This window comes from Platichthys flesus, chromosome 8 (assembly GCF_949316205.1).
Source record: "Platichthys flesus chromosome 8, fPlaFle2.1, whole genome shotgun sequence".
Taxonomy (NCBI): Eukaryota; Metazoa; Chordata; class Actinopteri; order Pleuronectiformes; family Pleuronectidae; genus Platichthys; species Platichthys flesus.
The window spans coordinates 2,747,084-2,891,262 of NC_084952.1; the positions used below are offsets into that span (position 1 = coordinate 2,747,084).

The 144,179-nt window shown below is 46.1% G+C and overlaps 1 protein-coding gene and 1 long non-coding RNA gene across 2 annotated transcripts; one reads left to right on the forward strand and one right to left on the reverse strand.

Annotated features, from left to right (window-relative positions):
- Nucleotides 1-13,516: 13,516 nt before the first annotated feature.
- On the reverse strand, nucleotides 13,517-113,308 carry fat4 (FAT atypical cadherin 4). Its single transcript, XM_062394183.1, has 17 exons — nucleotides 108,049-113,308; nucleotides 59,736-59,867; nucleotides 53,867-54,128; nucleotides 52,991-53,341; nucleotides 49,930-50,852; nucleotides 47,978-48,152; nucleotides 37,089-37,269; nucleotides 33,872-34,122; nucleotides 28,986-33,335; nucleotides 27,202-27,306; nucleotides 26,538-26,845; nucleotides 23,253-23,338; nucleotides 21,850-22,029; nucleotides 21,294-21,418; nucleotides 20,286-20,503; nucleotides 18,186-18,447; nucleotides 13,517-16,046 (listed from the first exon to the last, which is right to left on the reverse strand). Exons 1-17 carry the CDS (start codon nucleotides 113,149-113,151, stop codon nucleotides 14,131-14,133), a joined length of 14,928 nt encoding a protein of 4,975 aa, XP_062250167.1. The 5' UTR covers nucleotides 113,152-113,308; the 3' UTR covers nucleotides 13,517-14,130.
- A 23,956-nt stretch (nucleotides 113,309-137,264) lies between these two features.
- Nucleotides 137,265-138,398, forward strand: LOC133959323 (uncharacterized). The gene is made up of 2 exons (XR_009921783.1): nucleotides 137,265-137,686; nucleotides 137,880-138,398. It is a non-coding gene; the product is annotated as an uncharacterized LOC133959323 (long non-coding RNA).
- Nucleotides 138,399-144,179: the final 5,781 nt, after the last annotated feature.

Here is a 144,179-nt window from a genome sequence, read left to right on the forward strand (position 1 = left end):
CTGGTTTTATGTGCTGGTCCAAAAGTCTGAGCCCGTTTAAGTGGTCTCAGACTTTGGACCCCACTGTACTTATTGTCATTGTGCCATTTAAAGTCAAACACCAGAGTTGAGCCGAAGAGGAAAGTTGTTTTATTTGGAGGCGTCAGATTTTTAAAGGTGTTGAATCACAGTAAAGTGATTTTCTCTATTGAATCAACAAAACATCTTTTACTCAGAAAATATCATAAAAGTTATTGAATTAAACCGAGAGTGCAGCATGAAATACGAGTAGCACATAAAACATCACCTATAAAAGCCTCCAATTACATATACTTCTACATTTAATACTTTTGACAGACTATAAACTAATAAATATACTGTCTACAGACTGTTTGAATATATAATGAAACAGATTTGATGTCATATGAATTGGGTTTGGGGAACAAAATCGGAAAAGTAAAAAAACTATAAATTCTGATACTTTACAAGTATTGATTTTTGCACCGGTATCGGAAGGAAAAACTTAAACGATACACAACCCTGCCGATGGAGAAAGATAATCAGTCAAACTGAAAGTCTGATTGTTCCTATTTTTATTCCCACAGCCCTTGTGCTATCAAATCCAGTTTATTTTATGGTGATGAGATAAGTTATAAGATCCAAACACGAGATGCTGGACACGGTGTTTTGAAGCAATCATCTCATCGGATACTTCACGTGTTAAACTCTGAGTCGCTCTCACTCGCTCCGCATCCCGTTTCCTGATTTAGTTTATTCTTCCTCTGGATCCCTGCGATGATCCTCAAACTCTGGACGTATTCCTCTGATTGCTCCGAAGCACAACTTTTGATTTACGGCTTGCTGCACTTCAGCGGATGAGAGGTATCAAGTTGCAGGATTTACAAGAGACTGATGCCTCCTTTCCAACTGTAAAACCCTGCATTATGGAGCGGGGGGGGGGGGGGGGGGGGGGGCTGCAGCGTCAACCTGGGGGGAGCTTTTTTATTCTGGATGCCATTTTATAGATCTTTCCAAAAGCTTCCCTCACTCCCGGAGTTTAGAGGAGTGAGCTTTCCCAGCTGGAGATATAAAGAGCTCAATCCAGCAGGGCCTGCGGTAATTGAGCTAAAGCTGTCGTGGCAAACTGTGTGGGCCGCGAGTCGACGCTCGGCAGAGGTGAGCGGTATCAGCGGAAAAACCCGGGTGGTAAACTAAGAGGGAAGAAGAGAGGAGTGCTTGTTTAGCATGAATTCCATTAGTTATTGACTCCTCTCTCTCTCTCTTGAAGTATCACATGCAGGATAGCATTATCAGCCCGTGCATAAATAAGAGAGTGAAAGCGAAGCCCGACGAGGCATCTGCTTACATTGGCAGCGGCTGAGAGACAGAGCGGGGGGGTTCAGTGGCGGGTCAGCCACGATGGGAGCTTTGGAGAAGCCGGGCTGAACTTCGGCATCTGCACGGAGTTGAAGAATCTCCTTCTTTCTCCTCTTTGCAGGCAGGATTTCATGGTGACTGGGGAGAGGGGGGGAGGGGGGAGGGGGGTGGGGGGGGGCGTGTTTGGTTTTCTCTGTCTGATCAACACGGAGAGGTGGTCTGGATCCAGTGTCCTCGACCGAGACACAATCCACCGCACACTTGCGCTGACTTCAGCCTCTCGGGGCGACAGAGACAACTCTCTGACTTTCTTTTTCACACTCTGAAGAAGACGGGTTCTATAAGGGTTTCTTAAGGGTTCCTTAATGGTTCTTTGAGGGTTCTTTAAAGGTTCTTTAAGGGTTCTTTGAGGGTTTTGCTTCTAATCGCTGCTCAAACACAAACATTTTTGTTTTTCATCTTATTCTTATTTATTTGATGTTTTTCTACAGTTACAGTTGTTATATTCTCATATATCCTAATCCACAAATAAGATAAGATAAGATAGAATATGATAATATGATAAGAGGAGATAACATAGGATATGATAAGTTAGAATATCATAGATAAGTTAAGATATGATAGAATATAAGATAAGAAGAGGTAACAGGATAAGATAGAGTAAGATAAGGTAGAATTAAAGATAATATAAGATAAGATAGAATATGATAAGATAAGACAGAATTTAAGATAAGACAAGATAACATAAGATAGAATATGATAAGGTAAGAAGAAATAACATATGATAAGATAAGTTAAGATAGGATAGAATAAGATAAGATAAGATAAGATAGAATATGATAAGGTAAGAAGAGATAACATATGATAAGATATGATAGAATAAGATAAGATTAGATAAGATTAGATAAGATAAGATAGAATATGATAAGGTAAGAAGAGATAACATATGATAAGACATGATAGAATAAGATAAGATTAGATAAGATAAGATAGATTATGATAAGGTAAGAAAAGATAACATATGATAAGATAAGTTAAGATATGATAGAATAAGATAAGATAAGATAAGATAAGATAGAATATGATAAGGTAAGAAGAGATAACATATGATAAGATAAGTTAAGATATGAAAGAATAAGATAAAATAAGATGAGAGAATATAGTAAGATAAATAGAAAAATAACTAGAACATATTCGTTGGGAGCAGAATAGATAATTCAGTGTAATCATATATCACTTTACAGTGCATCACACACTGCAGCAGATAGCAACGTGCTAATGCACGTAGCAGACGCTGGACACGCAGCCCGGACAGAAGAAGAAGAAGTCAGCGGAGTCTGTATCTGGAGAGTGATAGAATTTCTCTGTGGGGAGAACTGAGTCGTGACATTTCTGGAAAATGGAGCAACGAGGAAACAGTGTCGTCCAAGAAGTAGTCCCTGCACGTAACCCCCCCCCCCCCCCCCCCCCCCCCCCCCTGTAAAAAAGGGTTCAGGGTTTCAATTCAGTTTCTCTGAGCAGGAGCTCAACACGAGGCCCTTTACACAGGGAGGTCGAGACCCTGCGATGTTATAGAGAGAAACTCAACAGTTCATAGAGGGAGAGAAACTCACTTTAAATTTATCAGGAAGAAACTTCCGACAGAACCAGAGTCCTTGAATTTATAGTTCTACACAGATTGTCTCATATTTAATGGACAAACAATTTCTCTAACTCAGAAACAGCATTCATCTCTTTTTATAGCAACAAATACCAAACTTATCAGACACCTGAACATGTAAACTTATAAATGACAGAAATCATCTTTAGTTGTGTCTATGTCCTCTCTGCTAACATGGAGGAGGCGGGGTTTATCCACTCCAGAGGCGGACATGTCGTCCATTTTGGCTCCAACGCTCTTTAAAGCTGAATGAAGCTGCAGTTTGCTGTTGTTCCTTGTCTGTGCTTTTATCAATAAAGTTTCCCTTTCACAATATGTATAAGCATTTGAAATATTTATAATGAAAACATATAAAGTCTAAGAAACCATCTGATTTGTTGCATTTAAAATGAAAACTGCCATTTTCATTATTTTTATTGAAAATAAAACTCTCCATCCGAGAGTAAAACTGTCACAGCCGTCTTTGATTTTTCTTTTGTACCAACAGAAGCCTGAGACACAGATTCTCCAGTTCTAAAGTTTATTTAGTATCAGAACTCATTTTTTATTTTTCTTATTCCTCCTCACTCGTGCCAGAACAGATCCTCCAGACTGCAGCCACGCTAATCTATCAGGACACTCATTGGAAACCAGTGAGCTCTCCCTCCGCAACTGGGATGGAAATAACAATTAAGTCACTTTTGGCATTTTAACGAGCAAATGACATCAGCAGTGACCGAGGGGAAACATTAAAACTAAAGAGAAGTTATGGCTTATTATTGTAACCTTCAATAAGACTGAGCCTGGCAATTATAAACTGGAATCAGATGAACCGGATCGTGTAATAAAAGCCAAACTAAAAACCGCAGGAGAACAAAAGACGTCTCGAAGTCAAGCGGCAGCACCGACCTCCGGCCCGACGTGGTGAAAGTGCGTGGGGGGAAAAGACGGCGAGTATCGGTGTTGGGATTTTTAACCCTGAGGCGGCGGAGAAATAAAGGTCGTCTTCATGTTGCGTGGGAACTCCATCTTTAAACCTCATTATAATCATGGTTCACTGGTCGGGGGGGGAAACGACAGTGTAACCGATTGGTGCAGGTTTGATTGCAGGCGGACAATTCAACGGCTTCTCAGACCAAACAGATGCAGTCAGGAGGGGGGGGGGGGGGGGTAGTGTTTCCACTTCTGGAGGATCCTGGTTCCTCTGATCAAAAACAATGTTTTGAGGAGACGCTGGGAAAGAACCGTGATCCTCCTGATCCTCGCCTCCGTGTTCCTGCGCTCGGCAGTGACTTCACAACCCGAACCGGACCGGCTGTCCTCTGTGAGCTCCACCACGCAGGAAGACTGAAAGACAAAACCTTCAGGCAGACGTGTGAACCTGATTCTGGCCTCAGAGCTCGGCTCCTCCCCCCCCCACCCCCCGCCCCCCCCAGCCCTGTGTTCCTCACATCAGAAAGAGCAAATATCAATCCTGCTTTGATTTAATTGGCGACTATGAATCAAAAGAAACGCTTCACGGCTAAATGATCTCTGACCCTGACGGTCGTGACTTCAGAGGTAAACTTAGAATCATCAGTCAGAGACGATGCAGACGTGATATCTCGTGATATGGAATTAAACTCGGCCGTGGTGATATCGGTATCGGCTCATTTGTGAGGTTACACAAAAATGCTTCTTTTTCCGCTTCCAAATAAAAACACACACATGAAGAAAGCAAATATTTATGCACCACTTTTAATTAGCAAAGCAATTCCACTATGAAATGAAACACATCCATCATAAGTTATGCAGAAGAGCAGAGAAACATCCACGAGACGGGAAAACAGCAAACGGTGTAAAAATAGCAACAATGTGGAAGCAATTTATGCTAATTAGACCTTTATATGGTCTAATAATTGGGTGCATTTGAATTGTTGATGATTCTCTTTCTGCTTATCCCCCCCCCCCCCCCCCCCCCCCCCCACTCGTGATGATCAAAGCTCTGAATAGATGTTAATGGTGCATGCCGGTCGTCTCAGTCCTGAGTGGTGAGATCTCCCCAGTCAAAGAGAAGCTGCCAGTTCGGGGTCTACGTGGAGACAGTCAGCTCAAAGCACGTGAGTCTGTGCACGTTGACGACTCTGCAATCATCTCACGACGGTGATTTTCATAACCTTCACCTCCTTTTTGCCTTTTTCACTCTGAGGACTTTGGATCAAATCACTGGCAGATGTTGCAGAGCTCAGAGTGAAGTTTATATTTTTAAATAACGTGCAGGATTCGGTAGCGCTGCATCGTGACATAATGACGTGTGAGGGAGAAGCCGGTGCGTCGAGGGACCTGCAAGTGGACGGATGAAGTTTCGTCAAACAGGACGATAATCACATGCAACTCATCTTTCAGATTGTTCGATCGGTCTGCCCACCCGCAGAGAGTCCTCCTCCCAGGACGGGGAGAACAAATCCCTGTTTGGTTTTAAAGGTAGAGCTGCTTTGCCTCGCTTTCCCCCCGAGGCATCGCTCCGGCAGACCCTCTCCACCCCCCTGAATTTGAATGAGCCAACATGGTGAAGCCCAGACTGAGTGGAGGAAACAAGGTGCATTATGTAGGTGGGAGGTAACCGTGCCATTGAGAGACAATTAGCATGAAGCCCAGACCTTTGGAAATGGTGCGGAGGCTGCCGAGAGCCGCCCTGACAGAATGAAAAGATTAAGACTTGAGAAAAGATAGCGGGGCATGGGAAAATCCAAAGGGACCCGGGCGACTGAGGGAGCCAATGAGCAGAGGAGGGACCACGAGGCAATGAGCGTTTCTTCTTCTTCCTTCCCCGGGAAAATGAATGTGCCCCCACGAGCTGCCAAGTGTGTGTGTGCATTCCTGCAGCCCTTGAAAAGTGCCATTTGTTTGTACGTGACTTTTGTTTCCCAGCGCGCCGACATGCGAGGCTGTCAGCCGCGTGAAAGGCCATTTCCAAACTATTCAGCTACGAAATTCCACCAGGTGTTTTTTGCAAGAACTGGGAAATCTGTGACCGGGCGGCGGCTCAATGGCTGTCATGTGTGGTAATGCTTCTAATGAGCCGTCCTCTCGCGTGCTGCTGTTGCTCTCTCTCTCTCTTTTCCCAGATTTCCAGTTTGGTGAGGCAGATAAATTCAATCTGTGAAGTTCTGTAGCATCGAAACGGGATCGGCTCCATCGAGAGAAAAAGACTCGGCCAACTCCCAAGTCACCCAGAGCGGCCAACTTTAGAATTAGGAAAGCGATTATCCACGCCTGTGTTGTGGAGAGTGTCATTTAGCCTTTTGCCGTTTCCTACATGCATCACAACTAATAATCATCCGGAGTTACAGTTTGGAAACCGTCACATGAGGAGCAACAGGAAGGTCAAAAGGAGCAGTCACAGCTGTTTTTGTGTTTATCAGACGTACACTATGTGTGTGTGTGTGGATGTGTAAACACCTGCGAGTGTGAGAGTTTATGTTCGTGCTTCACACAGACACACACACACACACACAGGCAGCAACACTCGGGTTTCATAAACATCACAACAGCAGGGCTGCAAAGAAGTATGTGGTAATAACATGTGGTGCAGCTGTTTCTGTGCTTCAAAATAAGAGCGCAGAGCAGCGCCCCGTTCAGATAGGTGCTGATTGCTCGGCCTGCGTTAATCAGCTGGAGCTTTCTTTAGAGCATCACCCACACAAACTTCAACTCACACAAATGACCAAGTACAGAAATAGAGCACGTGCACGGAGGTAGAGTGGAACCCCGGGCCCGGCAGGAAGCTGGAAAGAGAAGATCCGTGTGTGGAGGTGTGGGCTCCGGGTTTAGACATCACACCGTTTACAAGCAGTTTGAGTTCCCATGTGTAAACTGTCTCAGATGTTAAACCTCCAAGGACTTGGCTTTTAAGTTTGCGAGCATGTGTGCGTTGTAAATCATCCGTTACGCTGCACATGTCCTCGTTGTTTAGTTCTGACTTCTCCTTCGTGTGAAGCAAAGAGATGTTTGACGAATCTCTCCTTGGGTCCTGTTCTGTAAACGTTAAAGGTTGTCGTCCCCCTGATGGTTGTATTGTTTGTGAATGACGTGTGAGAGCAGAGGAACTTTACTTAAAGTTTTGCAATACACATACAGTCTGTTGGATCCATATGTGTTTCTAAAGCCTGCTCAGGTCGAAGGTCATCAGAAAGCTGAAAAGGACGCTGGGAAACGTAAAGGACGCAGGTTAGAGAGCTGCTGAATCCCTGTTCTCTGCTGCTGCTCGTGTCTGATCCTCACAGCTTCCGCCCCGCGTGTTACACAAAGACACAAGTTTGTGTACCATCCATAGGAAGGATCACAATAAAGAGTATTTACACAATAACCACATCAGTAGATCTACATTTATGTTTGAATCTGCACCACGTTACACACACTGATGGATATTAGTGCCCTAAACATGTCTGACATTTTACTTCAATGATCAATGTTGTAAAAAGTAGTTTTTGCAATATATCCTGATAATGAAACAGATTGAGACGAAGTTTTCCCTGCACAACAAAACTGCACAATACCCCCCCCCACCCCTCCCCCCCACCCTACTCCTCTGCTGATGGCTTGTGATTGTGGTTTGGACGGAGCAGCTCTGGAACAACCCGCCGCCTCGTGCATCTTTGTTTTTGCCGAAGTCAGATCCCTGGCACCGGGACCAGCATTGTTTTCAGTTCCCAGTAATCGTCTCTCTAACTCAGCACAATAAAAAGAAACGCTACTGTTCTGACCACACTGATCCAGAGTCAGTCCCAACAGTCCCATCAGGACCTGGGGCCAAATGGAACCGAGGACGCACAACTCGACTTAAAGGTGAAGACGTGGAAGATACTACAACAACCTGAATCCTATATGTTGTTGATGAAAGTGAAGGAATTGGAAAAATGAAGCATTCAGTTTAATTTCCTCTAGAAAACAATCAAGATGATGCAGAAGAGAAAGTAAAGAATCAACTTCCTCAACCGAAGACTTAGATAATCCTAATCAAGATATTTTAGATAAAGATAATCAGTGTTTTCCTTTTGTTCTTCTTGATCTTACTTTTATTTCTTCAGAACTTCGTCTCACCTTCCTTATTGTTTGATCTTTTTGTACTTCTTCTTCTCTCTTGGTGATATATTATTTTATCTTTGTCATTTTATCCTTCTCTACTCACATTTCTCTGGTTTTTTCCTCATAGCAAACGTACAGATTTACAAAAGTGTTTCTTCAGTTCCTGTAAATGTTTTATTTTGGTGTAGTTTAAAAACAGACTTATATAAACGTGTGTGTTACTCCATAAAGCACTTTGTCTTTCTTGCTTGTATGAGAAGTGCTGTGCAAATAAAGCTGAGCTCTGAGGCCCAGACATGGATCTCCAAGCTTTAGACGATAATTGCTGTAACTTTTAAACACTGTTCAAAAATACAGTTTCTTATTTCTTTCCATTAAGCCGCAGCCGGAGCCTCTAAAGTGTTTGTGAGGACGAGGAACAGTAAACAAGTCGCCCACAGCCGCCATGTTCGGCCACATGGAGTCGTCTGTGTGTGTTGTGTTATTTTCTGCTCTTGAGGTTTGGACCCTGACTGTGCGATTTGCTTGTTGACCATCATTTATGCAGCATTTTTCTTTTTTTTATAAATCTGTAAGCCACAGATCCTGAGTGATTGTCAGCCGAGCCCCTCGCATCCACTGCTCCCTGGATCCTGGAGCTGTGGTCTGACAGAGAGCGGAGTTCAAGAGCAGAGTTCAAGAGCCGCACACGCTCGATTTGAAAACTTATAAACGAAGGAAATCAACGTGGACGCGACCAAAGAGCTCGTGATACGAGGCGGTGCAGCAGGAAACGCTGAGTCAGACCTCAGTCGTATCCTAGGATAAAATAATCATAACTAATCTTCAGTTTTCAAGACAAAATTACACAGAAGAAGAGACAAGGACCTGATGTTCGAGAGATTCCAGAGAAGAAACGACAGAGACAATCAATGTGAGATTCCCCAATTAAAAGTATTTATTTCTAATGTAGTTTCCATTTACACTTGAACTTTTGATAAACCTCGTGTGATATTGTCCAAATCTCCTGATCATGCGTGTAAATGGAGCCTGAGTCGAAACAGTTCCTAAGGTTGAGAATGAACTTTCGAGCTTGAGCTCCGATTCACATCGTCCCGATCTGATTTGTTTTTCCGATGTGATTCAATTAGATTTCATATCGATCGGGTTTTGAGATATTTCAGTTTCAGGACCAGTTTCTCCTGAACATGAAAGAGACTCTCAGGGAACTAATGCTGCAAATTGAAGAAGGAGCACGGCCTCGGCCTTCAGGCTTGGCTCTGCCTCCAGTGGAGCGGCTGCTGCCAGGTTACGTGTCTCCGGGTGGACGTCTTCTCACGCTAAGAGCCCTGGACACGGGACAGAGAGACGGACGTAGAGCTCCATGCGTCCAGGGGAAGAGGCCAGAGACCGAAGGCAGGAATAGATAATGGCTTGTTTAAATAAAGATGAATCAGAAAGTTGATACTACTTTGAAGATGAATCTTCTATTTCTTTACTTTACTGGAAAGTATTTCTTAAATCTCAAGCAAAATAAACCTTCTCAACTTTTATATGATTTCAGTTTTATACGCCCCAAAATATCAGGAGTGAACAACGGACAAGGAGGAGGTCTGGATCAAACTGAGACATGGTTCTGTTTCGTTGAGAATTGCAGATTGAAAACTTGAGGTTGGTGGCCCTCTATAAACTCGTCTATAAACCAATCGTAGGTGATGACGGCAGAAACCAAAACCAAAAGCTTGATTCAAACTCTCAGGTGTGAAAACTCTCTTCAAATTCAAAGAGTTTAAGCTTTTCCTGCAACGACGGAGGAAGATGAAACATGGTTTTAAACTCAGAGCTGAAGTTCGTCCTGGTGCAGTTTATCTTCTGGATCCACTTTAGCAAACAGAGTGTCAGTGTCACCAGAGTCATTAAAACCAGAGTCATTAAAACCAGTATCGACATCTGCTGCGTCAGAGTGAGAGACACTTCTGGGGACCAGCTGAGAGAATCCTCGGCCTCCCATAGGATCAGCAGTTCCCCCTGTTGCCAAACACTCGGTGACTCAACCGGCACTTAAGCCGTCGGCATCTCCTCGAATTAGAAAACAAAACAAAAAAGAGCCAGAAGTTGCTGAAGCGGCAGAATGTGACACCGGGGACCAGAAGCAGATGTTCTGCCTCCGTGGAGCCTGACAGCGCGGTGACACCAGAGCCAGCTCGCCCCCCCCCCCCCCCCCCCCCCCCTCGTGACCGTGTTGTCTGTTCACCATCGATCACACACTTCTGTGAATGTTCTCAAGCTGGTGAAGAGCAGAGCCATCGGCCGATCCAAGCCCCTCAGTGCTGGAGCGAAAACCACAGAGTTGAGGAAGAGAGGCGCCGGTTCCAAAGAGGAGACAAGTCATCGTCTTCTTCACACACACGCACAAAGACACACACACACGCACACACACACGCACAAAGACACACTCACACGCACCATTCCCTTCTATTTCTCAACAGCTCGGACTCCTTGTTGAGGCTTTCATGTGCGTTGAGAGGCCTCGGCTGGCTGCAGTACACACAGCATTAGAGAACACTTATCCTGCTTTGATGCACATGTGAAACGGGCAGTGCCCCTCGGAGCGGGGCGATGCTGTTAATGTTGTCTCCCATGTAAACCACACACACACACACACACACACACACACACACACACACACACACACACACACACACACACACACACACACACACACACACACACTCAAAGATCCAGCTCCTGTCAGAGAGGCAGGAGGCAGCGAGCAGCCAGGAGCCTCTGGAGGAGGAGGTGAGTGCTGCACCAGAACCTGAGTCTCCACAGGGGAGCTGCCACCGCACCAGGGAGCTGCCTGGAGCACCACAGAAGAAGAAGAAGAAGAAGAAGAAGAAGAAGAAGAAGAAGAAGAAGAAGAAGAAGAAGAAGAAGAAGAAGAAGTCCTGTTGGAGATTTGCTTTTGGCTGAAACACTGTGAATCAGTTGAGGAGTCAGATGCTAACCGGACGAGAGAAAAGTGAAGAAAATGTTTTTCAAAGTCACTAAAAAAATTCAAATGATTTATTGTCATCAGCGTATAAATAAGGTAAAAAGTAAAATTATCAGTGCAGTTTTAGAAAATTCCTTCTTAAGTATGTTCCTCTCCTCTGGTGATGTCCGTTATTCTCAATATAAAGTAGAAGCCAGCAGCAGAGAAAGGGCCCCTGCCCCCAAAACGTCTGCACACGGCCCTGCTGCACGATCACTCAGAATAATCATCAATCCATAAACGAGCCCTCGGTGAAGATTATTTTCTGTTTCAAGAAAGTCGATCACAGCATCGGTGCCGCATCCTTTTTCATAAACACAGAGGAAACTCTCGAGTCAACATGGAAATCATCTCAATGGGAATTATGGTTTTGATGAAACGTGTGGATTCTCAAATTCTCTTTGTGTTTTTCATGTCACGTCATTCGTAACTGAAACAACAACCATTTGCATCCACAGGAATAACACACACGTTGTGTATTTTACGAGGGGTTGATGTCAAACCCAATGTTGGCACTTGGGATATATACATTGCAATTAATCCGTAAACACATCATAAGCTCCTCGGCCGTTTCGATGAAGTCCAGCAGTCGTCTTGGAAAACTCCAAAAACAGCACTGATGGAAAAAAAGAGAGGGGGGGGGGCGATCTCGCCCCAGCACCACCACCCTGCCCCAGCCCCCCCCACAAGAAAATCAGGAAGACAGATTCATGTCAAGGCTCATGAGTGTTTTACATCTCAGCGCACTGTAGAACAATGTGGCCTCTGTGTATACAAGCTGATCCCAGTCACCTACAGGGAGGCTGGTGGTGGTGGTGGTGGTGTGTGGGGGGGGGGGGGGACTCACCAGAGGAGATAGATGCTGTGAGGTTTATTTGAATTCGTCTCCTATTCACTCTGCCCGGCCGCTCACCCACGCTCACTATCACAGTGTTGTTATTATCTCTGCATCAGCGTGGTGCGGCCGCCCCAACGAGACGTCAGTCAACAACAGCACCGCGGGTTCGAGCCCCTCCACCCGCTCGGGGTGACTGACCCAGATCTGGGCCTGTCAGTCTCCGCCGGGTTTTTACGGCTCCCTGCGTTTTCTCTCGTGGCCTCTCTCTCCTCCCGATGACGGAGCAGATAAGCATGTTGCATACCGGATCACTGAGCTATGACAAAAAAGGGTTCTGCTCAATAAGCCAGATGTAAATAATTGCTGAAAGCAATATCGGGTCGAGCGTCGCGGACGCCGCGTGATGTTTTGCTTGGCTGTGAGCGCGGTGGCTCGGTTACACTCGGGTCCTGAAATGCCTTTTTAAATGTTTTGTTCAGACTGAGCGTTATTTAAAGACGGCGCACGGAGAGAACACTGAATATGGAGTACCTTCAGATTTGGGAAAAGAGGAAATCTGAGCTGGAAGTCGGCTATTTTTAAAAATAACCAATGCTTTCATGCATTTGAAGCAGCTTTCAGATTTGCTCTCAACTCCTTCGAACATTATCTGGAGGGGCAGCATGTGAGAAATGTCCGAGTCAGTGGCTGCAGACATTTTCTGGGAAACATCACAGGAACCAAATGTAACATGCGACAGATGGCAACTGTGATATAAACAAAAATTCAAGAACAAAAAATATATAATAATGAGAAAGAGACGTCACATAAAAGACGAGACTGACCTGACGCGACCTTTGCAGGAAAACAACGCTTCTACAGCTGCATGTAAATAAATACTTTTTTTTATTCTGTTATTGGCTTTTTACAGGTACAAAGCATACAGCATGTTATAGTTTTATCAAAAGTGGAAAATACTGATGTTACATACGTAACCAATGTAAAAAATAAGTCTTCAATCTTACTTTCCCCGAAAGCAAGGACATACATTTCAGCATATGAAAATATCCATAAAAACACAGCTTAAGTAATTTAAGTTAATAAACAGTACAAAAATGTAGAAACCATACAAATGTCAAAATAATGGACGAAGACACCAACAAATGACTCCATGATTTCTCATGAATTAAAAAAATGTACACAAGTTCATAGTGTTTTTTAGTCGGGGTCATGTTTATACGATCATCATCATCATCATCATCATCATCATCATCATCATCATCAACAACATAATCATCATCTTCATCGTTACTTGGCTTTGTCAGAAAATCCTAATTCTCAGCTCTCTAACTGCCCCCCCCCCCACCAGAAACAAACCACCCCTCCTCCTAATCGACTCATGACGCAAACACAAAAGAGGAAGCGTTCCCCCCGCACCCCCCACCCCCCCCCCGTACTGAAATCCTCAAATGTCTGTAAGGCAGGAGACTTCATCAACCCTCCGTCTTGGAGTGTTTAGCCAGTCGTCTGAGGGGGAAACACACCAGGGCAGAGACCAGTCCGATCAGAACGTATGTGCAGATACACCAGTTGCTTTCAAAACGGGGGGGGGGGGGGGGGGGGGGGGGGGGGCATGTCCTGTCGGTAACAGGTGCAGTCAGATCAAATACACACATGCTTCGTATTTAATTGAAAATTGAACCTTTAAAAACACAGACACCGGGAGTTTGTCTTTTTTTTGGGGGGGGGGGGATTTTCTTCCTGTGAGTGTTAATGTTATTCCCCCCCCCTCCCCATCGCTCAGCTGTGGATGTTAGAGGAGGTTCTTGGAGAGAAGAGGCCGTATTGGTAACGCAGAACAGAAATGTTCGATCAAGATAACGCCTGCAGTCGCTAAATTGGATTCAGACGGAGGGATTTACTTTTTCTGAGCCGAGCGGCGTCAATGGATCCGTTGTAACGAGGCCTCGGAGAGATGAATGCACGATTGTACAGTCGAGGTTTGGACCGAGAAGAGACTGGCAAACTATTCCAAGGTGGACAACGACAAAATCTGTCGTGTAACAGGTGCTGTTTTTCTGCCTTACACATTGAAAGTCGTCTTATTATTTTTGAATAATGTAAAAAACAAAAAAAACATGGAGTCCAATGCTCTCTTGAAATGTACAGTCTTCCTTTCTTCTTGTTTTTTTTTTCAAACGGAGAACGTCACCATATTGTACATCATAATAAATAGTCTCATACATATTGCTCAGCTTCTCCTTCGTTTAAAATGGTCACTGAACCGTCACCGCTGTTCATTTCAATGTCTTTTGCCGCCGCGTTCTCGGGAAGCAAAGCTAAGTCCTTGAACACGTCAACATAATGTCCGAAGCCGGGGCCCCAGTTCAACAGATTGTCCCAGTTGAAGCCCCCGGCTGGCTGGCCCAGTTTGTGGGGCAGGGTGTAGTGCTGCTCGCCAGGGGGCATCTGGGAAACACCCGGCCCCCCCTCCGCCCTCCGACTCGAGTACCGCCGCTGCTTCAGCCTCCCGCCGTAGTCCTCGTCGTCGGCGTCCGACTCGTTGACCTGTGAGAGCTTGGGGACGCGGGAGCTGTAGGAAACCGGCTTGTCCCGGTCGTACTCCATCTCCGAGCAGGTGAAGGAGTCGTGAGAGTCACTTTCTGAAGAGGACTCCGGGGCCGGGATGCCGTCGGCGGGGTTGCGGACCCTCGACAGCGGCCTGCGGCAGTCTTCCTCCGAGCTGGAGCGCCCGTGGTCGGCGCTGCAGATGCTGGGGTTGCGAGGGCGAGGAGTATTCAGACGCTCCACCTCCTCGATGGACAGCCCCACGGGCGGTCCCGTCTCCAGAGGGATCTGCTCTATCGGCTGCTTCAGCCGGCTGCCCGGCCTGGACGCGTGGCCGTGGCTGGCCATGGTCTGCGGACTCTTGCTGCGCCTCCCCAGCCGGGTGGCGTAGTTGAACATGGGCGGTGGCTGGCACATGTCGTTGTGCAGGTCCAGCGGGCTGCCGTCACGGCGAGCCAGGTTGAGTTCTCTGGTTGGCGTGTTGCGGTAAAAGGACGAGGGCTTGTTGAACGGGGCGGGGGAGTGTCTGGACAGAGGGTTGGGGGTGGGGCATGCTGAGTGGGAGTGGCTGAGCGGCGTGGACCTCAGTGCTTGCGTGTACTGCGGCTGGTAGGTGTAGCTGGTTGCTCCGAGCGGTAAGGGGGACTGCCTGGCGAAGCCCAGTGGGCTGTGTCTCTGGATGGAGAACTTGGGGGTGTGGCTGCGGAACTGTTTGTAGTGCTGGATGATGTCGGCGTCCGACGGAGCGATGCTGCTGGCGTTGTCTATGTCGTAATGTTCGATATCCGCCTCGGGGCCGTTGCAGGGGGCGCAGGGGGCGCTCGGCACCGTCTCATTGTTGTGGGAAATGTCTGTTTCATCGTAGATCAGGTACGGGTTCTCCCTCTCTATGATGTCCGGTTTGGGGTTCCCTTCCGGCTGCTTCCGCACCGTCATGTCGTCTCCGTATGGCGGGATGTTATCTGGGTCGTCGAATGCTACGTTCTCACTCCCCTTCTTCTTCTTCTTCTTCTTCTTCTTCTTCTCCTCGGGCTTCTTCTCCTTGGGTTCCTTTGGCACTTTGGTCCTGTTGCGGCCCCGGCAGTGGTTGCACAGGATCAGGCTGAGGACCACCAAGGCGAGGACAGTGGCACAGCTGCCAACGATGGCGGGCACCGCCCAGATGGGGAGGACCATCGACTCCGCCGTGGGGCTGGGGCTGCACACAAAGCCGCCATTGTTGGCTGTTTTGCAGACGGTACCCTGAGGACACTGGACACCCAGACAGGCCACCAAGGTCTCACAAGTCCTTCCTGTGTAGAACTCGGAGCAGGCGCAGGTGTAACCCGAGTGGGGATCAGGCACACAGCTGCCGTGGTTCTGGCAGGGATTAGAGGTGCAGTCGCCGGGCGGGACACACTGGTACGTGTACCACTGGTTGACGCACATCAGGCCATCCCAGCACGGACTGCTCTCACAAAGGTTGGGACCCCTGCAGCCGATCTTGACCGATGAGCTGGTCTTGGTCAAGGTCACCAGGCTGTGTTCTCCGGTGAACGGCAGGTTCTCCCTGTTGTACTTCACGTAGGCCAAGCAGCCATCGAAACCTGCGGTTGAATGAGAGAGAGAACTGGGTCAAATAAACGAGAAACGAACAACAGCAGCTAACAAGCACACAACAGTGGCCGGGGGGGGGGGGGGGGAATCTTTCCCAATTGATGGCTTTTCAAAATTTCTGCCAAGGTTGGAACGCTTCCTTGAAAATAAGGAACTGGGAGTTATAATCAGGGCTAAAGGAATTTTGTTTAGACGGGTAATTGTTTCAAGCTTCGGACCAAAAAAATAACAAGAGAAATTTCCTTATAGAAACCTCTGCAAAAAAAAAATCATATTTAAAAAAAAATGGGTCGCATCTATCAGTGGCCAATTTGAGAGGAGAAATATGATTTTCTTTTCTCAAACAGAGAATCTATCGTCAGCGCCATTATAGCTCGGAGACACACATCTGGGTTGAGTGAGCGTCTCTGTGTCTAATTCGATCCCTCGCTCTGTGTGTTGCCTCACAGCGCTGCCTCCTCACCGATGTAAATAGATTTTATTGAATTTATCCCAGTGCAGATTAAATCCATTCGTGTCTTTTCATTAGCTCTCGAAAAGTGAGTACACAAGAGCACAGGCGGGTTGAGCCGCAGACGCAGGACCCGGTGGACGGGCAGCCGGCCACGGACCTGCGTGCTCAGGGTCTGTTTGTTTTGAAACACGCCCGGGTCCTCGTGTAAACCAGGTCGAGAAACCCTTCAAATTGCCCATTTTTACCTTATTAGTCCAGAGTATCGGGTTGGACTCCCCCCTCCCCCCTCCCTCCTGAATCTCTGAAGCTTACAGTGCTTTATGACCTCCCTGTGGAAACCGTCTCCTTCTGCAAACTGTTCTCAACTCACATTTCAGGACAACTCGTCTGTGATTTAGGTCTAAACTATGACGAGAGCCTGTGGAAAAGAGACGAGTGAAGAAAGTCCTCAAAGGCAGCGGCTCCGAGTCGAAGCCAAATCAAATGAACTCGCTGTTCGGTGGGCGTAGATGATTCGCTGATGAAGAAACATTTACTCAACCGCTGTAAATCCGAAGCAGGTAAATCTCCGCAGTGTCAAACAGACACGGAGTTCCAGCCGGTTTAATGGAGTCGTGTTGGACGGACACCAAACAGGGTCAGCGGTTTAAGCTGCAGACTATTAATTCGTTTTGGTGGAAGGAGTGAAAAAGAAAAGGGGGTTGTAGAGGATTTATAAGGGCTCACAGGATCCTGAGAGCTGTGTCTCACATGTGCACTGTATGTGAGCGTGCAGGGGAGGTTTCCATAACATGTGAAAACCGCTGCGTCGGTAATTTACAGCGGGTGAAGAGTGGGTGAGTTTCTTGGTCGGATGCCAGTTTTTGAGAGATTCAGCATGTGTGTTTGACACGGCACGTAAATACACATGTTCGTCCACACATACAAACACGTGTGTAAATAAAGTGCACGTTCAACAAGGTTATGTTTGGAGAGTGAGAGAGAAACATTTTTAACCCCTTGGACCTCGGGTGTTATTTTAATTAGCTTTACAGATTGTCTGCGTCACAACAAGGAAACTAATTGCGTGTTTATGTGGTTTTGGAATAATTGGAAAAGTTAGTTCCTGGCTGAGAAAGTTTTATACGTCCACACAGATGAACAGTTTATGAAATGTTACGTGGACAAGAGGCTCAAACCAACCAGGACAAAGTTTATTTTACAACATATCTGCATTAGAGTGGACAGGGTTTTAAATATGACAGATTTGTAGTTAGGGGTAAAAAACCTCTTTAGATCATCATTAGACTCTCGTCTGATGAAAGCTGTGATAATGAAGTTCTTTATGGTTGCCTCAGTCAGCAGCTCATTAAACCAAACACGACCCTCTCCCACCACATACGTTACATACTCCACATGACGCTAAGTGGATCGTTGGATCACAGTTTGTAATTTCTTTGGACGGAAAAAATCTCTGTTGTGAAATCTTCGTGTCTGGAGCAGACAGGGATTAAAGGGGGGGGGGGGGGGGGGTTGCTCATAGGCACCTCAGTTGTGGTAATGAGGGAGTGGAAAACTACTCTTTCAACCCCCCTGCCAAGACTCTTCCTCCCAGTCTGCGATCAAACTGGCGATCTTCCAGTACCCAGGCGTGAAACTAACTTGGGTAGGAGACAGAAACACCTTCCAGCCTCACCTGCTCCAGTTTTCTGCTGCGCTGGTCCGGGTGGGATCCCCCCCAGAGAGAAGGTCACGACCCCGAGACCTCCTAAGTCCTGCGTGGGATGCAGGATGACCCGGGGGTGGCCGTTGTCCACCTGCAGCACAGTGGTGGAGCCGTTCTTCACCAGCTGGAGCGTGTGCCACTGGCCGTCGGACAGCACCGCGTCGCCCACGGTCCGCTCCACCTTCCCACCGACACCGGCGTCTGAGATGTACTGGATGTTTCCGTTCCTCAGCTGCAGAAGAGAGAACAGAGGTGGAAGGTTTGAGCGCAGTGGTCACCAGTCAGATGAAAGACATTTTACAGGGTGAGAAACACAGGGAGAATGAGCAGGGTGTCAGTTCTTCTGTGATATAACATGTACCAGAAAGGGGAATTAGTTACAAACATTGAACATAAAACATAAAAACACAATAAGTACTTCACATAAGAAAGAAATAACTATATATAAAACAAAACAAAAAAATATACGAGATATACAAAGTTAAATAAAAAGTAAAATGCAAAACAGGAGAGAAATGTGGATGTGCAATATGCGATAAACTGTTATGTGTGTTAATGTAACACAGAATGGAGGCGTGGGGGCGGGATTATAGTTGAGATTGACAGCATCTATCGCTGCTAATGCACATATCAGTCAGCAGATCAATGATGACACAGACTGGGAAAATAAATAATAACTAATCTTCTCTGTGGAGCAAACTGCATTTGATCTGATCAGTGGATTATCTTGTCTGCGTCTGTGCCGAGTGACGAGAGGAAACCTTCACTCGCTTTCCACGGAACCAAACACTGATCCTGAATCTGCTGCTGAGGTCAGAGATAGAAAAGAAAAATGCAGCTCGACACTCGTGAATCTTTCCCCCAGCGGCACACACGGCACTTAATCATGTTCTCACAACTCATGTGTGTGTGTGTGTGTTTGTGCAGATCAGAAACCACCCACTGGAGGAGGAGCCTCTCCAGAAAAGGAAGCACGGATCTCCATCTTTAAAACAAATGAATCAGACTCACTTTGACATTGGGCAACAAATGTGCGGTTTACACGTGTATGATAATCTCCTGTGTGCACTCCCCACGCCGATGGAAAAGTAATCCCCATCCCCTCCCTTTTCAAAGACCCCAAAAATCAGCAATGATAAGTAGCTTCCGGAAGACATGATTTCAAATGGGAAAAGCAGAAAGTCCCCCAAGCCAAAGAATACCGAGAGCGCTAAACCTGGAAAACCAATCACGGAGGTTTATCTATTAAACATCTTTTTTTTTTTTTTTCATATCTCAGTATATATAGTTCTGTCCCTCAACATATGTACACATGCAGGGTTTTGAAAGCACTTGGAACAGTCCCTCGTCTGGAGGGTTCAGGAAGCTGTGATGGTGATCTGATGAGCACCAGAAGCTGCTCGGGGCTGGAAACCCCCGAAATATTACAAAATCTAAAAATCATCATAAGCGAGAATGTTTGATAATGAAATGAAAACAAAAGTGGGAAGGGGTTGAAGGTGGTGGGGGGGAGGGGAGAGTCTAAAAGGAAAATTAAAGAGGATGAATGAGACTGCAGGACTCTTTGGTGAGATGCCCAGGATCAGTCAGAGCGAGGGGGGAGGGGGGGGTGCAAGAGGAGAAGAAAGAGGAATGGCACAACTGGGAGGAGGATGAGACGCAGTTTGCTTATAGACAGGGTGGGGGGGGGGGGGTAATCTAAGTAGACAGCGTCCAGATATGCAGTCGTGTTTGTTCTCAATCCATTAATTACAACTTACAAACTGATTCACAACGTCATCGTTCTTAAGACGTCTGACGGACGAGTCGCTGAAATACACGTGAGAGTTCAGCGCAATGCATTATGGGAAATGTAGTTTGTTTTTCCTCATCATCCTCATTCTATTGAATCAGATTACAGCTTAATTTTTGTTTTACCGAGTTATATTAACGAGCTTGACGTGCATGATCAATGAAATGCATTCAGCTGCAGTACAGTCTGGACCCTGTTCCCCACAAACAGGAATATTAAATCAAGTCCTGGCCTTTTATTTTGAAATGTGCCACATGTTCCTCTGTGCGCTCTCTCACCTTCACGGTGGTGTAGTTGCTGCTCTCCTGCACGTGCAGCAGCGTGCCGCTCTTGCCGCGCGTCCTGAACTTCACCTCCAGGCTGCTGGGCCCGGTCGGGTCCGAGGACGAGCCCTGCAGCGCCTGCCGGAGCAGGACGTCCCGCTTGGGGCCCGGCTTCAGGGAGTAGTCCAGCCGGCCGGTGCCGTCCAGCGACAGGGCGGTGTCGGCCGTCATGTCTGCAGGAGAAAGAGAGAGAGTCTCCTCAATCCAGCTCTGACTCAAGTTTTCAGAAGGCAACTTTATGAAAATGTAAGAATATTAAATCTTTCCACAGACGGGTCCAAATGACTTCCCTCTAATCTGACTGCCATAACCTCAAATGGGTTTTAACATTCTCCCTAAAGATCTGTTTATAGCTGAGACATGCAGGTCAATCCCCGGAGCGGCCTGTGTGCCCTTGAGCAAGAACATGAATGTACACCTTTACTGCTGTACACACATGATTGGTGAGGAATTTTAATAACTGGACCTAAATACCATCAGCCTGATAGTAAACAGAGAAAAATCCACAGTGGGTTGTTACAGAAGTTCCCAGATCGCCTCAGTAATGATCTGGTTTCTAGAAGTAATGTCATGATATTGATTAATGGTAATAATTTGCACTTGAACCTTAGAAACAGTGAATCTCATCAATTATTTAAACTGAGGCAGCAAATGTTTCCTGCCTCAGTTCCATAACGAACCAAAACAATTGATTGTGTGTGTGCACGTGCCACAGATGGTGTCACTGCTGATTGAATTAATTTGGTGGGAAACGCTGCAGCATCTAAAAACTTGTAACTTCTCTCATGTGTGTATATATTTAAAAACACAAAAGCCTTAGGATAAAGCCCGGACTGCAGCAGTGTGGCCTGCATTAAGCTGCATGGTGCAGTTTGATGATTCACGGGGAAGCATCATAAATAATCATGAAGGACTATTCTTAAAGAAGTGCCACCTCAGCATCACCAAGGCGCTTGTTCTTACATTTCTCACAGAACTTGCCGGTGAATCCGTCCACACACTGGCACTGCTGCCAGGACCAGTGGTCCAAGCAGGTTCCCCCGTGTCGGCAGGGGCTGGCGGTGCAGGCTCCTTCCAGCCTCGGACACCTAACGACACACAAAGTGACAATCAGACGGTTTGACAAGTCAGCCGCACACAGTCGGCAGCCAGGGGGGGGCCGCCGAAAAAGAAGCGGGGGCAGATGAGCTGTGATTTCTCTCCCTATACAACAAATCCCCCCATAAAGAACCCCAGAGAATTAGCATATTAAAAGATCTGTCCGAGCCTCACTATTCACCAGTGAGACGGAGAAGTACAAAAAACTAAATCTCAGCATTTGTGCGATTGGTTTCCCTCGTCCAAAAATCTGCCATTTGTATTAAAAAAACATCTTTTTCAACTCTGGAGCGGGTTTGAGAGAGTGAACAGATGTCCCACAGCGAGAGGGGACGAGGCTAGAGAAGACGGACAGATGAGACCGGGGGGGTGAAAGGAGGGCAGAGGAGGGGCGAGCCCAGGGGGGGGGGGGGTTGCCGACCTGTCAAGGATGCCACGCGATGCCAGCGCCTGACTGGGCTCCAGCGGCCGGCCGTTGACGGCGAACTCCATGATGCAGCCGACAAAGTCGTGGGTGGCGATCTGACCGCGCCGATGAAGGACGGGTTCTATTGACCTGACGCCTCCCACCGAGAGCCTGTTGGGCTGCACGTCCAGGATCCTACACACAGACACACACAGACACACACAGAGGAACAGAAGCACACAAAGACTTGAACAGAGGGACTAAAGTACATGTACAGAAATCCACATGCTGCAAGTGCAGGTATTCAGAGACACACACACAGACACACACACACACACACACACACACACACACACACACACACACACACACGTTCCCAACAGAACGACACTGTGGGTCAGTGAGTTTCACAATAACATGGTCCCAGGACATTTACTGAATAAACCCTCTGCAGACCTTTCTGGCCCTTTCCCGTCTGCTGGATCGATCTGTCTCTCACACACACAGACACACACACACACACACACACACACAGGCTCAAACACACAAAAACACATGCTCAGTCTCAGGTTCTCGCCCCACAAGGCCTGGCTCAGAGCAGTCTGTGCAGTAAAGCTGGGACCGTCCGGTAACTTAACGACACTTCACATCACGTGTCATATGTTTGCAAACACGTAAATTCATTTTGACTCTTTTTGTCAAATAATCAAAGGATTATGTTCAAGAATTCAATTTTGTTAACAATTTGTTTTTCCTCCAGACACAATAAAGTCCACGAGCTCCTCCTCCATGAATCTGCGTCTGATTTTGTGGTGTTCTTTATTCTATATATAGTGTCATACTTTAAATAACACTGTATTGAATAGATTCATTCCACCCTGTTGAAAGTCAAAGGAACATTTAAACCTCGGGGGAATATTTCGTTTTTACAAGCTTTTCTGGGGTTTAGAGCAGATTTCCGTCTCATTGGATGAGTCAAACTCAGTTGGAGGAACTTTCAGAAACCGGTTCCCAACCCGGGATAGAAAAAACACACTGTTTGGTTTGAGCTGTCAAACGCAGTCGACATGCAACAGGTCAGACGCAGACGCTGCTTCTCTCTGGGGACAAGAGACAAGAAAACACTTCTGATGCTCTGGTGATTGTGTTGTTGATTCACTGCACAAAGAGGATTGTTGTCGGTTCATTGTGAAAAAGCAACAGCTGTGGGAAATTAGGGAAATATGTTCACAGCAGGTATAATAAAAAAACGATCAGCCCTGTATTATTTTCCATTATTTTGCAGGACATGGAAAATGTGATTTTTTTTTACTTTTCCAGACCTTGGAAAAGAAACTGTCAACAGTCTATTTGTATAGTGTGTGTGTCTGTGTGTGTGTGTGTGTGTGTGTGTGTGTGTGTGTAAGTGATGTTCTCACCAGTCAGTGTGCACTGCCACGTTGCTCACAGCACAGTAGCCTGGTTCCTGGTCTTCACCACACAGGTCCACAGTCAGAGACGCAGCCTGCACAATGAAACAAACACACAAAGATACAGTTTGTGTGATTTTAACAGAAGTAAAGTCCCTGTATCTCCATCTCGTGTTGTTTTGGGATAATTATTGATTATTGATTGATAGTAATCTCATTGGTTTGTGTCACTGTCAGTGAATGGAGTCAGATAGGATGTGTCCTTGTGGTGCTGCAGCAAAGAAACCACGTCCTCATTTCCAAACGTCTCAGTTTCTTCATGTCCACACGACAACCCAGCCCCAGACTCTGGAGCAGTGAAGATGCTGAAGGCGTAGACAAAGCACCACTGCTCCAAACTGCCCAGTGCTGCGTGTTACTGCCTAATACTGACGTCAGGAAACAGGACAGGACCTTAAAAACCATCAAAAGCCTATTGTTTGCAACATGATTGTCGTCTTAACAGAACTTCATTGTGTGCAGATCTGAACCCTCTTCTCACGGACTGTGGACATAACTTTCTCTCCAGGGTTCTGGTTCCACCCAGTCATTCCTCACGGAGCGTTTGTGGCACTAAGTCATGTTCAATGGTTGGTGTGAGTTTCGTCCGCCCACAAGGCACGGAGGCCAATTATTTTTCATCATTCCCTCCCAGTGGTTGATGGGCGAGTGGCATGAAAACGCCATAGATTACAGCAAACATTTCCTACTTCCCGTTAATGGCACTAAATCTTTTGCCCAGATGTGGGTTATTCTCATATTCCCTCCCTCCCTCCCTCTCTCCCTCCCTCCCTCCCTCCCTCCCTCCTCCCTCTCTCCCTTTGCCCTGAGAGCGAACGACCTTATGAGGAAGAAAAGAAATGAGCTGCGGAGGAAGCTGTCCGGAGAGAGAAGTGTGTGAAAGTGTTGAAAAACCGGGGCGATCACGCTCCACCTCTCTCGGATGTTAAGTAAACACGGACCACACCGGCTCGGAGCTCATACACAAACCATCCAGAGGAGCTTGACACACCCACACACACAGACACACACACACAAACACACACACACACACAGACTTTGTGTTAACGTCCATGCATGGTGTACAGCCTAAGTAAAATGATCCCTAACACTTTTTTTACCATGACCAATTGATGCCTCACCACCAGTCGGGCTGGATTGTGGTATCGTAGCCATCGCACACTCGAACCACGCAAGCAGACATTTGTTTTGCTTCATCGGGCAACACAGCAGCAGGAAGAGGCAACAACCACGAGTACACACCCTCCCTCTCCTTTGTCCGAGTCCGACACAGGGACACGCACTCAGACCCAAATCTGAATGACAACACAAACCACGCAATCACAACGGGACGAGCGAGAAACAACAGGACTGGTTCTCCTCCAACACATTCGTGACTCCCACTGAGGAACCGCAAAGAACCGCATGAACATTCCATTAGAGTTTTGAGCGGTGATCAAAGTCTGTGCCGTCATGCCCCTCGTACGCTGCCATTCACTGTCAGATATTTCTCTAGAGAAAATAAAAAACACTTAGGAAATTACTGTTTTGTGTGTTTTTTTTTGTATTTGGAGAATTCTGAAGGGGAAATGTGAGGGAAACGCCGGATCACAGTTTGCGTGGCCGTGGCCGATGTGACGTGGCGGCCGTGGCATCGCCCTCAGTTGTGGTGAAGCCGCTGAGTCGCTGCTGGTAGACCGTTTATTTTCTGCTTGTTTCTAGGACAAATAATTCAGATGATCAGAAGCCGGGTGATTAGTCGCCGGAGCTCGTGAGTTCCAGAGAAGCTGCATCTGCAAACCTCCTTCTCAGAATTAAATCTGTTATTTGTTCTCGCTGAGCTTTTTTTCTGGACGCTCCCAGCTGTGATCTCTTCATGTCTCTGGGTCTCGCTATTTCTCATTTATACGACCTCGGCCTCCACACACACTCACTGCAGATGAATGGAATTTTAAGTTGTCCCCTGACATGCTAAAACAGAGGGAAGAAGCAGCCAACACAATGTCTGAGGCTTTCCACCTTAACGCTGCAGTAAACAAATGGATTCTAACAGCCAAGTTTGTGATGTCACCAACCTAAGAAACCAGGTCTGTGAGAAAATGAGGCCATGAGGGGATAAAACAATGATGCAGAAAGACTCTGGCAGGACGGGAGGTTTGAACCCACAACCTTCTTGCTGTGAGACGACTGCACAACATGACGATATTTATTCCATTTCTACATTTTAACCTCAGACAGACTGAAATCTCTGCAGTGTGAATATCTCTTCTTCTTCTTCTTCTTCTTGACAATATCAACATTTTCCAATCTGTGGTAATAGATTACTTTACACTCAAATGCATTTGTGTGACTAAACCCTGAGATCCTGGTGCTGGCAATTTCCTTTCCATTTACTGTCACAGACCAAATGATGCAGAGGGTGAAGCTGATCACGCCGATCGGAGCAGGACCCGTGAACCCTCTGCTCCCTCTGATTACTTGGATCTCTCCCGATGAAACAGTGCATGACCGTGTCTTTCTGCTTTGGACGTTGACTCTGGACTCGTGCACGGGAACTGAGACTCTAACCCAAAGCACCTTCTACAAACACCGTGGATCAGGTCTCACGTACATGCAGACAGACTCAGGGGCTCTCCTCCTGATCTCTGCTCCTTTCCATCCCGTCACTCTGCGCCATCTCAAAACGGATCATTTTAACGATTTTACCAGTTTCCTCTGAAAGTTCCCAGCACACGGGGAGAAATGACAGATTTGAAGTCCAGCAGGAAAGTTATTTCATAGAAGGTCTGACAGGGCCTGGTTGTTTTTTTTCCATCTCTTTCCCTGCCACTGAGCTGCTGGCAGCGAGGAGCCTCTCATTCAGAGCGCAGGAGACAGAAACTCAACCTTCAGGGCCATTTGGGAATCCTCTTATTGTACTTCACAACGGGCAATGAAATATAATTACAAACCTTGAAAACCATGAACTGAGCTCCCCGTAGTTTGGGGGCAGTTTAATTATCATCTGATGGTGAAAGAAAAAAAAAAAGAGTATAACGCCAGATTTGGATCCAGCTCTCTGGGATAAAATGCAGCTTTTGAATGTGAACACCTTCTCAGTCCACACCCTGTGGTTTCCCTCAGATTGTCCTCAATGCTTATGCTCCTATAACCTTAAGCATTACTGAGCCACTCAGTGAAGACTTCTGCAACGATGCATGATGAAAAACACTTAACATATGAGCTAATTCCTGCAATAAAAACAGGCGTTCTTACCATCCCAGCCCTCCTGGCGATGACCGTGTGGAACTGCCCATCTGCGACTTTGATCATGGTCATGAGTTTATAGGTTCCGCTCCCGAGGTTGAAGGAGAAGCGCATCCGTCCCTCGAAGATCTCCAGCGCCAGGAACTCCGCCTTGTCTCCGGTCTGGTTATCGTGGTTGTACATGAGCAGCGCGTTGCTCTGCAGGGTTGCAAACTTAATGTATATGTAGTTATTGTTGGGATCCAGGGACGGAAACTCCATGTAGGAGAGCTCCTCGAAGCCGTAGCTGTTCAGCTCACAGTGCTTGCCGAAAACCCCTGAGGATGAAAACAGAGCGACGGAGGAATCAGAGGAAGCCAATGAATGATTCACGGTGCTGCAGCGATAAACATATCTGCCGATTAACTGGAGTCTCTGCTGAGCAACATTATATGTTCTGTAATTAGATGTAAGAAAGCAGATCTCTTGGCTTTTCATCTCTAAAAAGTTTAAAACTTCTCATTAAAGACAGAAACAATACAAAGCATGAAATATGGAGACACTAAATGAAATGTGCACATTTGCTCATGAAATCATGGGGTAATGTTCTTTCTTTAGGGAGGGTTCACATGTGAAAAAGTTCAATTTTGCACAGCTCACTAATTCCCTACGAAAGTTTCCGACCATTACTTACCGAACGCACAGTGACAGTAATATCCATCCACCCGATTCTGACAGGACCCACCATTAAAACATGGGTTACACTCACAGTGATTGATGATGGAGTCACACGTTTTGCCTGAATTCACAGAACAACACAAAATTAAAATGGATGGGGTGGCAGACAACACAGACAAAAGTCCCGAGGGGAACACAGATCACTTGCAGGGTTTTCATCACCTCACAGCTGCAAAAAAAAACAACACAACTGTGCTCGTACAAATGATTTCATCTAGTTTTGAGCCTTTAAGTCTTATTTTTGGGCAAACATCATGAGCTGAAGGTGTAGTTTCACCTGTTTTAGTGCAATTTCAGTTTTTCTAAACACTTCTTGAAATCAGAGAAGCTATTTTGGAACGTTTTGGATCACTCGGTCAGACGATGACATCATTTGATCCAGAGCAACATCTTGAAACTCTCAGAGGGAAGTGATCTCACTCAATTGGCAAAATCTTCCAACTAAGAATAATCAGATTTAAAGTCATTGCAAAATCAAATTACGTTTAGAAAAAGGTTGTTGTTTTTTTGCAGTGCAGAGGGAAAAACAATAATGAATGTGGATTGTCATCAAATAATACAATGAATGAGTTTAACATGATAAATGATAAAAAAAAAAAAGCAAGAGGCCGGAGTATGAAAATACATATTTCAGGCTTGGAACAAAGCAAAAAGACTTAAAGATTAAATATTCTGCTCAGATTCAGGTTCATAATCTTAATTAGTGTTGTCACTTGAAAGTGTTCTAATGTTCAGAAAACTATGCAAATGCAGATCGTGACGTGACATCAAGATGCCCCAGAAATCATGTTTTCTCCCTTTACTGCAAACTTTGGGCTTTTTTAACTTAGCAGAAACCGTTTATAAAGACACAGGAGGGAAGAAACACCAGAGAAGAGAATACGTCTCCTTTCAAAAGAACAAATACACGTAAATCCAGAGACAAGTTGCCTAATGGAGACGGATCGCGCTGCCGAAAAGCAGGCGGGGAAAACAGGAAGTTGAGAGTTCACAGTGAGGGCACACAAACTACTGTAAGTCAATAGGTGCATTTCTTCAGGAGGGTCATTTATCTTGATGAAACCTCGAGGTTTACGTAATAAAAAGGGACATTAATGAGTTGACTTGAGGCAAAACGCCTGCTTTGAAAATGTCTTTCAGATGCTGCAGTCGGCAGCTGGACATCAGACAGGATCTAAATGACTCTTCGAAGTAACTCCACTTAAAATCCACTCCCCTTTTATCAGGAGTAATAACGCTGTGTGTTCATTACGTTTCCAAACTAAAAAGCCTGATTGGATCTTTTATAAAGCAGCTCATTTGTCTTACAAGTCAAAAACGGAGCCAAACGAGAAATCCTTGATTAACAAATCCTTCTGTGTACAGTTGGATTAGAAATGCATCTGTGTGTGGTCATAGCTGCATGCACACAAAGGCACAAAGAGTAATGTGATACTGGAGAACTGTGTGTGGAGTCTACACTCACGGCTTGACCGGGGTCAGCTCTGCATCATCGTTTTTATTAAAGCAAACATGACGGGCTGATATACATCACAGCAGATACCCCCCAACGAGTAATCCAAAAACAAAACTGTATCTGGCTTCCATGCTGTGGCTACAACACCTCCTGGAGACCGTCAGAGGCAAATATTTCCCTTGGACCTAAAGCTCTGTCTGTGACTACATTATTATGTGAGCGTCTCCATTGTTTCTCTTTTTTCTTTCTGAGCCTAACATGAGTGAGTGCTGTGTGTGCATTACCTGCGAAGCCGGATTTGCAGAGACAGTTGAATCCGCCTGGGAAGTTCTGGCACAGCGCCCCGTTCTTGCAGGGATTAGAGAGGCATTCGTTGATATCCCTCTCACAGGCCATCCCGGTGAAACCTTCAGGACAGGTGCAGGAGAAACCTCCCACCAGATTGTGGCAGGTGCCGCCATTGTGGCAGGGCGATGGCTGGCACTCGTCAATGTCTGTCTCACACAGGGCGCCTGTGTATCCCGGCCTGCAGCTGCAGGCATAGGGCTGCAGGGGGTGGTTTGAAACAAGGATCACTGGGACACTTTCTTCTGTCTTCATATCAGGCCCGACACTGAGACGCCGCTTGCAGCTGCCTCCATTCTGGCATGGGTTATGAGTGCAAGGATCATGGTCCACCGCATCTATTTGCACCCCGCTCTGTCTATATAAAATGTCTTTGATACTCTGGAAGAATGTGGCCACGCCGCTGGGGTTGACATATTGTCCGTGGCCACGTTTGACAGCTGCCATCAGGAAAGTCTGATTGTTGAGCTCAAATGCTCCGTACAGAAGCACCCCGGTGCCGAGTCCTGCCAGCTGAGAGTTGGCAATGCGTAAAAAGCTGAGGTAGTGGTTGGTGAGGAAGTTGTTGACTCCCTGGGAGTTGAGTCGAATGAGAATGCTGTTGTCCACTGTGGCATTAGTGAAGCCCATGAAGAGGACTCTGGCCGTGTTGCTAACTGAGCCGTGGACGCCGTCGCTGCTTCGGACGGTGAGTTCAAACGTCCCGTCCGTTGAGCGGGCTTTAGAGTTCAGGTTGCAGGTTCCAGTCGGGACACTGAACAGACCGGAAGACGGAGGAATGAGGGAGCAGTGGAACCGGTCCTGAATGTCAGGGTCCTGGGGTTTGACGTCTCCCAGGGAACCTCCGGGGAACATGTTTCCAAAGTAGTGGACAAAGATCTCCATGGACCTCGGCTCTGACGGGTTGTCGTTCTGATCGTTTATTTTGACGTGGACGGTTCCCGTGGAGGACATCTGAGGCACGCCAGAATCCTTGATCACCACCGAGAGGTAGAAGTCGCTGATCTGCTCTCTGTCGATCTCCCGACTCGTAGTTAATACTCCAGCTGGACTCAGGCGGAAGTAGCTGTTTGCAGATCCAGAGCTGAGGAGGCTGAATAAGAATGGGCCTTGGTTGGGGGGGAGATCCGTGTCAGAGGCTGTGAGTGTTGCGACTGCAGTGCCAGCTCTCTGGTTCTCCATGACCTCAGCGTAAGCGGTTGTCAAAGTTGGGCCGTTATCGTTGATATCTTCCAGATTCACAATAACTGTGGAGCTGCCGGTTGCAGGAGGAGTTCCAGTATCCACAGCTAGAATGGTCAGATTATACACAGGAGTCTTTTCTCGGTCCAGCTCCGCAGCCACAGACACTTGGCCGGTCTTCGGATTGATAGTAAAAACACTTTTATCAAACTCAGGAGAGATGGAGTAAGAAAATCTACTCCAGCTCGGGACAGAGTCTGAGTCCTCGGCGCTCACGAAGGTAACCAGACCACCGGGAGAGAGACCTTCACTGACCTGCACGTCATACAGCTCCTGGGTGAAAACGGGCGGATCGTTGGCGTCGAGAATCGTGATGTTCACAAACACCTCATCGATATCTGCTCCGCGGATGCTCCCCGCATTCTTGGCCAACACCTTCAGTGAAATCTTTTCCTCTTTCTCACGGTCCAAAGTACCCGTGACGTAGATCTGACCTGTTGTCTTGTTGATGCCAAAACCTTTTCTTCTGCTCTTCCCGAAAATGAGGTAGTAAACCACTCCATCCACCCCCTGGTCACGATCACTGGCGAACACTTCCCCGACCACTGTTCCTCTTGGAGCGGCTTCAGAGATCTCAAAGTAGTACTGTTTGGAGACAAAGCGAGGGACGTATTCATTGGCTCCCTTCAGCTGAATGTTGACGTTGGCGAAGCTGCAGCGCTCCTCGTCTGGGACGTTGAAGGCCTTCAACGTTAAATGGTAGACCTGCTTAGCCTCGTAATCCAAGAAGCCCTGCGTGGTGATGGTGCCAGAGTTCGGGTCAATAACAAAGAGGTCGCTGTCTGATGACTGTATCACGTACGCCATGACCGCGTTCGCTCCCGAATCTCGATCTGTGGCGTTCATTTTCACCACGGTGGTGCCACTGGGAACGTTCTCCTGCACAGTGGGGAAGTACTCATCAGGATCAAACACAGGAGGGTTGTCATTGACGTCGGTCACGTGCACGGTGACGGAGACGTAACTGGTTTTTGCGATCCAGCCGCTGTCAGTGGCTGAAACTCTGAGACTGTGCTGCTGCTTCTCCTCAAAGTCCAGAGGCTGAGCGAGGGATAACACTCCAGTTTTACTATTAAGTGAAAACAGGCCCTCGTCGTTGCCTGAAGTAATATTGTAGGTGATAAGGCCGTTCATCTCTTTATCTTTGTCTCTAGCAGACAGGGTTCTTATGGCTGTCCCCACAGCGAGGCTCTCCGGTACAGTGGCTGAGATTTGGCTTTGTGAGAACTCAGGCGTGTGGTGGTTTTCCTCCGTGACCACGATCCGCACGGACGTCCGCGCCGACAGGGGAGGGTTTCCTCTGTCGCTCGCTGTGATGTCGATGAGGAAAGTCTTCTTCATGTCAGAGGTCAGAGAGGAGGCGACGGTAATCCACCCGCTCGTTTTATCCAGTTTGAATTTACTCGAGCTGTTTCCTCCTGTTATCAAATATTCCACCTCAGAATTAAGGCCAAAGTCTTTTTTGTCTTGAGCCTCGACTCTGATCAGTCTGGTGCCGACCTTCACACTTTTGGTGACGGGGGTAAAGTAGCTGAGGGAATCGAACTCAGGCGGATTATCGTTACTGTCGACAATATTTACAATTACCGTTGTCTCGCTCAGCAGAGGCTTCACCGCCCGGTCGGATGCGGTGACAATGAAGCTGTGGCGATTAATATTGATGCTGCTGGCACCCGTGGAGTTTTGATATCTTAGCTGCTGCTTCACAAATATCTCTCCAGAGCTGGCGTTGATTCTGAAATACTCGGACTGAGACCGGATGAAATAGAAAATTCTGCCGTTGGAACCCTCGTCGGGATCCGTGGCGGACACACGTGTCACCAGGGCGCCCACTTCGGTGAGCTCAGGGTAGTCCAGGTAGTAAGATGGCCGACTGAACCTGGGGCCGTTATCGTTAATGTCTGTGACGAATATGGTGACGTCTGTGCTCACCGTCCAACCGGAGTCGTGGGCCGACACTTTGACGATGTAGTGATCGGTGTCTTCTCGGTTGAGCGGTCGGCTTATGGTTATATCGCCTGAGCTCGGGTTGATGTTGAATGGGAGGCTCGTGTCTGTGATGGAGTAGCGGCTGATGGCGTTTGAACCGGCGTCCTCATCGGTGGTGGTGACTCTGGTGACCGTGTAACCTGCCGGGGCGTTTTCAGCCACTGTCGCACTGAAGATTTTGGAAAACCTCGGGGCGTTGTCGTTAACGTCCAGAACGCTGATTATCACTTTGACTGCCGTGTTCTTAGGCGGCAACCCGCGGTCGGTGGCTTTGACTTTCAAAGTGTACTGAGCCACTTTCTCTCGATCCAGCGGCCTGGTGCTCCGGATTTCACCGGTCGCCCGATTGATGTTGAAACTATTCTCCTTGTTGCCGTCGATGATGGCGTACTCCAGCTGTCCGTTGGGCCCGCTGTCCAGATCAACAGCCGACACCATCAGCACCCGCTGAGGCGAAAGGCTCTCCAGTATCTCAGCGTGGAACGGATCCTTGTCAAACTTCGGGTGATTGTCGTTCACGTCCAGCACAGTTATTTCCAGCTTCTCGTAGGAGGAATACGGCGGGAAGCCCTGATCTCGGGCCTCGACCCAGAGAACGTACTTCTGAATGTGCTCATAATCCAGTGAGTGTCTGATTGACAGTTCGCCTGAGAGCTGGTCGATATGGAAAGCGTAATCCAGGTTTCCGCTGGCGATGTAATACGACAGCGGTCCTCCCCTCATAGACGAGCCGGTCACCGTCGTGACCACGTGGTTGGTCGACTGGCTCTCGGGGAACGTGAACGTGTGCTCCTTCACCTTGATGACGGGGAAGTTTCCTCCCGTCACGAAGCGCACGGTCACAGTGGTCGTGTCCGTTTTGGGATTAGTGCCGCCGTCTTTCACTCGAACCGTGAGGGTGACCTCTGAGTTCCCCGTCAGCTTCTCGATGGCGGTGATGGCTCCTCTGACGGGGTCGATCTTGAACTTTTCAGAGTTGCGGCCCATCAGGGAGTAGTGCAGCTGGGCGTTGGAACCCGAGTCCTCATCAGTGACAGTCACAGCGAAGACCAAAGACCCTGAGGACACAACACGAGAGAAGAGAGTTAGTTATGCAAAGATTTTATAATAACAGTTTCAAATCTCCACCAACCAGCGCAGTTTCAGTCACCATACATTTTTATCCCAGACTCTTGAGGTCACAGTGACTTTTGACCTTTGACCACTGAAATCAAATCAGTTCTTGTTTGAGACCAAGTGGCATTTTGATGAAACTCCCTAAAGGCCGACTTGAGATGTTCAAAAAGCCAAAAACATGGTTTGTGAGGCCACTGTGACCTTCACCTTTGCCCTTTGACCGACAACATCTAAACACTTAATCCACGAGTTAAATTGAATGACAAATAATATTGAGATTTCATCTCAAGGCCTTCTTCAGATAATGCGTAAATGAGGCATAAACGGGGTTTTGCAAGATCACCTTGACCTTTGACCATCAGTACCACATTTGAAAGGATTCCTTGAATGTGTATTGAAATCCAACATTTATAATCTTGCACATGTAGTGAAAAGGGCTAATTATTAATAATAACTTCTGAGCACATTTCTGACTGACCTGCTGCAGTAGAGGCAGGGATGTGCGTGACGTAGGGGTGGTGGTGGAAGCGTGGGGGGTTGTCGTTGATGTCCGCCACCGTCACGGACACAGTGGCGGAGCTGGACAAGCCCTCGGGCTGCCCTCCGTCCGTCGCCACCACCAGCAGCTGGTAATTGGCCCGGTCCTCTCGGTCCAGCAGCGAGCTGGTAATGATCTGTCCCGTGGCGGGGTTGATGGAGAACTGGCCGTGTCCTCCTGTCAGGCTGTAGCTGCAGGACAGAACAAAGAGCAACGTTTCAGCAGAAGCTCCACGAACAAGGGATGAATTCACTCACTGACTAATTGAATTTGTGTTGGCGTGTTTCTGATCCCAGTAATCAACTCGGGCTGTTGGAGTCGTTTCTAATGAACAGCCTGAACCACAAGAACATTATTAAATGATCATTTTAATTTGACATTTCTACATTCGTTTTTGTTCCACGTCTGACACAGATTTCCAGTAATTATCAGGGCAAATAAATATCATCTTCCATGACTTTGCCAACAGTATGTGAAGGGGTGAGTGTGGCTTGTACTGTACAGCACCTTTCATGGAGGATAAAACTGGAACATGTATGAATCTTTCTATTTGTGAAAATCCTCTATAACCAGAAGTGCATGATAAAAAGAGGTTGTTCATGGAAAAAGAAAATCCAGAACAGGTTATTTCTAGAGCTATTAAATGGATTTTTATAACCACTGCATAAACCAGGGGCATTCCTGTGTCTCCAATAAATGAAACAGATTAAATGACATGCTCTTACTCTTTTAGTTCATCAAATCATCCAACTGAATCAACTCAGTTCCTGCATAACGAGCACATATTGTGTTACAATGAGGTGATTGTGTTGTTAAAGCTGTTTCTAATGTTAATACACACAACAGCTTCTACATAGTTGTACATTCTCTGACTTCAGCACCGTCACACTGTGGTCTATAGAGGGCACCGTTTCAAGCCTCAGAGAAACCCACTTAACAGAGGAGCATGCAGACCTAGGATCAGTAATGGTCACCATATTGTGCTGGCGTGCCATCAAATCGGTGAGTTAAGTGACTGAGGCATCCGGCTTCGTGTTCTATCAAATGCAGCCACTGGTTTCTGCTCGGCTGCACACACAGAGCCCCGGTGGCTCAGACTGTCTCCTCTGCTGAAGCTGCAAAGCTTCACACTCCTGGATTCCACTTATCTTACTTATACTACTGTGGAACATGCCACTCGTAAAAATAAATACAGATATCTAACACGTATGATGAATAAACAAAACATGTTAAATCCCATCAGGCCCGAGCGCTGTGTCTCTTCAGCTCTCATGTAAACGTCTCTTTTCTCCCTGTGTCTCTCAAGTCTCCAGCGGGACAAAGACGTTAATGTAAACTGACACACACACACCAGTGCGTATTTTGAAAAAGGAGAGTGGGAGAGATGGGACAACAAATAACAGAGCAGAGTGCGAATGCAGGGAGGACGTCCAAGCGTTCAGACAACGTCAACAACAGAAACCGTCCACAGATGCTCGTGGTCTCACATCTAATGGACTGTGAGAATCAAAACTGAAAACCGAAGGCTGGAGCCGGTTCTCGTCTCCATTAAGATCCTGGAACCCCCAGGAACCCCCGATGGGCACAACTCGTACTGTCACGGACAATTAACGTCCTCATTACGATGTTTTGGGAAACTGGAGCACACTCGGGTACCCCCCAACGTGTACCCAGCGGGGTTCGGGAGGAGAGAGAGAGGCGGGGTCACACTTGCGTCGGCGTCCGGCTCGAGAGAGAGAGCGACCAGAAGCTCTGACAAGCTCCCCTGTGGAGGGGGGGGGGGGGGAGGCTGCGAGTGTGAAAAACGCTGTCGTCCAGCCCCAGCATAGCAGCACAAACAATGACTTTGGGGTGTTGACTACAGCTCTACGCTCTCCCCATGAACTCCTGTCATCGATTGCCACATCGGCCTGGAATCTCACAAAGCTGGCGATGAGGTAAAACGTTTTCGCCGGAGCCACGAGCGGAGCCAGAGCCCGGCGTCACCAGGGAATCAAAGCAAACTAACACTGACCCGATTACTCACAGTAGTAACCAGACCTGCACAAAGCCTGACAAGACTCCACTAAAAACGGCCTAATTAGTTCTGTGAGGACAAAAGATGTTATTCCTGCATTAATCTGTTTATTTAAAAGTTTTGAGTAAACTTTTAGTGTGAATTACAGCATCTTCTGTTGCGTACAAGGATCTAACTAAAGGGGAATTTTGTTATTGGTCGGATTTATCTGCAGGAAGGGCGTTTTCAGGTGTTTTCATGTTTGTTTGTTCATCAGCAGGATTACGTAAACACTACACAGCTGATTTCTATTAAACCTGGTGGAGGGGTGGGGCACGACCCAAGGAGGAACCAAGTAAAGTGTGGATCTGTATAAACAGGCAGATCCAGGATAACCTGCTTAAGCAAGACGAGATAAAACATTTACCAACGTTTTAAATAATGAAAAGTTTGATGTGGACTCTTTTAATTACTCGTGTTATTGGTGTCCAATGTTATTTTGGGGTCATCTGATAAAACTGGTCCATTGCAAACACTTTCCCAACTTGAATGGACAGAATAAGTGAATGGAAATTCTCAAATCTTATGTCTGAGGGCCGATACTTGATGGTTTAAAGTGTTTAACTGAGCAGCGAAGCCATAAATACAATACACGTAAACATGAGCATTTGTTTTGTGTCACCGCATCTCAACTCTCTAATTACAGCATTAAAAAGGCCTCTGCACAAGAAAGTGTATGTTTATAGAAAACCCACAAAACAGGGTCAACTGAGAAATACAATAAACAAATCGTTTCTTTTATGAGGATCAAATGGTTTTTAAAACAAAAAACGTTCATAGCGATTTTCCATTAGTCCTCAGAAGAAGGAAAGATGTTCCGTCCGCCAAGGCCCGACAGTCTATTACATCGAAATCAAGCTGCACCAAATTTCACACACATAGATATCACTTCTCTCAAGTTTTCTCAAGTTTTCTCAAGTTTTTCATCGAGCTCCGTGAATTTTTGATGGTGAGGATGAAAAACACCCTCAATCTCACTATGTCTAAATCTAATAGATTCCTTCTTGGCCCATCCTTCCACCAAGTTTCAAGATAATCAGTCGAGCAGTTTTTCTGTGAGATGAACAGCAATGGAAACCTTTGGTCAATGCTCATCACTACCTTATGACTCCATTGACGCCCACGTCTGCGTCCGAGCTGTTGACCAGCAGCACGTCCGTCCCCGTCGGGGCGTCCTCCATGATGGTGGTGTGGAACGTGGAGGACGTGAAGACGGGGACGTTGTCGTTCACGTCGTCCACCAGAACCGTCACCGTGCCCGTTCCGCTCAGAGGAGGAGAACCTGAGGATGGAGAGGGGGGAAAAGAAAATGAACCACCGGTGACAACAGCAGTTTACTTTTCCAGGACACTTTCTTTCCATGCACGTGACAGATCTGGACGTGGAGGCTGGTGGAGGAGACCCAGGAACACGTGAGCAGAGACACTTATTGCACATGACTTGTGAGTTTGCACCGGGATCCACACTGAACCAATTCCCGGTCCTGCAGAGGTTCACTCACAACGCTCCCGCTGCATTCAAGTCAAGCAAATATCTCTTGCCACCGGTTTGGGTTTCCATCAACACACATTAGCGCGGAATACTTCAAAAGGGCTCAATGTCTCTGAAACCTAATCTCTCAGGCGTCCTTCCTGGGGTCTTGGACGCACGTAGATCTAATCTCCGCAGAGAGAGGCATCTATTTTAAGGTGCACGGCACAGAGTGTCTGTGGAATCCGAGCGAGCAGAGGTTTTATTTTCTATTTTCAGCAAAATATCCAAACGTTTTCTCTCCCGGCGCGGTGACGAAACAGGGCTCGCTAAGGCCCTGGGGGGGGATTTAAATCAAGAGCAGATGAAAACATGCCGCAATGCAGAAAAACCTGAGGAGAAAAAAGGGATTCAGACATCTGCCTTCCTCACGCTGCCCTTTGTGATCCTTCCCTAAACGGCACAGTTAACGGCCTGAGCTTAATTCCAAACATCAAGTTCAGCTTGGTTTCTGTAAATCACAAGAAGAGATGCGGGGACGTGTTCCAGGGGCTCGGAGCTCCGGTGTTCAGGGACGTTGGAGAAACGCTGAGACCTGCAGGCTGCACGAAAAACACTTTTTCCAACCTCTTCACTTGTAGTCGTTCCCTCCTGCGGCGCCCGACAGGAACCAGTGTGAACGCGTCAGCTACAATTCACCAAAACAGAAACATGCAGGATCCCAGAGCTCGTGCCGCCTTCGCCTGTGTACTCAGCTGCGGAAAACATCAGATGCTTGAACTCGCGTATCATCGGGGGGGCCTGGATTAATAAAAGATAATAAGAAACATTTGGACGATGGCCAAGCACAGAACAGTCTCTCCTAACGCAGAAAATATGAATTCAAAGAATCCGGGAAACGAAGGTGGAGGCTCGGAGAGGAAAAGCTCCGGTGACACCTCTGGATCTGTGGCTCGGCCGGCGAGGATTATCATCTACACGTGTGAGAATCACAGCAATAAGCTCATCACACTGTCGTGCCAATGATTCACATTTGAAAGTCAGATGAATTATCTTTCCTCCCGAGGTGATACGCGAGTAGAGCTGATAGAATCAGTCCCTCTCTAACGTGATAGTATTTCACCACGAGGTGGGAAATGGATCAGGAGCAGCGCTGAGGAAACTTCAAATTCTGTGAACATCAATCGTTAATGATTTGAGAGTTTTGGTTGAAAACTAGAATGTCTAAATGTGTGTTTATGATGAGTCTGAGATGATGACAGACAGATCTTTAATAAAAACTTTGAAAGAGGTCATGTGATATCAGGAGGTAGAGCAGAACTATCCTCTATCCAGAGGGTCGGTGGTTTGATGATTGAGTCATTTACTTTGAAACTTAGTGTGTAGTTACTGAAACTGAAACCACAATATCTTTATTTATATTTAGGTTTGAGGATTACGTACAGATTTTCCTCCTAATCCATATTTTTCTTATATTGTGAAATATTGTTGCAATGGCTGAACTTCCAAAAGTCTAACATAAGCACAAGTTGAATTTGAACCAGGAAAAATCCTGTGTAAGAGTAAATAAACAAGATTATGAATCTGAAATGCAGACTCGATGAAGATGGATGACGTGATGAAAGGTGAAGACATCTCGATGGCAACGTACAAATATGTTTGGTGTTTTTTCTGGACAGTTTGAAGAAGAGGAGACGTGTCGTCCATCTTCAGAGACAGTCTATGATCTGAGCAGCTTTTATCAGAAACTATAGAGTTGTAGTTTCAAACAGTATGTGCCAGCATAGTATGAAACAGTATTTAATCCCCCCCCCCCCCCCCCCCCCCTCAAACAGCGTCCCACCTTCTGAAAATGCCCTTGAGAAACAAATGAATCCCCCCGATCTCTGCAGCTGCTGCAAACTGCTGAGGCTAAACTGTGAAGTCCCTCGAGGAGCCGAGTGGAGAAAGAGACGTTTTCTAAATGTGCAGATCTTCTTCTTCTTCTCAGGAGGGCAGGGGCATTCACATCGCTTCACTGCCACCGCTCCGTGATGATGAGCAGACGTCGGACCTTGAGCCTGTCGTTTCATTCCAGTTTTTTCCTGGTCAGAACAGAAGTGGCTAATGTGCACGTCGGGAATAAACAGCTGAATTCCAGAAGCTGAATAAATGATATAAACTGAGGTAACGATAAACAAATTCTCATCTCAGAAGAGAAACCAGACGACGCCGATCTTCGGTGACTCATTTCCCAAAGTGAGTCATGTCCTCTGCAGCCCCGGCCGACTCTTTAAGGATCCTCAGTTTATAACTTAATACAGGAACTGTTGCATTTAGAGCCGAGTGTGTATTTCCACCTCGATAAATATTTATGCATAAGAGAAAAACTGCTTATGAAAGAACATACAACAAAATGATTGAGACGTCCGAGCGCAGGTCTGGTGTCAAATCGGAGAATTAACGGCGGCTGTAACACAAGACACGCAGAACACACAAACTGTGGTTGTGTAGCTCAGCATCCAGTCTATGCTCCATCATGAAGGGGGGGGGGGGGTTATGTAACCAAAGGCACCACAACATGTGGCTCTGATCCCAAACAAGCTCAGTCAGCAGAATGTTTTCTTAATCAACATCATACTTGATTGCGGCTTTCTAATCGTGCAACACACAAGCCGCCGCGTCACACGTTCAAGTGCGAAGTGAGAAGGACATCGCCATGAGTCATCATCGGGGGGGGGGGGGGGGCTCCTGGAGAGATAAGTGGCTTTGTCTGCAGAAGACATCACAGCCGAGGGGACGGAGAGAACCAGGGGAAATATTTGCTTCTAAAAACGTTTCACTGAACTCAGATCACCTTCTGCTGCACCGCGAGCTCGGCAGCTACACAAGCATTGTTTCCACACGGAGAGCGGAAGCAGGCCGAGCTGCACGGCTAGACAAGTGTGTGTGTGTGTGTGTGTGTGTGTGTGTGTGTGTGTGTGTGTGTGTTTGTGGAGCACACCGCCCTCCTCCTCCCAGGCGTTTCACTTTTGGACAGGACGTGATGTCACAACCTGTTTACTGCCTCGGGAGGAGAACTACCAGCCTCCTCCTGACACCATTTGTGCGACCTTTGACCTGCAATGCCTCTGTCACCAAACGCATCACACAGGACGCCGACACCCCGGGTTAATCCCTAGTAAGCACAAGGCAAACTTAACCCCCCCCCCCCACCCACCCTTCCTTTGTGACTATGCTTAAAATACTCCGGACCCCTGGATGCCTCCATCCTCCTCTCTGAACCTGTACTCACCATGCGTGGCCTTAATCTGAGCATTTCTCTCGGTGTATCACGTCTCCCAGCGCCATGCGCCCGTGTGCCGGCCTCTGGACGTCTCGTCTCAACCTCCTGGGGCTCCCCGATATCACATAACCCCTGGCAGCTGTTCCACCCCCTGAAAACCCTGCTGGGCGACGTGTAAATAGTTCAGATCGATCTTGTTACAACGCGTGGGCCGACAGACGCGGTCGTTAAGGAACCTAATATCTTGGCAGGTATGCAAATGTATGTAAATGACAGTTGTTTTGAATAACTCCGGTCTGGGTGAGACATTCTTCAGATGATTCTATGGCGGCTGCTAAATAAGCCGGTCAACATCGCAGTCCAGAACGTCGTGTGTTTCCGATTCTTAAATTACTCCTGAATACCGAACCCCTGGTAGTAAGAGAAACTATCCCGGCTCAGATCTTCATGCACTAAATAACCTCCATCTCCTCCTCGACTTTTTAGATTTGTGTTTTTTTTTAGGCAGGGGTGACTCAACAGGAGAGGAATGCTCTCCAACAGTGTTGAGAAATGCCATCATCATCTCCTCCAAACAGACTTCGCTGGAATCTGGCAAAGCCGAGGGAGGAGAGTCAGGGTCAATGATTTAGACGACTGGGTGTCACAACCTTGTGCGCTGTGGCTGAAGCCGGGGAAGAGAGGTGGGGGGGGGGGGGGATGCCTAAATCTGGAATAGCACAATCTGGCACGCCGCTACACGACACATGACATCATCTTGCCATGGAAAGAGAGCTGGTGGAAATTTGCTGCAGGAAGTCAGCTGCCTACCGACGGCTGCCATGCACCGCGGTTAGAAACAGATTCTTTCCAGTCCCCAGACGCTTTATTCTTTTTCTTTCTGGCGTGGATGAGTACAAATTCAAAAAATTTAACGAGCCTGCAAGTCGGGTTTTTTTTACTGAGTTCCTGTCTTCATCGAGTATCCAGAGACATTTCATGGCACGGCCCCTAAAGTCTCAACGGGACACAAACATGTGAAAATGAGATAATAAGAGGAGGTCACTGCTTGTGTGTGTTCCCCAGAAAAAGAAATGAGACCCTGAAATGTTTGCATTCCTATAAGCGTTATGCCTAAAGACCTTTAACTAGTGGATCAGCCGTCGGCCAAAACAGATAAGGCCATCAAGGCACTACCTCACCTCCGTCTGAAGTTTGTGCCACGGGCGTAATCTTATTTCAGGGGGTTAATCTCAGGTCAGTGAGGAAAGCAGAGCAAGCCATGACCTGACACTTACATCACAGTCTCTATTTACCTCACGCCAAGACAACACCATTGTTCAAAACTCAAAATAGAAGTTACACCGGAGAGAAATAAAAGTCCTGGAAGCAAATACCACTCATTGCTTAAGGTTTTTATACATATGTGTGTGTGTGTGTGTTTTGTGTAACTGCACCCAGAGAAATGGGGTTTTGTCCAGAGACGCACACTCCCTCAATTAGTAAAGAAAATAGTGAACCTTCTGGTCCCATGTTTCCATGAGGTGGTTTTACCCCCAGAGAGCCGCGCTGCAGTCCCTGAGCTCTGACGTTATATGGTGACCATAAAGAATAAGTCCCAGCTAAATCCCGGCGATAACCCTGTCTCCGAGACGGACTGTTTTCTCCATGGGAAGACATCAGCCTGATGGTATTCAGATATTTGCTTCTACCCCGCGGGATGAAGACGCTGGCGTCAGCTCACCTCGCTTCGGAGGACGCAACCCAATCCTTCAGGGAGCTCGGAGCCGTGAGGACTCCTCTCTGCTTTAATTGAATCTAGAAACACCATTACCGTTTAATTAAACACATTCCCCATCAGATCTGACAATGACACACAGTCGGTGCGGAGACAATCGAAACACAGCCCCCCGGTGGATACTTCACCATAATCCCACAGAACTTAAAGTGGTCATTAAAGCGAGGGTGGGATTTGACATTCAATTCTTCCTGCTAATGTTTCACGGCCGCGTCTGCGCTCGGATCTGAGCCGCTTGGATCACGTCTCGAGAAAACCGGAGAACCCAGGATCACCCGGCAGACCCGGCGTCGGAAAACAACAAGCTCTCAGGACCCTGAGACTAAACTGGACCATCTGCCACCGCCTGAAGATCCACAGACAGTTTCCCCTGTAAGCCTCTCAACCCAGAAAGCATTGTCTAGCACGGACATATGGCCGGGTCTAAGCACCTTGTTAGTGTACATTACCGCCGGACAAATCACGTTAACCTCCAGGGAGGTGCGGTGGCCATACTTTCAGAGCCGGAGGGGGTCCAGATACACGTGTTAATGACCAATAAGCCGTGTGTTTTCTGACCACTGCAGCTGCCGGGGGGGCGCACGCCGCTGTGAGCGCCTCGCGGGGGGGGGGGGGGTTGAAGGAAACAGCAGCACCCACCTCCTGGGAAAGAGCTGCAAGTTGCCCCGAGTTGCCGGGTCTAATCCGCGTTAAGAAGCAGGTTTGAGTGTCTCTGCTGGCACAAGAGATAATCTCCTACTTCAATAATGTTTATGATTGACTCATGTTTCCTCCCAAAAAAAAAGAAAAACAGAACTGAGCCGAGCTTCACACGGGGGGGAAAAAAGGACAAAGCTTCGGTGTCCAAACAACTGGGCTCATTAAAGCAGGAAGTCGAGGACAGGTTGACTTAGGGAAGACGGATGAATGTGTAAATTTATGAGACAGCCCATCTGTAGCCTGAGGCTTAGGGCTAAACGGTTAATTACGGTTTATGGACTGCAGCTAGATTGTGCTCTTAAGAGACAGCGTAAATAAAACATCATTACTCGGGGGGGGCAGGGAGACGAAGGGGGTGGGGGGGGTTGTTAGAGAACTGGCCGCGATAGAAGCAAAATTGACATTTTTGTGCCTCTGAGAACCTGTTGCTTTGCGACAAAGCTTCTTTTAATGCGGTACCCGTGAATGGCCTCGGAGGAGCCGAGGGTGCGAGCTGTCCCACCGCCCGTTTGCCAAATACACCCGAGTAAACACAGGTTTTCTCACAGTAAACAGGCAGCGCGGTGAAAAGGGATAAATCAGCAGAACGCTCCGAGGGAAGAGGGGCACAGAATAATTAAAACAATACGGAACTCTCAAGAGGAATCGTCAAATTAAACCTAAACGCTGCACAGCATGCAGGTTATTTATGGAGACCTTCATCTGAATACTTTGGCATAATTTCTTCCATGTATGTTCTGCATAGGGCTCAGACACATACACTAACACACGAGCAGTGCATCTCTTTGTCTTGGACTTCTGAGCCCGTGCTGAGATTCAATGAAGCAATTAGCTTTTCGGGATTCAGTGACAATGGGGTTTGTTTATTTCCCGCATTGTTGCATCTGTCAACGCTTGTTTTTTTCTATTTTAGGGGTGACAGAGAAATACCAACATAATAATCACAACCAGGTGCTGTAATGTTCATACTCGGCTCGTATAAATGTGAGATATGACCGAGGTAAAGTGTTTAGGAGTGAACGCGAGCGAGTTAAAAAGAAAGCTCCGTCTCGTTAAGATGAGTTTTGCTTTGTGAGGGCGCGATGTGCAAACCGGGGTCCTGAGAGAATAAACATCATTAAAAAGTGGATCCTGCCAAAGCTGAGGCACTAATCATCCAACCAGCACCACCTTTTTTAAACTCCCCCCCAACCACCACCGCCATTACTCACCACAGCTATTTACGCAAACATCCAGATCCAGCAATTGTTCGAGGGTTTTTTTATCAGCGAATGGAAAATAGAAAACAGGCGATTGGGAAAAAAGTAGTTTTTTAAGAGCTGATCCAGAATGTTACTGCTCTGTTGAAGCTCATTTGAGGAAACCTGATATTTTATTTGTTCGAGGTCCTGTGTTGCCACCAGAAACAAACTCGAGCCCCGTAAAGTGTTTACCGTGCCGAGCGTCGGTCGGCGATACAGCGACACCCCCCCCCCCCCCCCCCCCACCGACCAAGGAGCGGTCCACAGACAGCCAGGCACTTTGCAGAGACGCTGCAGGGATGTGAGAGACATGGGATCTCTCTGCACGGCCGTGTCCATTATACCAGAGATGGGCCGGGGGATTTACTGTGCCTCCTGCTTTAATGAATGTGACCGACCGCCATGCACGTCAGTGCACCCCCGAGGACGCTCTCAGCACCACACGCAGACTCGCACAAAACTCAGAGGGAACACCACGGAGTACACAAGAGAAGAAGAGTTGACACAACCTGATATGCAGTGTGTTAACTTTCATTAATTTAATCAGACTTCCCATCAGTTTGGGCCAATTCAACTTTATCATCAACCCCCCCGTCTTCTCAAACTGAGCTCAACTACTTTAATTACACTCGAATTTGTTTTATTAAATTTGTTTATGTAACCAAGGGAAATTAAACGTGATCCAGGATGTATAAAAAACAGACAAGAAATTAGGGAATACGATTCTTAAAACCCAATTTCCATATATAAAAACACATAATATCCATTTACATCCATATCAAAACAAAAATATAACAAATTTAAATGAACACAACAAATTTTAATCCAACAAACATCCAACTGATCCATTTGTTGACTTTCTTATTGACGTAGTTTTCACCCGAATCGACTTTTCCACACGAGGACACCAGAATGAAAAAAGAGCTTCTGGCTATTTTCTCCTTCAGAAAACATTTTAATCAGAAGAAGATGAACTCAGTTTCTTTGTGTGATGAAAAGTTTGTAAACACTGAAGAGACGAGACGTGTGTAGATAACGGAAATGATGCTCACAAACATTTGTAATGCTTTTTAAAAAGATAGATCAGCTGCAAACACTCCACAGCTGAGCAGCTGCAACGTGTGTAACATCATGTTTGCAACCAGCACGGATATCTGCTTAGAGTCATTCCAGCAACGAGGCCTGGCAGAAGTATTTTATTGTGCGACTCAGTTGGAGATCTCATTGTTTTACATTCTTCCGAGCAGGCATAACTTGGATGTTGCTAAGCAGTGGCATAAAAAATCTGATTTTCCCGAAGCTGATCCAGATGTTTGGCCGACCAGCGAGATCGGCCCGGGACCCTGCAGACCCCCAGGTACCCTCCTCTATCGGCTCAAGAGCTGCAAACAACTTTCCATAAACAGGAAACAGAAAAAGTAAGATAATAACTACAGAAGCTCAAACGTCGAGAGGAGAAAGTCAAGTCTACCTCATCACGTGGTCGGCTCATTAGGACCTCATGTCAGTATATAACATGTGGTGTTTGTGTGATCGTGTTCAATTTGAACTCAATAAAAAAACAATAATAATTACATCATTCATTCTTTTGCAGCAGAAGGTCAAGACATCAGTGTTTTCCCTCCTCACATTGTTTGTGAAGACATCAGTGCGTTTTGTTACGTGAGGTTAAAAACATGTTGATAACATCTGGTGGCATCAGGCGGAAAAGAAGTTAAAATAGTCATAATAACTTCAGGAGAGTTTTGTTCATGTTTCTCTATGTTAAGAAATTATTGTTTGTATTTGTCTTATCCATTATAATGTTTTATTGACTAACACAGGCTCAGAAACAAAGGCTCCATCAAGTGGATCCTTCTCTGACCAACCTAGACGAGATGCCCGATGCTCGAGTGTCACACTTCAGCTCAACCTCTGAAGGAGCCGGCCCCCGAACTGGGAGACAGCCTCACCACTCACAACCCCCCCCCCCCCCACACACAATGTGGGAGTCAGGCTGTGATTCATTCATGTAAACATTAAAAAACGAGGGTTAAAACACATTTAATTGTCTCTTTTGGCTGCGATTAAGTGTTTGACAGTTTAACTGATAAATTAAATCCTTGGCTGGCAGAGTAACACTTCTACTGATTAAACTCTCTGGATGATAAATCGTCTTTTATTCTCTTTTGGTGTTTCACGTGTGGGTTTCGGGGAATAGAAGCAGTGCAGGGAGGACACAGGCCCAAGTTAACATGTAGGGATGAATGTCTGTGGTTGAGAAACAGGTCATGGTCGACAGCAGACTTGGAGACAAGTCTACACCATCCACCTTCAGCAGTTCCTGCCAGATAGGGCCTGGGAGAACCATTCCCCCCCCCATCATCCCGGGCCAGGCCTCAGAAATGTGAGAAAACGCTGCCGGGTAATTTGGCTCGTACGATGATTATGGGGCTTTCGATATTTTGATATTCGACCCCAAGTCCCTCTCTCTGCCTCTCACCAACATCGTACTGAAATGTCCTGTCAAAATATTTTGGAATTGTTGTCAGAGATCTAAATATGGACTCCCTGTGAAGCACACAAAACGGGATCAAATCCTAATTAGCATGTTGGGTAACTTTGTCCATGTGGCACCGACCTCTAAACAGCATATGAGGCAAGAAAACCTTAAACAGAATATCCTGAAAAAATACACAACATTTTCTGTGACATTTATCATCTGTTGCTCAGTCACTGAAAATACATCTCTCCCACAAAAATGAAAATGATTCAAACTCCGACACGCCCCAAAAACAAGACGCGACACGCAACATCCTCCCAGTTCTCACCGAAGCTCGTCCACGGTCAGAAATACCCGGCGTTATGAACGGTCACATCTCCGGACCAGGAATGACACAGAGCAAAGCCTCAGACCGGGACGGCCGTGCCAGAGCAGCTCGGGGGGGGGGAAACATATACTTAACTGGCGCACCATGTGATTTGGCTGCGACGGGGATACGCATGTACTCCTTTAACTGCACATTAACCGGCCTCCATGCAATAACAAGTTAACCTTTTATCTGGCTATAACGAGCTCTACCGCCGTATCCAAATAAACAGAGGATGCTATTCAATCGAACCCGCTGAAAGGACTTCTGGGGAATAAGTTGAAAAACACCCACTATTTTGCAAGCTAAAAACTCCTGAATGTTTGTGTTACCGTGCCACACAAAGAGAGAGCGCGGCGCGGCACTATGAAATCAAAATGCTGTTTGTTTGCTTTCGGCAGCTTGGTTTTCGAAGCCTGATTACCAAATATTTTTCTAGCTTTGCTGGGATTCAACAAAGCCCATGAAAGGGCAGATCACCCAGTGCTGAGGCCCGCACCAGAAACACCAGATCCTGGATGAGAACTCCAATGTGGTACCGGGTTCAGACATAAACAGCCGATCCGGGAAAACCCTATAAACAGGAACATGACACCGAAGAGCCGAGCGTCTTTTCCTGAAATCATCTTTTTACTTTCAAAACATTTCAAGATTTGTGGCCAGCTTCCAGACTGCGGCTGCGGTGGTACCTGAGTCGGTGGCGGTGACCAGCAGGACGTACTTCCCCTGGGCCTCGCGGTCCAGAGTCTGCGTCAGGCTCAGCTGGCCGCTGGACGACAGGCTGAACGCCGCCTCGTCGTTCCCCCCGCTCAGCATGTAGCTCAGCTGACTGTGGGCGCCCTGGTCGTCATCTCTGGCAACGACCTGGGAAACACAGAAATCGTGAGAATCCAGCGTTTGTTAAGAAGCTGGTGGAAGTCGTGCTCGGGCAGCAGAGATGGAAAGAAGCTGAGGACATTATTATAAAGTCCTGAGCTTCAAAACAAAATCTGAGCTTTTAATTTCCTGCTCGTATTACGTCTGGTGCAAGTTCTGTACTTTTTAACTCAAATCTCACATCTTCAGTTTCTTGTTTCTTTAAACAAATATGCCGTTAAACAGTTATCACATGTATTTAAATATAATTTATTGTCATAAAGTAAATCAAAGCAACCTAAATTGGTAAAGTAGCTCTCCTGCAGCCACGTTATAAAATCTGTAATTATCGTACAATAAACAGAAATATAACACCGACACGACCCATTTCCCCTGAACACTGAGTCATTGAAGTGCACTTTGCGGATTATACTTTTTTTACAAGTAACTTAAGAGTATTTTTGACTTGCGATATTTGCTGTTTTACTTTGCTGATGCAAAAACTTCATATACACTTTTAATTTACAAAGAATTTAGGTTTAAGCATCATAATTTGTACATATTGATTAAGTTGCTGCTACACAATGGCCACGTTATGGATATTGTTGTCACATGTATCATATTATTTGATTATTAATGGTTATGTAATGTCATTTTTGGCAATGCAACACGTTAATGTCAGGCTATTTTAACTTTTTCATAAAGTCCCAAGATAGTGCTGAATACTTTATGTAAAATCTTAATCTGTGAAGTACCTACTACCAGAGAAGCAGTGTAAAGTACCTTCAATTAAAATACTTTAAATTTAATTACAATAAAAAAAGACTACTTCAAAACTTTCCATCACCTGAGACAAAATTCTGTCTTAAAGTTTAACAAGGGTCTGTTCCGATAGTTACCACGACCACATACATATAAAAGGAGGCTGTGAGAAAACCAGTACAACCACCACCTCCCATTTAGAGTTTCCACTGAGGCAGCTGAGGCTTAATTACCATCACGGTGCTCCGCGGCACCATGAAGGGAATTGTTGAGGGGAGGCAGATCATTACTGATTCACTTTGTCTAATCAGACTTTCCCAGGGAATCCACACAAAAAGGAAAACCAGAGTCCAAGAATCATCCTCTGGTCTTCAGGCGGCTCCCAGTACAGACGTTTATTCAGGAATCAAACCCTTAGCCAGTCTGATTCTTTAGTTAAACTACTCACTGGTTTGCCAGAATGCATCGTGGGCGCCACAGCCCTTCCTGCCGTGAGCGCCGCAGACCGGCAGATCCAGGTTTGTGTACAGATGTGAGATCTTGTGTGGCAAACCCCCCCCCCCCCCTCGAATTACTGCTCCCTCATTTCCTCACAAGGTAAGAACATGAACCGGCTCCGTCACTGGAAATCAGTGCTTTCCTTTCATTTTTTACACTACCCACGCCTCATTTAGTCATCAAGGTGGTCAGAGGTTTAATTCTCCTCGTCCAGTTTCAGATTTCGTCGAAGCACAAATCGTGCGCAGCGGCTCGCAGCAGAAAATGAATTGTTTATCATTTCAGGCAGGTATCTGTTATGGCATTAAGTGAAATAAGACCACCGTGCAAAGTGGTTTACTGCTCACATACCTGCAGTTATTACGTTAGTACTCCAATAAATTTGGTTAAGGCATTAGCCTGTTTGAGGTCTCAGGACTGTCATTCAAAAACAATGGCTCTCTCTTCACTCAGCAGGGCCCGTCTGTGAATGTTAATGACATCCGGACCGCTTGAATTTCACTGAACAGAAAACAAACACACTGACCTGCAGGATGTTCCTCGGCAGGCTCTCCAGGTTCTCCAGCACGTTGACCGTGTAAGGCGAGAGCTCGAACGCCGGTGAGCAGTCGTTGACGTCCAGCAGCACGATGTTGACGGTGGCCCGGTCCACGCGGGGGCTGCTGCCGCGGTCCGCCGCCTGCACCACGAGCGAATACGAAGAACGAACTTCGCGGTCCAGCTGCTTGGCGACTGAAATCACCCCCGTGACCGAATCAATCCTGAAATCGGAGTTGGCGTTGCCCGCAGAGACTGAAAATCGAATCTGGCCATTGGTGCCGCCGTCGGCATCGCTGGCGAACACCTGGATGACATCGGTCCCCGTCAAGGTGTTCTCCTCGATCTCGATGTCGTAGATGTTCTGTGAGAAGCTTGGCGTGTTGTCGTTGACGTCCAGAACCATCATGGTCACGTCCATGGTTGAAGACAGAGACGGTTCTCCTTTGTCTGTGGCCACAACTGTGAGGGTGTAGTTGGAAAGCTCCTCCCGGTCGAGTTCCCCAACCAGCCTGACGTCTCCGTCCACCGTCCCGATGCTGAACTTGTTACCGAAGGGTCCTTTGAGGGAGTACTCAACGTAGCTGTTGGGCCCGCTGTCTGCGTCCGCCGCCTTGGCGGTAAACACCACCGTGTCCACAGGTGTGTTCTCCTGGATGTAGGTCATCTTCTGGGAGGTGAAGGTCGGCGAGCAGTCGTTGACGTCCAGGAGGATGATGGACACCTGAGCCGTGCTGGTGAAGCGGGTCATGGGAGGTGGAGCCAGGTCGTTGACGGTGATCACCAGGTTGTAGAAGGATTGTGTTTCTCGGTCCAGGGCCCTCTTGGTCTGGAGGACTCCTTCCTTGGTGATGATGAAGTGACTCTGGGGATCGCCGGAGGCAATTTTGTAGAGGAGCTGCGCGTTTAGTCCTAAAACACAGAGACACACATTCCCAAGAGTGAATCAAGAGAGAAGGATAACTGAGACATTCCAGGGTTATATTTAATTTACAATGAACTAGGTAAAAACAAAAGTTGATTAATTCCTTTGCTTAAATTAGAGCTTCAACAACCCAAATCAACTGATCTTCCACTTCAATTGAATTATATACAAAGTAAAATATGCAAAATCAAATGCAATTAAGTTTGATTCAAGTTTGCATATGTCTGGTGTTATTGAATAGGTAATTTGTAGTTTGAACATTTTACTTCGGAGGTAGATGTATTTATGATTCCAGGTTTAACTTTGTAATTTTTCTCAGAACGAAGGATCGACCAACATTTAAGTTGAGGAAAATGTGAAGAATTTAACTTTCAGCAGACGTTGCATCTTCTAATTTTGTGCATTGAGGCTGAGTTATGATGTTTTCCTTTCAATTTTCTATGACCTTGCATTATTAAAAACAAAACGACTGATAACTCCAGCGTAAAGTGGAGGTCAACTGCTGATATCCTTTGACTGGAATCCATTGTTCCAGATGCAATTGTTAGATTTGCTGTGTGTGTCTGAATCAGGCACCTCTGAGTGTTATCAACATCCATTTCCACAAATTGTACGAGAGCAGCAGCTGCAGCTCAGGCTGCCGCTCTCGTCCTCCGAGCGGACGATTCATTCACGCAGCGTGACAGATCGCTATCGGAGCAGAAACACCACAGAGAACCACTTCCTGGACTGATAGCACCATTGTGCCGTCGTGGAAAAATCCCTCATGGCTGAAACATTTATACAAATGACATAACTTCAGTTTGACGGGAGTTGGACGGTGCAGTAAACTATCAAACCTTGAAATCTGGCCTAATCCGCACCACTCCGCTGCAAGTGTGGGGGTGGGGGGTGGGGGGGAGGGGGGGGGGGTAAAATGGGCTTAAATTGAGCGTCTGTAATGCAACTCAACGGGGTACTCATGTGGAAAGCGCCGGCACCTTCCCACACTCCAGCGTGTATTTACAGTACACAAGTAATCCCTTATCAAGGGCCAGAGTGCTACGCCGTCTCGGGACAGAGACAGGGGTCAGAGGTCAGGGCTTGGGAAGTGCTAACAATGGCGGAGTCTTGTTTTGACGCTGGAAAGCGGCAGCTCTATATCTGAGAGGATGACGCGGTCAGATTATGTGGACGGTGGAGCCAGACTCTGGTCGAGCACCAGGCAGCGTATTTTCCCAGGAATGTAGGTCAATATAACCACATTAGAACCCGGGTGAGGCGGTAATTACAGCAGGGGGGGGAGGAGCGGTGAACGTTCAGATGCCGCGCGGCACTTGACGGACGCAGCAGCTCCACCACCTGAGACGCAGAAATAACTCCGGCCACTTAATCACACGCTGAGGACGCTTGTTTTTCATCAGGTCGTTCATGCGCAGCGAGACAAAGGGAAGGAAAGAATGAAATGCAGGGTTCGAGAGCTGCTGTGTAACCGACTCTCATAACAAGATGACAGGCCTCCATTAAATGGATCTTCCACGGTTTCGCTCACACTTGATTTATAAACTTCAAAAGTACATTAGTGCTTCACTTTCTCACAGAAAGGTTTTCCTTAGATAAACCGACATCTCTGGAACACCTCACCGGGATTTAAAAGTGATTTAACTGGGATTTAACTGGGATTTAAACACAATTTAAAACCTGACGTGAGTTCTTAGCCTCAATGCAGCTTCATCTGGATTTTGCAGACCGGCAACATGCTTCTAAATATGATGTGTTGTTAAAGATACGTCCAGAGTCTGAGTCTCCTTAAATCTGAGAGTATTGAGTCTAATCAATTAGCAAAGTGTAACTGCAGGTTATTATAAGGCTGCAGTTTTATTTTTATGTTGTCATGTAGTTAGCAGCATTACACAACTCTATTGGAGGGATAACCACAAAACCTAGTGGAAGGATGCATTGTGGGTAAGGAAAGAACACATATAATTTTGGTGTGGATCCGCTTCACGGGCTGGATCGAAGAATTTGGAACATAGCAAGATCGGGTTTTGGGATTTTCCCAGGAATTATTCATGGCTCTTGATTTAAAAAATCTGCCATGTTTAGAATACTTTTATTTAGAGTGATTCCAGTTACATGTACGTACCGTCATCGGCGTCACTGGCCCCGACAGCGATGACACTGGACCCAGGCGGCAGACTCTCGGAGACGGAGGTGCTGTACGCCGTGGTGTTGAAGATGGGCGGGTTGTCGTTCACGTCCAGCACGTTGAAATACACTCTGACCGTGCTGGCCTGCCCGCCGCCGTCCTGGGCCCTGGCCGTCAGGATGTAGTACTGCTGCACCTCGTAGTCCAGAGGACGCGTCACGTTGAAGACGCCCGTCACCGGGTTCAGCAGGAACGTCTCGTCCTCGTCGTCTTCCTCCAGTGAGTAGGTGACCTCTCCGTTCACCCCCGAGTCAGAGTCGCTCGCCAGGATGGCCGCCACGATGGAGCCTGCAAGAGTCAGACCAGAAGTTTGATTTCCCCTCCAAATATAAGTAAGTTTATTATATCTGCAGGAGGTAAATACGACTCTTCTTTAAAACCAGACATCCAGTGACGAAGTTGCCAATTTTTTAAAATAACATTAAAATAATGGATGTTTTAGGGATTAAGATATCACAGATTGAATCGATCAAACACACAACGATAGAATGTTTTTATTTGTACTTTCTGAGTTTGATTTGATGCATGATGATCAAACTCCTCTGTAGAAGTTCCAGACCCTTCTCAGGATTATTGTAAATCCTGCTGGCTGTTGATAGATCTCCACATAAATCAAATATCAGCCCGTTGAACTCTTAATCCCCCCCTTGAGGAACACAGGGATGATTTGTGAGACCTACGACCGTCTTATAAACGACTACAAAGAAGCTGCTCCCGATAATTCGATGCCTCTTGATGATCTTAACAGAATCGACAAACGGTTTTTGCAGAAGTCGGAACGCGGCCTGTCTGAGTCCTGTCTCAGAGATTTACCTGGTGCCATGTCTTCAGGGATATCAAAGGAGTAGGTGGAGCGGGAGAACTTGGGCGTGTGGTCGTTGATGTCCTGGACCGTGATGTTCAGCCGCATGTCGGACGACTGCTTCCCGTCGTCAGCGCGCACCAGGAGGGAATATTTGGACCGGCGTTCCCGATCCAGTTTCTTGGTGGCGATCAGATCCCCGGACTCCGGGTCGATCCGGAAACTCTCGTCCGCCCCACTGATGATGGTGTAGGTCACAAGAGCATTGGGACCCTGAGGTGGACACAGACAGTAGATATTATGAGTTATGGTAAATCGAACGTGAGTTTCTAGTGAATATATTCTTGTTTGTTTTCTAAAACAACTCAGGAAACACATCTGGGGCCAGCAGGTTCGAGTATTTACCTTCTCAACCTTTTACTAACAGGTTCAAACGTCTGTTCTCAGGTCACCAAGAGGAAAAGCTTCATGATTACAAGCATCAAAGCAACTGTATCTGGTCGGAAATCAGATTTCTCACCACATGTTCGTGAGGCACGTCTCAAGATCAAACTAGCTTTTAATCCAGCATGAATGAAACCCTTCACTGTGCGCCTCCTTCACAGGGACGGCAGACAGGTTTCAAACAGGACCGTGCAACAGATGGCAAATCAAATCAAACAGAAGAAGGAGGAGGAGGAGGAGCAGGAGGAGCAGGAGGAGCTGGAGGAGAAAGTGACTGTGCCTCTAAACCCTGAGCAAACAGGAAAACTTTGTGAACATCCTCGATTGAAGTTACAATGAGCTAAAATAAAAATAAATCAATCAAAAACATTTTAATCCCAAAAGATTTAAGATATTGATTTGTATTGGAAAGTATGATAAAAAAATATGCATCTAAATTACAATATTGCTTTGCTTGTTTTTAGAAAATATCACTTTTACTGTGGATTCTCGTTCTTTATTGTGTGTTTCATTTACTTATGTAAAGTATGTACAGTTTTAAGTATATTCCAGTATTTATTTAATTTTACAAAGATGTTGTTATCAAACTCATATATATTATATAATAGGTCAGGCTTCCATTTTATCAATACAGTAACTCTAAAAACATTTCTTTCAACCAAACACACAAAGGTTTCTTTTTCACAGCCTAAACCACATAGTCTACATGTCATGTATCGTTGGTCACAGTGGAGGCTGAGAGAGAAAGAAGAAGAAGCCGAATGGTGAGACTCCTCTTCCTCTTTGAACTTCGGGGGGGTGATTGTGTCCCTCTGTAAATGCCACTAATAGATCCCCTGTTACGCCGGTCAAGTACATGTCCCGTGACACATGTGATGGCTGTAGCGTGAGGCCTCGGAAGAGGAAAGGGGGACCGAACGAGACGTGACAACTGAATGAGGGCGACGACAGAGCTTGACATTTATATTTGCGCCGGGAACAATAAGAGATCAGACGACTGTCTGGCTCTCTGTGTCTTCTGCCAAAAGGAAGAGGCAACATCAAAAAGCCACGGCTATTCACAGAGATGAAGAGCGAGCTCTGGTTACAGCTGGTTAAAGCTAAAAGAGACTCTTTCACATACGGCTGATGCTTTTTGATCCTGCGGGACAAAGGGAAGGTCAATGTAAAGACAGGAGTTGTATAAAGTTGTTGCTGTATTTGAAAACCAACACATTGTATCTTACTGTATCTTAATTAATCTATACTGAAAGATGCTGAAGGGTATGAGATGCTGGAAAGTTGTGTTTCTCATTTAATCTGTATATTTCAGGATTGTGTTTGCTGAGCACATTTGTTTTAATGGCTTTTTGACAATATACAATGTTTTTCACTGTGGGAACACAAGTGCTAATTTTGGAACATCAGCATGAAGTTAAACTTTCATCAACCAAGATCAAAACAGTATATTAGCTGCATACCGCTGATAGGTTGCTCCAATAGGCTGTGAAAGTTATACAGAGAGTTGGGATCCTGCTGCCAACAGCTCGAGAAATAAACTGCCCAGATTCCATCTCTATTCTTTTCCCCTTCTGTCTTTAACGGGCTGAACCTGGTGGCCTTTGCCAAACGCTTTAGTCGGAGTCAATATCATGAGGCCAAGTTCACGACTCCTTCTTATCTCTCTTCCCGTGGCCTCTTTTCACAACGGATAAAACCTCTGTCTTCTTGACCTTGTCCTTCATTGAGTTACCAGAAACCCGGTCTGAGATCCAGGCCCGTAAAAAAAAGAAAGCAGGGAGGCCGGAGCGAGGCTCTGCTCATCTAAGGACCCTGCTGTCATCAATCAGAGGCTCCAGATCTGGCAATCCCATCAGCCACCTGGGCTGCGGTCCGGAACCCAACACCCGCGGTTTGCCAATTAATTTTCTGATAGGGTTCAAAAGCGGAGCAGGGAAGGTGGGAGACGCCGAGCAGGGGGTCCGCCGCCTAACACACACGTTCTGAAAATAGTTTATGCACATGACAAAAAGTTACACTCTCTGATTTAAATGCACTCGTTCCTCCTGCTGCTCCCTTCACTTTCTCTACATTGAACCGATGCAAGTAATTAAGATCGTACACACACTCACACACCAACACTGGCTGCCCTCTTGACCTCCACTCAAGAGTTTGACTACTTTACAACTCTCCATAGACACAATGGGTTGTTGGGGCGAGAACAGAATAAAAGAGGGCTGACCAATTAAACGGCAGCGTTCCAGGGAGCAGAGTGTACCAGACTGCAGCAGAAGGAAACTCATTTAGCAGATGAGTGGTTTTTGGGAGCATGCAGTTCCTATGAGAAGAGAGAGAGGTGTGAAGCAGACAGCGCCGGCGGGGATTGCAAGCTTCCTGTATGCTATAGCACAGAGCCAGCCCGGCCAATCATAACACAGACTCCTGAAAGACAAGCAATGTGTTGTCTTTGAGATAAAGTCTTTGAAAGTCAAGAGATGGGCCAATACGCTGGGACGCTGGCGTGTAAATCTGTTTCACAACTGCAGAAATATATGTGCAGTAGGTCTGCCGGCCTCTGGAACCCATTACAACTCATTTGGAGGCTACGCTCACTTTCAAAGACCTCTCCTAAAACACCCATTGTTTCACTTTTCTTCGTTAAAAAGGTTTTTTACCTGTGACATACTTTCCACATAAGGTCAGAATTGCAATAAAACATTCAGAGCCTTTCCAAAAGCACAGAAGGCGGCATATTTCTTTCAAATGAGGCGAGAAACTTTTTCTCAGAGGCCCCTGTGTTAGCCCACGTTAGACACAAGAGCAAAGTTTTATATCGATTTCCTTTCATCCCTCGTGCAAAACCTCTCTTTCTATTCGGGATGGAAATGGGTGTAGCAAAAAACGGATGCGTAGAAACAGCATTTTAATCACTGGGATCACTGTGATGTCTGAATCCAGCCCGTCAGCTGGCCAACAGCTTGCACTCTTGGCTACGCAGCGCTGGCTCACACATGTGGCTTTCTCAGCAACGGCACCAATGCGTTCCGTACACTTAGTGTCAGCGCAACTTAGGTTTCCTGCGTAAGGATGTGGGCACAGACTTGGCCGGAGTCATATCTGGCTCAGACCAGGAGCTGGAATGAAGTACAGGCTTCTATTTAGCAAACCTATTCATGGCAGCGCTGAAGTTTGGAGTAAACATCTCCAGAATCTGTAATTCCTAAAAAGCATTTGTTTTAGCTGTCCACTGTTTCCTTTACATCCCTGACTGAAAGCAGAAGAGACGGTTCTTTAGTTTCGTCACTTTGCACGATGCATGTGCCTCTACTGCAAGTGCACGTCAAAATGAACCCTTCATTTTGTACAAAAAGAGCCTCGAGTTTCATCTCATGCACCAAAGCTCCAGACCCCGTGAGGAAAAAGTGACCAACTGCACAGTTTGATTTAAAAACCATATGTTAAATCGTCGCAGGATCAAAGCTGTGAATACTTGGGTGCAGGAAAAAAAGAAAAATAATCAAATCATGTCCCTAAAATTCCTTTAGTGGGAAAGACGGACATATTTCCAGGGTCTGAGATTTACAGTCAATACACAGTTTTGATAAAAGAGAAGTGGTCAGACGACTTTTCGCACATTCAGAGGGAAGACACGGGGGTTAGGCAACAGCTGTGCAATAAAAAACATTATATGTGAGTCCATATTCCTTCTTTCTAATCGCTCTCGCTTCCAAGGCCCCGACTTTTTCCATTCAGTTCAACTGTGTCCTTTGGCATGGCGGAGGGACCGCAGCACCGGGACATGCTGCCAGGGCCTGCGTTTCGCTCACTGCAGGATTTAATGTCCATATCCTGTCTAAAGCAGCTAAAGATGAAGCTCTTAACTAATTGAGAGCGATGCTGCTGATGTAATGTGAACCGTGGGGATTCTGGAGAAGACTCCTCGGAGCTGCAGGACGAAAAAATCTATTTGCTGGCCACTCTCCTCCGAACTCTGTGACACCACTGGCCTCCACACATCTCGGATTGTGTCAACACACGAGCCAGAAAAGGACAAATCGTTCACTTATTATTATTCTGCCGGAGAGTGTGTGAGAGCATGAGTGTGTGTGTTTGCACCAGAACAATGTATGAAGACGTTAATTTAAACTGGTTCTCTGTGTGTTTATACCAACACAATCTGCCTTGTACTGTAGAGCAGACAATTCTGTTACGTACTGCATTGCTGCTTTATTTTTTAAATGCTTATCCTAATTTCCTTTTTCCAAATTTTAAGTTTTGCTCCCAAGGGAAAAGCCTTAACTGTGTCTTTGCTTAATAAGCAAAGTCAATGATAAATTGATAAACAGATTACTTGTTGATTAGTTTCTGTCAGCGAGTTATTGATAAATTAAATTACCGTTTCAACACTTATCTCAAGCTACGTGATCCAATTAATCAAAAACTAAAACTTCACTCTCTACTCTCTCACGTCCATTATCACCAGGTTTTCATGGACATTTGCTGGATTTCTATCTAGCAGCATTACACAAAAACTAAAGAGTACATTTTGACAGGATCCGTGTGAGGGGTGGTGGTTTTGGGGCGTTTTTTTAACAATTTACCAGAAAGTAATTCGTGGATCTATTAGAAAAAGATCTGGCATATAAAGGTGACTGATATTTATGTGTAATTGGGTGTAGCTTGATTGAATGGGGACTGTTAAGCCCTTGGTGCAGGTGTCCACACTCTAGCTAACTCCATTGTTTTTTACTACAGATTAATCTTGTGCTCTTCACACTGAGTGAATTAGGACTAATCCAAATAACAGTCAAAGAGACTCTCAGTGAGGCGGGGATCTCCTTTTCAACGCCAATGACGTTTATAACATTCCATCCAATCATTGGCACAATAAAAACACATTGGCTGACGGGGGCCTTGTTTTATTATTTAAAAAAGTTTAAGAAAGGTCGTAGGTTGTGTAACCAGTAAGAAAATCTTCTGAAAACTCCAATATATCCTCTTAAATTACTGTTATTTCTTTCTTTATAACGTTCGGCTAAATATCTTGAGTGGCTTTAATTTTGGAAAACGCTGTTAAAGTATATATTTACCTGCATATAAAAGTCATAATGTATGCTGCACTACTCTCTCCTTCATAATAAATATCACAGGTTTACAGAGGTTCCCCGGAGACAGGCAGCGTTTCCTGCCTCGGCTCCTCCGCCATGAATATCTGCATAAGAAAGGTCCAACATAAAGACGGTAAATGTTGACTTAGCTCAAATTCAGCTGCATTAGCCTCATAAAACCATTTGAATCTGCAGTGGTTTCTACACCACGTAGGAACAAAAAACCTAGAGCATATTTCTAATGCAAATCACTCCCTGGATATCTATTCCGAGAGCAGTGGAGTGGAAAACGGACGCAGGAAAGTAGAAAAACACTGTCGGACCAAATAGAAACTTGGGGAGCTATTACCTGGTCTGCATCCGTGGCTGTTAGCTGCATTATCTTGAAGCCGTCGCCGACGTTCTCCTCGATGGTCACGTCGAGGATATCGTTAGGGAAGACGGGCGGGTTGTCGTTGACGTCCTGCAGCGTGATCTCCACCTGCAGAGGAAGAGTAAACACCACAGTTTCCATCAGAGCTCAGCCAAACTCGGCCTTCCACAGCTGTTAGGAGGACAAATGACACAACATGTCGATCCGCTCGGATTCCAGACGATGGAGGAGCTGCACGGTGAGTGGAAAGTTCTCACTCTCTGACTCACCGAGGGCTCGAGGGGAAAATCAGTTAAAGGACGAGGTCTTGTGTGCCAACGTGAAAGATCGACTGAATTATTGTTTCATCCAGAGATATTATCACATTGTTGAAGTAAGTCTGCATCTGTTAAACTGCATAAAAATGATTCTGCAGCTTAGATGTAAATTTGAGAAAACCAAAACAAGTATGCAAGAAAAATTAATAAACGCGCTAGTATTGGCACTGTAGCTAGTGCTAGCTAGTGTTGGTTGCTGCTAACCTTAGCTGCTACTTACTGTTTCCCGACAGCGAATCCAAGTGATGCTCGAACACGTGAGTATTTTAGTTTGTGAACCACATACAGACAACAGATGTAGTCATGACTGAGGAAAGTGTTAGCTTAGCAGAGCTTAAGGTTGGCTAAAGTTAGCTTTAGCTTTGTCTGACCAGTGACACTCACATGGCTTTACATGGTGAGGATAACTACAAATCACTAATTTAAATATATATATAATAAAGAGATAAATTCATAGACCTTGCTCATAGGTTAAAATGGTCCTGAAAGCTTAACAGGGAGGACACAAGTTTGCTTTTACTGCCCGTAAAAACTAAAATCATGTAGCTAATAAGGTAAGAAGTTCAAATACCAAAGCTACATGTGTATTAGAATGTAAAATGATGCGTTAAGTTATGTGTAATATTGCACAATTTCACCACAAAGCAGTAAAATCACAAAATTCGAGCTAGAAACAAACAAACAAGTTAAGCTAACTAATGCTAGCTTGGGAAAGATCTCTGCCTTTTACAGCTGAAATCACAGGAATTAATGCTAATGCTAAATCTAGATAGCATAATAAACCTTGAAGATTTATCTACTAATCTGTCTCGATAGTAGTCAAATTAATTAGCATTTGTTGTGTTAGCTGTTGTACAGTAGTGATGGCTGCATACTAGATACTGGATAAACTAACATATCTCTTCAGAGCTGCAGGTCTATGGTAGACCACATTTACCCCCATGTCAGGGGAGCTTATGGAAAATGTACAGTTTATAAAATGACTGGAGGCTCGTTTCCACAGAGATGTGTGTAACAGTAGAGAAAAGCTACTGCAGCTCAGGGATTTTCACTTTCATGTCTTAACAACCTAAATAAACACACATTACACTGTCGACCGCAGACCCCCCATGTGGATCAGCTCCGTCCCATGAAGCGCTGATAAACCTAAATCTAATACAGACGCAGCGGTGGCGAGAATGAAAACTGGGATTAGATCATTTGTTTGGATAAGTTATGAGACATTTAACTTTTTTTCTACTTAAGGATCATGTGGATTTTCATGGTTATGGCCTTTAAATTTCAATCAAGGAAAGTTTTAACGTCAGATAATACAATATTTTTGACAAATTGTGTTTCCTCCAAACTTCCAGCCGAGTATTATTCATGACCAAACATTATTTGCTCTTGAACCGAGTGCATGCGTCATCAATCAGTTGGACGCTGCTTCATGTCGATGTTGCAAAATACTGTGAAGATTCCAGTAGGACGTTATAATGGGAATAAAGATGTCTACATAATGGAACTCCAGGTCAGAATGCTACATGTCTTGATTTGATTATTTCTTATTCCAAGTATGAACTTACTCTACTTAATACGAAAAAGGTTTTCACATGTCGGTGTCTTATTCAGACTTTATTGACATCCATGAAAACACGTCTACTGTCCCTGTGCAAACTTCCCTGTGTTTTACACACAAATATATAAAAACTAGCACTTGAAAAAACATTATTACAGCAATAGCCTGTACATATAAATGTGTTTATTGCTGCAGGAAATCAAGGAAGCTACATATGGCAGCACAATGGGAATCAGTTACACAAGCTGGGCTTTACAAATGTCTTAGGGAAAGTGAGACATTCGTACTTTCAGATGTTCTGTGTCTACTGCGGCAATATTACATTTCCACTCGAATCCCCCAACTTAAACTCATCCACTAACTCAAATATGCATTTCAAAGCAAGTAAACACGACTCGTTTTGAATCATAACAGGCATTCTCTGTTTATTGCTTCTATAAATATGGAAAAGCTGTGTTTAAATTCTCCGGTGATAGGATCTCCATTAATGTTGACAGTGATTATGGTAATTCTTGTGCCAGGCGTCACTTGATGCCCCCACCTCTCTTCCACAACCCCTTTAAAAACCCAACTGTGCATTTGTCGGATGAAACAAGAAAATGCGGAAAAGAAAGGTTGTCAGAGGTCTATAATGGACGCTGTTATTAAAAGGACCGAGCGTTTCCCAGCAGGCATCTGTGGAGCAGACAATAGGCTTCAAGGCCGTATGACCACCAGGGTGGAGGGTCAGATACAGCGGCCTATTCATACCCCGGCTATTAACAGGAAAAGCAGACTCCACGTGCCCCACAAATCTGCTTTGCAACAAACAGAAGCAGGAAACTCCTCGAAAACAGCTGCCACCGACTCCTTCTTAAAGAAAAAGTTCAGTTCATTAAGGATGACCCAGAACAAGAGGCTTGAGGGAGACGTGGTGGAAATGGTGTCACATTCAAAACTGAATAAAATATGCCTCTTGCTGTTTGCCGCTCGGAGGCCACTGCTGCAGCGGGGGGGCAGTGTCACAATTACGAAAAAAATCTCATCGGCGAAAACACTCATTCATGTGTGATGCGCTTGTGCCCCGGTAAGGATGTTGTCCACTTATTAAACCGGCTCTGGGTTGGTGTCTGTGTGTCTCTGCATGAGCGGAGATAATTACAGAAGAACAAGACAAATTATGTCCCGGGCAGCAGGCGATGCACAAGTCGTATAAACAAGTTCACGATGGCAGCTGCTCTCGACTCAACTTGCGCCCGAGCCGAGGGACCGGGGCCGAGTCAACAAACAATGAATATTTATCTCCCGCCCTGTGTGTCCCCTTGATGTGTAAATAATGCAAGGCCCACTTCTGAGGAGGGAACTAATTAGGGCAGAAGTGCAGTTTTGAGAAATAATTACGCCTCACGCTTCCAGTTTGCATAACCAATGCTCCCACGGGACAATAAAAATTATCAAAGAGCTTCGGTGAAAAATTCATCAGAGGAAGAGGAAGCGAGGTCGGGGGGGGGGGGGGGGTGCTGAGAGCGACAGGGGGAGAGGCTCTACTCCCTCTACCTGCGAGCCGGGGACCCAGACGCCGAGGCAGGTGAAACACATTAGTTTACAAGGTAAAGATTGTGTTTCACGGACTACTGCTTCGGGTTGCAGGTGCTGCTAACTGGCTGCCAGGGTTTTATTATTTATGGAGACGGATGAATGATTCACGCGTTGAGTGGTTTCCCGAGCGCCGACGATTATGAGACCTCACGTGATGGAAGGTATTTGTCCAGGAGCTTGACCTCGGCAGTGATGAATTCATCTTGTCCCTAAACTGCCAGAGTGTAGACGAAACACGAAGGAGTGACAGGTGGGATAATTTAGACGTCTGAGCACATGGTTTGAAATCTGCTCTCCTTTCTCACGCATGGAATTTAAGATTAAAGGGTCAGTTCGACTATTTCACATAAAGAAATACAGTATTTCTTTCACAGCAGAGTGTCTGCAGATTTCTGCAGTGACTCCAATATAATGGCGGTGAATATTAATGTGTTTGTGGGGCTAAAAGTGGGGGAATACATTTTAAAGAAAAAACAACTTGTTCCAATAAATAATGTCCCAGTTATATTTGATAATCTGTAGAACTGTTTCCCACAAAGATATAATCCCAATGAAATTTGCTCATAGATGTGAAAATCCACTAATCTTGTCTAAAAACTAGTGTTGAACAGCAAATTAAGTGTTGATGTTTCTCACAATCAATGGAGGTTAAAGAACAATACAAATATCCAATATCTACGGTATATCCTCCTTCTGATTTGCTCTACACAGGCATCGCCCATCATGCATGCTGCACTATTAAAACTCTGTAAAATCGACTGCCTTTCTGGACATTTTCCGGAGCACGTCGCTGTCTCTGACCCTCCACATTTACCCATTCCTTAAAAAAAAAGACTTGCTTCTAGAAGTAAAAATAGTCTGCAGACATCAAAAGCACAGACCTTCACCTCAAGAGCCACAGAATATACCGAAATATGTCTCCCGTCCCACCGTTAAAATCCAAAGTGAGGAGAAACCAGAGTTGCGGTTACAGCTGAAGGCAAAAAGCTTCACCTGTATCACCGAGAGCAAACAACCTTTGCCATTTTACCCACATCTGAGAAGTGGAAGCAGCACTGGTTTTCATGTTTCCTACTCTGAGACGTCTCGTACTTGTCGTCCTGCCAAATGCTCTGCAGTCAGTCAGACACAGGGATGGGGGGGGGGGAAGAGACTCACTGCAGGAGCCGGAGACGTATTATTTGAGCACAGTCCCGTGTCGGCTGTGCACATATTTTGTCAGTTACCGACTCAGTTGTTTTTAATAACCGGTAGAGAGTAGAGATTAATTAGGTGAGCGATGGTTTGCATTACGGATGAGTAATCCAGTGCATGCTTCCTCCACTGAACACCGCGAGCCTCCGAGCGAGAAGGGTAAAAATCACATCATTAGCACTGACATTTTTTCCTCTTTCCAAAACCCAGACCTCTCTGAACCCCCCCCCCCCCCCCAAATAATAAAAAAAAGCGACCTCTGAGTGCAACTGATGCAACAGTTGGCCTGTAAAAGCTGAGCTCATCTGATCGTAAAAACTGGAGCAGGGTGCGTCTCCTGCAGGAAACAATCATTTCAAAATGATTAAATGTCTCATTAGATGCTGTTGACGAGTCGGGGTCAAGGGCTGGGGGGGAACGCAGACTTCCAGCTCTCGTTATATTCTGGCCGCTGAGATTGAACGATTCCACTTTGCATCATCCCTTCTCACTCATGTGCTCCTGAGCCCGGAGTTGGACCTAATTTGTTAAATAAAAATGGGATTACAAATCAATTCCAAATATAACACTTCATCACTGAATCACAGCCAGACTTATGCGCTGTTAAAAGTAATGACCCAGTTTTTTTGGCAAAGTACAAACAGTTAAATTGCACAAAGAAATTGTTGTAATGCCACGAAAGCGAGTCAGCGACCGAAATCCCTTTGAAACGCGCCGACTCCATTGAAGTATGATTAATAAATAAGCAAAACTAATGTGATCAGAGGAATAATGCAGAGTTTGTGAACGCTGATATGATGGTTATCTGAGGTGACGTTGGTCTGATGCCTTCGACTTTGTGTGAGACACTGAGGAGAGAGGAAGGCTGGTACAGCTTGGGCTGGTTAGCTAAATATTCCAACAGAGGCAGAGAAATACAAGTAATCCAGCTGCTGCATTTCCCAAAAGGAGCAGGAGAGTCATCACACAGCCTTCTCATATTCAGACGGAGAGGGTACACCCCCCACCCCCTCCCCTTCCAACCACTGACTGCAAAACCTCTCGAGAAACCGCACCCATGCAGGTCAGCAAGGACGTCCCAATGCTGCTTCAACACCAGGATCAAACGTCCAGGGGATTGTGAAGTCCATGCATACTGGAAAACCTTTATTTAGCCAAAAGATCCTGCACTATTTAGGAGCCACTGTATCGTATGAAGGAAACTGTCACCCTGCGAGTTTTTGGAAATGGATTACTGAGCGTCTAGAAGAAGCCCAGACCTGTGTCTGTGTTTTCCTTGCTTAATCTGAAAACCGTATGGAATGATCTGTGCACATCTGACGAATAACCGCTATTTGAGGGACTGGGTTGATAGAATTCTGCTTTTAACTGCAGCTCTGCAGACCATGTTGACAAGACCCTCATTATTTCACTTCCCTTGCTGCCCCTCCTCGTGGTCGTTTCAACTGTTTAGATGAAACGTCGTCGACCCTTGGCTGGAGATTTATGAGCCCTAAGGCCTCGCGGGCTCTTGGGGTCAAGGACGCCGGTCAAGATGCCATCTCACACCTCTGTCTTTTAATAATGAAGGTTAACACAGCTAAATAATTAAAGACGAGGTCAAACTGATCTCTTGAACGCGTGTACGGATCCAAAAGCCTCGACCTGTCAAACAATCTTCTGCAGAGCAATTCATCCTCCGACCGCAGTCTTCAGGCCCGGAGAAGTGCACGCGCTCTGGAGACAGGAATTTGAGCATACCGGAGATGGGAATGTGCCCGGGAAAAAGCAGACAAAGCTGGACGCCAGCCAAACCTCAGCACTCGGTGCAAGAGTGAAGTCAGGATACGATCATAACCCCCCCCCCCCCTAAATCTCCTGCAGTCCCATGGAAACAAAAAGAGAAAAAACAGCAAGAGGGAGTTAGAGAAAGAGACAGACAAAACAAAACAGGAGAGCCTGCAAACAATCACAAAGCACCTTGGCCTTATGTGAGCACCGAGGGGAGAGACATTGTTGGACAAGTGGTTTTCATAAAGGGGATCACTGTCCTCTCAGTGGACCACTTCACCAACTGTTAAAAGAGTGTTTGTCTACAGCCGGCCCCTTCAAGCCCCCTGCAAGCCCCTCGCCAACACAGGTTCCCTCCGAGCGTTTCTGGTGGGTTATATAATCCAACAGAACTAATAACCCACCGGGTCATCTGGACTGGTGTCCTGTTTCAAGGAGCCTCTGGGCTCGTACACATCTCCGCACACGGGAGAGTGGGAGCATATCGTGATGGATCGCCATATTTAATGGTCCCGTATCCGGCCATGACTGGTGCAAACTGGGCTTCTTCTTCTTCGCTATAAACAGCCATAACTCTTCCCCCATTATTCCTACCTGGGAGAGTTGGATGGAAAGTTTAATTAGACCTTGTGCAAGATCAGAGTAGAGCTAATGGAGGCGAGACATGATTTAGCTCTCCTTGAAGCCGGAGCACAATTCAAAGCTGTCATCGAAAATTACCATAGCCTATTAAACGCAGCGTGTTTCTGTATCCCTGGATTAAAAGGTTAGACGAACATCAAAACAAGCATTTTTCTCCGTCTTGTGAGATGAAAGGTAGAAAACAAAATAATTAGCCTGTTTGTGAAAAGCATGCTTTGAAGATGTGAGGGGGAAAGAAATGGATTTCCTTGTTATCAGTTGTCTTTCTTTTCAGAGGACATTTTCTTTAATGGAGGGAGAGCAGAACCGGAGTCAGCCGTCTATCAGTCTTCAGGTCGCTGACGCTTCGTGAGTCTGCGGCCTTATCACGGCGCCCTCTCCACAATTACCTCCAATTAGGTCCTTCAAGCCTTCAGACCATGGAGAGGAGAGCAACTCAGAATTCTGAGATTGCTAAAACAAAAACGTACAAAAAAGATATAAAAAGAACTTGATTTTCAGATTTTGAATCACTTCAGGGATCAAATAAACTTGTAATAAACCTCATCCTTCTCGGTTAAGCATTTCTGTGGATATTAAATTTTTTTAATAGCTTTTCGCTGCAACTTTCAAAGCAAAACTATTCTTCTACTTCTTCTGGCTGCACTTACTCTTCTTAGTTTGCTAAAACAAACTTTGTATTCAACATAAGATAAACTCATTTGTAATTTTCTGATAACATCAACTTTTCAAGGGGCCTGTGTTTGCATTAATCCTGATGGAAATAAAAAACTTCAGACAGTTTTACAAAGGACAAGAGGTTAGAGAATGTTTTCCAGCCCGTAGATGAGTCTGTAATCCGTCAACTGATATGAAAGAGAGGAAAAATCCCCACAGTTGGACGCACAAGCTTCGGCTTTTATCCCGAAGGCGGCAATATAACATGCCGCTAGAAATTAAACAAAGTAGTCAGAAACAAATTTCAAAACATGGCTTATAGGTTAAAGCTCTGAAGGGGCCATTCTTCACAATAAGTACTTTTGATTTCACTGCAGAATCTTGTTATTTTTCCAAATGCAGTAAAGCTACACACTTAGAAGTACCTCCTCAACCTGTGGTTATGTCCCAAAAAGTTCAATTATTGTCTTATTCTGATTGAAATTGGATCTGATTCGTCAAATATACGTCTTGACACGGGGAGGATTGTTCCATATGGCTCAGCTCCTAACGTCAGGCTTCACATTAGAGGGATTTAAACAGATAAAAAGTGAAATGCAGTAAATATAAGATATCATTTTTATGGAGCCGGTATCTCTTTTCAAAACTTCTGGAAGGTCTGCGCGAGGCTTTAAAGACGACTGCGGCTTCCATTTCACAGTCGCTGTCAGCTGCTGATAAATGCATGAGATCTACAGGAGCTGGGCTGGGACAGAGAAATGCATTAGTGAAAGAGATCTCTCCAGTTTGACCTAATTATTTACAAGTCACATCTGGGAAGATAGAGTGGAAACATTACGCTAATTCTGCGACCTAGAACTCCGGGCTGGGTTTGGCACTGATGGGATTAAGAATTCATTAGACTAGATTTTGCTGTTTGAGAATTTATCACATCAAAGACGTGTTGTTCCAGCTACTCCAATCAATCAATCAATCAAATTGTATTTGTATAGCCCATATTCACAAAACACAATCCGTCTCATAGGGCTTTAACATGGTGTGACATCCTCTGTCCTAACGCACAGCAAGAGAAAGGAAAAACTATTAAAAGAACTTTTAACAGGGTAAAAATACTTGTTTGCTGTTGGTTCTGAAATCTGACCCCTTTCACTTTTCAGGTAAAGAACAACAAAATCGGTTTCCTCTGTTTGTAAAGTTGTTTTCTTTCACTTCCATCATATTTTGGAATCTACATCAACACGTCCAATCTTATGCTGTGAATTTTTACTCTTAATATTTTCTGGACATTTCACCAGGGGATAGACAGGAAAGTTCCATAAGAATTCCAGAGTAACACACTTAGACGTTTGCCTTTTCACACACATCCCCCTCTGGGAAATTTCATGTGAAAGCAGCTTATATAAGGACGTAAGTAAGGCTGCTCTGCAAGTCAGTGTGTGTAACATCAGGATGACGGAGTTCAAACAAACAACTGAGGTCAAGATAAAGAGATAAACTTTACTACATCTGAACGACCGTGAGTGGAGAAGTGGAGCATGGTGAGACGGGAATGTGTGTGTGTGTGTGTGTGTGTGTGTGTGTGGTGCCGAAAAAAAAGATCCTTTAATCCAAGACAGGAGTTGTTGTGTGAAAAGCTCCAGGCCCCCCCGCCCCTCGAGCCAGTGTTTATGTGAACGACCCCTGAAAACCTCAACATTGGGCCCAGCAACAGAGAGAGTGTGTGTGCGCGTTTGTGTGTGTGTGTGTGTGTGTGTGTCTGTGTGTGTGTGTGGCTGACCTATACTCCGGGATGAAACGCGACAGCCACCCACAGCTTCATGCTGACCAAACTAAAAATACAATAGTGGCTTCAGTGATACCTTCAAACAATGGATAGAAGTTCAGATATTTCTACCGGTATTTATATCTAATCCAGCACACAGCTCAGACCCGTCTTTAGATCTCTATCACATATCTCCAATCAGTGTGTTTGGTGTGGAGCCGCGGCTGGGAAGTGAGCAGCTTAGCTGGGCATGAAAACTTAGACACAAATAAAAGAAATCACAATTTGTGGTTGTTACAACAACATGAACTGAGATGACTGGACCTCTGGAAGTCAATGCAATGCATATAAATATTACCGCCATGTCTCAAAAAACTAAAATTATTGTTTATACATTTTGTCCTGATTAGAGAAACTAGAGATTTGGATTTTAGCTGCATTTTCAAACTTTCAAAAAGGAGCCAAAAAACGTCATGCTAAGCTAATTGCCTCTTGGCTGTAGCACAGACATATTATTATATCATTAACAAACTCTTATCAAGAAAATTATCAATCATCTAACTATAACTGAATGCTTGGAATAGACCAAACCAGACCAAGAAATAAAATGAATATTGGACCTAGATTTACCAGGTGAACAGAAAAACACAACATAAAAGGAATAAATAATTTTAAATACGTATGCGATGAAATTCAAACATAACAAACCATAATGACATTATTTCTTCACACCAAATATTCCTAATGCATATGCTTGACTGTCCTGCATGTTAAACTTTTAGTTTTGGTGCACCATACATCTGCCGCGGTCATTTGGACCTCAGCAGGAAACAGCTTGGCCAGAGAACCTGATCCGAAGCCATTCTGAGGGGCAACAGAAGACAAAAAAAAGAAAATGACAGAGAAATGTTGATGAATTTAACATGAGGTGGTGCAAAAAAAACACTTCTGCCAAATAAATTGACAATGAGGGACAGCCCCCCCGCTGCTGAGGCCATTCAAGCTACCAGACGACAGCGCCTGGAGATAGCTCGGCCGCTTTCCTCTCACACAGATAGACAAACGGAGGGAAATGAAAACTGTGCACCAATCACACGGCGGACATTCATACATGTGCGTCGGCTACACGGAGGTCTCCCTGCGCTTCACATGTGCAACTCTCTTATTATCATGAAGATGGGCCTTTTAAAAGTACCATCCATCTTAATTAACAAGCCATTTGTATGCACTTCAGCCCCGAGTATGGGAAGAAATTCTGTGGCCAAGGACGAATTCTCGGGCTCTAAGACATCATTAGCGGATTAAAAAGAAACAAAACACGACTTCAATAGCCTTCACATGTTGCCTGCACATTTCATTATCTCCCACTGTTCCCAGCTTCATCCTTTTAGGGTTTTTTTACGGATGTGCACCAGAACTTTGCTTGTCATTCCTTTGGAGTTTCACATAATTTGAGGCACTCTCTCCTTGATTTAGGGCCCGGGCCTGTAACATCAATGCCTCACTGTCTGAGGAGTAAAAGCGACTGGCGTGTAGCATGTCCCTCTGCGGCTACCGAAATGAGCGAATATAATTTCTGCCTTCAGACGTCAAGCGCGAACAAACAAATGTCAGCCTCGATATGATCTGTTTTCTCTCACCAGTCCCGTGGCTAAATGGTTCTCAGTGCGATAGACCTGTTGAAAGATCACTACTTTATATACGGGCTCTGTTTTGGCAGATGTCTGGCGTTTTGAAATGGTCACTTCACCACCGAGTGATGTGTACGTCTGCGTGAGTGCACACGGGAGTGAGAGGGGGTCTTCCCATAGGGCCTCTGTCTGCAAAACCAAAAGGAAATGTTTCAAAAACAGCCCAATGGCTAACTCGCCCTCACAGTCGTGGGTTTTCTCCTTTTTCTTTTTGTCTGGCGGCACGCTTGAACGCAGCTGAATGGCCGAGAGACAATTCGTCTCAATTCCCCATTCAGGAAACCTACAGAGACTATTAATTGTCAACTCATAAAGGCTCCATAGACGCCCCATGAGAGAGAGGACGCTGCTCAGACTCTCTTTTCTAACCCTCCTCTTTCCTTTCTCTCAGTCTCCACTATCATCCATAACACCTTTAGGTTCTCTCCAGGGTTTGCAGGGTCAGCGTGCGAGGTCAGAAGGTGATGATTTATTCCTCGGAGCAGTTGCATTGTGGGAGCCCTCAGTTTGCTCGGGGGTCAGAACCCCGGTTCAGCACAAGGGTGTGATTTGTTCGGCGACCTCTCCTGCAGCTCTGACATATACTTTGTGGCTCAGCAGAGACGGAAAAGAGAACGCAGGCGTCTCCTGCTCTTCGTTTCTATCTGTTTTTTCTTTAAATAAATCCTCCAGACTTTTGCCTCAGAACAGAGACGGGCAGACCGAAAAACAAGACTTGTGGGTATTTGGGAATGTGACTGACAGAAAAATACTCAGACAACAAAAGAGCGATGCTGTTCTTCTCCGACTGCCTTGGGAAGTGAAACCAACAATCAGCCATCACTCAAACAATGGGCTTCTTAAAACCGTGACCACCGAAGTCCGACAGTCCGTGTTTACTAGTAGGGGCGGGGGGGTGAATGTTTAGTCTCGGAGCAGGAGCGACAACAAGAATCTAAAGTCATTATCAATATCTTTGGAAAACAACATGGGGAAGATACACAGCGGATCATCCACCCAGGAGAACACACAAACACAGCCCTGACATATTAATTCAACATTTACACAACATCATAAACAACACGTCCAGAGATGTGCGTCTTTAAATCTTTAAGTTTAGTCTAAAAGTCTTATCTAGGCAATAGAAATTAAGATCTGCTTTTATTTTCCATGTTTGTGTCCAGGACGTCGATGATGAGTCCTCATAATGAAAACAGTATTTACCCCAATCTGTCATCCACCAGTTTCAAAACTTTTTTATGGATTCAGGGAAAACGTCCGTGTGACCACAAACTGTCCCAGTATTAAAACAATGTGGACCCCCCTGCTAAAAATATCTAAACACTGGTTTTGGCAGTTGCACGTCATCATCCAGGGAAGCGGGAATAAAAACCCAAACATTAAAAAAAAAAAACTGGTGAAGTCTGAGCCGCCGGACGTCTGGTGGACGTCAGTCAGTGCAGCGAGGAGGATTTCAGAAGAGCTGCTCCGGGTACAGGGGCTTACAGTGTCACATCTGATCTGCTCACCGACAGGACCAGTCACCACCTTCACCTCCACAGAGTCCAGCCCCCCCCTCCCCCCCCCCCCCCCCCCACCGCCCCACCGCCGCCACCACCACCACGACCCGGCATGCATGGATGAAACCCTCCACTTCGCACGGCGGGAGAGAGAGAGAGAGAGGGGGTGGAGAGGGGGGTGGGGGAGGGAGTGGAGAAGGGGAACGAGTGCAGCAATTGAGAGACGAGAAAAAGACAAGTGAGGCCCTAAAGTCAATCGGTCCTCCTGTCTTTCCTCTCTGCTCCTTTTCTCTTGTTATTCTCTCCTCCTCTTAACCTCTCTTGTTTTTCTCCTGAACCCCCCCCCCCTCCAACCCCCCCACTCTTTTTGTTCACCCCCACTCAGCCGTGCTTCTGGTTTTGTTCCACCGAGTCAGACTGATGATGTTGTGCCAACACTCACATCATATTCAGACAGAGATAGATATTCTTTCACAACCGCACCGACACACAAACATCTGTGTGTAATTAATTATAGTATTAAAAAAACTAGCGTACCAATAAAAAGCTTTTGCCTCTTTCTTTAGAATCTCATCCTCCCGCCTTCTGCCATTGTTTTAAATCCTGACCGCACATCTTTTTATCTCCAGGAAATAAATAACGTACTTAAGACCTTCTTTCTTGTGACCTCAAATGGGCACTCGGTCAAAACATCCAACTTTACACAAAGTCGATTTTACTCTCTCGCTAGAACAGCTGTCGAAAAACCGGAGGAGATATCAGCGCGTTCATCACTCAAAGTTTGAGATTTCAAAAATATTTGATAGAGAATCGCAACCTGAGGGTATGAGGCTTGAGAGATGAGGGCATTCAACATAACATGACGCGCCAGATGGTTTGTTACAGGAAACCATCTGGGAAGACTTTGTTAGAAACTGGAAAAATACACAGGTTGTAAAAAAAATACTTGGCAGGTGATTGGACGAACCATCTGTCCATCACACGGTTACCAGGACCAATCGAGAGGAGACTGAATCAATCATTGAAATGCCTCCTGTTATGATATGTTTGTATATAAGTGCTGTAGCTAACCTTGCTATAAGAGGGCATGCAATCTAGCTATAGCGCCTAGTTAGCATGGCTAGCATAGACGTAGCCCATTAAGCTGTATGTAGCTACCCCGTCTGAAAAATGTCACTAAAGGAAGAAAACTTAGCCTCTCTGTTTGCAGATCATCTCAATGTATTCACGTGCACACGGAGAGTCTCATGCACCAGCTTCCACGTGCACTGACGTGAACACAAGCCCGGGTTCGGCTTCCGAAACAAAGAACAAGGCCTCCACTGCTCCACTGTATCTCCTCATATAGAAAAATCGTTGCTTGCCGCTACGTTAATGTTCTAATCTAATAAACCTTTAACAAGCACAGAGGGCCCCATGTTGAGGTACAGACTTTTATTAACTTTGACTCATCCTGGGGAATAAAAGAAGTCAGAGGTTTTCCTTTAAGAATCCCATGATGGGTCCGCTGCAAACACTCGACAGAAGAGAATCCCAGAATAGAACTCCATAATGAAAGCACGGCGCAGAAAATCCCAGCTCTTGGAAATGAAAACAGGTTTAGAACCAACATCCAGCGTCACCATCAGCCTGACTCATGTCTTATCTCTTTTGACTGACTCCAGTCTGTCCTCCGGCCTCACATGCACAGTCCTCCTGTCTGTCCCCCTCTGGGACTTAAGTCCTGTTGCTATTTTGCCACCAGTCGAGAGGGCTCCTCTTTCATTTGAGATCCCTCTGACATGTAGCTCAGGTTTCAAGTAAATCCAGCTCTGGTCCACCACTGTTTATAGCTACCTGCTCAAACAATAGCCTGAGGGTTAAGAAAAATAATAAAATACTCTGACAAAGCTGTGCATCTCCACTCCCCCCCCACCCCTGTGTAATTTAATGCACCAGACTGTCACACAGCGAGAGGTTTATTTTCCATTGCGGTGATATAATTTCCATCTGACACGAGGCTCGGTTCACCGGTGGACCAGTGAATTCTCGTCTTTCTTCACAGAGGACGCTGTCAAGTCGTCTGTCTCACGTTCATACGGTTACACAGTCTCACCCCCGCTGCTCGGTGCAAGGTCAGCCGTCTGCTGCCGGCGACCGGGAGGCTTTGTTCAGGCAGTCGTGGCTCGAACAAGTGGTTAAGTGCCTTTTCCTCCGAATGTTATTTATTGAGAAGATGTTTATAATTCACGATCCCGGAGCTCAGGTTCAAACTGTGGACTCGGTTTATTGTCAGTGGATATAAATCAAAACTGTTTTTTCAAATCCTTAAAGGGAAAGTAGCCTGAGCCCTTCTTTCCTTTTCCCTGTTTCAGCACTTTTAAGTACTTAGAGGAAACAGGGTGGCACTCAGTGGAGCACATACCACCGCTAAGGCCCAACAGTCCCCTCAAATTCAAAAGAGCTGCACCAAATTCCACCAACTCATAGATATCAGTCCTTTAAAAGCTCTTTCATCATGATCCATCAATTCTTCCCCGACCCAAACTGCTTTCAAGTAGTTTTTTGCGTAATCTAGCAAAAAAAACAAACAAAGAGTTCTGTTTGGTTTAATGACGGTTGGCCAGCGATGTCAAGGTGCATTATTAATAATGAGTTCTGTCTTGGGTGAAAAATCTGTAAAGTAGGTTTTTGCGTAATCCTGCTAGGAGACAGACAAACAAACAAACAGCAATGAGACATAACCTCCTTAGAGGTAAAAGAGTAAAAATGTTAATAAATTCAAATCATGAAAGCAGCGGTATTTGGAAGAGCCTTGCTCAAAGGCCTGCAGGCGCTCCTCTCTTCACCTGTGAAGCCTTTCACTTCAACCTTACTGTTGCTGTACAACACGGCTCTTTGTCTCTACACATAAAGCTTTAACTCAAGCACATGAAAATGCATACGTCTGAGGAATGTTTTCATAGTTTAGAGCCCAAGCTGCCTTTCAGAGGGTCTCTCTAACGCTTCCACCGCCGCCGCTCTGTGTGTCTCCACATTGTCTCAGGACGCCTTCACATAGCACGGTAGCCCAAAGACTGGGGAGGCCAAAAAGAGTCTCTCCAGGCCAGATGGCTTTGCCTGGACAGCCGAGGCCTGGATTCCCACGGATGGAAACACACTGGACTTGGAGCGATGTCAGTGGCGCCCCGAGCGCCCCGCGGCACTCGGTAACACCACGATTCAAACCCATTGGGCTGCGTGATGTTTAATTGAACCGCAAGCTGTTAATTCAGGGAAAGAAAATCAACTAATCCAGATTAAGGTCAGTCAGACAGGGAATGGAATTGTCCAAAGCACTCCCCCCCCCCCCTCAGGCCTTGCAGGGTACCTTTAAGGATCGGGCTCTTTACTCGAAAGCCAAACATGCTCACGTGAAACAAACACCGAGCGGCCCGGAAAGGGTTTGTTTGTCGCGTCGTGAGAAGATTTTGATATAATCTCACACCAATGGCTGCTTGTTTGTTTGTTTTCTGCCATTGTTAAGGATCCGAATCGGGGGGGGGGAAAGCCCCGGTGTGAGAAACGTGTGACTGGACTGATCCGCGGGTGGAATTAGGCGAGAGAGGCTAGCGGACCGAGGCTCGTATGATGCAGTCGGCAGATTTACCGGTTTCAACACTACGACTGTTTCTCTCCCTCCTTATCAGAACACTGTCTCACTCAGTGCAACATCTACGTTTTCATCAGCATCTCTCTTTCGCTCTTATCGTTTCAGCGCTTACAGGCCAAATATGAAAAACAATATATTCTCTGCTGCTGTGGTGTTAATCCCCGTTTCTCCCTTTCTCAGAGCAAACTGAGAGATTGTGTCACGTCTGCTCGTTGGAGCATCGATGCGCCAGCAGGGACGTTCACTCAGGCAAAGTGTGTGAATGCATCATGAACGTTTACACAGCTGGAGCGTTTCTTATTCCACTTTAAAGAGAAGGAATCGGCTTTAAAACACAGAAACGAGGGAGTTGATCAACAAAGTTTCTGCCGTCTTAAATAAACACTTTGGGGTTTTCTGGTGCCTTTACACCACTCTTATCAGTTTATTAAGCATGAAAGAGGGAGAGAGCGGGTTTACGCAATAAAACTACAGAAAGGATTTCCATGAAATTTGGTGGAAGGATGGAACATCGGCCGAGAAAGAACTTGGCACGGATAAATTTCCTTTTCACCGATTTCTCAGGAAAAATGTAGTGAATCGTGATGAAAAAAAATCTGGCATATTTAAAGGACTGATATTAACGAGCGGGTGCAAAGGTACGTGTTCTACCGAGCGCCCTTCAGCTGTGAGGACGTATTTTATATAACTACAAGTGCTTTCCTAAATAATCTGTTAACACACCAGCATCTAAAATATACACAAATAAACACTTGAATCCCAATGATTAGTCAGAGGTCCATGCAATCAATGAATACGCTTGGTTTACTTCCCTGTAACTGAGGACTGTTGTAGATACAATGGACTACATCATGCACACTGCCAAGTCTGCAGAGGTCTCGTGGCGCTGTGGGGTGTGCGCTGGATTAATCTCTCAAACAATGACAAATGGCATCAAGCGCTGTACTTTACATTCTGTGGCTATTATCGCATACCAGAGGGGACTTAACCGGTGAAAGCATTCAAGTGTGTGGAAGCGAGCCCATATTAATGTAACACACAGGAAGCCTATATCCAGTTTTAGCCCGTAGGTCCACTTGCAACATACCAGAATAGAACGTTACACTCGTTTCTGTTATGAAAACTGAAAAACAAGCTCTTATTTTTGTTTACGCGTCTCTGCCAGATAATAATTTCAAGGCTTTAAGGTTTAATCTGTCAACGCGTGGGACTATTGCTTCATAATTTACAGTTGAGAACGGTCAAGCTGTGTTCCAGTGCCGGACGTGGATAATGTTTCCCACACTGTGTCCCCCTCGCCCCTGAGTGATCTCAGGTGGAGCTGGACACTCGGGGCAGCATGGAGGACAAAAAAAAAACATAAGGACCTGAATTTGACGGGGCAGCTGTGTTTGGGGAAGGAAACTATATATCAAAAAAAGAAATGTAGTGGGAGTGATATATGCCGTGGTCTCTGCGCTCGGTGCGTTGTCTCATCTGCGACAGGTTTCATCTGCAGCCGGTCTCACAGATCCATCACGGGCCTCCGCAATTAGTGCATCAGCAGCTGGAGGGACCATTAGACAATCCCGCCTGTTTGCTTCATCTCCTTTGTTTAGAGAAGAATTGACAAATAGAAGGTCGCTGATGGATGGTGCGTGTCACCGTGAGCAGGAGCGTCTGGTTCTCCGCGGCACGACGGGAGTTTTTGGGGCAAAAAATGGCCGAGAAAAGTTGGCTGAGGTGACGTCAAACCCAAACTGTGAAAGGGGCCACTTTGGAAAATGTTATGAAGATGTGTGATTTCTGCAGATGTTCATTATCCTTCAGCCAGGGTTAAGAAAACAAGTGGTAGTACAGATTAGGAATTTGTCTTTGGAGGATAGCTGATCGCAGTACGAGCCATTTGAGGCCTTTGCACTGCGGCGCATGCAGAGCAATTAAACCCAAATGTGAATGTAGAGCAGGTGTGATGAATACTTTATACTCTGGTTCTATTAAGGGTCGCTCCGGAGAATTGAAGCGGCTCAATGGGTCATGTCAGAGATGTGTGGCCGCTCACAGGACCTCCGAGCCCAATTATCTGCACCGATCCCAAAATTCCCATCGCTGACTTTCATTCACATGCAGGTGGGATCCGACGCGGGGGGGAACCCGGTGAAACAGTGAGAGTGTGGGAGTCTGAGAGCTGTCCAGTTTATCTGAAGAGAATTAAGATAAGGCCGGAGTGAATCACTCAACGTGGTCTGAGGCTAATCCGAGCTCTGCCTGACGTATTCTGCACTATCTCACCTAAACACTCACACACGTATGAAAACAAACACAGATTACTGATACCAGTTAACCTCCATAAGTCGAAGCGAGTGCAGGGTACAGTGTATATGCACAGATGATAAAAAACCTTTACCCTAAATACTCTTAATTGGGGGTCAGGTCTGCTTTTAGGAGAAGCTGGGAGAGATGAGATAAAGGCCACAAGTGTTGCAGCTGCTTCCAGAACGGTGACGTCTCTTTATTGGACAGAATAAAGTAAAGGTTGTAAAAGTAATCCATCCAAAAAGGAGTGCTCTACTTTCTGCAATAGACTCTATGTTATCATTGGCAAATACTCTGCAGCTGAGTGATGCTATTTTTGTAAAACTCTCTTTAGTTTAGTTAGTTTGTGTGTGTGCGTGTGTGTGTTTGGTCTCGTTTCTCATCTATTCCCGAAATGTTGTACAGTAAATATGTTGATTTTCTTTGGTCAACTGTGGGCACGGAAATCGAAGGCCTGTAATCAGGTTTCCAAAACCTCACCGCCTTCGCTCGGCCGTGATGTTTATTTCCATCTTGATGACATTGTCCAAAGTCGGTTTGTGTTTTAAGCAGGAAAAACATTTCACCCTCAGGAGGTTCTGATCACAGATCACATGGCCGGCTCACGAAGTCACAACATAAACACCGAGACACGAGGTATAAATATGAAATTCTAAGAAATTCTAAAAACAAATTCTTGTGCAAAAATTGATTTACATGTGAGTAAAAGTAAGATGATGCAGGCGTTGTTGCATATAACTTAATATTTTTGTCACATTTTGACGTAGTGAGAAATTGGAAAAAAGGGGGAAATTCCAGGAACGGTTGTAGAAGTTGAAACTGAGCAGAGATCAGGGAGAGAAAGGGAACAGAGATGGTTTGAGTTTCCAAAACGAGGACGACAACACCACACCACGAAAATAATGTTTGATTTTATGCAAGTTTGACCTTATATTTATTATATTTGTATTATTTTTCAAGACAGACGGGTAAAAAACGTCTATAACTAAACCAGTCTTCCTTTCAAATAAGTGTAATTACTTGATTTAAGTAAGTTTAAGTTTTTGGTGTGTTTTGGGGTCAATTATGTTAATAGGTCCATCAATGTTAAAAAATGATTGTCTGATAGTCAATGTTGTGCTGAAAACAAAGCTAATGCTAAACATCTGGTATATAAACGCACATTTCACAGTAAAAAGAAGTTTTCAAAGCAACAATGCCGTTGTGTTATGATTAAAAAGACGAACCTGGATTGATCTGTCCAAAAATCCAAGAGTCTCCCTACCCTGTCTAGTGCCCTTGAGCAAGGCACCTTACTCCCCCAACATCTGCTCCCCGAGCACCGTACATGGTCGCTCACTGCTCTGTGTGTCCTGCACCAGATGGGTCAAAAGCAGAAGTTAAATTTCCCTACCTGCATGAGTGTGCCTGTGCATGTCTGTGCATGTGTTTGGGACGAATAAATGCATCTTAATCTTAATTTTAATCTGTATGAGAATAGTTCTGCTATTTGTAAAAATACAAAGTGTAAAGATCCTTGTCTCCCTGCACAATCAAGATTTATCCCCTGAGTGCGTGGATGTCAGACTTTAGCTGCACTACATCTAGGTCATTTTCCATGCATTCCACAAGTGTAACACAAGTGTATTTACACGGCACAACACGCTGGACATAATCTACAACACGAAAAACGCACACGGGATAATTAAACCACTATTGACACTAATTAAACATTCCCCAGGATCTAGATTTAGAAGACAAACAGAGCCGAGCCAGATTTAGTTCAAACTCGAAGCGAGCGCGGCCGTGGTGTCTGTAAATCAGCTTTACGACCGCTGCGTGGGATTTACAACCCGACCCACGTTACTCACCACTGGCGTCTGCAGTAAACGCTCACACAGGACATGCTATATGTGAGGAGATTAACAGCAGCGGGTAGAAAGGTTTAATTCTGCAAAACGACACTTACAAAAAAAAAAAACGAGAGAAAAGAACGAAAATATGATTTGAAATCCGTGGAGAGAGTTCGCAGACAACAGCTGCTCCGACCATCCATCACGGGACTGTTTACAGGAGCCGGACTGACCCACTCGCTCACTGTGATGTCATGAGTCATTTCAGCGGTGGAAATGTGACAGAGTTTTCAAATAAATGGCGTCTTCCCTCATTTGAGAACAAGACGTTTCAAAAAGACAGAGAGGATTTTAGCAGACGGCTTTTCTTTTTGGACAAACTCCCCTGCGTCTGACTCGAGGAGAGAAGACCTGAGATGGTCCCGAGAGTTTCCGAGGAAAAACTCGACTTCTGCGTTTGCAATGATTTATCACAGAGCAGAGGGGGAGGGGTGGAGGGGGGGCATTATGACAAAGAGCAGCTGAGAAAAAAAAACAACACAATCCAGATATGTTTCCTCTCGGTTTTATTGTCTTTTGTATCAAGAACTCGTGCAGAGACGTAAACCGACTCCCTCCAGTGCCTCTTTCCTTCTTTGGCGTTTGCTTCTAAATTCGTCAGGAGCCGGACAAACGATCCCCGAGGCACAATGTGAGCGAAACAATACCCAGAGCCACTGCTCAGTGTCAAACGGCCCCGGGGCCAGAGGCTGACCGAGGCCACACGGGGCTGGAGGAGGTCGTAGAGTTAAGTCAGCAGCAGAAGGGAAGGAGCGAGACACAAGGGTGGGGATTGTTGGAATTCTCACGGTGCAGCCAGGGCGGCTTCCTGTTATTTGTTTTGTAGTAAATGTCGCCTCTCGGGGGGGGATATGACTGACCGTGCTGCTGGACACAAGTCGCCGTCTGTCCGCCGACCACCTCTGGTGTCTGTGTGACGAGGTGTGTGTGTCTGTGTGTGTCTGTGTGTGTGTGCATGTTTCTGAGGTGGCTCACTTTGTTTGTTGGTGCTGTTTCTGACAGCTGGGATACAATTAACAAAGACTTAACTTCAGTCACTGAATTGATGCAATTGTTCCTGAACCTGTGTCACAGATGGTTAAGGGGGGCGGTTGTGATCTGAAGGACGGTGGTTTGATTCCTGACTCCTTCAATCTGCATGTCAAACTTTTCTGGGACAAGATATTGAACCCAAATTTCTACAGAGACACCGAATGTGACACATACACATTTTACTTTTACTCTCAACTGCCAGAATCTACTACTACTTCCATGGAGCACTACCTTGTTCTCTATGTGCAGCAGAGGTCAACTGGAAACTCTGGTTCCCATTGCATTAAAATGGTTAAACAGAACTTTGGAGCCAACAGACCTCCACCTAATATCCAGATCTCTGCAGGAACACTTTTCTAATGCACTGCTTTCTATCGTATTTCACAGAAAGCACATGCAGAGACATGAGAACATGTTTCCTTCATTTCAGAAGAAGCCATTTACTCACAGTTACTTTCCTGTGAGAACAAAAGCTCCCTCCGCCCTCAGAGAAAAAGCCTCAGATGAGAGTAAACACGACTTTTATCAGGTGTGTGAGTGGTTTAGTGTTTCAGGGAACATTTGTTTTCCAGGGAACCAGTTTAAATAACAACATTGAGCCACTGCCTTGTACAACGGGGAAGAGGTACAGACCTGAAATGAGGAAACCTCTGCAGATTCATATAGAATAAAATGCTTGAGGCCACATGAGTCAGCGTCATCAATATGTTTACCACCGAGTGATTTGACTCAACCGACGCGGCACCAGAAAAACAGGAGAGTCATTCAAAACCCAGCGGATCTCCTCCATCGGACACTAATGGTGCGGGACCTCTGCTCGCCTCATTATCTGGTTCTGCTCCTTCTTAGCAAAATACTAAGAGAAACAAGGAATCAAAAATACAGAAGGAGATGGAGGGAGTGATGGAGACAGGGATAGAGGGAATACAGAAAGGTTGCAAGAGGAAATAAGGGGAAAAAGTGAGAGAGAAGGGGAATGCTGTGTAAACAGGCCGAGGGGAGATAGAACACGCAAAGAGAAAAACAAGGTAAGAAACAAAGTGCAGTGTGAGCGGCCGTGAAGCAGCGAACAGACTGCGTGGCGTGAGTTTTATTGTCTAACTGTTTAATGGTAAATAACAGGCCTCGGCGATGTGAGCCACCATTCATTCATCCAGACAGAGTGATTAATCCATGCTGGGCTTCGCGAGGGTGTGTAATGTGTGTGAAAGAGAGAGAGGGAGAGAGAGAAAGAGAGAAGGCTCTTTCTTTCCCTGTATCTCACTGCCCTGCAGGTCCTAATTGGTTAATTTCATAAACTTCTCAAAGGGGGCGCTCACTGAGGCCCCCCCCCCCCCCCAGGAGCCAGTTCCAGAGTCGCTACCTGCAGCTCCTCTGGTCTTTGCTGCCGAGGGGGATGAGAGTCAGACGGCAGCCACGGGGGTTCCCTAACTGGGAAACACACCGGTGAGATAATGGGCAGGCCCCGGACAGGGAGGGAGGTCGGCTCGACGCTGGTCACTTCCCAGTGTTTTGTCCTCAGGGAAGAGACTCTGACCGGCTCATTATATCATTCAGGGGCGCTGCCGGGATCACCAGCTAACAAGCAGAGCGTAGAGACATTCGGTCAAACAGACGGGCAAACAAAATGCTGCCTGTTTTTAAGACAATGTTCTAGTTTTATATACTTTAGTGTTATCCTGAAGCTTAAGAACTGGTCCGTCCATAAGTTCAGAATCAGCCTGGGTGAGTTATTAAGTGTAGTTTGTAGTTTTGCTTTATTTTTGAGGAAACTCTTGATGTCCTGGGTTTGTACCCTCGGGGTTGAATGCACTTCTTGTAAGTTGCTTTGGATAAAAGCGTCAGCTGAATGAAAATTAAAAAAGTGTAGAATTAAAGGTTCAGTGTGTAGAATTTAGTGACATCTAGTGGTGACGTGGCATGTTGCAGCTGAATACCCCTCACCTCACATCACAAACAAAAACCGAAGCCAGAATACAACTATACATGGCCATTAACGTACGGTAAGCTGGCTAACTGATGGCTATCATTCTTAATATTACAAACACATACAGGTTATAAAATAATCTCTTGTTTAAGAATTGCAACCAAAACAAAGGATAAAGTTATATTTATACTACACTTGATTTACTGAAATGACTCAAAGTCTAATTGTGGTACAACTGTATTATGTTCATGCGATGGAGTCGTTTGGCTTCGTGCAGAACAGTGTGAACGTTTCTCTGCCAGCTGACCTGTGAGAGTCGTTTCTTCCACATGAGGCTGAAAATAGAGTTGATTCGCTCGGGAGAACTTTCAATGAGTGAACGATAATCGAGCACCCCCGACATTAATCACCCTGTAACAACAGGATTAAATGGCCCGCCTTCCAAAAATTGGTTTGGGCCAGACTGTGAAACGTCTACATCAGTTCCCCACTTTCAGGAGTCGCCATGTAAAACGCCGCTCTCTCGTCAGAGCGGCATAATGGAAACCGCTCTATCGAAGCTCGGCATCAGGGACTTTTAAGTGTTCTGCCCCTAAAATGAGCGAGAGAGCCGGAGCTCCGAGGCCGTGTTTACACTCCCCCCCTTTCACGGCAAAGTGGACCCTGCCTGTGCGTCTGGTCCAGGGGCCGGAGATACCATCGCGGCTCCTACTTGTTGCATGCGACGGGCGCACCGCTGCCTTTTCCTACCTCCACCGATTATTCCCACCATTTATTTCTCCATGTGATTTTACGCTCGCACTATCGAGCTTTTCACGAGAGGAATTCCAGCCTTGGTAGGACGGAGGGCCCTTCTCCACAGATAAAAACTCAAACGTATAAACAAGCTCCCATTAGGGAACTGGCGGCCGACCAGCCCTCACCTCAAAGGGATCTGTGTTATCTGCAGAGCTGCCGTGGTCGGAGCCCGAGTGATTCACTGCAGGGGCTGCTGCATGGGACTTTGAGATGAGCCAGGTCTAGGTGCAGCCGCGGCCTAAAGGCCAATCCGTCTCTATAAAGTCGACTTCTTCGCCCCGAGCGAGGGAACAAAGGGCGTCAGCCATTTGGATCCATGTGAATCGTCTCCCAAAGCAAATCCTGCACTTTGCTACGTGTGAACTCTGCGTTTAAAGAGTGCATTAAATCAACAAGTATGAGCCTCACGGACCATTAGGAGTTCAGCCCTCTCATGAAACAGCGAGACGCATACCTACAAGGAGTGGATTTCCCTCAGGTGGCGTTTGTCTCTGGGCTGCTTCACTTATAGGTTGATAAATATTGTCTCGGGTTTGGTATTGAAGGGGATTTTAAACCGACAACCCCCGCGGCTACGTGCAACACTAGAGGCAGTGTACGACTGCTGCCATCCATCAGCATCGCCGGAGCAGTTTACAGTTCTATAAAAGTGTTACTGTGTCTTTGCCTGTCTGTAAATCAGGTGCACAGAAGACTGACATTAAAAGTAACATAAGACTAATAAACCAGAAACCTAATCTGGAGCAGTTTCATAAATAATCTATATTAAGATGGTTGAGTGGCAATAAAAATGGAGACTGGTGCACCACGGGACCGGTGCCCTGCTGAGGAGGCAACTTTTTTTTAATTCCTTGCAGTGTCTTATGGAATGATATTTAAAGATATCAGTAGCACGGTTGTTTGAGAAGAGACAAAGTTTGAGACTAAACTGGAGCGTGAGCGACCAGAAGAAGAAAGGAGCTGTTTGCAGGATGTGTTTCAGGGAGCGAGCTGAAACACAAACATCACATCTGCAACTTTCTTTCATCTCAACTTTCCGTGCCGTTAGCCATGACCACTGCTCACATTTGCATTTCCATATACGACTCTGCAAAAGCCCTCTTATTTTTTGCTTATTGAGGCCGCTTATCAGTTTGCTGTTCCCAACCCGGCATAAATCCTGAGGATTAAAGGACTTCAAAAAAAGACGTTTTGGAGGGTGGGGTGGGGAGGAGAGGCAGAGAGAGAGAAAAAAGTGGGGGTTTCTGGGGCGGCGGAGAAGGGGGGGGGGGGGACAGGATGAAAAGAAGTTGGGGGCCCATAGAAATGCTAAGGAAGTGGCCCTCTTCCACCCCCCCTCCTCCCCAAGTTGCTTAGGGGTAGGAAGTTCCCAGCTCCGCCACTTCATTAATTCATGCTATTTAACAAGCTGGATTGTGGTGGGGCTTCTTCGGCCCCCTTCACACTGGAACCAACAACAGTGCCATCAGTAACTGACAACCCCCCGGGCGGAGGTGCTATGGCCTCCGGGGTCCACGCTGCAAACAGAGCCACGGGAAGCAGAACCTCGCCTTTCAAGAGTTCAGCCTTTATTTGTCATCCCTGGTTTCTCCCCACCATACACATCCCCAATCATGGGCCTCCGGGGGTGGACGGCAGATTGGAGGATGAATCTCTCCTGTTTCCTATTAGGACGGAGAAGAATGAGACGGGGGACGAGGGGACGGGTGTGTGGGGGGGGGGGTGCTCATCAGAGGAGGAATCAGTATGCTCATCCATAACTTCTTAACGTTCGCTGACCACAGGGTTTGTGAGATGCTGCGAGGAGAGGAGGAAGAGGAGAAGAGGAGGAAGAGGAGAAGAGAAGGAGGAGGAAGAGGAGAAGAGGAGGAAGAGGAATGCAGCAAAAAAAAGAAAAGCAAAAAGAAACGCAACGAAGTCGTCCAAACTTCTGTGGCAGATCCTCTGTTTTGTGTTTTTCTTTTCAGGGTAAATGATTCACAGCGTGTTTTCTGTCTCTTAAATAAACCAGAGCTCAGTCCAAAAAGAAATTCCTTCTGTGAGAAATGCAACAGCTCGGCCTCGTTCAGATAATTTTTCACAGATAGAGCTGATTATGTCTCACATGCATCTGCTTAGAAAAACTGAATCCCCCACTTGTCTTGCCCGCCGGCATTTCAGGCCACAGTCATGCTATGCATTCATACGCATTTAGAAAGATATACAAGAGAGATGGAAGTAAAATATTACTCCATAAATTATCAATTGAAATCTACGAACAGACCCTGGATCGGGACCATACACTGACTCATTGTTTCCCAGCCCGGGCGTCGGGATCCCAACGACCAAGTCAAAGTAGAAAAAGGAAAGAAAAACATGTTTGTTCTGCAGAATTATTTTCGCCATTTGTTGCACATTACGAGCGAAACACTGGATAATCAGTAAAGCTGGTCCCAGACCTGCGCTGAACTCGTCTATTCCACAGAGGCTGAATGTGGGAATGCAAATGTCCGAGTGAGTTGCTGCGGACATTTTCCAGAAGTCGTCCCGCCAGCCCCCTAGTAAAATGTCCAAGTGAGCCCATGTGAGGACACAGCAGGAAAACGTCTGGAAAAAATCACAGTGAGCAGGTGGTGAGACAAACACGGGACTGAGAGACCACAAGACTCGAGAGCTCCAGACGATAAGTGCCGACTCCGGTATCAACTCAGATCTGTCAGCAAAAAACTACCTCTTCTCTTCTGTGACTGACTACACTGCACAATGCTGCTGCCTAATAATACACTGTACATGTGGGTCTCTTTCTGCCAACGCGCCAAGACCCCCTGTGAAAACTCTCAAGGACGTAAGCTGACAGATCCGAGGTCTGCTCGTATTATGGAATTTACGCCGGGGTTTATTCCTCTCTGTGAATTTGTCAGAAATTAAATTCCATTAATGCCTGTCTGAAAGAATGTTACCCAGAATCCCTCAGGAGACTCCGCCCGGGCCCCACATCACTCACCGGGCCTGAAGGTGTTGAAACGAGGGGGGGGGGGAATTCCCATATCTGAAACCTCCACCTCTGAATTTCCGTCGCCCTCAGCTGTTCCACAATCAGCTCATTTATTATCTTACGCAACCTTCGAGGGACGGCGACTGAAAATAAACACGGTGCATAGTGTTATACGGTAAAGTGACATTATCTGGAGTCTGTTATCTTTTATGGTGAGACCATAATGACTGACGGTTACAGGCTGCATGGACGATGTCTTCTCACAGCCCATTAAGCCGGGGACACGCTCGCCCCGAGACATGAGGGAGTGGACAATCTGCGAGGGCGGCTGCCGGCTCCGATCGAGACTCGGCCTTGTCCCTTAATTGCTAATATAGTTATTAAAGGAGGCCAGTGGGGAGACCACCAGAGAGGGATTGTCCCTGAATGATCACAGTCGCCTTTCAGGGCCGTGGAAATCCTCTAAAGGGCAGAGACTCAGCAACACACAAGGCTTTTATCATCTTCCCACTGGTGCCCAGGGGATCCCCACTAACACCCACAAAGCAGCACATCAGTCTCTACACACTCACACACACACACACACACACACACACACCAAACACACACAGAGAAAATGCTAAGAATCACTTTATTTACGGATCAACCACAGTCATCATGGGTCTTAAGGATGATATAAAGTTTTCAATCATGAGGTTTCACCTTGTTTGTATAATAATATTTAATAGTGTCATTTTTAATTGTTATAGCATCAAATAAATAATTAAAACTTATCAGAAAAATGGAAACTCATCAAGAATGACCTACTGTGACGAACAATCTTTAAGAAAAAATGTAATGGTGTGACTTTGACATTAGAATTTGGTCCATGTCCAATGTGCTAACATGGAGGAGGAGGGGATTATAACCTATACTGCAGTAAGCCACTAGCCGTAATATCATCCATACATTTTTTTTTAATTGTGATATTTGTCCCACAATGCATTGCACAAAGGACAAGCAGCAGAAGTTCAAAATGGCTTCAGGGCGTCTAAGTAAACGAGTGTCACAGTTTGACGGATGAGTGCACGTCGTGTTTCTCCTGCTGCTGAAAAACAGCCCAAGTGCTTTCATGTCCTATTCGCCAATTTCAAAAACCAGCATTGTACGAAGCTGGTAGAACAGTTTATACAGTGTCTCTGTGAGAAAGTGCAGTTATGACATAAGCATCAAAGCTCTCGTACAAACAACCCTCTGATACGTCTCCGGAGAGGACAGCGAAAAGTAATAGCTCAATTTAATCTGAAGAGAGGGTCACCTTTTAGCCGAGGCAGATCTGAGCCGAATCAAAAGTGCTGTTTATTCTACAGACGTGCCCGAGGCTAAATGGAAGCGCCGGCTATTTATACACACACACACACACACACACACACAACTCCTCCTTTAGTAAACCTTATTCCCACCGTATCGTGACAGACGTGAAAAAGAAAGCAGCATTTAGACGTCAACCCCCCCCCCCCCCCCCCCCTTTCTTCTCTTGGTGTCTGAGTTTTAAAACACTTCCCAGGATGGGACACATCTTTCCTGAATGAAGTAATGAGCATTAAGGAGGCCACTGCGCTCTGCGACCTCGTTTCTTCGCTCTTCTTTTTATTTTTCTCGCAAACCGGCTGATGACTTAAACACACACGGATGGGTAGAATGGGTAGAAGCGGCTCCCCCCCCCCCCCTCCCCCTTAGCCAAACAAGGGGAAATGCCTGGGAATTACCTGTTGGACCCAAGAGATCCTGGCGAGCCCCCATGCCAGGGCTAAAAAAAAAAGGGGGCTGCAGTGAAAACACTCACTTTAACAAACAAAGGCGGAGGCGGCTCAGGTCTCTGGGGCAAAATTCGCTCATTAATTCCACTTAGCTCGATTCTGCACGGTTTTCACTGAGCACTGAGTGACGGGGCGTCCCACAAAGAGAAGCATTGAGACATCTTCACTCCTGTGGGCAGTAGAAGTGAGATAAGGCTCCTGTCACGCTGATGGAGCAGAGAAACGGCGACTTTCAACACCGATTTGGCAGCGGGGGAAGTTTTCCGATCCCCCCCCCACCTCCCCCTGTGATAACTCCACAGAAAGTCCTGAACACACTTTTTCCGAATTAAACGCAGTATGCCGTTACATCTGATCGCTGGAGCCAGATTTGCTCAGCTGGGTTAAGTTAACCATCAGAAAACGGGTCGTTGCTTTTTGAATCTGATTGTTTTGCCAAGTCGGACGACAGCCGGCAATTAATTATCAAAGGATGAGAAGCGGAAAATCGAGGAGTACGAGTTTTCTGGGACGGTCCTGTCAATAGTCTGGAGAAGAATAAAGAAGATTAAAAAAAAAAAGACGGTTTGGCTGAGGGGATGCGTCACAGTTCACGACTCTGCCTTTCATTCACCCGAGTCATTTTGATAACCGGCGGTGGAAGAAGGAAACAAAAGAGTTCTCGCCGGCTTGTGACATCTCCGCCTGGCGACACGTAATCTCCGCGGTCCCAGGCTGTGCCGCCGTTAGCCGTGGTGCTGTGAGGAGAGAGCCCACCCGACCTCTAGTCTGATTCTCATCAAACACTTAGGGGGGTTGGAGGGGGGGGGGGGGGGGGGGGGCTCGAGCCTAGACTCAATACAGACACCGCACCACACAACTCGCCTGGCTGTCAACCGTTCAGTCGACTCCGGCCGGTCCCGAAAAAGAGACAAGCCAGCTTCAACAACAGTCTGGTGCTGCCTCGGCTCAGGAGAAGCAGCGAGGCCGCGGAGGGGAGTGAGGTCATCTCCAGCTAATGGAGTACGATAAGGAGGAAAGTGTCCCGGGCATCGAACGGCTCGTTTTAATGGGGTTATCTCGACTTCTTCCAGGGTGGCGGCTGTGGATTCAGAGGCCGTGGTGAATGTTTGACCTCAGCCTTCTGCAAAGCTTCATCTCGTCTTCTTCTCAAAGTTGGACAAGATATGTTCTGGGCCCCTTTCCGTGTGACCCACTTTCCTACCAACTTTATCCGTCCACTACGCTCGCCCCCCCCCCCCCCCGACTGCTTTTGTATTTTTACCGCCGCCGCCGCCCTCCGCCCGCCCCCTCTCCAAGGGTTTAACCCCGGGTCACCAGCAACTTCTTAATCAGTTCAGCACATGACCATTCCTTTCAATCCCCACATACCAGGAGAGGAGCGCTCCCTGATACAGTTTATTACAATAAAGAGCTCAGCACCCAAAACATTTTTTTCCAGGGACCATATCCCCGTATGAAAAGCCGCGGCCCTGATACATCAAGAGGCAGATTTGGACGCAGGGCGGCTGGGGAAGCACTTCTCCAGAAAATCCACACTTCAAAAGGAGCCAGTATTAGACTGAGGGGGGGGGGGCTGGGTGTGTGTGTGTGTGTGTGTGTGTGTGTGTGTGTGTGTGTGTATGACAAAGTCTGCCATGCCAATCCACTGTGGTCACCAAGAGGAAAGAAAGAAAAGGGGGGGGGGGGAAGAAAAAATCTGACGGGAACTGAGACGTTAATGTGTGTGTCTCGAAATTCTTTGAAGGGTTCGGGCCCGACTTTCAAACGGCGTAATGGTTACCAGTCGTCTTATCGTCGGTGGTTTGATGTCTTAAACCCCCCCCCCCCAAAAAAAAACCTGGAGATCTCCCTCTGTCGGCGCTGCATGATTTCTGAGCGTCGGGGTTCTCGAGTCCTTTCAGGCTAAAGTCGGAAAGATGCTCCTGAGGGCAGCGCAGACATTCTGTTAAAGGATAGTGGGGGGGGCCGGGGGGGGGGGGGGGGGGGGGGGGGGGGTTATTTCCTGGGTTAGCCAAAGACCCCAAAGGTTAAAGGTCAAAAAGCGCTTGAAAAAGGTTGGAGGCCAAGTCAGGGAGGGGGGGTTAGAGTTCAGCCTCTTGCGGTTGTATTTCTTTTCCTGCTCATAAAAACCCACAGAGTCCCCCCCCCCCCCCCCCAGCTACAGCTAAACTCCCTGTGCAGCCTCGTCTTTAATCATATAATTCCTTCTGTTTGGAACGCTCCCCTAATATGTGTGCAAGATTACAGATTCAACTGGGAGAGGGCAGCGGATGAATAAAACCAGTTTGCAAAAGACAAACCTCAGGATAATGTCACGGTGAATACAGGCGGCGTCATTGTGGGTTTTTCTTTCCCTGATACCGGATTTAAATTGATAATTTATTACGGCAATTTGAATTTCATTGAAGTATAGTGAAGTATAGTGAAGGTAAAAATAAGTTATCCTTCCTTTAGACAGTGTCGGAATCCTGTCACGTGAAATACAAATACAAACACGGTGATGTTTATGTTGCTTGTACTATATTTAATATTTCAGTTCATTGCTCAGGCACCGAAACCTGCGATGTGATTCGGTCCAGTAGAAACCAGTTCCTGATTGGCACTGGGTTTCAGAACTCAACCCTCGTGATGACAAGTCCGTTAGAGGTTTGTAGAAAAACAGATGAGGTCAGAGCTCACACCTTCAAAATTCTACACTTCATTCCTCTGCATCAAGTCACGTTTAAAAAAAAAAAATGTTGGCAAGCGGTGGCAATATTTTAAGTTTGTGTTTTGGAACGGGGTGTAACAAATTATTCCGTCCCTCACACAACCTGGACGTCTGCCCAGACTGAGCCCACATCCAGGATTTATCAGGAGGGAAACAGAGCTCGGTTCAAAGAGAGGCTCCGATAAGAGCGACCCGACGACCTCGGACTCCGGCCGCTGAACTACACACTGCGTCGTGAACTCGAAGACACAAAGTGTTTGAGAGCAGGAATGATAAACTTGTGTTTTTTTTGGGATGAATTTGTGTGGAATAGATTTAATCTGGTGAACTTGTCCAGAGGGTGAAAAGGGCTGGATAAGTTGTGTGATGAAAAATACAGAATGCTGCTCAGTTATTCAGTCCTGTCAACAGCATTTATATGAGGATGAGATAGTTAACCACAGAAACAGCCGGGATAATGAAAAATATGGTTTTAATTTGCTGATAGGTGCCAATACGTGAAACCAAGACGTCCTCACACTGAGGAAATATGTTTTTTTTTTGTTTTGACACAAAGAAACCAGAAGAACTTGTTATTTCATTATGTTACTAGATTCCCCGACTGTTTTCAAAGTCTGTGCTGAGAGGGAAATTTCAGTCAGTAACAAAGTACTTAAAGTTAAGAGGGAACTTGTAGAGAATCAAATCATATCTCAATCATGAAGTGATTGTAGTGATGGAGAAATATGATACGCTGGAACGTACCAGAAGCAATATTGACCTTATCAGATCAAATCAGATGTGACAGAACTAGATTCAAGAGCATCAGTATGTTATAAACACACAAGACCTTAGACTGTTTATAACAAAGAGAGTAATTAAAGATGGACGACACGTCTCCACTCACTTCCTCCCTTCATCCAGATATGAAGACCAAATATCCCAAATACAAAACGTCATATAACACAGACTGATTATCTGGAAGTTTGTCACCTGGAACTCTTGATAAGTAAGTTTTAAACCAGATGTTCTGGAGGACCAGTGGATTGTGATCGATCCTCAGAAAACACCTACTGGGATAAGTTGTTCTCAACTGGGGGAGGAACGATGTGGTTAGAACATCACAGCAAGAGGCCGATATCCACATCCTCCCTGCACCCCCCCCCCCCCCCCCCCCCTCAGCAGATACAGGAGGACGAGCGGCCTCCTGCAGATGAAGACAAACCACCGCTGCACTCGGAGGCACTGCCGCTCGGGCGGGGGGGGGGGGGGGGTGTCAGGGGTCAGGGAATGAAACGGCAACACCTCTGCAGCCACTTGACAGGATGAAAAAAGAGCGGGAGCCCGGGGTGGCGGGGTTGTTTGAGAGAGGGTGGGAGCAGCACTTGAGGCCAGAATGGAAGACACAAGCCTCCCGGCAGCAGCAGTCAGAGGCAAGGGGGACACAGGGGCTACTGTTCCCATTGAGGTCTTTGTCCCCGCAGCCATCTCTTGTTTTTCCTCAGCAAACCGTGGGCACAATGAAGGCGGCGTGCTCCCCTCCCCTCGGCAAAGGGCTGTCAATACTGGACCTATCAGACCCTGAATGGCCAAATCAGCCTTCCCATGAAAATCAAGTCAATGACCTGCTTCCCCTGGCTCTCCTCCTTGTGAAGTGGGTGACAGCTATAATTTCAATAAGTGAAACAGAGGGAGAAAGAGAGTGAGAGGAGAGAGTAATGGAGAGAGAGAGAGAGAGAGGGAGTGTTGCTGAGGGGACTCTGCCACGGACTCGGCATCCTCATATAAAATGCATTAATTCCTTCGCTGTGAGCTTGGCGTAAATGATTTGATTGTGGACGATTCGACATAGTTTTTTTCCGAGCTTCCCTCAAAAAAGATAAAATAAAGAAATAAACACGATGCCGGGAATGCTAAGACAATTTCGAACCAAACGTTTAACTTCAGCCTTCTGACCCAATCAAGTGGAAGAGAAGACGGGCTTTGTCCACATCGGCCCATCCAAGAGAAGTTAGGAGGGGAGGGAGGGGAGGGAGGGAGGGGGGGGTAGGAAGAGGAAAAGAAATGTAAAGATTTTGCCAAGCTTTTGTCACGCCTTAAGGACTGGCTTAGTCAATTGCTGTCAGATCAAGAAGACAGAGAAAAACAGCCGTGGTCGCCTTATATAAAAAAACACCTCCTCTCGCCGCCAAGTCGGGAGAGTCCCCATAGACGGAATTACACAGTTACTTTTAAAGGATTTGCATTTAAAAGATTGCGTCCCGGCCCTGAATGCGGGTCATTTCCCCGTGACCATAGAAACACTGGAAAAGGTGGAAAATTCAGTCCGCTGAACTTTAAACGACTTTATTAAAGTGTCACTAATCAGACGTGAAAGACACAAGGTTTTAGTGTTTGGGCAAACGTACAGAAAAAACGAAAAAAAAAAAAAGCTTAATGACCTGTTAAGAGCATTACTCTGAAAAGCCCTGTTGATGTCCCCCGGTCCGGGATAAAGAAGGGACCACATCGGGGAGTGGGGGGTGGGTGGGGATGGAAATTAATGCCACAAATATTCCAAGAATTCGACTCGAGCATTGTGTGGTGGAATTCTGATGTCAAGGCCAGCAGTGTTATAACAACAATCCTCTAATAACTCCTGATTTTCATAATGATTTAAGTGTTTTTACATTAAAAACACAGAACATCAGCTGCTCTATGAAAACTCATATTTATCACTTCTCAACCAGGAGACAACGGAGGGATCTGAAAAGTCTCCAATCCGTAGAGATGTGATCTAACATTTCTCCAGATTACAGATGATAAACGCTTGATTCTGAAACATTCTGGCATGCAATCCCCCCCCCCCCCGCAGCAGAAAAAATCCAAATTCCTAAGCAGAAAATTGCAACCATTACTGTGTAATGGGATAACAACCCGAAGAATAATCCCTCGCTAACAATGGTGAGGTTTGAAAAGACTCCTGCGAGTCCCGCTCGGTGTCTGCCAGTGGAGCGCCGCGTCCTCCAGCCACCGGCCGGCGATGTAATCTCGGCTCAATGGAGACCCGGGAGAAAGAGAGAGAGAGAGAGAGAGAGCCTCCACGCCGGGGGTTCGATCCCTCCACCCGCTGATCCACCCGTCCCCACCCAGACAGGAACGATAGACCTAATTTACATTCAACACAAACCGGTGCGGGGGGGGTCTTATGATTGCAGAGGATACAAAAAAACTCCAACAAGACAAGAAAGTTTCTGGAGGGGGGGCGGCAGGGTTGTTGTTGTGGTATTGGGGAGGGGGAGGGGGGGTGAATTAGCATCGGTGCTACAGAATAAAAAAGAAGCGCCTGTGATCTCCGCGGCTGGTCCTAATCATATACACGCCAAATGAATCATCCCGGGACTTCTCCCAAGTTAATTTCAATGCGAGCATTAATTAGAGCCAGAGCGAACTGATGTATGCAGATCAGCGGAAAAACAACAATGTAAACAACACCGACAATGGGGTTATGAATGCGGGGGTGGGTGGGTGGGGGTGGGGGGGCTAATTTGTGTCATGATGCTATTTGATTTTGAGAGAAGAGCAAGATTAATGAGGGGGAAACAAAAAACATTTGTTTTTTGAAGATGAGAGGATTTCAAATGATGAGGAAGAGATGTTGGTTCTCATTTTGTCTCCTTGGCGTGAATCCTGAATAGTTAGGCTCACGATGCAGCAGCCGCTCGGCTTCACTTCGAGCTGCAGCATCGAGAGTGAAGCACCAGCGTCATTCGGTTTTATTACTTCTGTGAGAGACTGATTCCAATATCAGGGCCAGAATGATGTTTTATGACAATGATGCAACAACCAGCAATCATCTAAAAAACTTAGAATTAACGCCTTGTGGTTGAACGTCTCCGCCAACCAGCCAGTCTACATACTTTGTTTCCAGACTCATTTTCTAACCTTTGACCTCAAAATCGAATCAGCTCTTCTTTAAGCCTAAGTGACGACTGGTCAAGCGGGAACTTGAGATATCATGTCCGAGAGACCAAATACACGTGTGAAGCCTGCGTGACCTTGACCTTAGACCTCCAAAATCTAATCGGTTAATCCGTGAGTCCAATCCACGCTCTTAAGATAACATGCTCACTTTTGTGAGGTCACAGAAACCTTGACCCTTGACCTCCAAACTCTAATCAGGTCAGAAGCGGATGGGGGAATGAGTTCCTGTCGATGTGTACTCGACCAATCGGGAGTCAGTCTCAGCTGTCAACAACAGGACTCCACTTCCTCCCACGATGCAGAAATGAAGCCAAAAAATCCCTAATATCAACGCCGCCATTTTGTGCCAATGATGTCATGGGAGCCAGAGTCTGTCCATTGGTCTCAGTGGTCAATCATGACGTCTCACCAGACATATCATAAACATGAACACATATATACAAACTACCTAAAATGACTCTTTGAGCAAAAGGGTTTTCTTTTTAGTCTGGTCCATGTCTCATCCACTAACATGGAGTAGACGGGTTCGGGACCTATACCACAAGCAGGCACCAGGGGGCTTCACTTCAGGGGAACCATCACGTCGGCCATCTTTATATAGAGTCTAAGGAATCAACTAATACTTTGACATGTATAAATGTATTTTAGGTCTGAGAGGGAAAACATCTCGACTCCAGCTGAAGTGAGTCGATCGGAGCGTTTCAGCTGAAACCAGCCGCCCACATCTGGACTTCAGATCAACAAGAGCAAGCGACAGTGAAGTGAGTCAGTTAAAGTCAAAACCCACAACAATAAACTGCAGCAGAGGAAGCGTGGAGGTTTGGTGATAATCCTCTGAGGCCTCATCGGGACGAGCCTCACGCGGTCACTTGATCGATGACGACCATCGATCGGAGCTTTGAAGATCATCGAGTCCTTTGATCCTGAGCTCAAAACCTCAACACGCAGCTGGAAGCAATGACTTTTATAGCTCATTAGCATTAGCCATGAATTATGTTGTGTTTTGGTATTTTGTTCGCATTGTTTTTTCATCATTAGCCTTTATTATTCTTGTGTAATTGTTTCCATTCTGTATTGGGGGGGGGTTATTGGAAACAAGTTTTGCTTTCTTCACCTTCCCCACAGAGGTTATGTTTTCACCCCCGGGTCTGTTTGTTTGTAAGTACGACTACACAAAAAACTACTGGATGGATTTCAAAGAAACTTTGTACAAGGATGAAGTAAGGGTCAAGGAAGAATCTATTATATTTAAAACATTTATTCACCATCTTTAACATGTAAAATGGGCGTTTTGCTAAATATTTCCCACAAACCCAAAGAACAATGAATGGATCTTGGTTTTAAAACCTCAGGCACATTCAGGGATCTGATATCTACGAATGTATGACATTAAATAAATATGACAAAATAAAATACACATTAAAAAGTATCCCAGTCTGGTAAAACTCGGTAATATGTTAATCTCTGAGAGGATGCTCGCATACTGTACGCACAAACATTCATCGGCCCCGGTGTAACACAATCGCGGCTTCCAAAAGAGGAGCTCACGTCGACACACAAACTCACTGACACACATAAGCTGGTGGTTCGGCTGCCAAGACGAGAGGCAGCGCTTCCGCTCAAGTGCTGCCAAGTGGGTGAAGAGGTCACGTGATCCAGTGGGAAGAGTCCTGAGAGTGTGGATCCCTCACTCATTATCAAAAAACATGCATCAAGTGGCGTGAAGCCTCCGCAGGCTCATGTGTGAGTCTGCAAGTGGAGGGATTAGCGCCCGAGCTCGCTGGCGTGACTGAGGGCGGTGGCGGTTTAATGGGGAAGACGCACACAAACACCCACACAGACACACAATCCACAGAAAGGTCTATTTCCTCATTCACACACGACAGCTTCACTTCCACTGCTATTTCTTTCTCTCTCGGATTTAATTTGATTAATTCTGTACAGTAGCTGATTTAATAAAGTAATAATAAGACTTGAGATGAGAGTAGAATTAAATATTTGGCTCACTGCAAAGAGTTTAGTAAAGTTTGAGTTGATTTCATGAATTTGTGCAACTTTTTTGAGAGAGTTGTGGATACCGAGCGATACTTCTAAAACATGACACCTCCCACAATGCATCACTGTCTGGATACTGATAGACAAAGGTTTTTAATTGGTTCCAGTGATCAAAACATAACACCCACTAATTACTTCTCTATTTTAGCAGCGTAGAAGCTGATGCTGCACAAATTAGAACACGGTGTCCCTCCACAGACAAGACAATTAACAGGAAACACTAAAGAACAGAAAGGCCAATCCTCTAATGTCTTAAAAACTCATTATTTTGATGTGACAGAGGTATCAGTGTGTCCTGCGACCCTCCAGGGGGTCACGACCCCTAGTTTGGGAACCACTGGTGTAAGTGACCGTCCTGATTGAAGCAGATAAAGACCCGTCAACGATCTATCTGCTCACCCTGCGTGTGAAGCCATGAGAGCACGGTGTCCTGATGTGGACACGTCATAACGATCTGTCTGTCGGAGCACAACAGCCAAGTTTAGACAAAGTTTGGGATGATTCATTTTTCAGTGGGTTGTTTTTTTTATCCCTCTTCTCGCTGAGCTACGTGTCAGTGCCAGAGGCGCCAGGCAGGATCATATGAAATGAGGAGAGGGCGCCAAAAGAAAAAAGAATGCAGGAACGGTGCTGTTTAAGTCTGAAGGCATGTGCTGTTATAGGAAGGCATGCATGAGAGCAGGCACTCACACACAGACACACACACACACGCACGCACACAAACAATGCATACAAAGTGAAAATAGCTCTGGGTATGAAAGCACAGACCATCGGGTCCACGCTGAGGACAACACTTTGTGAAATTACACCTTGACATCCCAGCACAATGGATCCGGCTGTGTGGAGGCATCTCAGCGGTCTCAGGAACAAAAAGCTAAAAAGAGTCAGAACAGCACGTTGTCGAACGAGTGTAATCGAAACCAGAGCAGCCGCGTTCTCTTCTGCCATTTAAGAGCTCAAAGAGTCAGACTTTCCTTTCGCTTGCAGCTTGACGTATCACCAACTTTAATAAAAACATAACTTTTGTCTGACAACGGAGCCAAGCGGGGCAGCTCAGGTGCCCCGATCTGGAGCCGGAGCCTCAGTCACGTTGACTCGAGCCGCACTCCACGGCCCAGAACGCTCGGCAGCTGCTTCCAATTAAACAGGCCCGACCGAAGGAGGGGAGAGGAAGGCCGCGCTCACCAGAATGGTTAGCTGTTTGGAGCCAGGACTTCTCTCTGCTCTGTGTTTCTGACAGCGGATCAGTTGTTCAGAGATTCGTGTAAACACACTGTTTTTGTTTGCCGTGCAGGGGCCGGGCTCCGCTCGCTGCCACGCAGAACCATGCATACACAGTGCAGAGAGGGGGAATGTTGCAAGAGACTTTATGATATTTCACCGAAGAACAAAAATACTTTGGGATTATTGCCTTGGAAACAGAGGAGCCCGGTGCCAACACGGGGCCGACTCCAGGAATCTCCCTGAATGAGATAATAATCCCCCAAAGTGAGGCGAGCGCTCTGCCCTTATTGTCTCGGTGACCACAAGCTGTTTTCCCCGGAGCGTTCCACTGGGCTACGTGCTCCAACGACCACAGCCCCGCTGCATCAAGACGACCCACGGGAGGAGGATGTGTGCGGCCAATTTAAATGAGGGGGGGGGGGGGAGCTCGTGCTTTGCGTCACAGCCGACAACGCCGCACGGAAACACCTGATGAGAAGCACCTGTCTGTTCAGTCACAGCTTAGGGGGGAATTTCACCTTAATCCTCAACAAATACATAAAGCAAGTGATGCACAGCTTGTTTTATTTGGCCTGTTTTGGAGCCTCCATTGTGCGGGATCAGATGATATATCATAATGCAGAGGAATAAACCAAAAACTGTCTTTATAAGTGCACCCGGGGGTACGTGAGAAAATATTGTTTTTTATGGTGAACTGATCCTTTAACCACTCGAGCTCTGGTTTCCCCTTTTTATTTCCCCTACGGACGTTTTTAAGTTGTAAAAATGGGATTCAAACCTTTAGTGTATAGGCTGGGGTTTAGTGTAGATGAGTATATATACACAATATGTATTATATTATCAACCTGTTCCAGAAATGGGAAACTTTTAACTTCTCCCCAACTCTGGAATAATCGCGTTCTGCCTTTTTCCAGAGTTTGCCTAGCAGGAGATTGTGTTCCTCACAAACTGCCCCTCTGGAATATTTCAGGAAATTATCCAGAGTTCAGTGCATGTGAAAGCAGCTATGATCACATTGGAATAAGTTGTCCTCTGCTGAGTCAACAGGGTTTTAAGAGCAAGTAATGGCACAAGATGACTTTAGAGAGAAATGATTGGAAAACAAAAGCCACAAATATTAGAAATCAGCAGAGAAAACCCATCAAATCCCAGAATGTAGGTCAGAGGGTCCTCCACGTCCAACAAGCTGTCACATGAGGAGCAGGAACAGAATTACCACTGACACTTTCAAAAATCTACAAACTAGCATCCAGATTAAATACCGGAAAGCAAAGTCACGCTGGGACATTTTCAGAGCCCGAAATCTTTCAATACTCAAAATCAAAAACAGCTGCTGATCGGCTGCGGTTTGGCTTTTTGTGTTTCCTGAGTGAGGACCTGCACGGACGGATGATTTTTTTTTCCGAGCTTGAAAAGTAATAATCACAACAACAAAGTTAGAAAACATTCAAAAAGAACAAGTTCCAATGTTAACTCACATAAACTGTGTTAACCTGGTATCAGAGTGGGAGTGAGGAGCAGGAGCTGCAGAGGATCTCCTGATGGAAAACTCATAAAATAAGAGGGGAGATAACAATAACACCGGCTCTGGCTCTCTGGTGCCAGTCTATCTCTGCTTGTCTCTTGTCTCTGACACTAAAGCCTCTACTCCGGCTCTCCCTCGCTCAGACCTCATCGCCGACCCCCCCTCTTCATCCTCCCTCTTCTTCCTCCCACCGTCTCCCATCTAGCTACTAAATTATCTGTCCGAGCTGTGGGAGATACCCCCTTCCTGCCCGGGGTCGCTTGTCTTACCACAAGATGGTCGGGGGGGGGGGGGTGAGGTGTGTGCGTGTGTGTGTGTGTGTACACGTGAGAACACTGCATACGAAGCAGAAACACACATCCCCTCTCTCCTTCTCGTTTGATGTCCCAGGAGGAGGGAGGATCTGCGGCTGCACTAAATGTCGCTCTGGAGGTGCCGGTGATGGACGGCTGGCGGGAGCTCTCTCTCTCTCTCTCTCTCTCTCTCTCTCTCTCTCTCTCTCTCTCCTGTTTGTTTGTTTCAGGGACAGGTCGACGCGGCACCAGGGTGATGTCAGAGAAACAACAATGGAAATGTGCGTCCCTGCATGTGGATGTGTTTGAGGGTTTGTTGATGCAAAGTCACATGGAGGAACAAATCATTCTGAAGCTGGGATCCATTATTACAGCAGAGGAACTGGGGCCAACATCAACCCTCCACTCTGCCTCTCTCTCTCTCTCTCTCTCTCTCTCTATCACTCCAACTCCCTGTGTTTTACAAAGGGGAAGTAGTGGAACATTATTTTTCCTATAAGCTGGACACACTCTGACATATTTTACGGTCCCTTCACAGTCGGAGCTCTGCAGAGGAGAGAGGTGGAGGAAACCTCTGGGATGTGGTCAGACTCAGGTAAAAGACCCCCCCCCCCCCCCCGCGTACAATCACCTGATCGCTCAGCGCTACACAATCAACCCGGCTGTGGTCGAGTGACTGGAAAGCCTGGAAACTTCAGATCAGAGCTTCTGACGGACCGCTCAGATTGCACTTGAAGAAATCCCCCCCCCCCCCCCCCCCCCCCACACACAGCTACAAAATGGCGAGCGGCTCCGCATTTGATCACGCCCAAGAAAGAGAGGTGAGTCTCATGTGCGCTTAAAGACAGAGGAATGACCCCCCCCCCCCCCACACAAATGAGGAGTGTCAATCAAAGTCACAGAACGAGAGAAATGCATCTCTGACGCAAAAGATGCAAAACGGCTTCATTTATGATCCTGCATCGACAACACACGAGGCAGCAAAGGGGCACAAAAGAAAAAGGCAGAAAGTTTGGGGACACTGAAGCTCAGAGGTGGAAGAGTTCCTCCTTTCATACTCATGTAAGTTCCCGTTATAAACACAACTTAGCGGCGAACCGAGAGTTTAAGAATAGAGAGTGTAAATAAATTGTTTCAACCTGTTTAGAGAAGCAGCCGGGTGGAGCCACCACAACTGGACAATTCAGTTTGCCACAAGAGACGAAAAAGCATGAGTGCGACAAAGTTAAAACGATCTCAAGGTAATTTGCAGGATTTCTACTTTAGTTTACTTTGACTTAAATCTAACAAATCTGCAGTAAGAGTTACTCCACAGTCGGGAATCAAACCTCAAACCTGCATGGGCCAAAATGTGACTAAAGCTGGAACTGAACCTGGTTTAGAAACATAATCTTTTTTAATTTACTATTTAATCACAAAGCTCCTCATCTAAATCAACTTTAAACTATTTCATCAAGGAAAATCCTGATAGAATCCTGTTTTATAAACATTTGAAAACTTTGGACTTTGGGGAAATTCATGTTTTTAAGACGTCACTTCTATTTTGAAACAAAAGCAATGAGAAATTTGAAGAGTCAGTCGATGTTTAACCAGATAAAAACTTGTATATTGATTTCGCCACAGCAGATAAACGTTAATTTATTATGATTAATAATAAATTATTATATTAGGAATATTGGGAACCAGCTTCGACCATCATCTGGTGGGTCTGTCAAAAGCAAAAGCATCAAACCAGGAAACTTTTAGAAACCCAGAGATGTGAGGAGTCACATGACACCAGAGGAGCAGCTCAGTGGACACAGGTGAACCACATCAGGGCGGAGCCTCTAATCACAGGGCTGCGTTCAGCTCAGACGACACGTTGCTCAACGTTTTTTTAAACCTAAACAGGGGTTGGGACTCGGAAGCTTTGCATCTGTGGCAGCTGAGAAAGTCATTTGATGTGAAAGCTGAGCAGCAGCAGAAAACCCCATCAGGTATAAAATATACATTATATACATGTTATTATAAACAGACCTCTGTCCCGCCCACAAAACAAGAGAGAAGGCTCTGTTCTGCCAAAAATGCCGATCGACCGACAAACCAGGGCAAAGACAGGAAGTAAAGGCAATTTAATTTCAAAATAAAACAGGAAATGTTAAACTCAAAGTCCAAAGACCATAAATTCAGATACATGTCTTCCCCAAATTAATCAAAGTCAAAAACTGATATAGATAGCTCCAAGACATTTCCTTAAAAAACTCACAACCAGCAGCAGAATCATGACACTGATCAGGTGTCGTATTAAGTTGTGTTGACAAACTTCTCACCTTGGTTATGACAAATCTCTCAACATTTAGTCGTTACATAGGCCTGGAGGATGTGACCAAAAAGTTAAAATAATTTGATATCAATAATCATCATGATAAATTTCACAATATAACTTATTTTTTGCTCCTGAGTGAAGGTCGTGGTTTTAAACTCTTTTTTTAAGAGCAATTTAGCAATAGAAACATCATGATATCTATTATATACAATTAAACTGCAGTATTTATCAATATTCTTAATTTCCCAGCCCTATCTCTGCACATTATGATCTGCTTATTAATGACGCTGTCAACCTCAAACTTATGGATTAAAAGAAGGTGTTATCGACTGAGCCGCGTCTCTGTCAGTAAAATATTGAAAGTGACTGGTGAATTGTGGGAATTCACAGCGTCTGTGGCTTGTGGCCAAAAAGAGAAAGTTGGTGTTGCTCCCTCAGTCCTCTGACACTTGGCTGAACTTTACAGAACCCGGCACGTCAGAACAGTATGACCCCGCCTGTGACCCCCCAGCCACGAGGTTGTCAAACGTGCACCGTGCCAGTCGCCGCTTCTTTCTGATGAGAACCACGTCGGATGCGGTGAAACCACCACAGTTAAATGTTCTACAGGCTTCATAGAAAAGCACCAACACGTTAATATTCATCTAATGTGGTCTGACGAGCTGCCGAGAGCCGTAAGAGCTCAACACTCCAAAAAACAACTTTCAAAACAAAGTCACGCTCGACCACAACTTAAGTGGGAGAAAACAAACACTTTAAAAACTTCTTTAAACTCAGTTTAAATCAGAAGAATAGAAATTACTGTGTCCAATTATCTTATTTGACTGAAATATAAGCATAATAATCGAAAATGGAACTGAATTCAACATTTCCCTGCATTTGACACGGAATTTGAACTTGTGGTCAGTGTGTTAATGTGTGTGTGTCCGCCTGTGTGTGTGCTTGTGTGTTACAATTGTGTGGTTTTCTGGCAGTGCTCTTCTCACATCGCACGAGCGAATGTTTACCCAACTTTTTATGGCGATTGTCTCATAAAGCGCTGGGAGAGAACCCGGCTCTCCGCGGCACCGGCTCAGCCGCAGGTTCCCCTCCCAGCGACCACCTACCAGGACGCCCCCCCGGCAGATGCGTCCCCTCCACAACGACCATTGCAAAACGGCGTGTCGAGGCAGATTACCGCTTGAATTACGACACCGGTTACGACCGGGACTAGAGCGACGCTGCCTCTTCTCTCAGGCACATGTGCACGAGAAATGACGCAATCCAAAATATCACAATTAGACCATGAATAACAACTCAGGAGAATGCAGTTGGTTCTGCTTCACTCCTCGGCCAGATCTTGTAAAATTCTGCAGAGTGTGGAGTTTTAATATGAAGCTTGTTTATGATTAAAATAGATTTAAAGCCAACAACAGTGTTCGACCTTCCTCTGGAAAACTGCACTCATCAGAGTCCTGTACTCTCTCAGATACACAAAGAAAAACCAGGATCCGTATCGTATCGCCCGGACACACGTGACCTTCTCCTCCCTGGATGACTTCACTGGTTTTATATTTCCTTGTGTCCTCTACATTTCAACAACGCCGCCTCTGATGCGCTGACTCCTCACTTTTCACTTTTGTGTCAGACGGAGGAGGAAAGAGACTTTGAAGTTTGTTTCTATGAATCAGACGGATCCACAACACAGAGGGAGACACAAACATCTGCCCCCGAGACACGCAACACAGAGTGACACCCCGGAGACGCAAAGACACCGAGATGGATGGATGTGACGGAGATTAGAGATCAACACTCATTTCTATATCTGACTCATCCGACTGTGATGTGCAAAATCTCTGCCGCCACCTCTTCAGGACATGATCTGCAGCCCTCGCCTCTTCCTCCCCACGTTCCCTGGCTACTACCCCTGTTCTGGCACCTCCACCACTCCTCTTCCTTCATTCCCACAACTCCCAATAACACCGTCTGACACGTCCAGAACCCTCCCAAAAACATGCTTTTCTTTGCTCAATCTCACGGGTCCACACAGCTCCGCCGTACATCCCTTCACCGGCGAGGAGAGGGGGAGGAAAGCCGGCTGACAGGGGCATCCACACACACACACACTCCTCAAGACGCTGGCACAGACCAAGAAATAACAAAAGTCTCCCGAACTGCGGTCGAGGGCAGCGCAACACTTTATCTGCGAAGGCAAAACAAAGGAAGGCCCTGTTGAGCGCTGGAACTGTGTTTACTTTCAGAGGAGGACAATGCTCTGTCGGAGGGGGGGGGGGTGCGCAAGGACTGATGTGGCACTTGAGGGACGAAAGAAAAGAAAAAAAGGAAAACGCTTTCTCTGTTGAGAAAACAGTTGTAGAAGTCTGTTTGAATATGAGGAGCAGGAGGAGGAGGAGGAGGAGGAGGAAGAGGAGGAGGAGGAGTAAGAAGAGGGGGAGGATGAAGGGCGAGAGCAGAGAAGAAGAGAAACAGAGACAGCTGACGTGACAGGGATCTCATCTCTGTGATGTGTTTATCATTCTGGCCTTTTTCTTCTCAAGGAAAATATTTTTATGTCTAGAAGCAATAATGTAAAAATGTAAAACTGAAAGGTTTGGCGTTGTTGTTGTGAATCATAAATATAAAAGAGAAACTGAACTTTCAAACTATGTACTCATTTCCTGAGTCCACTGATGGAAAAGATGCAGATTAAACTGGAAACTTTGCACTTGTTGATTTATCCACTCACATTTCAAATTGAGGATGAAGCTGCATGTTGAAAAATGTGTGTATTAAAATAACAACACAGAACAGAAACTTTCCCTTTAACAGAGGAAACATCCAAATGTGACGCAGGACTGGAGACACCTGCTGTCACATCCCTGATCAGCACTGACACAGAGACGTCTGTCGTTCACTGTGTGAGTTGTTTAGCAGCGGACAAAACAGGATGTGACGAATCAAAACATGAAGTGAAATGAAAAACATCCCCCGTTACACTCTGGATTCATCAACAATGCAGGAATCTGTTGCCAGGAATAGTGTTTTTACTGCACCCCCCCCCCCCACCTCCACCACAGGCAGTTTCTAAGAGGAAGAAACAGAGATTCTTGGGTAATGAAGTCATTGCAAACAGCTATGAGGAAGCTACTGAAGTAAAACACCCAGATACCATCGTCTAACTTCCAATAAGCTGCTGCAGGACCCCCCCCCCCCCCCCCCATCTATCCCCCAGATGTGACACAAAATGATCTCATCAACAATCAGAGAACCTTCCAAGATCAGCTCGTATCCCAGAATCAATCCTCTCCTTTCCACAGCAACAGTTATTTGAGATCACCCCCTTCGATAAAGCATGCCCAGCCAAATTCTCTTTGTTTCCCAAAAAACATCACACATGGTGCAGAGCGGAGGGGAAGGGAAAAATACCAGCTCTCCCTTATGCATCCAATCAATGGGGGAGAATGGGAATTCGAGAATGTGAAAGGGTCACAACCCCGGGGATGGAAACGATCCCCCAGTTGCTACCGGGTATACGGTGTGTAAACAGTGAACTGGAAAAACATTAGTCTAAGTCTGGAGGTTTACACTATTGCACCACTGAGCGCTTTGAGGCTCCTCTAACACAGGAGAAGCCGAGAGTACAAATGAAGCCACGAGTGAGAGACGGCTGCATTTCTAAACATGGAAGGTCATTTAGCCTCTTCCAGGTTTTCTCTCTCACGCGTCTCCGAGTGGAGCGAGCGGCTCCTGCAGCCAGGTGGGCTGGTAAAGCCATCTCTCCACGGGGTGAGAAAGTTCAGGCTCTGAGCATGAAACCAATCTAGAGTCTGCAGCTTGGAACCCGGAGCAGCTACAAGCCGCGTTCCACTCCCTCATTAGTCCGACAGTGGAGGCTGCAGGAAAGCAGATTGCCATCTTTCGCTGCAGGCAGAGAGAGAGAACACTCGATATTCCCATTTGGGCCCCCGAGCAAACTTCTAAGTTAACTTAGCTGACACGATTTTGCCAAGTAATCCTTGATTTCAATAATATGCGAGTGTGTCCCTGGACGACAGATCGCTGGGTTGGATTTCAGGTTCAATATGTGCCATGGATGAAAAGGCATCAATGAGAACTGTCACAGGAATCCCACTGATCTTCAGCTCTCTCATAATTTCACATTTTAAGGAGCGGTAACACAAAACATCTGAAGAGGAGAGGGAAGGTCACACCTTTTTGTTTTTGCTCTGGATTCATAGTTTGAAGTGTGTGTCTGTAAAAACATGGCATATCCAGTCCTGGTTAAAAATTCCAAAACATATATATAGACTCACATGTTTTTCATTTGACTGGTGGTTAAGCCTGAACCACCCGAGTGCAGGCCTCAGAGAATTTAAATATCTTTCAAAAGGTGCATCACATAATGCAGACTCAATGGGCGGCTCGAGTTTCCCTCTCTCTGCCCTCAGCGTCTTTTCACAGCGTCTTAAGAGGTCACCCAATTTTAATGGTCACTTATTGCCTGTGGAGCCGCTCCTGGTGGTATGAAGGTACCTCAGGACCACCCGAGTGCCAAAACTGCCCCGGGCTCAAAGGCTCAGGGTAATACTGGCACTGATGATGCAGCCCTGCACCGGACGACCGGATGAATTACTCTCTTTTTTCATTTTTACTTGAGCCACGAGGGAAAGCCTTCGAGGGCTTTGAACCTGAAACAGCAGCCTTGAGTGGTTTATGTCTACGGAGGGGGGGAAATTAAAATGTGGTCGCTTTTCTTTTCTTTTCACTGATAAGAATGTTTCAGCTCACGAGAGAACAAGAGGAGCTCGTGCAGGAGACATGCAACACTCATTTCCCTTTTCCCAGACCGCTCACTTATTAGAGGAGGCACATCCGAGATGAATAGTTACGGCTCGTCTGATTCTGGACATGGGAATAATAAAGTCGCGATGCCAAAGAACAAGGCCTTCCTGCTCACGTCCAAGACAATCATGATTTAATATAACGCAGAGGAGGAATTTAATTCATGAGCAGACAAATCCAATAGGTGGCTCTGTTCTTTCTTTCTCTGTGTGTGTGACTTGGAAGGTTTCAATCCCCTTTTTTCTCAAAAGCAAAACCTTGATCTCATTACATTTATATCAACCAAATGTTTCCTGCAAAAGCCAAAACAGATCAAATAGAAAACAACAGTGCAAAGACACGAGGGGGCGTTCCAGTACCTGTAGAGAGAGAGAAGAGGTCAGCAGGTCACTCACCTCGGCACGCTGCGTCCGGGGCTGGCTGGCGTCCGTCTCGATGGCGTACACATCCACCAGGTAGAGGTCGGAGCCCTTCTCTCGGTCCAGCTCCGCGGCCGTCTGTATCACTCCAGTGTTGCGGCCGATGGTGAAAAGGCGCCCCACGGCTTTCCCACCGCTGCGCACCGCCACGATGAAGTACTCCACTTTGCTGGCAGAGCCGCGCGGGCTGGAGGCGTCCAGGGAGATGACGCTGGTGCCGGGCGGCTGGCCCTCCTTCAGGATGGTGATGTACTTGGGCTGCGAGAACACAGGGCCGTCCATCCCCTGGAGGAGGATGGTCAGCTCAGTCCTGGAGGTCTTGCGGTCCGTGCCGTGGTCAGTGGCCGACACGGCGAGGGTGTACATGAGGCGGGACGGCACCAGCTGGGAGGCCAGGCGGATGTCCCCGCTGTACCGGTCCATGATGAACGTGTCCGAGTCTCCTTCCACAAGCTCGTACTCCACTTCCCCGTTCGCCCCGTCGTCGGGGTCAAAGGCCACCACTGTGGTCAGGATGGAGCCGATGACGATGTTGGGCTCGGCCACGAGGGCGTTCTGGGACACGAAACTGGGAACATTATCGTTCTGGTCCGTGACCCATATGGTGACGTTTTTCAGGGCGAAGCGGCGGAACTCGGCCGGAACCGCCTGGTCGGTGGCTTTCACCGTCAGCTCGAACAGGTTGGAGAACTCCCTGTCGATTTCCCTGTTGGTGTATATGAGCCCAGTGCTCGGGTCGATGGTGAAGTGGCTCCCCCGAGGAATCTGCTGGACGATGGAGTACTCCAGCTCCCCGTTGATGTCTGCGTCGGTGTCGTGGGCCGTGATGGTCATGACCGAGGCTGAGATGGGGAGATTCTCAGAGATGGATTTGAAAATGTCCCCTGGTGTGAATATGGGGGGGTTGTCGTTGAAATCCCTGACGTGAATTACCACAGGGATGGATGAGGAGCGGGGGGGTCTGCCGTTGTCCTTCGCGGTGATGTTGAGTTTGTAAAACGACTGCGTCTCATAATCCAGCTTCTTCACCAGGAAGATGCTGCCGGTGTTGGGGCTGATGCTGAAGGTGCCGTGGTTGTTTGTGGCGGTGATGCTGTACGTGATGTCGGCGTTCTGACCCGAGTCTGAATCCGTGGCGGTCACCGACGCCACCAGCTCTCCGATCCTCATGTTCTCCAGGACGTCCACGGACAGCGAGGACTTGGGGAAGGAGGGGGAGTTGTCGTTCTCATCCAGGATGCTGATGCTCAGCATGCAGGAGGAGGACAGGGGCACAGCTCCGGCATCTACGGCTATGATCTTCAAAGAATAGGAGGATGTCGATTCATAGTCCAGCTTTCCCACTAACGTGACCTGCCCCGAGCTGCCGTCGATAGTGAACTGCCCCTCCTCGTTGCCCTCAGTGACCTGATAGAGCACTAAACCGTTCTTGTTCTCATCCACGTCAGAGGCGGAGGCCCGGAGCAGCTGGGTCATGTTCGGAGCCGACTCTGAGATGGAGGCCTGGTAAATGTCTTTGGTGAATTTAGGCGGGTTGTCGTTGATGTCTTGAATGTAGACCTGCACTTTGGCCTGGTCTCTGAGGGGCTTGGGGAGACCCTGGTCTGACGAGACGACCACGAAGCTGAACACGGCGGCGCCTCTTTGTCTCATGAGCGTCTCGCGGTCCAGCTGCAGCGTGCTGGTCAACTCCCCCGTGATGGCGTTCAGCTCGAAGTTGGGCTGCGGCGTCTCAAACGTGTATCTGACTTCACTGTTTGGGCCAAAGTCTTTATCCTCGGCGAAAACCCGCCCGACCAGCGAGCCCCTCCTCTGCTCCTCCTCAAAATGAAACACGTAGTTCGTGCTGTTGAAAAGAGGACGGTTGTCGTTGACGTCGTCGAGAATCACGCTGACGTTGACGCTGGCGCTCAGCGGCTCCACCGCTCGGTCCCGGGCCACGAGCACCAGGTCGTATCTGTCCTGTGTCTCTCGGTCCAGCTCTGCTTTGATGTACAGCTGCCCGTCTGGAAAAATCCCAAACACGTCAGCTACGTTTCCACCGGTGATGTCGTACATAATCTCCCCGTTGAGACCCGAGTCCTTGTCGGTGGCCGCCACTTTGAAAAAGCGGCTGTTGACAGGCTCCGACTCCGGGATGATGACCTCGTAGGAGAGCTGGTCGAACACGGGCGAGTTGTCGTTCACGTCGTAGACGCTGACGACGAGGACGAGGCTGGAGGCGTGCTGCGGCACCCCCGTGTCCGCCGCAGTGACCTCCACCTCGTAGGAGCTGGTGGTGACCTCCAGCGGCCCGGTCAGGGTGATGAGGCCGCGCTTCTCGTGGATATGAAACAGGCCTTTGGGGTTCTGCTTGAGGCTGTAGACCACCACGCCGTTCAGGCCCTCGTCGGGGTCGGCCGCTCTGGCCTGGAAGATCACGTGACCCGTGCTCCAGTTCTCCACCGCGCTCACGTGCTCCACGGCGTGGATGAAGTGAGGCGCGTTATCGTTCAAGTCCTTCACGGTGATGTTGACGAAGGCCTCCCCGGTGATCTGCCCGGCTCTGGCCACCACCTTCAGCTGATAAAAGCCCTGCTCCTCTCTGTCCACCTGACTGGAGGCTGTGATCTGACCGGCGCCGTTCACCTCAAAGAGCCCCCGCTGGTCCCCGGAGGTGACCAGATAAGAGATGTTGGTGTTCAGATCTACGGTGGTGGCGGACACTGTCCCTATGACTGTGCCCACGCCCACATTCTCAAACATGACAAAGCTGTAAACCTTCTGGCTGAACACCGGCGGGTTGTCCTGTGTGTCTATGACAGTGACGGTAACTATGGCGTGTGTGTGTGAGCGCAGGCCGCCGCCATCTGCTGCCGTCACCTGCAGCTGGTAAGCAGTTTTCTCTTCTCTATCCAGGGGCACCAGAGTGGTAATTTTCCCCATGTTGCTATTAATGCGGAATTTGGATGCATCTCCAGCCGTAATTATATACTTGACTGTGCCATTTCGACCTAAATCGGGATCTGTGGCTGATACGGTGGTTACATAGGAACCCGAGGGCTCGTTCTCCTTCACGTTGGCAAAATACTGCACTGGGTAGAAGACTGGCCTATTGTCATTGATATCCCACAGGGTGATGTTGACTTTTCCTGCAGAGTGCAGGGGGGGGCTGCCTGCGTCTGCCGCCTGGATGTGGAGTAAGAAGGAGGCCTGATCCTCCCGGTCCAGCTCCACGGCTGTGCTTAATCGGCCTGACGCAGCGTCCAGGCGGAACAGCTCCTGGACACTGGCGGGAGTCTCTGCATCAAACGAGAAGCGGATAGTTCCATTGGCCCCGAGGTCGTCATCCGAGGCGGAGAGCAGCAGCAGCTCGGTGCCAGCAGGAGCGTGCTCCACCAGGGAAACATGATACGTGCTCTGTGTGAACGTGGGCACTTGGTCGTTCACGTCAGTGATGTTGATTATCAGTTTAGTGTAGGACATCTTGGGCTGCAGCCCCTGGTCTTTGGCACTAATGTTGAGCACAATTTCAGCTGCTATTTCCCGATCCAGCAAAGCTGCACTGGTAACCAGACCGCTGTTCTCACTGATGGAGAACCAGCCCAAAGTGTTTCCAGACACCAGGGAGTAGCGCAGGTTGGCATTCTGCCCTGAGTCACCATCTGTTGCTGAGACCCCTTTAATGTAGCTGCCTTTTGGAACGTCCTCACTGATATCTACTCTGTACAGCGTTTCCTGGAATATGGGGGGGTGATCGTTGATGTCATTCACAAAAATGACCAGACTGGCAAAAGAGGAGCGGGCCACGGGTTTGCCATTGTCGGACACAGACACGGTCAGGTTGTATGAGGAAATCCTCTCCCTGTCTAACACGCTGGCGACTTTGATCAGACTTAAATTGGGCACGGGGGACGTGTGCACCTCAAAGTGCCGCTGCTCGTTGCCTCCTAAGATGGAAACAGATATGTTGCCGTTGGCTGTGGGGGAGTCTGAGTCTGACACGGTGAGCAGAGCCACCACTGTGCCGATCTGTGCGTTCTCATCCACAGACGCAAACTTAGAAGTGGTGGGGAAATACCTGAACTTCACCACAGGGTCGTTATCGTTCACGTCTAAGAGTTTAACGGTGGCCTCGGTCCTGCCTGACAGGGCGGGCACCCCGTTATCCACCGCATGAATAGTCAGGGAATACTCTCTCTTACTCTCAAAATCTAAAACCTCTTTTATGGTGATAGTGCCAACTTTGGGGTCAATTTGGAAAGGGGTCCCCTCATCTAAAAAGTACCTGATCTCAGCGTTGGCCCCCTCATCCTGGTCTGAAGCTGTGATCTGCAGAACACTAGAGCCCACGGCTGCGTCCTCAAACACACTGCTCTGGTACTGCTCCTGGTCGAACGCAGGGGGGTTGTCGTTTATATCTTGGATGGTGACGTTAACTTGCAAGTGGCCAAACTTTTTAGGGTCTCCTTTGTCCTCCACCTCGATGAGGAGCTGGTAGAAGGGGGTGACCTCCCTGTCCAAGCCCCCGGTGGAAACCAGGTGTAAGAAAGCCCCCTCTCCACTGGGATTCACTGTAATATCCAAGCGGAACCTCCTCTGCTCGTTGCCCCTCACTATCCTGTACGTGGTGTGGTCCACCCCGTTGCTCCCGATGTCCGAGTCCGTGGCGGTGTCCAGGATCACCTGCCGGCCGCTGCTCGCGTCCTCCTTGAAGGACACGACGATGGACGCGTCCGGGAACACCGGCGAGTTGTCGTTAATATCCAGCACGACTATCCGGACCTCGGTGGGGTAGGTGGGCTGACTGGACAGCACCACCACGTTGATCACATCGCTCTGCAGGACCTCCCGGTCGATCACGGACGAGGTGTAGATCACCCCCGTGGTGCCGTTGATGGCAAAAAGTTTGTGGTTCTCGCTGAAGCGGTACGTGAAGCTGGGCTTGGTCTCTATCGAGCCCACATAGGTGCCGACGGGCTGCTCCTCCAGGACCTGGAACTCTTGGCGGACTTGGCTGGACGTGGAGTACTGCGACAGGGTCCACAGCACCAGGAGAACCAAATGGAACCGGCCCGAAGCCCTACCTGCGTGCGCCATGGTCAGTGAGCCGGTCCACCTTTCTCAGACAGAGTCCATGCCGCTGACGCATCAACTTTACTCCGGTTGTGCGAGTCACTAAAGCATCGTAGAAAAGTGCAAGAGAACAAAAAAGTCAGCGGGTGAAACCACGCAGCGGCTCCTCCGGTGTCCAGACCCCGCTCCGTAGGTGTCCTCCTCTCCTGCGCTGCGCACCCGCGCCAACTGTATCCAGTGAGGAGAGAAGAAGGATTCCTGCAGGACCAAGTTCCTCCGCAACTCCTCCAACTGTCTCTTCACAGCAGAATCTCAAAAATCCATTAAAGGTGGGGAATAAACAAAAAGAGAAGTTCCTCGCGCCCCTGGAGATGCGTAAAAGTTTATCCAAAGTGGGAGCGCGGGTGTGCGGTGTCCAGCGTGTGCAGGCGGCTGAGCGCACGCACCGTCCCGTGGAATAACGGTGCAGGCGCTCCAGTCATATGGAGTCCCAGCAAGTTAGGACAAAGCTGGAGTTCTGCAAACTCCCTCCCATCGCCGCTCCCATTGGACGGCTGCGCTCCTGCCCGCCCCCCCTCAGCCCCGCTCCCCGCTCCTTTGTGCCGAGCAGCCCCTGCGTCCCCGCCTGTGGACCAGGACGTCAATCTAATTAGACAGGTAACGATGCCCGGATCCTCCTAATGACCCCGATCACAGAATCAGGAGAATAAATACCGTCTCCATCACAGTGAAACGACTCAGAGGGAAAAGAGGGTAAAGTCATGACGAGAGAAATGTCTTCATGAGGCAGAAATACTTTAAAACAGAGTAAAAACACCCAAACACGATCATAATAAAGCAATATAATAAATACTGGTGATAATATGTAGTAAAACCTTTAATAACATAAGCAAAAGTTACTGTAAACTCATATTTCAATACCAAAAAGTGTTTTTTTTAATATTACACTATCAAAATAATACCACAAATGATCTAAAATATCATTATATGATATGATACTAAATACTATAAACTGAAGAGACATATATTAATGATATTAGCAGCTAAAGTTGCAGGATAGAAGCAATCAGATACTTAATATACATACATATGACACAATTTGCTAGATAATCATCAAATACAATAATATGTGTGCTTCAGATTCTTATAGTAAAAGAAATTTACATTCAGAAAGTTAATAGTTTATATGAAAATGTAAACAAGTCAAAGGGAAAAATGGTCAAATAATCGTTTCCTGTTTCCTTCAAAGTTTGTATTTTATTTTATTGTAAATTCAACATGTCATTTATATGTTCTTCTTCTTTCACTTGACTGTATAATACTATGTATTTATTAAAGTTAATGAGGTGGATAATGAAGTCATAGCGTCCTATGAAGTTCAGAACTGTGGGTGAGTAGCTCCATCTAGTGGCCTAAGAGCAGTAGTGCCAGATTTCACTGAGAATAATCATGTGTTACTAAACTGAAATATGGGATTTGTAGTTTTTAGACTTTAAGGAAATTGTTTTTTATTTTTAACACATGTTGAAGAAAATATGCACAAATCTGTCATGAGGGAATTTTACAAAAATTGGAGTAGAATGTATCCATTAAAGTATTTTATTTAAATGTATATTCTTCTGATAAGTATGACAACATAATAGTGTTTCGAAACACACTCTGTTTTTATGTGTAACTGGAAAACTTTTACATTTAAACATTAAAACTGAGCTTCACAAAATATAAGAAAAGAAAATAATATCTTGAGGTACATAAGTGTAAATACTTAAATTCATCTAGGTAACAACATTGAGCTACTTCCTATTTGTAGAAGATGAACTGGACATTTTTCACATTGGTGCACTCTTATTTTGTAAGTTATCATCTAATCAACTAATCAATTCAATCAAACAGGAGGTTGCATGTGAAAATGGATTATTATTATTATTAATAATGTAATGATTGCACTGTGGGAAAACAAACGTCATCACATAGAGCAGAAGACATTGATCAATTCCAGAATAAACACATCTAATAACTGAACAGGCTCAGCGAGGAGGTCGAGTTCAGGTCAAACGAGGTCACTGACGAGTTCACTGCAGGAGGCCCAGCTGTTTGTGTGTCGCTGATCTGAGGCCAGCACGTCGTCTTCCTGTGAAACAACATCACAGAGGATAATTACAACCCTCCTGCTCTGCACAGACATAAAAGTTCATTCAGGTTTTTGGTATTTGACAATTTGTGGCTTCTGTAATCAGGCCGCCGGCCGCCTGGAAGCTGAGCAGGACATGAGTCAACCGGGGTAATCGAATTAGAGCCGTGGCCGGAGCGATGGAGGCTGCTGACACAGATTCAATGTTGTGGCAGCAGACAGAGCATCAGAGCAGATTAGCTAACCTGATTACACCGGCTGAGCCAGGAGCACTCAGGATGCTTTCCATTTAAATATCAACTTGTTGTTGTGTTGGAGCTGATTCTCCTGTCTCTGATCCCAGCTTCTGTTCTGACGGAGAACGAATGTGGAAAGAAAACATGGAGACGCAGCAGCAAAGGGAAAGTTGAGACTATGGACTGAATATAAAGATGTCAGGTCTCTAAAAGGGATCGCCCCCTGGAGGCTGGCTGCAGTATAGGTCATAATCCTCAACTCCTCCATTAACCAAAGTAAAAATGTTGAATATGTTTTTCTAAAGATGGTTTCTGTCGTTCTTTTGATATTTAATTGAGTTTAACGTCATGATTGACAGCGGCATGACCTCAGCACCCTGGGTTATATTGTTTTTATTTCTCATTAACTCATAGTGAGAGTTAACCAGAGAGTGAAGCCAAATCATCTGCCCACATCTCGAGGAGGAGATCGAACCACCGACCTTCTGACCTCCTGAACCACAGCTGCCACAAGTTTATGTGACCATTAGCATTTTGAGCTAATAAACGTTTCTATAAAGATAAAGTATATATATAATAACGATGCATTGAGACAAATGTTGGGATGAAAAGTTAATGATGATTTGTCACTTTCATCACTGACGGTTATAAAAAGAAGCAAACACCTGGAGATCGTGATGGACTGAGACGTTTCTTCTTCCTCGTTCACGTCCGTCTCACAAACGGTTTGTTTTCAGACTCTCTGCTGCAGATCGTGTTTTGATCCATTTGGATAAACGATCTGATTTTCATGTGGAAACAGTCGTCGGAGTCTCGCAGACCTATCGAGCACCAAATGAGTTTTCTTAATTTTGCTTGATGATTCTTGAAATTTCCCCCGTGGGCCGAGCAGAGACCCGAATGCAAAACAAGTTTACGAGGACGATAAAATGAAATCGAAATGAGATTATCTCTGGCTCTGTTGAGGACCAAACTCACACAGGATGCAGACAGATGTCGGCCGGAGAAAAGCGACCCCCCCAACGAGATTACTCCAGAGCCATCAAAGGCCGTTTCCTCCGTGGTTAGGAGAGCACAGTGCCGACTCTCATAAAATCCATCAACATATTGTAAAGTCAAAGCTCGGTCATGAAGATCAAATGTGGGAGTGAATGAGCAGATGAAGGGCTGCGGTAATCCAAAGCAGCCATTCATGCACCATGTCCCCGGTGAAGTGCTCGGGAATCTGACCTGACCTGAATGCACCGAGGCAACAACTGAAAACCACAATCAAGTTTGAACTGGAGTTGAATTCAATACGAGGACAGATCATCAGAAGCTAATCGTCACCTTTAATTCAGACGCACTGGAGAAGCGGTTTCCAGGGTTATTGTTTTTCAGCCTTGAAGGCTGGTGGAGTCGTTTCCTGATTTGAACTCAGAGGAAAGTTCAGAAAGTTGTTCTTTCACGTATAAAGAACCCAGCAGGAGATCGCCTACGTCAGATATCTTCACAACAACATAAAATATAATATCGTTGTCGTTCTTCGCTTCCATCTCTGCAAATATTTGTATTTTTGTAAGTCTTGTGTCCATGTTGGAAAAAGTCTGCAGAAACTGATCTGGACATTTCTCTTTCCTTGTTTTTTTGTATTTCTTGGGAGCATGCATCAGAACGCTGCCCCTCTTTTCTAATAACGACCGAGCATTAAAGCCGCCAGTGGATCTGCTGCCTGCGTCTGTGTTTGTTTAATGTGCTTTTTAAAAGTGTCATCCTGGTTTTAGTTAGCGGCTCCTTCCCAGTGACCCCTCGTTGTCTAATGTGAGGCCCTGCCGTTTCCCAGCATGCTCTGCTTCTCCTGCTCTCCATCTCCCTCATGGAGAACCTGTGAACTCCAGTGTCGGGTGCAGCAAGATGGGTGTTGTGTGAGATATTGTGTTCACAGGCATTTGCTTAACAAACCAAACAAGTCATCCACCGGAGTGAGTCAGAGGCCAGGAGAGGGGGGGGGGGGGAGGGGGGGGGGTGATGATGACATGTGATGAAGTGGTTTACACGGATCCAGGTAATAACCGACAGAGAACTCACTCGTTAAAGCCTCCAGCGCCGGAGGAGTGAGCGTCTGCTCTGATGATATCAAGTCTAATCACTTTACACTCGGTGACAGTTGAGGCAGATGAATGCAGGGGAACGGCCGGAGGTACGTGGACGCTCCGGCTGCTGCGTGTGGCTCGTTTCCTCCTCAGCTTCTGACTTCAGCTGGATCAGACACATTTTGGAGGAACTGGAATGTCTCCTGAGATTCAGACCTTATCACCCAACCTCTGAATTGTAGATTGTGATCAAAGGGTTCCAGGAGGTTTGTGAAAGCTAAACTTCAAAGTTAAAGTTCTTCTTTTCTCTCTCACACAGCTCACATGTTCTTTCTATCACATTATTTTAATGCTTCACCTGAAAATGAAGCTTCTCTTGTTTCCTGATCGTCGTAACTGCTCTTAACTTTGTTTTGTGGCCGGAGTTGTCAGCTGTTGTTGCCTCATTTAGCGGCTGATGAAACTGGAGGAATATTTAGCTGCTGACCACCAGATACTTCCATCAAGACTCTTTAGAAAAACTGGATCGTTAAAGTCTAGTTCCTGTGTAATTCTTTCTTCCCTGATCTTTCTGTTTGGGGTTTGCATGCCCTACTCTGTGTTTTTATTGCTTTCTTTTCACCTTTTATTTCCTTGTTCATTTATTTTTATTATCATCAAGATTAAGATATGTGTATTCATACCAAACACATGCACAGACATGCACAACACACCCATGCAATGGCAGGCAAATTCAACATCTGCATTTAACCCATCTGGTGCAGGACACACAGAGCAGTGAGCGACCATGTACGGCGCTTGGGGAGCAGATGTTGGGGGAGTAAGGTGCCTTGCTCAGGGGCACTAGACAGGGTAGGGAGACTCTTGGATTTTTGGACAGATCAATCCAGGTTCGTCTTTTGTTGTCTCTCCGTGGAGTCGAACCAGAGACGAACCAGAGACCTTCTCTGCCCATAGTCCAAGTTTCTGCCACTAGACCACCGCCTATCTCCCTTCTCTCATATTAATGTATTAGTGTTTACTCCTCCTCAGAAAAGTACTGTCTCTTGAGCAGTGACCTCTTTACCACCTGCAACTATACCACAGAAATATGTGGTTTACTCCTCGTTGTATTCAGATGAAAAGCAGGTAAAGTTAACAAAAGTTTTTCAGGGAAGTTCAGGTTGAAATGGAGACAAATCAAGCAGCCAGGTCATTAACATGAAACAGGAAATCATCTACAATCAGCTGCTGTGATTGTAACAACCGAGTTGTGTTATTATTTATTGTCTTTTGAAAACTATAAATTTGTATTTATCCATGTTTTATAATTTACCATTAATTGAAAAACATCCAATTATCAACCCCAAGGGTACAGACCAAGAACAACAAGAATGAAGAAAGTACAATTTCTTCAAATAAAACAAAACTATGCTATAAGTAAGTACCATTTAAGTGCTACTAAAAGTGTTAGTTTCAAAGAGTTGTTAGTTTTTTTTTTTTTTTTTTCATTCATTCAAGGTAAAGTCGGAAGAGGTGTGTTTTTAGTTTTCAGCTGAAGATGTGTAAACTTTCAGATGTTCGGATGTCGATGGGGAGCTCATTCCACCATCTAGGAGCCAGTGTTTACCAGACAGGGTTTCATCAAGTCACAATAATGACTAAATCCATTCGGTACATTACTGTACAGTTAATTTAAAAGATGAGACATCATGTTACCACAAGTCAAAACATTAACATTTATAATCATCACAGTTTTAACAAGCAAAATAAATATGAGAGGTTTGAGAGAAGGGGATAATCAACGTGCTATACCGCTTCTTTCCAGCAGGTGTCGCTCTGATATCATTGAAATAAACTCCCCTGAGCTCTCCTCAGGAGCAGTGAAGATTTTGCAGATTTAGATTTGTATGCACAACAAAAAATAACCTTCCTCCTCAGGACACAGGTCTGTTTATAGCTGCTGATGGAAATCTGTCAGAATCTGAATTCATTTGAGGGGACGAAGCCAGTTTTGTGTTTTCATCTCTCCTCCTCCTCACTGATACTAAAGTGATGCACAGAGGCTATAACAATTAATTAACCGTGTAATTAGTGAGTCAACAATGAGAGAGCATGTGTCGTACAAATAATTAGCCTGATCTAATTGGCCTGGTTATGGGCTTTGTTTACATTCACACTGTGTTGATGATGTTTGTGTCCACGGTTGCTTTGACTAACATCCACATATAAATATATATATATATATATATAAGGAACTGTTTGTATAATGCAGAATGTTACCTTATTAGAATTGCAAATGCATATATATATACTTTAAATTAATTTCCACATCCCAGGTATGAAAATCCTTAAATCCTAAAAGCTTTAAATTATTATATTTTGAGGAAACGTGAACAGAGCAGGAATTGGACGCTCAGTATCGCTGTTCGGAATCTGTGTCGAGATTCCAAAGATTTTTAAATACAGACACAATGCTCCTGAAGGCACAAGGCTCTTATTTTGATACAAACAGGAAGAATTTGTGTAAAGCTCAGGAGTCACGTTTTGTCTTTTGATGCATCGTCCATCTTTATTTACAGTCTATGGTTGAAGATTTGCACCAAAACTAACCAGATCTAATCTAAATTCAGTTTTTGGTCATATCTGTCGTTGCCATTCGTCAACTGAGCTTTGATCATATATATTTTCCCTCTGCTATCATTATTAAATGTTTCCCACACTCAGGTTACACACAGAGCAAACCATCCAGAAGTAATTAAAGCTATTTTAATAAGGCTGTGACCTTCGATGACACACCCAGGAATCAAACCGCCGAGCAGCTGCTGGTTGTTTCTGTTCACGCTGCTCTGCTCCCGATTCCAGATCAGAAGGATGAGGAAGACTGAGCCGGTTGAATCCTTTGAAACTAATATGGCTGAAGAGACGAGAGGAGGACAGTGAGGAACGGCAGCGAGTGAAGTGTGGAACTGTTCATTAGACCCATTCTTCTGTTTCACACGATCACTGGACCCTGATGTGGTCTGAGAAACTCCCCGAGCTGCAGGAGACAGATCGTTAAATCTTTTCTTCTTATGGTTTTACTGTGGCCCATGTTCCCAATGCTAACATGGATGAGGCAGGGTTTCTGACCTATACTGCAGCCAGCCACCAGGAGGTGATAGAGACACTTTGGCTTCACCTTTGAGGAGCCATCAGGTCGTCCATTCAGTCTCCATAATGTGATAGCATATAAATATAAGCGGGAAACCTCCATGTCTGTTATTTTTTACAAAACACAGCATCTATATTCACGTATTACTTTTTATGTCTGAATTAGGAAATGGAAATACAAACGTATTACCTGGTAACACTGGTTAAAATCCCTTGTGAACAATAAAGATGTTGACTTGGCAGGAAATGAAATGAAGGTATTAAGTTCCCCATCAGCAGGGGCACGATTCTCTGAAGCCATAAAAATATTCAATCTGCAGGTAACTGGACTTATGGGGGTTTGCGCTGCTGGTTTCCTGACACCAGCTAAGAGGAGACCTGAACACCACACTGGGTTTGTGGTGGGACTGATGGCCTCGTGGGTTAAGCACCAGTTTGAATCCGGCCTGATTGCTCTTCCAGATGAGTTCACGTTTAAATGAGAGAAGGATCAATACGTGTCGTCCTGACTTTGGATGATTCAGAGTTTCCTCCAGATCCAGTTTCCACGACAGGGTTTCACTTGAAAGGCACCAAAGCAATTTTCTGCAATTGTTTTAACTTTTGACTTGATGATGACTTTATCCTCGGTGTAGATGCTTATGAGAGGATTATGGTTATGGCTCAATAATCTACAGTTCAGACTGTTCCATCAAAAAATTTCTAATAACTGTGCCCAAAATTCTGAGTATAACTCTATGTTATTTACTTGCAGTATCCTCCATTATATTTATTCTTATTACTAGTCTAGTAACGGCATCAATAATAAATAATCAAATAAATATACCAGAGATCAATCTGTCATCAAAGATAACAGTTTTTGCTTATACCTCATATAACATATTCACAAAGTGCTTAATTTGCATAGAAATAGAAAATACATGAAGTGTTTATAAGTGATATAATAATTGGTGAAAATGTCTTCAAATCCAAACATTAAATAATTAAAGTCATCCTTACTCATAGTATGGCCACTTGGGGGCAGCAAAAACAAGCTGTGAACACCACATTCCCCAAATTATACCTTTAAGGCTGATTTATTATCAAAAGTTACCCATTAACCCAACATGCAGGCAAGTAGCAAAGCTATCAGTCTTATGGAATCATGTTTCTGTCCAAATGATGAATGCAAAGTCAATAGGCACTGTTATTCTTGCTCTGTTTTGGTCTCCACCAGCTCCCAAGGAAAACACTTGGTTCTCCATCTGCCACATGTGTGTTCAGCGTCTTGCTGCAAGGTTTGTGTGTTTGTTATCCAGAACTAAGCAATAGGTGTGTAGTTTATTAGATTCTGGTAAAGCCATAAAACTATAAAACAAAAGACAACGAGCTGAAACACGTGAAACCTGCAGACTCAGCTGAAATTCCCTGCAGCTTCAAGTGAAGGATTTGAACTGGTGTTCTCCGCTGCGCGCTGTGGAACGGTACGACCGATGCGTCACGCAGCAGAGGTTTGATTCTGCCCTTATCTGTTTACTCAGATGTGAAGAGTGCGATTTCCTCTGTGGCCACGTGAGAGCTGTGTATCACACACAGATAAAAGTCTGAAGCCGTCCAAGGAGAAGTGAGTAAATCTTGAGCTGTACATTGAGCACCCCTATCCCACCCCCCCACCCCCCCCTGCAGCTTCTATTATTACCAGGGGATAGATTCCAAGTTTGTCAAGGCGGAAAATAATAGCTTTGACAGTGTAACGCTCCCCCGTGAAAGATGTGGAGAAGAAAAGAAAAGCCCCGCTGAAATATGCTGACTGTTGGCGATGCCCCGTGCTCCGCCTCCCACGAGCGAGAGGCCAGCGCTTGATTTGTGTCCCTCGATTCAGTGATCACATGTCACGGGTGGTGCTGGTGGTGGTAGTGGTGGTGGTGGTGGTGGGGGGGGGGGGGGGGGGGGGGGAGGGGGGGGGTTGGACAAGAAAAGAGAAGAGAGGTGCAGACGGATCCTTGAGGCACCCCATTAAGCAAAGTTTAACCTCGTAAGCATTTCTTGAGTTACACCAGTATCAAATGCAGGGCTGCCATCGAAGGGCCCGGGGGATGGGGGGGGGGGGGCCTTGAGTTAATGCTCCTAAATCTGTGGAATAAGGTTTAAGAACCTATATATATAGCATCACTTCTTCCACGCGGCTGTACGAAGTGAAAATTAAACATCCATCTCCTGCACAATGAGCCAGAAGCAACAGGACAGAGTCGTGCTTTTAGTTTGAAAGGGAAACGGGAGCTTCATTAGCCGGGGCCCCTGGAAGTTGGCTCGGCCCCCGCGGAGACTTCCACTGAGGTCGGGAGATGTTCTGTAATTTCCGACCCCGAGCTAATCTGTACAGCATGCTGTGCGGTGAGAGTACGATTCCCAGTCAGGGCGGGGGGATGGGGTGGTGGTGTGTGTGTGTGTGTGTGTGTGTGTGTGTTGGGGGGGGGGGGTTTCTACTCCCTCACGTCGTCCTCGTCACCTCTGTAATTACAAAACGTGCTCCCCGGGAGACAGTGGGCTTCTGGGTAATAAAACAAAAAGGAGCTTCCACCTCTCCCTCTCTCTTCTGCTGCTCTAGTTTGTGTTTGTCGGCTCAGTGACAAAAACTCCCAGACGCGCTTTTAACGGGGGGGGGGGGGGGTTGCAACAGTCGATCTTTGTATCTGCCAAAAAACGATATCTCCTGAAACCAGGCCGACCGCACGATCTCCTGCACGAGTAGAACAACCTGGCTCCAACGAGTCCAACAGACGTCTCCTTTCACTCGAGGAGCATGTGGAAATATGAAGGCCGGGGGGGATTTCTATTTTTACAACTGACTATTGTACAGCTTGATGACTTTTTTTTATTTTTTTTAAAGGTTGTTTGGATTTGCCAACAACGTGGTTTGAAACTGCAAGAGGAACTCGGGTGACTCACGGGTTCTTCAGGGTGTCAGCTCCTGTGATTGGCTCCTGGTGTTTTCACATCGTGTAACTTCACACTTCTGACACACTGGATGTGTGAGAGCCGACTTTTTCTAGTTTGTGTGTCGAGTTGTGTTATGTGTGTCTGGTTGGAGGAGAGAGAGCAGAACTCCACTTCATCTATTTCACAGTGTGAAACTCACAGAACAAGCAGATGCTACAGAAAAAGTCCAAAAGAAATGTTTCCTCACCTGAAAGTTTGATCCGAGGAAAAAACGATCTGGTTGGTTTTGGTTTCACGTTGAAATTTAGGGAGAAAACTCAATAAATCATATTTTTGTCTTTCATACGTTGTGTCACCATCAACCACGTGGGCGGGGTTTTACTTTACTCGACACCGATTGGTTGTTGACGTCAGTGTGTTGTCAATTCGGGGGGCAGAATTATTTTGTCCCTTAAACTGAGGAGAGGAACGATGCTGTAATATCATTATTTTATTGCCATCTTCAAGTTTTTAATAAAGGTCCAATGGTCCCTCAGAGGAAGAGAGGGAGAGATGATGGATGGATGGTTCGTGGTCGGACTCAATTGAAAAGGTGGAGGGTCAAACAACGCTGGAGTTAAACTGTTTAATTACCACTGTTAACTATTCAACCATTAATCCAAGATTCCAACTCCCAGGTTCCATTTGATACCAAATCTTCTTTTCGATCAAATCCAGGAGCAGTTTAGAGCCCCTGGTTTAAATGGAGCAATTTCATTACATTAATAAACCTAAAAAATAAAATGTTCACTTTCCACACGATCTCCTTTCAGCTCCTGGATGTAACGACCAAGAGGTTTTATTCATTTATTCACCCGCGTGGAACAAAGCGTGAAACTCCATCCTCGCGTTACATGCCTTAACAATGGAAGTAAATTAAGTTGCAACAATATGTGACTCTTTATTGCCTCCAGTGAAACATAACTTACCATAAATCCAGTTTTTATCGCCGCTGCATTCCTCAGGATGAATGTCCCCTGTGCAAAGCGGTGTTAGGTATCGCTGTGCAAACACCAAACCGATGATATCTCCTCCCTCACGTGCTTCGCTCGTACAGTCTCTCTGTGATCCGGGTGGAGGGGTCGCTCTGCTCACAGCGTTTATCTCAGATTTCACCCGTCTTTTCCAACGACGCAGAAAGCAGCTGGTTTCTGATTTGTCCCCCCCCCCCCCCCCAGGTTTATCATTACGCCGTTGTCAGCAGTTCCATACAGTCATAATTACCACGTTAAGCTATTGTATTCCTATGGCATGAGGAGCGTGTGCATGTTCCACATCCTTGAGAGGTTTGAAACGTAGAGAATCGAATCACAATTTCCATCAGAGTGGAAAATGAATAGCGGCTCTGATATGGTCATTTTAACAGATGGTATATATCACATATTACACATGTTACCCCTCAGTGTAAACGTCTCTACAGTGTGTGCAGGCGAGTAGAAAACAATCTCCCACAAACTGCCCACGCTCGTATCTCAGCTTTCATCAGACTGGATAACGAGCTGTGGTTCCTCTCTGATGATCTTCAGACGACGGTTTTCCATGAAGAAGAAAAAGCAGAGCGGTCCGAGGGAAGTGTTTATTGTGTGTCTGATGTGTTGTGTGTCAGAACGAGGCTCCCGTGTTTCTCCCTACACACACTCGGGGTTGTTTATTAAACGTGTGACGATGTCGATGTCAACCTCGCAAATGATCTGTGACCGAGGCTCAGACCCTGAACGTGCACTCACCTCAGCCAACGCATGTTTGTTACTGCTGGTTTATGTTGTGTTGGAATGAAGGTCTGTGTAGACTTTGATTAGTTGTGTGTGTGTGGGTTGAGAATATTTATAAGAAGTAGTATTTTCTCTTTTTGTTTCAGAAAGGACATTTTATACTGAAAGTAACAGCTACTGCGTTGCTCGGGCATTAAACACTATTTTTGCTGTCTTACAACTTTATTTATTGTAATATTACGACTTCATTCTCTTATTATTTAATAGCTTTATTCTTGTAATATTATGACTTCATTCTCTTATTATGTAATAGCTTTATTCTTGTAGTATTACGACTTTATTCTCTTCTTATATAACAGCTTTATTCTTGTAATATTAAAACTTTATTCTCTTATTATATAACAGCTTTATTCTTGTAATATTATGACTTTATTCTCTTATTATATAACAGCTTTATTCTTGTAATATTACAACAGAGAACAGACGATTCATTCAGGATGAAAATTGACACTGAAATAAATTGAAATTAACTTTGCTTTACAGCTTGAAACTACTGTAATTATGATTTATTATTCCAAGTGTTAAAGGGTCATCATTCAAATCAGCGTAACATTAACACGTTTATAATCTAAAGAAGCTTTACCATCCCCACTGGGACAAACCCTTCATCAATAGAGTAAGGCTCCTGGTTGGTTTTTGTTTTCCTCGGCCGTGACTGAACTTGTGGACCATTGTTTGACTTCAGATGATTCCTGACTTCCTGTGAGGTTTCTGCTCTTTGACTGAGAGCAGCTCCGTCTCTAATGGACGCGTTCGGGGCCGCGAGCCAACACAGTCATTTTCAGCTGCTTGAAAAGAAATGACTCACAATTAGCTCCATAGAGGTCGACTGTCATCGCACTGATCTCTGGTATTTTTTTTCCCTGATGTGATTAAAGCACGAGAGGCTTTCATGGTGTTTACACTAAAACACGATGGGATCCTCGGGAACAGTGGCCTCGTTGATGAGCCGGAGCGTTTGTGTTTTTTGTTTCCCCCCCCGGAGGCTCCACTCTCTGGCAGAGACTTGACGGCCTGTGTGGGAAGTCCACCTGCATCAACCAAACAAGCCCCCCCCCCCCCCCCGTCCTCCTCCTCCTCCACGCTCCACCACCACCTCCCCTCAGGATGAAGAGGGTGGTGGACAGATGAGTGTTGACTAAGTGCTGCTGACTCGACATTCCTCGCCTACCTCTGTTTGTATGCGTGTGACTAAAAATCCTGCAGCTGTACACAACGGTTAACCAGCAACTCTCCTGAGTGCTTGTTCCACCACCGAGAAAAACACAACTCTGTAACGTCTCCTCTTTGAGAACAATATATAGTTTCTGCATTTGCTTTTGATGTCTTTGTGTTGCTGCAGCTTTCACACATGCAAACACAATCTCCTGAAATCATTCGAAGGGCCTGTATGTGGGAACACAAGAGTTTTAACCATGAGTGAGTGGGCGACGACATTTCTAACACACAACGGCATCGAACAAAAGAAATATAAATATCTCAGGATGAAAAAGAAGTGTTGTGTGTAGAAGATACCGAAAGACATTTTCCAGAGGGTCTGTATGTGAGGACATAAAAGTCGTAGTCAGTTGCTCTGGATGTTTTCCGGGACTTTTCCTGACGTCTTGAATTCATGTCTGAAAACGTCTGTTCAGTGAAATCGACTTAACATATTTAATATCTTTAAGGAATGAGATGCTAACCTCTGACCTTGGAATTAAAGTCTCCCTCTGCTGGTCATTTAAGAGAATGCAGGTTTCAGGCACCTTGGGTTTGGACCTGGAGTCTACAACAACTTTCACACACGTTTTATAGTTTACGAATATAAATACACAAAAAAAAAAGAGGGGAAAAAGATGAAGAAGCTTGTAGACACGTTTCTGCATGTGATATTTGTTACCTCTGAGGATAATGGAGAGTCAAGGACAGAATAGTAAGAGAAGAGATGGGGGAGGGGGGAGGATGAGAGAGAGGAAGGATGGAGAAGTGAGGAGAAGAGACAGAAGAAGCAGAGGAAGAGGAGAAAGTAAAACAAAGGGAGCAAAGGGCAACGTGAGGGCAAAAGGCTGCACGATAGTCAGCTGTCGGATTAGCTTATCGCCCTCTGAGGCTGGATGCCGGTCGGGGGGGGTTTGGGGGGTCGGGGGATTGAGACCGGGCCTGTACCTGTGACTCACTGACCACAGGTGTCAATCAAACCTGACCCGACTGCCAGAGGAATGTGGTAAACAAGCCCGTGCGGTCTCAGAGATCCCGGAGCAGAGAGCTCGGCGAATGACAGCCCGGTGCGGCGAGCGGCTGAATGAGACGTCCAGCTGCCGGTGCCGGTAACACCTGGAGGAGAGGAGGACAGAAAGTAGGCCCCTATCTCCGCCTCGGCTTTGTCTCCTCTGAGGAGCTGTAATCGTACGCCAGGTTCTTCTGCCCGGAGGCGCCGTGAGCAGAGGTTATTGTTCAGGCATCGAACAGTGCACAGCTCTCTCTTCTCAGGTTCCACTCCGGCACTTTCATTTGTCAAGTGTGAGAGTTTTTTTTTTTTTTTTTTTTATTATTATTCTGTCCAGAAGCCAGAATTTCTACAGGCGTAAAAACACTGATCTAAGAAAAACCTGCTTCAGATACGATCCTCAGCACTCGTCTTTCACCTGCTGTGAGGGATCGGGGAGAACAGCACATATTCTATTTTATCATAAGGTTATAAATAAATTCTGTATTAAGGGAAAACAAATGATAAATGAGATACATTTATATAAATTTGTTATGCTACATCTCTTACATCTCAAGCTGCTTTTGGAAATGCACTGAACTCTGCACGTTTTCTATGTATATTTCCATTTTACAGAAATCCAAATCAGTCCATGTAAGAATACAGCAAGAATATTCACAGCTAGCAAGTGGGATTGTTGATTATGTTTCTAACACGTGGCGGACACAAAACCACAATTATGCAAATATATGTCAGGATGAAGAAAAGATGCCCATGTTTACTGTAAAAAACCCTCTGTTCCCTTTCAGTGCACGTCCTAAAGTCCTAATGTCTGAATGTGAGAAGGTCCACTTGATTTATTTTGTTATTCGCTGCCTTCCATCTGAAGTCGGCTCATTTCACATTCAAGCTCTTCTAATATTTCACTTCCCGCTGTGAGAGGTGCGGGGATGAATTGGGATTATGAAGAATTTTTAAGGAGCAGTGTATTTGTCCTCTGGCCAAGATCTAAAGAGAATTGGCCCCTGATTCTTCCAGACGGCTCGAGCGCTCACAGGCTCAGGTTTGACTTTGCACTTTGCTTTTATGTGATTTATTTTTATTTTATGGACACTCTGGCACATGTTTTTATTTGTTTGCAAAGTTCATATTCATCTGCTTTCTTCTTAAAAAGGAGTTTCACTGACAGCATATTTAAGTTAAAGGGAAAAATCTACTACTGCTCTAGTAAGTAGTTAATATCTATATTTTAGATTAGATTCTATCGTGCAGTGGGAAAGTTGACTTTTGGACCCCAGTGCACAGATGTAGAGCTATTTGTTTAAGTAACAGGATTAGTGCAGGTTACGGCTCATTTCAAAGGATATGTTATGCTCTAATTCCTTGTATTGTACAAATATGAAGCCAAAACATCTTGGATACGGGCGCTGCCTTCTTGTTCTAGTGACATCACTTGGGTGTAGCTCTGGGATCAGAGTCCCACTGATTCACGCACTCAGCCATTTGGGAGTCCTTCTCAGCTGTCAATCAAGTTACCCCATCAAGTAACTAATTAAATCCAAACAATCAATAAACAAACATAAAATTCTAATTAAAATGACATAAGACCAAACCTCTACTGCAGCCAGCCACCAGGGGGAGATATCACTGAGCAAATAATGCTTTGTAAGAGTGAATGATGAAGTATAAACCCATCGTGAAGTCAGACATTTGTTGAGCACCATCTTACTTTTTATAAACCAGAAGAAACTATAATTGGAGGAGCAGAGGGAGGAGCCTGCTAATATTGCATGTCCACTTACACCTGTGACCTGCACTGATTGGACGGTACTAGCTGTCAATCACACTATAGCCACGCCGAAATGCATACAATGTTTTATCGCCTGGAATCGACTATCAACTTTTTGCGAACCAGTTGAGTCGCCCTCTGCTGGTCATTTGAGAGAGTGCAGGTTTCAGGCACTTGTGCACCGGCTTCACTTTCCGGATCTGAAGTCCTTTAATCTCTATAACCAGTCCGATCACATGTTCCAAACATCCGATCCTCTCTCTTGAAGATCTTCATCTTGACTGTGTCAGTCTCTTTCTTTCTGTTCATCTCGACGCTGCCTCCTCTTTGTACGAACACTGTGGGTTAACCTCCCGACGCGGCGCTGATCCTTTCATGGTTTAACGTACGTAGCGACCGACCTGACATCCAGCACAACAAAGCTTTGATTCTATCTGATCTCTGCAATTCAAACAGTTCAGTGTGAAGGCGCTCGGTGCTTCCTCCAACGGTGAAGAGACGGCGCTAAGTGCTCCACATGGAGGGAGGGATTAATACTTAAGAACAGCACGGCAGCTGCCTTGACAGCCTGTCTTCTTCCCCAAGGTCTCCTACAGGAGGCAGGGAAATCAAACACGGTCTGGAAGGAGGTCTGGCTCACGTCAAACTCACAACCCTGTCTGTCATTTTGGAAATTCACCGTTTTTTCCAATCATGTTCCTTTGCAGCGTTTTCCAGCGTTTTGTTGCAGCTGCCACCGAGACTGATGTCTGTGCTGCAGCTGGATGTGAACATCTTCAAACTGATCGCTCCTCAGGAAGCAATAACTTTTATCTCTGTAGAAATGTGGCATCTATAGCTAAAATGTTCTGGGAAAGGGTGCAGCACTCATTGGAGCCAAATCGGAAAAAAATTCCAAAACTCTGCAAAACACAATTCAAATGTTGGGAGCTTTGTTTCCCATCGTGTGAATATCAGGAGTTGTTCAGTGAGATTTGCAGCAGATGGCGCTAATCTCCAGTTATTTGCGATTATACCGCTGCAGAGGAAGAGGGTGAAAAGTGATGATGTAATTAAAAGAGCGGCAATCACAGCTGGAGAATCGCTCATTGGTTTCATGTAATGGAAATATTAAGTTCTTGATCAAAACGATAAATAATGCACATCACAAAACACATGCATGCAACATTTACATGTGCTATTAATTATTCACTCACTGTTGTGTACTCACTACATGATACTGATGAGATACAAACTGAGGCACACAACTAATTGCCTTCTCTGTGTGCGCTTAGACGGTATAGTCGTATTAATTATTCATTTATTTCTGAACTTAAATGTAAACCGTCCACTGAATGTTCTCAGTGAATTCAGACACCATTTCTTACAATATTGAGAGAAAATGTTGAAGTAGAATCATTGCAAAACTCAATTTCTCCTTGGGTGATGAAACAGAAGTTGCACTGATTAGTAGGAATAAGTAATTAAGCAGTAGTCAGCAGAGTGAGCTGGTTTTCTACTGGGAGAAAAGCTCCCATTACCACAGACTTGGATTTTTCAACTTTGCAGAACTTTTTACATTCACAAAAATCCCCAAAAAACACACTGGAGGAAAGAAACACATAAAAGGCAGAAAACATTTCCTTTAAGAATTTGAAATGTTGCATTTCTGATGCAGGAGCAACAACAAACCTGAACACAATAAACTTGAGTGTGTCACAGAGCCGTCACATCACATCTCTTCATACCACACAGGTGTGCGTCCTCCCCCGCATGTCACGCTGCCGCACTCACAGGAGACGACAACGCACCGGGCCTCACCACACACGTTACACAACACGGTGTCACAGGAACCACGCGGCACGTTTCAAACCCCCGGCATGTGAGGCGTGCACGGTGCAGATGTGTTTAGCGCTCGGGCCTCAGTTTGGGTGTGGTGGCTTACCATAGAGTGCGGCCTACCCCTTGAAGGGGTGTGGGGGGGGGCATCACAAAACCATTAATTGCACCGAGGCTTTTCATTCCCTCCCCCCAGAGATGAGTCCGATCCAAACCGTATGTGGTCAGGTGGCAAGCTGGGGCTCCCCCCCCCCGAGGTCGTAGGCGGGTTGTGAGGTTGTGCTTTGCACCGCCCGACTAAAAATAAAAAGATCAAGGAGCCTCCAGCAGACATGTTGGTCTGGTTAGACTCACAGAGCTGGAAAAGAAGAGGGGCAGGGGGGGGGGTTAAACCCGGTAGAAAGGTTGTGCATTAGCCCGGTGACCTAACGTGCTTCGGTGACAGAGTTACAGTAACTCAGGAGAGAGTTGAAACACTTTTTAAAGGAGCTGGAGGTTGATGCAGCTGCAGGTATTATCCATTTATTGTCAGTTTTTGAATCCGGAGACTTTCCCATGGAGGCGGTGGACGCACGTCCGAGGTCGGGCCCTACAAGGAGAGCTGCTGTTAACTCCTGTGGCGTGTTGCTAAAGAGAGAACATCATATTTTACAGGAACATTTACACAAGGCGCATTTCTCTTTCCCAGCAGGAGGGAGTTTTTCTCCCCAGAGCCGCCGAGTGGTTTGCTCATTGTGGGAACTGCTTCTGTAATATCGAGAGGTCGTGACCTCGCTGTGTGAAGGGCCTTAAGATCATGTTGGTGTTGATTTGGTGCTAAACAGATATTATCAATATTAATACTGTGACGACCCCTCCCTTTCTGCTAGCATCATGCAGCTGATTACTTCCTGCAGGAGTTGGCAGAAAGGGAGGGTCGTTAGGGCAAGGTGCTCACACCTGGCTAGGCCTCTACCCAAGGTGATATAAGCCAGCCTGGTCTCATTGTCTCTCTCTCTCTCCTAGGCTCCACGCCGCTACAGGTTCTTGGTTCTTGGTTCTTTTTGGCGTCTTCCTTGTACACTCAACAGCAGCACACACATCTCACTCATCCATACACTACATTCACCACTGATGCCACTACTCTCCACACCTCATGCTTTTTGTACATATAATTGTTCAAGTTATAATAAAACCTTTTCATTTAGCACTTTCAATCCTGACTCGTCTCCCCTCCTTGTCACATATGTTGAGCCAGTTTGTGACAAGTGGGGGCTCGTCCGGGATACAGTATTAGGATTAAAATAGCTTAAATTTGGTCTGTACTGGTAAATTGGCCCGGTTTAGGTTGGTGTGTGCTTCCTCCTCTTGCAGACAATGGTTTTTGGTTTGCTTTGTTGGAGTGTACACTACTTGTTGTTGGACATAGCTGACTGTGCGTTGGTTAGTCATCAACTGTTCTGGGAGGGGAAATGTCAGGTTGTTGTCAGTGCTGGTTATTTCTTGTAGGAAATTAAGGAGAGGTATTTGGTCCATTTCTGTTTGTGGTGAAGGTGATTGGATTTGACTGGGGCTTTGCGTTTAGCCCTATCTGGGGTATGTTGGTATCTGTTGGAGCAGGAGTTTCTACCCCCTGTTAGGTTTGGTAGCGGGTTCCTTTAGGGGACTCGTGGTGATCACTTTAGGTGGCGGCGAAGGTGGGTAGAGCTATTAGCTCGGGAGCACCTCTAGGGTTGGGAGAGGGTTGCCAGTCCTCTGGTGGCCTTCTTCTCACCACTGGTTTCGCGTGCATAAGTACCCCCCACCATTAACTGCACGAAGACTAGGATAAGTTAGTTAGCTAGTTTTAATGGTTGTAGTTAATATCAGTAAAGGGGGGAGGCTCCTGTTCACCTGTTACCTCAGGTTTGGGTTTTCTGCGTGTCTCAGTCAAGGTTTGTAACTTGTTAGGCTGATTGTTTTTGAGGATGGCTTCCCTTGTGGAGAGTTTCATCCAGGATCCTTCACAGGCTTTGCTGGACCAGTGCACTAAAGATCAACTTCTTAGGATAGCAGAGCACTATGAAGTTGACATTTCAGATATAAAGTTAAAGGAGAGTGTGAAGACCTGCTTAAGGGATGGTCTGTTTGAGGCTGGAGTTTTGTGCAGGCAGTCTGTAAGCAGTCCAGTGACCAGTGTAGTGCCTAATCCTGGAGCTCTAACATTTGAACAACAGAAGGAGTTGCTGCAGTTGCAGTTAAAACAGCAGTTAGAGTTGGAGAGGTTGAAATGTGAAAAGGAAGTAGAGTTGGAAACTATAAAGCATAAAACTGAGTGTGCCAAGTTGGAAATGCAACAGCATCAACTACAGCTGGTAAGAGAGGGTAAACTTTCAGATATGGGGAGAGTGGATAGTTTTGAGGCCTCAGGGGGCAAGTCTTCCCAGTGTGACCTGGTTAATAATCTCCGCCTGCTTCCCAGGTTTAGTGAGTCTGATCCAGATTCATTTTTTTCTCTGTTTGAGAGGATAGCAGATGCTCGAGACTGGCCAGACGCAGACAGAACGATGCTGTTACAGTGTGTTCTGACTGGAAAGGCCCAGGAGGCTTACTCTGCTTTAAGTGTATCAGAAAGTAAGGTTTATGACACAGTGAAGGCAGCAGTGTTAAAAGCTTATGAACTTGTGCCAGAGGCACATCGCCAGCGTTTCAGATCTGGGAAGAGGCGGGATAATCAGACCTACACTGAATTGGCCCGTGATTTGACTTCCCAGTTTAACCGCTGGTGTGCAGCATCTGAAGTTGTTGCATTTGATGATCTCTGCAACCTGGTGGTACTGGAACAACTTATGAACTCTGTACCTGAGCGGGTGGCTACCTACATTACTGAACATAAGGTAAAAACCCCGAGAGATGCTGCAGTCTTGGCTGATGAGTATGTTCTAACACACAGAAGTTTCTGGGACACAACGGGAGCAGCTGGTCATAGAAATGACACTTATTCTAGGCCAGTAAAGATAAAAACAGCTAACGAGGCAGATCGGCAAAAGTTTACTCAGGGTGGGCGGAGTTCAGTAGTAAATTCTGACACCTGTAGGTACTGTCAGGCAAGGGGGCACTGGAAAAAGGAGTGTCCAGTGCTGAAAGCCAGGAGGTCCTCTGGTCGGGTGAAACCTGCTGTTATGGCTGCTCCAGTTATAACATCTGAGAGCAGGGCGTTAGGTCAAGTGCAGGCTTGTACTAAGCCGGTAGCTCCTCAGGATGACTACTCTGCTTTCATTTCGGATGGGTGGGTCTCTTTGGTAGGAGGTGGGGTGCAGGTTCCCATTAAAATCCTAAGAGATACTGGAGCACTAGATTCTTTCATTCTTGAGTCTGTGTTACCATTTTCATCCAGGACTGATACTGGTGGATGTGTAATCACACTGGGGATGGGTATGGTTCCATTCTCGGTCCCATTGCATCGGTTGGTTCTAAATTGTGGTCTTGTTCAGGGGGAGGTGTCAGTGGGTGTTCGTCCCCAGTTACCTATTGGGGGTTTGCATATGATTTTGGGGAATGATTTGGCTGGTGACAAGGTGTGGGCCGATGGTCAGCCTAATGTAGTGCAGCCCCCTACATTCCCCACTGTAGTAGAGCCCTCTGTGACACCACTGCACTTGGGTGACATTTTCCCAGCCTGTGCCGTCACTCGTGCTGCCAGTCGTGATGCTCAGAGGATGGTGGAGCCAGAGTGGTTGGAGTTGCCAGATTCTTTGCTGGTTGACCAGTTAGCGGGTTCTCAGGCTGAGCTAGTGGCAGAACAGAAGGCTGATTCCTCTTTAATGGAGCTGTTTGACCAAGTTGTGCCAGCATCAGAGGTGAGGGATACTGCCCAGTGCTATTTCCTCCTAAATGGGCTATTGGTTCGGAAGTGGCTGTCACATGGTGATGCATCTGTAGGAGAGCCAATCTTCCAAGTTGTTGTCCCTACAAACTGTCGCAATAAAGTGCTCCAGACGTCACATGGTGACGTGGCAGGTCATCTTGGCGTCCGTAAAACTTACCACCGTATATTGCAGCATTTCTTCTGGCCACGCTTAAAGAGAGATGTTGCTCTTTTCGTTAAGACGTGTCATACCTGTCAGATCACTGGCAAGCCAAATCAGGTTGTTAAACCTGCTCCTCTACAGCCAATCCCCGCCATTGGACAGCCATTTGAGCATTTGATTATTGATTGTGTGGGGCCCCTACCTCGGTCCAAATCTGGACACACATATTTGCTGACTGTAATGTGTCAGGTTACCAGGTATCCTGCTGCTTACCCACTTCGCAGCATTACAGCCAAAGCCGTGGTTGGAGCGTTGACTCAGTTCATTTCAGTATTTGGCATCCCTAAAGTCATACAGTCTGACCAAGGTTCTAACTTCACATCCCATCTGTTTGCTCAGGTGCTTAAACAATTACACATCAAGCATAACAAATCAACAGCCTACCATGCGCAAAGTCAGGGTGCGCTTGAACGTTTCCACCAAACGTTGAAATCACTGTTGCGAGCTTATTGTACAGAACTGTCGGGTGACTGGGGGGGTGGGCTGCCCTGGTTGCTGTTAGCAGCTCGCGAAGTTATCCAGGAAAGTACTGGATTCAGCCCGAATGAACTGGTGTTTGGCCATAAAGTGCGTGGCCCACTTGCAGTTTTGCAAGATGGTTGTTTGCCAGAGGATCCACCTCCAAATCTTAAGGATTATGTTAGTGGTTTCAGATTGAAACTGTACAGGGCAGGTGAGCTGGCTAAGCAAAAGCTGCAGAAGTCACAGGGCAAGATGAAGCAACGATATGACCAACGGGCTGAGGCTCGCCAGTTTAACCCAGGTGACCGTGTACTTACTCTTCTGCCTCTGGTAGATTCCCCTTTTCAAGCTAAGTACAGTGGTCCTTTCTCTGTGGTGCGTCAAGTCTCTGATCTAAACTATTTGATTGAAACTCCTGGCCGTAGAAAATCTACAAGGTTGTGTCATGTAAACCTCCTGAAGCCATATCACACTAGTGAGTCTGTGTCTCCACTGCCGAAGAGCTCTCCAGCCAAGCCAATGTTGGTCTCTGGCCCTGTTTTGACCTCTTCCATGTCTGAACTAGTGGTAGTTGAGGAGGAAGGGTTGGATATTGCTCCAGATGATGGGTTGTTGCGGGGCCGGTTGAAAAATTCAGAGACGTTACAAGATCTAAATATCCTTGTCGGGCACTTAAATGTGGTTAAACGTGATGAATTGATTAAACTAATTAACAGCTATCTATCACTGTTTTCTGATACCCCAACCCAAACGCACTTAATTGAGCATGACATAGATGTTGGAGTTGCTGAGCCCATCAAGCAGCGTTTTTATCGTGTGTCAGATGAAAAAAGGAGACAGTTGGAGGCTGAAGTACAGTACATGCTGGGTAATGATATTGCTGAGCCTTGTTCATCAAACTGGGCCTCCCCATGCCTCCTAGTAAAAAAGGCAGATGCTAGTTTGAGGCCCTGTACTGACTATCGTAAGGTGAACAGTATCACTAAACCTGATCTGTATCCACTTCCTCGTATGGAAGATTGTATTGATATGGTTGGTTCAGCCACATTTGTGAGCAAATTTGATCTTCTCAAAGGGTACTGGCAAGTCCCACTCACCAAAAGGGCAAGGGATATTTCAGCCTTCATAACTCCTTCTGGCTTGTATTCGTACACTGTTATGCCATTTGGTTTGAGGAATGCTCCTGCAACATTTCAACGGCTAATGAATCGGGTTGTTTCAGGGCTTACAGGTTGTGCAGTATACCTAGATGATGTTGTGGTGTATTCTGACACCTGGGAAGAACATGTACAGCGTATAGGTGCTCTCTTTGACAGGTTGGTCTGGGCCAACTTGACAGTAAATCTGGCCAAGTGTGAGTTTGCCAGAGCCACTGTGACCTATCTTGGGAAGGTGGTGGGTCAAGGCCAGGTTCGACCTGTGGAGGCCAAGGTCATGGCAGTGCAAAAGTTTCCCCCCCCTACCACCAAGAAAGAGCTGATGCGTTTCCTAGGGTTGGTAGGCTACTACCGCAGTTTTTGCAAAAACTTTTCATCTGTGGTTGCACCCTTGACCGACCTCTTGAAAGCTAAAGCTGAATATATTTGGTCTTCAATGTGTCAAAATGCATTTGACAGTGTAAAAGCCTTGTTGTGTTCAGCCCCAGTGCTGGCAGCGCCACGATTTGATCAGCCCTTTAAACTTCATGTAGATGCCAGCAATGTGGGTGTTGGGGCCGTCCTGTTGCAGGAGAATGCGGAGGGTGTAGAGTGTCCTGTGAGCTTCTTCTCAAGAAAATTTAACAAGCATCAATACAACTATTCAGTGATTGAGAAGGAGGCTTTGGCACTTGTTTGGGCTCTGCAGCATTTTGATGTCTATGTCGGCTCAGGGTTATCTCCGCTGACTGTCTTCACTGACCATAACCCCCTCACCTTCTTGAAGTCACTGCAAAATCCTAATCAGAGGCTAATGAGGTGGGCGCTGTTCCTGCAGCCATATAACCTAGACATCCGACACATTAAGGGGACTGACAATGTAATGGCAGATGCCCTGTCTCGGGCACCTGTGGACCCTTAGTCTATTTATTCATGCTGTCTCTCATTTCCATGTTCTCCTCTGCTCATCTCTCGGCTCTTCATTCCCTTAAAATGCTCCTTTGGTACCAAGGCTGCTGGGTTGGTGAGGATGGAGGGATGTGCTGGAGGATGCAGCCTGGGGGGAGTGCAGTACTGACTGTCAGTTATTGGTAACGTATGAACCATGACAGATTGGAACATATTGACACTTATTTGATGTATAACACGAGGTGGAACCTCGTTCTTATGGAGGGGGGTGTGACGACCCCTCCCTTTCTGCTAGCATCATGCAGCTGATTACTTCCTGCAGGAGTTGGCAGAAAGGGAGGGTCGTTAGGGCAAGGTGCTCACACCTGGCTAGGCCTCTACCCAAGGTGATATAAGCCAGCCTGGTCTCATTGTCTCTCTCTCTCTCCTAGGCTCCACGCCGCTACAGGTTCTTGGTTCTTGGTTCTTTTTGGCGTCTTCCTTGTACACTCAACAGCAGCACACACATCTCACTCATCCATACACTACATTCACCACTGATGCCACTACTCTCCACACCTCATGCTTTTTGTACATATAATTGTTCAAGTTATAATAAAACCTTTTCATTTAGCACTTTCAATCCTGACTCGTCTCCCCTCCTTGTCACATATGTTGAGCCAGTTTGTGACAATACTAATAAGTTTAAGTTTCTAATAATATTAATAAGTTATTGGTTAAAAATGCAGATAAAGGTGAATTACAGTGTTTTATTTTGTATAAATTAAATCAAGACTAAAGAGTTTTATCGGCTGTCAAGCAAACACCAAGTGACGTAATAGTGTGGCGTTGAATGGAGGGTTGGTAATTTGAACCACGTTTTTCATCTTATTTGTGGAAATGCTCTTCACGTGCCGATTGCCCGAAGAAGTCGTCTGTGAAAGAAGAAGAAGAAAGAGCTGGTGCCTTTGGCCGGAGCAGCTTCGTGAACCGGAGTCTCCCCCAGCCGGAGAGACAAACTTCATTCAATCAATCCAGGGTCTTCTAATTAAAAAATTCTGAATCTTATGCTTAAAATATGTTAAAATTTCCACACACCAGGTTTGAAATACCTGCAGGACTTTAGCATGTCCATGTTCTTAAGCTTTAATAAAACTACAAACAAGACCAACACCTGCAGAAACCCTGTAAATAATTTCTGTCTCAAATATGGTTTCTGTCATTTAAGGTAATTCTTATGATGCTGGTTTATATTCAAGTGTTCATGTCTCGGTAAGTTTGGGTTAATTAGTCTTTTGATTTGATAAAAACAAAGTGAAACCTCATGATAAACGGCTGAAACTGATGGACTATTGTATCCTGGATATTTTAGGAGTGAAGAAACATTGTCCCTCTTTATATGCTCTATGTTCGAGCCTCATAATCGTGATAATATTCATATTTATCATCTCTGAGCTCTTCGGTTTCATTTTATGTGTTAATATCTGCCATCTGTGTTCTTGGCCCGTCTTTACGTTATGAAAGAGCTCAGGTCAAACTCTCACTGAGCTCAGCTGCTCAGGAAGTGGATGAAGATTCAGCTGAACGGATATTTAAGCCAGAAATCACGAGTCTATTTTTAGTGGCTGACTTTTTTCTAATCACCCGCTGGACTTCTGGATGAATAATGAATAATGTCTCGTCAGCATTTATAATAAAAACAGAACGAGGCCGAGCATCCAAACGGAGTCTGCTCACATCCAGAGCTCGGAGTTGTTGTTATTATTTTTCCTCTTAACGCAGCAGTCTGTGAGAACATCTCCCATCTCCACCGAGGGGGGGTGGAGGCAGTGGGGTGAGGAGGGTGAAGTTGCTGAGTGGCTGATGGAGATAAGGGGAAATGGCTGTGGATGAGAGACACCATCCTTCAGCCTGTCACACTCTGCACTGCCCATATTAATTAGCCTCAGTAACTCATGACCTCATCTCAAACAGCCACTTCGGGGGGGGAATGGAGGAGACGTGGCACCGGAGCTCATCTGCTCGGAGCACGATCACAACACAATGAGCCCTTTAGCTTCTGTGATACCACACCAGGATGTTGATACGGACCCTCAGATGATAACTAATGGTTCTGTCCTCTGCTTGGTTAATGTGTAACTCAACCAGAGAGTCAGAAACAGGAGTATGTGCTGCTCAAAGGTGAAGTCAGTGATTTTAAGGAACAGTTTTTCACACCGAGCCCACAAAGGCTTAAGTATCACTCTTTAACGAACATTTTACAGAACACGTATTGAAAAACCCAAAGTGCAGTAAAACCTCCTAGGCGTGTGTCTGACTTCAGATCTGTTGCTGGTGCAGGAAGAGCAGGGTGATGCCGTTCACGGGAAACAAACCAGACCTTGGTTCAGCCTTTCGAGGTCTATGAAGGAGGAGGTCTTCAGGGGCCGTGGTGAGAGTGTCCTCTGAAGAAGGAAGCTTTTATGATCATTCATCTAGAAATACAGGACCATCACGGTCATGTTGATGTCACTGAGGTTTGTAGAAGAGTCATGGACAAATGTTTTTCTGACTGCAATGAATCAAAGCTGAAACGCTTGGGAGAAAGTGTCATAATTTGACACATCTCTAGAACCCAGAGCTTTATTCCATATTTCACATTATCTCCTGATTTGAGTGGAGCTGCGATGCCCCCTCCCCCCCCCCCCCCCACAACACCCCCGCCTGCGCTTTGCTGACAACCTTGAGATGAGAGCGTGGACGACTCCCCGAGGAGGCGCCGCGGAGGAGACGAGGGGTCGTTATCATATTTTGGCAGCACTCCCATGTCCACCCAAAGGCCCTCCTCCATATTCATCAGAGGTGATTATGTGCTGACCTCCGCCTGCCGTTCATCCAGAGCTGATGTGTGGCCACCGGGCGAGCGAGGCGCAGGAGGGCGAGCGAGGCTGACACCCGGCCAATTAGGTGTCTCCGAGGTGAGAGAGTGAGAAAATCACATGAACGTGGGATTTAATAAGATTACGATGAAATCACAGGCCTTGTTTTTAATTTCTATTTGTTTTATTATCGTGACATTAAAAGAAATATGAGCTCATGTGAAAATACAATATAATATATCATTAAATGTAAATATGATTCTGAACACAGAGCAGATACTTTGATCAGATGCTACTTAAATTACACAGAAGTTAAATACATAGATTTAGTTGCTATTTAAAGGCCATTTTTTAATGTGCCTCAGCTTTAGACTTTGTTGGTTTCTTCTTCAACTTATCGACAAAATTAATCTGTTTCAATTATGTTTTGAAACTGGTAAAGAATAGGTTCTTGTGAATAATTGTTTTTTGATTATACTCCTAGTATTTAAGATTATTTAACTTTAGTATATTTCAACCTTTACATTTTAAGAGTGAAGGTGTTGTTGAATAGAAACACTTATGTACATTAACTCCTCAGTGAAATGTTATAAATCGAGGGAGAAGTAGAAGAAGAGTCGTTGTCTCACCGACTTCCAGTTAAAAACCAGTGGAGTCGTCCTCTACTGGTCATTCGAGAGAATACAGGTCTCAGACACTTTTCGGACTCAGAGTCGACGTCTTATTTATATAAAATCTATCACAACCAGTCCCTAGTGGTTTGACCTTTACTACTTTAGTTTTCCATTAAGGTCTTGGCGTGAAACTTTGTTTTATTTTTCATTTTAACATTTTCTTTCCCTCGTGGTGTTGATTTAAAATCCACTTCCTTTTGAAACCCAGATTCAATAACCCCCCCGGCCTCCAGGGATCCACCAGCCTATGAATGATGATCACTCGTGATTAACGCTCAGCTGAGCTTCGCAGTTTCCTGAAGGTGTGAGTGAAAAATCGTCCTTTCCCGTCCCTGCCCTCCCTCCCCCCTCCCCTCCCTGCCCAGCCCAGCCCCTGACACCAGCACCATGATTAAATTACCAGTTTGAGAGACACTGAACCACTCAATTAAATCTGTCGGACTCCATCAGGGAGCGACGAGCAGGATTCAGTGGGCTGATCCACAGAGACCGCGTTCTGTCAGCGGTGGATCTGGATTCACTTAGAGACGTGTCCCCCGACAGTCAGGGAGCGGGGGGACAATTACCACAGAAGCAGAACTGGTCTGTCCTCTGGAGACGACGTCTGGTCACTGGTAGGCTTTGGTAGCAAATATATTAGAATAATTCATAACGTATAGCACATAACATACAAAATCCACAGAAAGAGATCTGCTACAAAGCTCAAGACTCATTTAAAGAACTAGTTCAACAGTTTCCGAAATGGCTTATTTGCCTTTTGAATTATATGAAGCATGTTTGTGTCACTCTCTTACGTGTGTGTGTTAAAATATGGAGCTGGAGTCGTATTATATATACTTATATAAATTGGCTTGTAATCAATCTTTGTTGCTCTTCAGAACTGATTCATCTCTGTGGTCATTTCTGAGGCCTGGAAGAACTGTGTTATATTGAAAAGTGTTTCTTACATGTTGTTATACAATAAAAGAGAACTAAGGTTTATATAGAAATACGTCTGTGGGATCAGCTCATTATTTCTTCATGAACGACTTGGTGCAGTGACTGAAATCTGCTCAGAGATTCTTCTTCTGTTTGTTTTAACCTCCCTGATGGCCGGGTGTGGTCCACCACAGAGGACAACACACAGGGCGCCAGTTGAACCAGTATTTGAATGTCAGTTTCCCTCCGACTGACAACTTAGTTGACACAATCTGACCTCCTAAAACACAGCGAGGCTCATTTGCATGTAACTGACTTCAGGTCAGTTCAGTTCAGTTCAGTTGAGGTAACAACTGTTTTCATCGGCGGCTCCTGTTCTCTGGTTTCACTTGTTTACTGGTTTAACTGATGAGATGGATTCAAGAGAGGGCTTCAGGACCTAACAAGGAATATGACAACACAGAGATCTCTATGAATTCACACAGTCATAGAGATCTATAGATTTTTGCCTCCTGATCCGAGCTACATAGGAATCCGTTGTGTAGTTTTATCGTAATCTTGCTAACAATCAAACAAAAAGCAATGGAAACAACTTAGTAACTTTAAGTGCTACTGAGAAATCACCTTTTCTCTCAGTTTATCACTTCAGTCTTCACAGTGGGAGGAACTTGTTTTGAGCAGAAAGCGGTGAAGCAAACTGTCGATGTTTGTCCAAAACGGCTTCTCCTGCGTCTCTGGTTTCAGAGGCGGCTCCAGACTTTCTCCTGAGGTGAGCAGATGTGGAGAGAGAGTCGTGTCTCCTCTCAGATTCCATCTGATCCGCTGTAGTCACAACAAACACCCGACAGGAGCAGGAACCCGTCGTGGAACCAGGGAGGGACCAGAGATGTTTATCGATGCTGGTTCTCCACGTGCGGCCGACACGTCTGCTCTTGTCGTGCCGGCCCCCCCGACCGGCTGCATGAGAAGATGGCTGCCGCGCCGGTTGCCTCAGGTTACAGCAGGTCCTGTTATCTTTTGATTGAGAGGTTTTATTAATGTAAAGGTTATTTTCCCCGGTGGCATGTGGAGATCTGTGGATGTGATGCAGCTCGGGTTCCCTGTGGATGTCAGAGGTTTGAACAGTTTCACTTTGACACAGAGCTGAATTTAAAAAGACGTTCAGAGTCTGATTCCATGTTTTGTTACTTAAATGTTGCAGAGAATCTTGAATCCACTGTGGAATAAATATAAAACTTAATTTAGTGCATAAGTGGGCTACAAGTTGATCACCACACCTACTAATAAATAAATCTCTCTGTGCTTCTGTCTCTGTTTCCTTCAATTCCCTTTTGATCCGCTCATCCTAAAAACTTCAAATCTGTGTTTTTCTCTTCCTGATGACCACAGGAAGTAAAAATAAACCCTCTAAAACAAACCTGCCACTATTTATTTTTGATGTGTTAGGAAAGACCCCGCCCTCCACAGCCATCAGGGACGTCCACCTCTAACAACGATGGGACGATTTCACCGCGACATCAGAGAATGGGCCACAAATTGTGTTTTCTAAATTTGATTTCAATCGTTGCCTCCAATCTCTGTGCCCCTCGGCTGTTGACGGACAAGGAATCAGCCTCTGGGGGAAACGTGATCTGGTCAAAGTAGAATCAGAAACCAGAAGCTTCCAGCCTCCAAATCTGTCCCTCGCCTTCAGATTCAATTTTTAGAGCTTTTTGTTTTTCAACACGGTTTTTAAAGTGCTGGAGTTTTGGGGCCTTCACAGTCTGAAGAGGCCTTTAAATTAGAAATAGCGCAGCCGGCAATTATTCTGTCTCAGGCCTTGAAATGAGGACGACAGAAATGAATGGAAGTGTCTGCAGTCTGCATGAATAGCTTCAGGATGAAACATGGTTTGTGGGGAATGAACAGAAGGATGAGTTGACATGTTGTTGTATGAACATGGACGAAAAGATGAAGTGTCACCACAAACAGAAA

Bases quoted from the DNA above. Each gene is read 5' to 3' on its own strand.
- fat4 (XM_062394183.1), bottom strand. From the start codon at position 113,151: ATGGCGCACGCAGGTAGGGCTTCGGGCCGGTTCCATTTGGTTCTCCTG. The intron at 53,342-53,866 runs GTAAATCTCTGA...TGACTCTTGCAG, and splicing joins CCCTGAAGACATGGCACCAG to GCTCCATCGTGGCGGCCATC. The intron at 37,270-47,977 runs GTACCACCGCAG...CTCCATCCTCAG, and splicing joins GGTCACCGCCACCGACTCAG to GTTCTCCTCCTCTGAGCGGA.